The sequence below is a fragment of the Pyrus communis genome, chromosome 5 (assembly GCF_041283825.1).
Source record: "Pyrus communis isolate YQ-2024b chromosome 5, ASM4128382v1, whole genome shotgun sequence".
NCBI lineage: Eukaryota > Viridiplantae > Streptophyta > Magnoliopsida > Rosales > Rosaceae > Pyrus > Pyrus communis.
This window is the reverse complement of record NC_142569.1, coordinates 1,336,359-1,442,584: the sequence shown is the minus strand read 5'-3', so window position 1 is coordinate 1,442,584 and position 106,226 is coordinate 1,336,359. Positions and strand designations below refer to the sequence as shown.

At 37.2% G+C, this 106,226-nt stretch overlaps 15 protein-coding genes and 2 long non-coding RNA genes across 28 annotated transcripts in view; 4 read left to right on the top strand and 13 right to left on the bottom strand.

Annotated features, from left to right (window-relative positions):
* LOC148696528 (cysteine-rich receptor-like protein kinase 29) overlaps positions 1-2,891 on the bottom strand; it is a 3,116-nt gene extending 225 nt beyond the window's left edge. Inside the window, exons 1-7 of the mRNA XM_088693624.1 lie at positions 1,969-2,891; positions 1,643-1,780; positions 1,382-1,509; positions 947-1,157; positions 588-825; positions 314-464; positions 1-231 (exon numbers count right to left, since the gene is read on the bottom strand). The exon at positions 1-231 is cut by the window's left edge and continues 225 nt beyond it. Coding sequence (XP_088549750.1) covers positions 1-231; positions 314-464; positions 588-825; positions 947-1,157; positions 1,382-1,509; positions 1,643-1,780; positions 1,969-2,770 — 1,899 coding nt within the window. The 5' untranslated portion in view covers positions 2,771-2,891. The remainder of the gene's footprint in view (positions 232-313; positions 465-587; positions 826-946; positions 1,158-1,381; positions 1,510-1,642; positions 1,781-1,968) is intronic.
* Positions 2,892-5,657: 2,766 nt separating this feature from the next.
* Positions 5,658-6,164, bottom strand: LOC137721154 (B3 domain-containing protein At2g33720-like). The gene has a single exon (XM_068460266.2). The coding sequence runs from the start codon at positions 6,162-6,164 to the stop codon at positions 5,658-5,660; it is 507 nt and encodes a 168-aa protein (XP_068316367.2).
* Positions 6,165-7,784: 1,620 nt separating this feature from the next.
* Positions 7,785-9,438, bottom strand: LOC137727127 (cysteine-rich repeat secretory protein 38). The gene is made up of 2 exons (XM_068466062.2): positions 8,465-9,438; positions 7,785-8,051 (listed from the first exon to the last, which is right to left on the bottom strand). Exons 1-2 carry the CDS (start codon positions 9,309-9,311, stop codon positions 7,942-7,944), a joined length of 957 nt encoding a protein of 318 aa, XP_068322163.2. The 5' UTR covers positions 9,312-9,438; the 3' UTR covers positions 7,785-7,941.
* A 7,510-nt stretch (positions 9,439-16,948) lies between these two features.
* LOC137721060 (cysteine-rich receptor-like protein kinase 15) lies at positions 16,949-19,878 on the bottom strand. The gene is made up of 6 exons (XM_088693623.1): positions 18,689-19,878; positions 18,482-18,612; positions 18,189-18,399; positions 17,846-18,083; positions 17,582-17,732; positions 16,949-17,482 (listed from the first exon to the last, which is right to left on the bottom strand). The coding sequence occupies exons 1-6, from the start codon at positions 19,617-19,619 to the stop codon at positions 17,156-17,158; spliced, it is 1,989 nt and encodes a 662-aa protein (XP_088549749.1). The 5' UTR covers positions 19,620-19,878; the 3' UTR covers positions 16,949-17,155.
* A 4,254-nt stretch (positions 19,879-24,132) lies between these two features.
* LOC148696527 (cysteine-rich receptor-like protein kinase 29) lies at positions 24,133-28,629 on the bottom strand. 2 transcript variants are annotated; one of them, XM_088693621.1, is made up of 7 exons: positions 26,174-28,629; positions 25,818-25,952; positions 25,611-25,741; positions 25,319-25,529; positions 24,986-25,223; positions 24,719-24,869; positions 24,133-24,619 (listed from the first exon to the last, which is right to left on the bottom strand). In XM_088693621.1, the coding sequence occupies exons 1-7, from the start codon at positions 26,994-26,996 to the stop codon at positions 24,287-24,289; spliced, it is 2,022 nt and encodes a 673-aa protein (XP_088549747.1). In that variant the 5' UTR covers positions 26,997-28,629; the 3' UTR covers positions 24,133-24,286. The 2 variants fall into 2 exon arrangements, with proteins under 2 accessions (XP_088549747.1, XP_088549748.1); XM_088693622.1 differs by having other exon boundaries at positions 24,719-24,806.
* Positions 28,400-31,470, bottom strand: LOC137729518 (uncharacterized). 7 transcript variants are annotated; one of them, XM_088693632.1, is made up of 12 exons: positions 31,361-31,393; positions 31,157-31,264; positions 30,965-31,041; positions 30,715-30,853; positions 30,581-30,605; positions 30,213-30,278; positions 30,033-30,131; positions 29,853-29,915; positions 29,701-29,758; positions 29,533-29,606; positions 28,943-28,980; positions 28,722-28,855 (listed from the first exon to the last, which is right to left on the bottom strand). In XM_088693632.1, exons 3-12 carry the CDS (start codon positions 30,988-30,990, stop codon positions 28,772-28,774), a joined length of 672 nt encoding a protein of 223 aa, XP_088549758.1. In that variant the 5' UTR covers positions 30,991-31,041; positions 31,157-31,264; positions 31,361-31,393; the 3' UTR covers positions 28,722-28,771. The 7 variants fall into 7 exon arrangements, with proteins under 7 accessions (XP_088549755.1, XP_088549752.1, XP_088549753.1 ...); XM_088693629.1 differs by lacking the exon at positions 30,965-31,041 and having other exon boundaries at positions 28,400-28,730; positions 28,943-28,985; positions 30,715-30,858; positions 31,361-31,470; XM_088693626.1 differs by lacking the exon at positions 30,965-31,041 and having other exon boundaries at positions 28,400-28,730; positions 30,715-30,858; positions 31,361-31,470.
* A 4,058-nt stretch (positions 31,471-35,528) lies between these two features.
* LOC148696526 (uncharacterized) lies at positions 35,529-36,858 on the bottom strand. Its single transcript, XM_088693625.1, has 2 exons — positions 36,618-36,858; positions 35,529-36,249 (listed from the first exon to the last, which is right to left on the bottom strand). Exons 1-2 carry the CDS (start codon positions 36,798-36,800, stop codon positions 35,566-35,568), a joined length of 867 nt encoding a protein of 288 aa, XP_088549751.1. The 5' UTR covers positions 36,801-36,858; the 3' UTR covers positions 35,529-35,565.
* Positions 36,859-38,604: 1,746 nt separating this feature from the next.
* LOC137727124 (cysteine-rich receptor-like protein kinase 29) lies at positions 38,605-43,153 on the bottom strand. Its single transcript, XM_068466058.2, has 7 exons — positions 40,701-43,153; positions 40,345-40,479; positions 40,138-40,268; positions 39,846-40,056; positions 39,505-39,742; positions 39,238-39,388; positions 38,605-39,138 (listed from the first exon to the last, which is right to left on the bottom strand). The coding sequence occupies exons 1-7, from the start codon at positions 41,521-41,523 to the stop codon at positions 38,812-38,814; spliced, it is 2,016 nt and encodes a 671-aa protein (XP_068322159.2). The 5' UTR covers positions 41,524-43,153; the 3' UTR covers positions 38,605-38,811.
* LOC137727129 (uncharacterized) lies at positions 42,075-46,196 on the bottom strand. The gene is made up of 12 exons (XM_088695150.1): positions 46,185-46,196; positions 45,812-45,868; positions 45,608-45,715; positions 45,200-45,343; positions 45,066-45,090; positions 44,700-44,765; positions 44,517-44,615; positions 44,337-44,399; positions 44,185-44,242; positions 44,017-44,090; positions 43,427-43,464; positions 42,075-43,216 (listed from the first exon to the last, which is right to left on the bottom strand). The coding sequence occupies exons 1-12, from the start codon at positions 46,194-46,196 to the stop codon at positions 43,136-43,138; spliced, it is 825 nt and encodes a 274-aa protein (XP_088551276.1). The 3' UTR covers positions 42,075-43,135.
* A 1,339-nt stretch (positions 46,197-47,535) lies between these two features.
* On the bottom strand, positions 47,536-50,895 carry LOC137727131 (cysteine-rich receptor-like protein kinase 15). 3 transcript variants are annotated; one of them, XM_088693618.1, is made up of 8 exons: positions 49,925-50,846; positions 49,381-49,545; positions 49,168-49,280; positions 48,825-49,035; positions 48,476-48,716; positions 48,159-48,312; positions 47,970-48,055; positions 47,536-47,838 (listed from the first exon to the last, which is right to left on the bottom strand). In XM_088693618.1, the coding sequence occupies exons 1-8, from the start codon at positions 50,760-50,762 to the stop codon at positions 47,826-47,828; spliced, it is 1,821 nt and encodes a 606-aa protein (XP_088549744.1). In that variant the 5' UTR covers positions 50,763-50,846; the 3' UTR covers positions 47,536-47,825. The 3 variants fall into 3 exon arrangements, with proteins under 3 accessions (XP_088549744.1, XP_068322177.2, XP_088549743.1); XM_068466076.2 differs by having other exon boundaries at positions 47,536-48,055; positions 49,925-50,895; XM_088693617.1 differs by having other exon boundaries at positions 47,536-48,055; positions 49,958-50,847.
* Positions 50,896-61,561: 10,666 nt separating this feature from the next.
* Positions 61,562-71,651, bottom strand: LOC137727126 (cysteine-rich receptor-like protein kinase 25). Its single transcript, XM_088693619.1, has 7 exons — positions 70,615-71,651; positions 63,496-63,660; positions 63,281-63,393; positions 62,936-63,146; positions 62,587-62,827; positions 62,268-62,421; positions 61,562-62,162 (listed from the first exon to the last, which is right to left on the bottom strand). The coding sequence occupies exons 1-7, from the start codon at positions 71,432-71,434 to the stop codon at positions 61,860-61,862; spliced, it is 2,007 nt and encodes a 668-aa protein (XP_088549745.1). The 5' UTR covers positions 71,435-71,651; the 3' UTR covers positions 61,562-61,859.
* A 4,292-nt stretch (positions 71,652-75,943) lies between these two features.
* On the top strand, positions 75,944-77,427 carry LOC148696525 (uncharacterized). Its single transcript, XR_015961987.1, has 3 exons — positions 75,944-76,503; positions 76,780-76,897; positions 77,127-77,427. It is a non-coding gene; the product is annotated as an uncharacterized LOC148696525 (long non-coding RNA).
* A 206-nt stretch (positions 77,428-77,633) lies between these two features.
* Positions 77,634-78,454, top strand: LOC148696524 (uncharacterized). The gene is made up of 2 exons (XR_015961986.1): positions 77,634-77,930; positions 78,023-78,454. It is a non-coding gene; the product is annotated as an uncharacterized LOC148696524 (long non-coding RNA).
* Positions 78,455-81,340: 2,886 nt separating this feature from the next.
* LOC137726557 (putative UDP-3-O-acylglucosamine N-acyltransferase 2, mitochondrial) lies at positions 81,341-83,980 on the top strand. Of its 3 annotated transcripts, none has more exons than XM_068465491.2 (10): positions 81,341-81,697; positions 81,793-82,000; positions 82,105-82,163; positions 82,305-82,354; positions 82,652-82,716; positions 82,840-82,891; positions 82,968-83,038; positions 83,183-83,249; positions 83,473-83,544; positions 83,697-83,980. In XM_068465491.2, exons 1-10 carry the CDS (start codon positions 81,571-81,573, stop codon positions 83,772-83,774), a joined length of 849 nt encoding a protein of 282 aa, XP_068321592.2. In that variant the 5' UTR covers positions 81,341-81,570; the 3' UTR covers positions 83,775-83,980. The 3 variants fall into 3 exon arrangements, with proteins under 3 accessions (XP_068321592.2, XP_068321593.2, XP_068321591.2); XM_068465490.2 differs by having other exon boundaries at positions 81,348-81,697; positions 82,087-82,163; XM_068465492.2 differs by lacking the exons at positions 82,968-83,038; positions 83,183-83,249 and having other exon boundaries at positions 82,087-82,163.
* On the bottom strand, positions 81,597-84,678 carry LOC137726559 (protein NDR1-like). Its single transcript, XM_088693615.1, has one exon. The coding sequence runs from the start codon at positions 84,673-84,675 to the stop codon at positions 84,094-84,096; it is 582 nt and encodes a 193-aa protein (XP_088549741.1). The 5' UTR covers positions 84,676-84,678; the 3' UTR covers positions 81,597-84,093.
* Positions 84,679-85,600: 922 nt separating this feature from the next.
* LOC137723701 (NDR1/HIN1-like protein 10) lies at positions 85,601-86,446 on the bottom strand. The gene has a single exon (XM_068462895.2). It carries the CDS (start codon positions 86,408-86,410, stop codon positions 85,727-85,729), a length of 684 nt encoding a protein of 227 aa, XP_068318996.2. The 5' UTR covers positions 86,411-86,446; the 3' UTR covers positions 85,601-85,726.
* Positions 86,447-102,472: 16,026 nt separating this feature from the next.
* Positions 102,473-105,798, top strand: LOC137726592 (uncharacterized). Its single transcript, XM_068465527.2, has 6 exons — positions 102,473-102,795; positions 102,939-103,081; positions 103,254-103,436; positions 103,934-104,039; positions 105,028-105,232; positions 105,311-105,798. Exons 2-6 carry the CDS (start codon positions 103,061-103,063, stop codon positions 105,399-105,401), a joined length of 606 nt encoding a protein of 201 aa, XP_068321628.2. The 5' UTR covers positions 102,473-102,795; positions 102,939-103,060; the 3' UTR covers positions 105,402-105,798.
* The last annotated feature ends 428 nt before the right edge of the window (positions 105,799-106,226 follow it).

Genomic DNA, 106,226 nt, shown 5'->3' with positions numbered 1-106,226 from the left:
AAATCCAACGTTACTATCTCCGAAAAATGATGGTTGTGAGGGTACTGGAAGTGTGGCTGAGTAACTGTTAAGCATTAGAACAATAGCATTCATTGTTGGCCTATCAGCTATATTTTCTTGCACACATAGCAACCCAATATGGATGCATCTCATGACTTCATTTCTTGAACCGTTCGTCAACGCGGGATCTATTAGATTTGAAGTTGTCCCTTCCCTCCAACATTTCCATGCCTGCGTTGTGAAATTCGTAGAAATATAGTTAGAGATAAATTATTTTTCTTGGTTGCATTATGCATATAGTTTAAATTCTTACGTAGCTTAGAAGATCCTCCACGTTCTCGCCGTGACGAAAGGAATTATTTTTCTGTCCACTCACTATCTCCAAAACTAAGACACCAAAACTATACACATCCGACTTAACAGAAAAGTGTCCATGCATCGCATATTCTGGAGCCATATATCCACTGCATATCGAAACAAGAATAATATATGTTGGTTTTATGATCAAACTTAGTTGAGAACTTTGGATTATTGATATAGATTAACACAATTATAATATAAGCCATGTAGCCTCGTTGAGTACTTACTAGGTCCCCACAATTCGACTAGTATTGCCTTGTGTTTGATCAACCCCAAACAATTTTGCCATGCCAAAATCTGATATCTTGGGAGTCATTTCTTCATCTATCAAGATATTATTGGCTTTGAGATCACGATGAATAATTCTAAGCCGCGAATCCTCATGAAGGTAAATAAACCCTTGAGTAATGCCTACTATGATTTTGTAGCGCCTATCCCAATCCAGTTGTGCGCGCTTGGTTGGGTCTGCATGTGCAATTCAAACCAAGGTTACAATGTTTCTTGTACGTTACAAGAATGATATTTTATGGTAAAATTTTGAAGTTAAAGCTAAAATTGTACAAAAAGAACATTGAAGCATAGATACCAAATATGATGCGGTCCAGACTTGCATTAGGGACAAACTCATAAATAAGAAGCCTTTCAACTCCTTCCAAGCAGAAACCCAAGAGCCTAACTAAGTTTCGGTGTTGAAGCTTTGCCACTAACAAGGCCTCATTTTTAAACTCCAAATCTCCTTGTCCGGAATTTACGGAGAGCCTTTTCACTGCTATCTCTTCTCCATTCAATAACCTACCCTGAAAGAGTATCAAAACAAAAAGGTTGCATTCAAGGAATATATACATGAAACTGGTGATGTTGCCCATATATATCATGATGTTGTTAAGATTGGCAGGTTAGGTTTTTTCATAATAAAGCCCGCCTCGGTGTTATAAATAGTGGAACAATCACTATATATTGTATTTTATTTCGTAAGGTATGATGTGAGAATCTTATCTTCAATAGATGTGTTATATATTACCTTGTAAACAGAACCAAATCCCCCTCGTCCTAGTTTATTGGCTTCAGAAAAGTTATCTGTGGCAACTCTAATTGTGTCAAAATTGAATTGCAAGGATTCTGCAATTCCAATTTCGTCCGTGTCTTCGCCTGTGGTACAATTTTAACAAAAATTTCATATGTAACATAATTAGATCTAGATGACGTAACAGTACTAGGCTTTCTACTTGAAGCAAATTGAGTTAAATTAATGTTAATGTGTTTATTTTGTTACAGTACGTACCTGGAATTAAATTACTTTGAAGCTTTTTTTTTGCCTTCCGTACTCTTAGACAAATGCCCATGAACATTACTAATACCAAAGAAGCAATAATTGGCACAACAATAATAATGACAGTCCGAGATTTGCTGCTCTTCGATCCTGCAAAGTAAAATGAGAAATATATCTTCTCTAATCACATGAGATTCTAAATAACATGTTTAAGTGATCGATCTATTAGAGAGAGGAGTTCCCATTGATCAATTAAATTTTGAGATCAGTGTCAAGCAAATATACAGTCATCGGTGTATGTAATGGAGTGTACATACATATACGTTGTGCGTACGTACCTTGTGAAGTGTTTGTGGTATTGGTTGATGGTGGCGGAGATGGCAGTTGTTTGACAGTTTTAGGGTCATAGAAGGGGTAAAGATCGAATCTAAAGTAACAGCTAGGTCTATTAACTCCCCCACCTACTTTCCCGTAAAAATAGGAGATATATGCAAAAGCCCCAACTAAGCAATCACTGCAACTTTGCTTTGATATGTCTGGCGTGCATTGCGCTAGTGCAAATATTGTTTGGAAAGTTGGGCCACTTGTGTTTCCGAATGCAAATTTCCGAAGAGAACCGCCAGCTGCAGCTTCACTTCTTATGCTGTCCAGTAGCTTCCTCAGCTCTTGGTTGAATCCATCCAGGTCGGACGACGATATGTTATTTATGTTCCAGTAATACGGCGAAGGATCCGTTTCCATGACGCCATAGATGGAGCGGTTTGAGTAGCGTAAAATGCATGTTTCATTCCAACCAAATGCTTCCTTCCGATTAGGGCAAAGCTGAGGGAGAGTATATCGGGAATTATTTAGGCAGCTACGGCAATCTTCCGCCTTGGCATCTCCTCTACAAAGTCCGGTTGCATAAATGCGCTCGTTCGACGAGTTTAGGCGATAGGATGCATTGTAAAAGCCATACCCGTTGCCGTTTTCGTCGGAGGGCAGGGAGGAGAGGAGGCGGTTGAGGTTTGTCTGATAGGTACTATTGGTGGTATAGTTTCCTTTTTCGTCTATGCAATTTTGAGCAAGGGCTTGATTAATCATGAGAAACAGAATGGGAAAGAGGCAGAATAGAAATCTTGAGGAATCCATTGCTGGCATTATTTGATATTTTTGCTAAAATTGGTTTGTAAAAGAGGATTATAGTTATGATGGAAAACCTGCTACGCGTCTATTTATGAAGAACGAAGTCAATGAATATCTCACTTTACGCAAGACACGGTGGTGGAATACCAGACTTATACTATTCAACCTTTGAAATAATGTCAATGAATATCTCACTTTACGCAAGACACGGTGATTGGAAATGGAACAGGAGTCGTTGGCTGGGTCAACTTCTCTTTGCTTCTTGGTGCATGCACTCTCTTAGTCAACAAAGTAAATCAATTATACTATGCAATTCTGACAATTATTTACTTTTTTTTTTTTTTTTTTTTGGTCAAAAGTGCAAATTTTATTACTAACAAACAACTAAATACAAGAAGTTCAAATAAGTGATACATAACAAAAAACAAAAAGACCTAAAGTTACATAATACAAGGCCCAACACGCTAGTTGAAGCCCAAAAACTAACACACCACAAACAAAACACCTTAGCCTTCTGCTGACGCCACCATCGCTTACACAGAGCATCCTCAGCGCAAACCAATGCATTGGACCGCCGTCAAGCATCCACCTCCCAGAAGCAAAGAATATGGTGACTCCAGTATCTTGCAACAACCATCGTGCCGATCGCAACCAAAATACGAAAGAAGCTAGTGGAGAACACACTGACGACAGTGCCAATAAAGGCAAGCAAGCGGAAGGTGGTGGTGTGTACACCCGAGTAAAAACTCTACGCACCTTCCAAAAAACCACAGCCGAGTGCTGTGAAGAAAGGAGATTGCAGATCGAAAAAGAGGAAGCAACGAGGAAGGATGGAGCCAACCCGGAGTGGGACTGGAAGAAATTGGAAAAACAGAGTGAGAGGGATAGATGAGAGCCATGGAAGTGGAAGGAGAACGGAGGTGAGGATAGATCGAAAGCGGAAAAAGGGTGGAAGAGCAAGGCGGATAGAAAAAGTAGGCAATGAAAAATTGAAGCAGAAGGAAACGTAAAGAAAGAAGAACAAGGAAAGAAAGTAGAGGACTGCCACCGACCCTTGAGGGAGCTCGAGCTGGCAGCTGTGGAGAAAAATCAACGATGGAACAACTCACACAGAGAGGTGAGAAAAACTCTTTGAGAGAGAGAAAAAGAAAGCACTGTCATTATTTACTCGTTTGGTTCGATATACCTTCCTACTTTGTGGTCAGAATACGATTGTCAATTTGTAATGTAAGATGATAAGGCTGGCAAGGGTCGGCTTAGATTGATTGTAATCGGAAGATTAAGGTATCAGGAAAGCAATCCCATAATGGTTGTGTTTGACCTCCTTCAATTTTTTAAAGTTGGTTTCGTTGGAGGCGATGTGGAAGTCTCTTGAGCTCCAATTAGGTTGAAATTGGGGCCCGATTGGATGTTGGTGTGACTCGATTGGATGTTGTGTTGCTTAAGTTTTCAATCTCGTCAATGTCAGAGGGATGAAGTGGGATTGTTTACGTGGGATGGGGTTTTGGAATGTGCAGAGGGGTTGAGGTTGAAGATAAAGAAAGAGGAGCTGCGCTGGAATTTTAAAGTTTTTTTAGCCTGCACAAGTAAGACGACATAAATTCTTTTTTGTTTAAAATTTAATTCAGCTCAAATATTATTTTTAATTTTTTATTTTTAAAAATATTTCTTAATTTTTGACAAATAAAAATATTATTGTGACCATGTTCGTGATATTTAGGGTTATTATACAAAATAGTCTTTGAGATTTGCATGATTAATAGAAATGGTCCCTGAAATTGAAAATCAATAGAAATGGTCCATGAATTGTCCAACATTCATGATTTTGATCATTTCGTTAAAAACTCTTTGGGCAATTTTCAAAACTTCGTAACTCAATCGATTCTTAACCAAATTCGACCCATAATATATCAAAATGAAAATAAGAAAGTGTAAAACAAGATTATACCTATTTGGAAGACCAATGATTGCCGAAGATGGCCGTAAAATAGCCTGAAAGGTTCAAGCAATGAGCCACTTCCCATGAATCCTAAATTTGGGGGAATGGAGTTAGAATAAAGGAGCATGATCAAACACTTCCATGGAATGTGAAACATGGAGAAATACAAGGAGTGTGGAACTTGGAGTCCAAGCATTTTATGCCTATAAAAAGGCTAATAATCACACAAGAACAGGGGGAGGAGAGAGGTAGGAGATCGTTCTATATTTTACAAGTATCTTGAACAAACACTAACTTGAGCATCGGAGTGTTTTATTGCAGGTTCCCCTCCTCCCTCATTGATGGCGAGCGAAAATGGAGTTTAAAGCTTCTCAACATGTTCAAGATTACTTGTTGGAGGAGAATTGAAGTACCTGAATTTTTCCGCTCCGACACTATCCATTTTAACAAAGCTTAGAAGATCCTCCCCATTTCTCCATGATGAAAGCGGGTAACACATCAAAATTATAGGCATCTGACTTAACAAAAAAGTGTATCGCATACTCTGAAACTAATATATCCATTGCACATCCATATATAGAATGTTGTTTTCATCAAATCCTCGACCGATATCCCATACATTTTTTGTGTTCCGAGCCCCCTTGACGGATATCTCATGCAAAATTAAACATTTGATCCAAAACTTGTATTATTTTTTTATGTTAACAGACGCATTTTAATGCATATGGTGAAACACTCAAAGTACATAAAAAAAAGTCTAACAATTATTCTGGAACAAAAACTTTTAACCATAAAGAACTCATCACAATCACAATTAAAAAAGTAATTAAACTAATCCCATTACATGAAGCACTACATAAACTATTCAGAGTCAGGATTAAGCTAGCTTAGTTTGACAAAAATAAAAAATAAAAACTAAACTAGCTTAGCTAATTAATTACAAGTCATGTGATCATGATTGAACTACTTTGTTCTTTGAAGAACAGAAAACGTGAAGATGTACTTGGAAGTTTTCCAATCCCAGTCAAGGTAAAGACCGATTTCGTCATTTTCCTTTAAGCCTCTTCGAACCACAAACTCCGGTCTCCAACCTCCATTCAGAATGTAAAAATCGCCAGAGTTCCAATGCTTAAAAGTTAACTCATGCCGGTTGCACGTATCCCAGTCCACAACTGTAACTGGTAAGCCCTCTTTACTGTCGACCATCTTGGCTAACTTGTCGTCCAAGTAAGACATAACGTGTTTTCGCACTGCCTCTTTTGGCATCAACAGCCTGCTCAGCTCTCCGAGATCGCTCGCCGCTAGCCTCTTCCTGATTTTCCAAATTGAGCTGTAGTCCCAGGTCGGATCCCACAGATACAGATCGGTAGAGAGTTCGTGTCCTCCGCGAAGATCATTCAAACTACTGCCGAGGCCAATGCCGAACAGTCGTACTTTTGAAGGGTGGTGGTCTTCTTCTTCTAGTTTCATTGCTAATTTTTCGATTGAAGGTAAATGCTTGGAAAGTGTGGAAGATAAGAGAAGCACTGTGTTGGTATATATAAAGATTTAATCATGCTTGGATTAGGAAAGTATTGGCTTCCTAATTTCATTAGGAAACTTTTCCTTTTGTTTCATCTTTCCCTTTCTAATTATTCCTGGTTCGGGTATGTAATTTGTTTTAAATTTCCAATTCCGTTTGGGCCTGGGTTGGTCTCTTTGTGGCGTGGCCCGCATATGTATTCAGTTGGGCTCCTTTCTAGTTGTCCAATTCCTTTGGGCCTGAATCAGTTTTAGGTTTTATTTATTTATTTTATTTTTTATTATGGACATTTTAGGTGTTAAAATTCCTTATTTAATTTAATAGGAAACTAGATATATCATTTGGCACAAATATTTGAGTTCTTTTAAGATGAGAGACAATGTTTCATAAAATGGATCCTCTTTGGATCCTTATATGGGAATCCTAAGGATTCCCACATCTTAGCCGTTTATCGTATATTGTGATGTTAGTTTTCGTCATGTACTATTTATGTTTAAATTTAAATAAAAAAAGTCAAATGATTTATAAAGACAAAGATAGGAATTTAATCAAACACTTTGATCCTCACCTTAAAAAGAACTCAAATATTGAGATGAAATTATATATCTTAACCCGAGATCATTTCTAAAATTAAGAGTGCTATGTATATAGTATATTGTAATGACATCACCTTTTTTTTTATCATGGGACCTGAGGTACAAATATTTAGGTGCATTCGACTAGATACTATGATTTAGGTGCATTCATGTAGGTACTATGATTTAGATGCATTCAAATAGATACTATGATTACATATTTAGGTGCATTCGACTAGATACTAGGATTTAGGTGCATGGTGGTAGGTATCATGATTTAGATGCATTTGACTCGGTACTATGAGGTATGTTTATCATCTGAGAAAGTCAAACAATAATCAATGCCAAAAAATGTGGAGCAAAATAAAACCAAATATTTAATATGGGCATTATGGGAACAAAAAAAAACGCATTAAATATTTAAAAACTAGAAAATATGAATTTTAATTTTTATGATGACATAGAAATTTAGTCAAGGGACTATAATGAATATATAATTTAACATAAGGTTTTAATTGAATTTCAATTTTTATCCAGAATTAAAATGGAGAAACCCCTTAATTTATTTATTTATTATTTGTTTTTAACGAAGGTTTCGAAACTATTATATTAATTTAAGGAAGATGAGAGTTTCGAATTCAATATGGACAGGCAGAAACCCAACACTTTATCTATTAAGATATTGAAGCACATGCAAATATTATATGCTTCTTTGTATATGAAGAGCGGCCTTACAAAAATAAAGTTTTGTCAGACATTTTATGAAACACTGTCTCTCATCTTAAAAGAACTCAAATATTTGTGTCAAATTATTCATCTTAAATCCCAGATTATCGAAGTCAACTGACTATAATAACTCTGCTCCATCATTAGATTAAACCGTAGAGTATCCTATAAAGACAAACTCGATAGGAATTTAATCAAACACTTTGATCCTCACCTTAAAAAGAACTCAAATATTGAAATGAAATTATATTTGTAATTAACCCGAGATTATTGAAAAGAAATGCATATTATTAGAGCAAGCCGTATTACATTGGTCTTAATGGATACAAATTCAAGTACTTGCCAACAAATATTACACTCGCTAAATGTATGTAAAAAATTAAACAAAATTGAACATACATTTTCACCAATCGCTTCCACACTCTTAAAAAAATGCGTATGCTGATGACAAGCATAGCGACAATAGCAATCCCAAGAACGATGATGGTGATACTTTTGTTGTTATGTTACTCGTACCATTTCCTGTATTATTTCCTGCAAAAATCACAAGGTTTTTAGTCAAAAAAGCAATAAGCAGATATCAAGAGCACAATATTGTCCTATTTTTCCTTTTTTATGAACTTTCAATTTAGTTTTGAGATTTCCTAAACTTTCAATTTGAGTCAATGTGAATAATAAATCTTATAAGTCGTCGAATTTGCTGCATATGTGTAAGTTTCAGTTCATTTTTATGTTTACTCTTTTTTGTAAATTCTGATGGAATTAAGAGACAATTATGACAAAATTGACAGTTAGGAGATACAACGGCACGAATTCGGTTCAGAGTTCCTCTAAACTCCTAATTTAAAATTTTCCGAGGGCAAAGTGTAACAAAGTTCAAAGTTTAGGTTCATTTCTAAAGTTTTCCCTGAAAATTAAATTAATTGCAAGACATATAAATGATGTACCTTGTGTGCCTGGAAGATTTACAAGGGAATCAGATGCTGCGTCGTAGAAGAGATTGCTCTCAAACCTCAAATTACAGCTGGGTCTAAGGACTCTCCCTCCTTCCTTTCCTTCACAGCATTTTGGGATATCCGAGATGGCCTCATTGAGGCAATCACTGCAATTTTGTCGGTCCAAATCAGGTGTACACTGGACTATTGCATATATGGTTTTACTTGCAGGGACAAGTGCATGTCCAGCTGCAAATTTTGTAGTGGAGTTTCCTGCTGCAGCTTTCTCACTTAAAATCTCCAACAAGGGGTTGAGCACCAGCTTGAACTGCTCAGCGTTTGACGCGTTAGTCGGGCCGGGCACAAACTTAACCGGATCATCTTCCACAACACCGAAAATTGAGACGTTCGAGTAGTGTACCGTGCAGCGCTGTGCCCATATGATCGCTTGTTTTTTATTGGTGCAGTTCTGCAGGAGAATGGAAATGGACTCATTGAAACATGAGTGACAGTCGTTTAGGGGAACGTCTCCTCTGCATAGTGCCATTGCATTGACTTTTGCGGAGCCTTGTCCGAGAGAATAGTTGTAAAACCCGGAGTTGATTTCGGTTTTGTTGGAAGAGAAAGAGGAGAGGACGGTGTGGAGGTTTCGTTCGTAGATGCTGCCATTGTTGAAGGTTTCATTAGTACGGGAACAGCTCCAGCAGTAGTCGGCCGTCAAAGTGCATACGCCATTATCATCGTCATCGGCTATGGCTGGAGCATGAAGGCCCAAGATAATAGGAAGAATGAAGAAAAGCAATGGTCTTGAGTAACCCATTTTTCTGTATGAAAACTCTGTGTGAATATTATCGGTCATTACATAGCTGTAAATAAGTAGACAATTGCTTTAATGAGAATTTTTATATTTGGACTGTATCCACGCGGTATCACTAATTCATCTAAGTACACGTATATTTATTTATTCATCATGTACACATATATTTGACCCAAAAAAAATCATGTACACATCATTATTTATTTACTTATTTTTAGAGCTTTTGTTGAAAATCCGAGTCCGCGAACAAGTCACACGCTAGTGGGGTTTGTGTTTTTCCTTCTTCTTGGTCTAATGTAGCTGCTTAAATTAAACATGTAGGACAGTCGTTGGAGAAGACCTTGACCCCCATCTGTGGTCCCCAATCTAGATGGTTGCTTGACAATTTTGTTATTGGTTTTGTCCCCTTCATTCTATGGCACTAACTTTTCTAAGAGAAGACTTAGACTTACGAGTCGCCTCTCCCCTAACCCCTCCAATACGAAGAGAAATTCTGTGACATGGCTATCCCGTTTAAGTTACATGCTCACACATGATGAGGGAGATTAAAAACATATATACACACAATTTACATGCACCTAAAAATTTGATCTCATATTTGCTGACTGGAAACTATTGTATTTCTTCACAGATATTTCACAGATCAATATATAGGAGAAAAATGCAAGCACTGATCGCGAGATACATATATTGTGCACGAACATGAGAACAAGTGATTTCATTATTACCCAACGCATTACTCATAGCTTTATCTTCACACATAGCCATCCAATGTATATGCATCTAGCCACGAAGGATAATCCCGCAAGAATTTGTTATAACCGACATGAGGGTGTGTTACAACTTTATAAAAGGCTATTCTTTGATTCTGTATTCAATTGGAAACAAAGGCTTTTGCATACAGAATGGTTCCATAATCTAACCGAGTACGTTGAAAGAAATATTGGAGAACATTCTGTCCTTGGAAGATTGTATCTGCAAAAGTGATGTGTGATGATAATGGGATGAAATTGCACCGTTTTCGAGTATGGATTTAAGTTTTGAAAACTTGTCAGTTTAGTGAGCAAGTAGCATGTTTGAGTACGGATACATGTCAGTTTAAGTATAGATTTAGGTTCATATTTGTGGGACCGTAGTTGAGAAGAACATGAGGAGCAAAAGCAAGCTCAATCGCTACAATCTCAGGGCAACAAAACATTTTTCAATCAGAAAGCACCACCAAAGTCAAATTGGAACAAGAAAACTCTGCAGTGCATCCATTTGTCCATATTTCAGTGTTTGCTATTTGAGACTTTGTTGCAATCTCAAACTGGGATACCCCAGTTGAGATTAAGGGGGAGTATTAAGTATACAAGTCAGCAATACAGTTAGAAATACAGTTAGCAATACAGTTGGTAAGTTTGTTAGTATTTGGTTAGAGTAGTTAGGTTTTCTCTTATAAAAACAGTGTGTGTGTGTGTAACCTTCATTCTATCAATCAATACAAATCATATTTCTCTCTCTAAACTCTCTCTCTCTCTAAGATCTCCGTGTTCATCATTTCTTCTTGATTTTCCCTTCAATTCCCAAACATTGCAATGTAGTTAACACTTACAAGGATCTAGTTGTATCTTGGAGAGTAGTACGCTAACATGCTACACCGAGACATTGTCTTCGAGAGATAAAATCTACTCTTAATAACAATGATTACACGACTTAGCCTAAAGTCTTGTTCTAATCAAGCATTGACGAAGAGAGGTTTCTATGCGTTGACAGATTCAACGTTTTCTCTTTTCTATGACTAATTCAGAAAACATAATATTTGATTGGAAGAGGGAAGACATCCGCTGGTTTGACACCAACGTGAAGCAAGAATACAAAAAGATGACTTAATAGCACGTTGAATGTTCAGAACCAGATCTAAGTACCCCAACAGAAGGTTTTTCTGGGTGGATCCTTTTTCAGCCAAACTTTGTTCTTGCTTGTCTTTTTTCTGTATGACAACTGTGTGTGAATATTATTGGTCATTACATAGCTGTAAATAAATACACAATTGCTTTAATGAGAATTATTGTATTGAACTGTATCCACATGGTATCACTAATTTATCTAAATACACGTATATCTATTTATTAATACTACAATTTAGATGCATATGACATATCAGTCATCGTGCACACATATCTTTGACAAAAAAAAAAATCATGTACACATATCATTATTTATTTACTTTATTTTTAGGGCTTCTGTTGAAAATCCGAGTCCGCAAACAAGTCACACGCTAGTGGGGTTTGGGTTTTTCCTTCTTCTTGGTCTATTGTGGCTGCTTAAATTAAACATGTAGGACAGTCGTCATGGAGAAGACCTTGACCCCAACTGTGGTCCCCAATCTAGATGGTTGCTTGACAATTTTGTTATTGGTTTTGTCCCCTTCATTCTATGGCACTAACTTTTCTAAGAGAAGACTTAGACTTACGAGTCTTTAGCCTCTCCCCTAGCCCCTCTAACACGAAGAGAAATTCTGTGACATGGCTATCCTGGTTAAGTTACATGCTCGCACATGATGAGGGAGATTAAAAACATATACACCCAATTTACATGCACCTAAAAATTTGATCTCATATTTGCTGATTGGAAATTATTGTATTTCTTTATAGATATTTCACGGATCAATATATAGGAGAAAAATACAAGCATTGATCGAGATATATATATATACTGTGCATGAACATGAGAACAATTGATTCCATTAGTGCCCAACGCATTACTCATAGCTTTATCTTCACACATAGCCATCCAATGTATATGCATCTAGCCACTTAGTTCTTCATCTCTCCACAACATTTCTTATCATGCACGTAGGTTAACCAATAAACCAGAGAGAAGAACGCACACCACTGCTGCAACAGTTGGAAGGGTGACTGGAATAGTAACATAGGATTTGTTCTTCCCACTTCCTGCATGCACACGTGGAATAATTGTACTCAATAATATATGCCAAGCCAAAACTTAGGGTTTATAAAACTTTATGCTTGACCGGAAACGCTTTTGCTAAGAGCAGTTCCACCGTTGCTAAGGCCCCCCTGGGCTATTCATTATTTAATCCACTCAGTGAACAATAACTGCTCTTAATAAACAGTAATTGTCTATTGCATCTCCACCTCTACATTGAATAATAGACAATAAAATATCAGTATTTTTTTTTTTAAATAATACAAAATAATTTTATTTGTAATTTCAGATAGGATTTTTAATCGGTTTCATTGTAGCACTTTCTATTAATTTTTTTTTCTTTTTTTTTTTCACGTGGTGCAACACATCATTCCAAAACCTTTGTTTTTTACGCATGGTGCCGATGCACCATTCCAAAACCTTTTTTTATTATTATTTTTTCTTCTTCTTTTTCACATGGTGCCAACGCACCATTCCAAAAGTTGTGTGCTTTTTTTTTTCTTTCTTTTTCAAGCTTAGCAGCTTTCTCTCACTTTGAGCTCCGGCGGCAGGGCCTCAAATTCACAGTTTTTCCTTAGTTAAAATCTCTCTCTCTCTCTCTCTCTCTCTCCCTAAAAAACAAATCCCAAATAGTGCGATCTGGGCGCAAGAATGGAAGGAGGGGGATCGCGAGTGCATGGAGGCAAAGGCGGTGTGGGGTGCGGCGGCAACTGCGGGCGGAGAAGGGATTGGATCTCTTCCATTTATCTGTGGGTGTATCATCAGTCTCGGCGTCGAACTCCGGCGAGAGCAGTTGAGTTCGAAGCCAGAGTTTTACATTTTTTTTAATTTTTTTTAACTTTATATTATGGCTGACGTCGCCCTGACGTCAACCCATGTCACATGGCCTTCGGACTCTCGGACTGGCAATCCCTGCTGGGCCTGTCGCTCGGGCCTAGCCTGTCCCTCGGGCTGGCATACGCTGGACCTTATCCCCCGACCTATTTGGCTCTGTTCCATCCCCAGTCCACCGGGTATAGCACGGTGAAAAGCTCTAAAAGGACCCATAATCCTAGCATTTTTTTTTTAAACTGTTGTCAGATATTGTCAAAAATATCGTTGGTTATCTAAAATGGCTTTCAATTATTTTAAAACGAATAATGCTAGAAGGACCATTTATTTAAATTATATATATATATATATATATATATATTTTTTTTTTTTTGGTAAAACACGTGACGTCATTGTTAATTATTGAGTTATTACTTAAGCTCTTGATTAAGAAGCTTATTTTTTATTGATGATATATCATATGATTTATAAATTACATGATGTGACGGTTGATAGTTTTCATTACAATCATATTACTTTTAGATAGGCCAAAGACCCCTAACTTGTTAATTACCACCTACACAATTCGACATGTGTGAGATTTATCACAAAAAACCTCGGTATTAATTGGAACAGAGTTAGGATATTTAATCTCTTATTTTCTCAGAGATACAATTGAGATGAAATATGTCTACATTACTTACCACACTTTTGGTTGGCTTGCCTTTTCCGTAGACAAGGTCAGGCCCGTACCTCAACTCACAGCTTGGTGAAAAAATCATACCCTATGTTCTTCCCTCACAAGTCTCCTGATACCCACCAACCCCCAAACACCTTTGACAGTCAGCCCTATTTATGTCCGGAGTGCATTGCATCAAAACAAAATATCGACGTCCCTCCGTCGCCTTTCTTGTCATCCCCCGTTGCAAAATAAATTGGAGTCGTATTCCCAATCCCAACAGCCTTGTTCACAAGACCATTCATCAAACTCTACAAGCTCTGATTAGGGAGATTTAAAAACATATGTAGTGGAGAGATTCTGAGAAGACTTGCACTACGTTTCAAACTCAATCACTTGATTTAAGTATTATGTTGTGTTTATTGATGATTTTTCTAGATACTCATGGTTATATCCATTAAAACTAAAATCAGATGTTTTTTCTACCTCTGTCAATTTTAAAAAATTAGTTGAAAATAAGTTTAGCACCACAATCAAATCCTTTCAAACAGATGGTGGCGGATAATATATTAATAACAATTTCAAAACCTTTTTGACCATTTTGGTATATATCATCGTTTCACATGTCCTCAACATCCCGAATAAAATGATGTTTCAGAACGAAAACATTGTCATATTGTTTAAACCGGTCTTACTCTTCTTGCTCACGCATCCTTAGTTCGGTATGGGATACCGAACCGAAAACTATATACCAAATACCGAACTGAAAAAGTTCGGGATGAGATTTCAGCAGCCGAAACCGATCCGAAATTTTGCCTTTCCCGAATTTCGGTATTCCCGAATGTTTTTCGGTTTTTCGGTACGGTTCGGGACGCAGCCAATACCAGCAATCTCCAGTGGCTTCTTCACAAGCCTCCTCCTGAGAGATCTTAATACCATTCTCCTCCGCCACCTCCACCATTCTCAGAAAGCAACGACCACGGCGATGACTCCGAATCCACCTAGCTCCCAACCCCACACCCACTCCTCTCCACAATCACATCTTCTCATGCCATTTCTGCACAAATCCTTTAGAACCCACATGCAAAAATCCAATCTTTTTCTTCGAGCACGGCGGCGACTCTGAGTCCACCTCGCTCCCAACCCCACACGGCCACACCCACTCCTCTTCACAATCACATGTTCTTATGCCATTTCTGCACAAATCCTTCAGAACCCACATGCAAAAATCCAATCTTTTTCTCTCGAGCTTCAGTGATCATCAAATGGAATTATTTGTTGTGGGTTATGAATCGTGCCTACGCAGCGCTGAGGATTCATAACCCAGAGACGAGAGAGCTTCAGAGAGGATTGAGAGAGAAATGGGTCGAGGCCAGAGACGAGAGAGCTTCTTCCTATCTCTTCTTCCCAACACGAAGACTGTCTCTCTCTCTCTGCCTCAAGAATCAAGATTCAAAACCAAAACAAAAGCTTTGTGCTTTTAGTTTCCCAAAAAGCTTTGTGCTTTTATCCCAAACCGACCCGGCATCACCATCACATGCCTTTTCCATATTATTTTATTTTTGTTCCTTTGCTAGTGGAACCGAACGGCTCTGCTTTTTATTTTATTTTTTCATTGTTCTTTGCCAGATGTAGCGCTGGAAAGTAGGAACCAAAATCAAAAGAAGATTTCGGAACTTCGGAAATACCGAAGAAAAGAAATCTGGAAACCAATTCCGTACCGAATATTTCGGTAAGGGATTACCAAAGTTCGGAATAATTTCGGTTTGGATTTAGGATTTTTTCGGTTTGGTTTGAGATTTTCGGAAATTTTTTTCAGCTCTAATCTTTACCCACTTCCTTTTGGGATGATGCTTTTCATACTGCAAATTATTTAATCAATTATTTACCCACTAAGGTCTTGAATGATGAGTCATCATTTCAAAAACTCTTTCTATTCTTGCAGTACTTGGTTGTGAATGTTTTCCATATCTTAAGCCATACAACTCCAACAAATTACAATTTCGTTCAACACGTTGTGTCTTTTTAGACTACTCATTAAATCAACAAGGTATAGGTGTCTAGACTTATCTACAGGTCGCGTCTTCTTATGACGTCATGTCGTATTTGATGAAATTACTTTTATAGAAACCAACTCTACTCAGTTTTCTTCTTCTACCTAGTACCTAACTCACGTAACACCATAATTAATATTGACCCCACATGCCCACAATCACTCCCATTACCCCGACATCACCTAACCCATGTCCTACTCCTACGCCTCCTTCTGCCAACCCCACTCCCTCCTCCTTCTCAGTTCCAGTCAACAATCTACCTTCCACACTTAACACCATTATTAATATTGATCCACTAGTTTCTTTCCACCCTGCGAACACAAGTACATCCACTGTTACCTCTTCATCTCAGAGGCCCACCCTACCTACACATCCCATGGTTACTCGTGACAAGGAGGGGATTCACAAACCTAATCCCAAATATGCATTTATTTGCCTATACAACTAATGATGTGGTTGAGCCTACTTGTTTTACCCAGCCGGACAGGCTATGGCAGACAAGTTTAATGCCCTTCTCCTTGGTTCCATTTCACTCATCCATGAACGTTCTTCCGAATAAATGGGTGTACAAAATTAAACGGCATTTGGATGGTTCCATACAACGATTTGTGGCAAATGGTTTTCATCAACAAACCGAAATTGACTACAGTCAAACTTTTAGCTCGTTGTCACACATGCCACTATCAGACTACTTCTTTCCATTGCCCTGCACTACAACTGGCCCCTTCGCCAACTTGACATTCAAAATGCCTTTTCACATGGTTCTTTGACGGAGGAAGTGTATAGCGCCAGCCCTCTGGCTTTGTTGATCCTCAATACCCCTCACATGTTTATCATTTGCATAAATCTTTATATGGTTTGAAGCAGGCTCCTCGTGCCTGGTTTCACCGTTTTTCTCAACATCTTGAGCACTTGGGCTTCCAGGCATCTCTGGCAGATTCCTCATGGTTTACTATTTTCCATGGCACCACAATAATTTATTTTGCTTATTTATGTTGATGATATCCTGGCTATGGGCAACAGTTCACGTCACCTCAACCAACTTATTGCCCAACTCGGCCACATGTTTTCAATGAAGGCTCTTGGCCATTTACATTATTTTTTGGGCATGGAAATCAAGAGGACTCCCACTGCCATGTATCTCTTTGAGTGATGCATATCTGGAAATGAATCGTAATTCCAGTTTTATTCATCGAGTAACTTGGTTGCAGCTCGAAAGCAGAGATCAATTAGTTAATAGAAAGATAACTCCCCCATGGAGATAAACAGTTACAACTCTAAAGCCTGAGCATGCTCCGCTCCTTTAGAAGCAATTTTACTAAAAACATATACACACCAACATGAAACAAGAATACAAAATGATGACTTGTGCTACAAAATAAATAAAAAGTTTGCTACCATATGGTTCATAACTAGCGAGCATAGGGTTCAGTAATATTTGAAGGATCATTTTTTGTCACATAGACCGCAGGGGTTCTGGATTCGGATTCTTCAGACTCTACCAATGTCAATCCATTGTTGTTTTGCACATGAAATCCAGGTTTTGAGGGTACTGAAAGCGTGATAGAATGGTTATTAAGCATGGATACAACTGAAGCTGATGTCGGTCTGTTGACAACATTTTCTTGTACACAAAGTAAACCAATGTGGATGCATCTCGTCGTTTCGATTCTTGAACTCGTTGTCAACATCGGATCTATGACATTTGAAATTGTAGACTCCCTCCAATTTCTCCAGGCCTAAAACGTACATAAATATACACAATAAATAAATTTTACCACTTTGCCTTACAGTGGGAAAAAGAGGGAATCCACTAACTTGATTATACTATTACTCACATAGCTTAGAAGGCTCTCTTCATTCTCGCCGTATCGAAAGCGACCAATCTTTTTACCACTAACAATTTCAAGAATCAGGACGCCAAAACTGAAGACATCCGTTTTTACAGATAAATTCCCATGATGTAAATACTCCGGAGCCATATATCCACTGCATGATTATATTTCAATTTAAAATTTCAAGTTCTTCTTTTGAATTCTAGTGTAAACAAAGCAGAAAACCAAGGTGTAAAAGTTAGCTTGCCATGTTTATACAATACTTACTAGGTTCCCACAATTGCTTTTGTATTTCCTTGAGTTTGATCAACAGCAAACAATCTTGCCATACCAAAATCAGCAATTTTTGGGTTCATATCTTCATCTAACAAAATGTTGCTCGCTTTGAGATCACGATGAATAATTCGAACACGAGAATCTTCATGAAGGTAAAGAATCCCTCGAGCAATGCTTCCTATGATCTTGTACCGTGTTTCCCAATCCAAATGCATATGATTGTTGGGGCCTAAATATTATTTCATTAGAATGATACATATGCGTGTGCGTGCGTGTCATATTATCTATAAGACGTTACTATGAATTATACCGAATTTGAAGTGAAGAAATATACCAGAAATGAAGTGATCAAGACTTTTGTTTGCCACATATTCGTAAATGAGGAGTCTTTCTTCTGCTTTTAAGCAAAATCCTAGGAGCCTTACTAAATTTCGGTGTTGAAGCTGAGCAAGTAGCATGACCTCATTCGAAAATTCACGATCGCCTTGTTCAGAATTCTTAGCGAGCCTTTTTACGGCTATAAGTTGCCCATTCAGTAGGCTTCCCTGAATGTGTAAAGGAGAAAAAATAAGGAAACAATTCATAGGTAATCTTCTTTCTTGTGAAAATTTATTTATTTTTGTTTACCTTGTAAACAGCTCCAAATCCACCTCTTCCAAGCATATTTGCATCAGAGAAGTCATCCGTTGCAGATCTTATAGTGTCAAAGTCATATTTCAACGATTCCACAAGACTGATTTCATCTGAGTTATCCTTATCTGGAAAAGGAAACCAATTAAATTAGCAAAAGTTTCAACAGCAGATGAGATAGTGTGACATAAGAGTTGCACTTACCTTCAACTTCAAGTTTTACCCCTCGTTTCTTCACTCTCAGGTAAACGCATATGCTGCTGAGGATGGTCACAAAAGCGATCAAAACCACGACCACCACGATGATGATGATTACTTTTGTGTTACTCTTCTTTGCAGCTGGAGGTGGAATATTTACTGGCAAATCGGCTGTGGACTCATAGAAAAGACTAACCTCATACCTTAGGTTACAGCTGGGTTTAAGAACTCTTCCTCCTTGCTTTCCACCACAACATATGGGAATATTTGAGACTGCTTTTGTAAGGCAATTGCTGCAGTTTAGTTGGTTTATATCTGGAGTGCACTGGACAAGTGCATATATAGTTTCACCTCCCGGGACAGGTGCATGACCTGCTGCAAATTTTTTAGTAGAGTCCCCTGATGCAGCTTTTTCAATTAACGTACTGAACAAGGGGTTAAGCACCAAGTCAAACTGTGCAGGATCCTTAGGAGGATTTGGGCTAGGCACAAATTGTATAGGGTCCGCTTTCTCAATTCCGAATATCAAGTTGTTCGAGTATCGAACCATGCAAGGCTCTTTCCACATGATTGCTTCCTTTGGATGAGTAGAACAATTTTGCAAGAGAGCATTTATGGAATCATTGAGACATGTATGGCAAGCGTCCTGTGAGAGGTCTCCTCTGCACAATGCAATGGCGTTGACTTTGTTGGGGTCTTGTCCCTTGGAAAAATTGTAAAACCCGGAACTGATTTCGGTGTTTGTGGTGAAGGAGGAGAGGAGGCTGTTGAGGTTATTTTGGTACATGCCGCCGGGCGTGTAGGTGCCGGTATCGGAACATTTCCAGCAGTAGGTTGGATTATCTGTGCAGATACCGTCATTTTGGGAAGTGGTGGGAGGAATAAGGTTGAAAAGAATTGGAAAGATGAAGATAAGCAATGATCTTGAGGATCCCATTTCTCTCTTGCCCGCGTCGGAAAGTATCAACTTGTCTTCAATTATTGATTTTCATAGACGGAATAAGGTTGAAAAGAATTGGAAAGATGAGGTGGAAGATGCTAAGAAAAATCAAATTAAACAGAAGACCTTGGTTCCTCGACTCAAATGTCACTATCGACCCAGCTGGTTTCTTGACCCTTAATTAGATTTGCAGGTTTTGTTCCCTTGATCAATTATGGCGTATAGTATTTGGTTTGACGATCATTACAACAATAACAAGTTTTATTTCGTTAAATAGGGTTGGTTATATATATAATTTTAAAAAGGTCATTATGCTCGATTTTGCACCAAATCTTTTGTTAGAACTCCACGTTTTTCTTTAAACATTCTTTCCAAATCTTCTTATGTCTTTCTCTACTTTTTTTATTCTAAGCCTCTATCTCATAATTACATTTTCTAACTATATAGATCTTTCATTCACATATCTAAATTACTTTAACAAATTTTTCCTCTTCTCATATTCGATTGCGGCTTCTCTTCCAATGATGGTAGCCACAATTTAGTTTCAAACTCACAACAAATGCACACTTTTTACAATTTATATCAGTCATAACTAGAGATCTCCTCCAATCAAATAGAGACTAATCTCACTGAGAAGTGTAAACAGAGTAGAATTGCAGTTATGCATGTGGTTGATGTGTATTGGTCCTTGCCATTTCAACTTAGAGTGGTTAAGTTTGTTACAAGTCTGTTAGTTTTTCAAATGTGTTAAAATAACATATTGTAAAATGACTCTCATTACATTGAATTGAATCCGAACAATTACATTCATCTCTCTTCTTTCTCAGCTCACTTCTCTTTCCTTCATACCATTCTTTGATCTTAGTATTCTTCTTGTTTGATTAACCTTCAACTGTTAATATGGTATCAGGACTAGCGACTCTGTTGTGTTTCATAGTTTAACAAATCGCTAGTTGGTCACTATCTTGTATTAAATCGAGAAATAGACCAATTCCTAATTTTTTTTTTTTTTTTGAATAAAACCTTGAAGAGACCAATTCCATTTGAAGAAAGAAAGGTTCTGTCTTTTACATTTCTTTGTGACATAAGCTCATAGGTATCACTGGACTTTTTCTAAGGGGTACCTCTCAACCTTTTATCATTATACGCGGAATTCATGTTTTGGCACCTATTGGACTAATCAAACTTTGAAGGGAAGTTAGGCCTAGTGTGACTGATTCATGAGGAAGATTGTGTTGTGGGCCAACCACAAAGAAGGAGGAAATAATGATGTATATGTAAATGTGCATGTGTTTTGCGACGGGTGTTAAATGTATTAGTCACCACATGCATGAATAGTTTTTACACAAAGCTTTGAGATACTATCCAAATTTGATAACTACATACCTAATCTGTCATGTGTGGAGTTTTACCACAAAAAAGTTTCAGTATTAGTTAGAGTAGGGTAATCATATTTAAATCAAAAATTTTCTTTTTCCCCTAACGATGTGGGGTTGCCAATTGCCAACACGTTTGGCTTCAGCCTCCAGCTAAAGTGGATGCATCGCAAAGTATTTGCTATTACAGCGCGATGCATTTCCATCAATTTTGAGCTTTACTAAATTGCAGCTTCTTAGAAATTGATTCATTGGAAACTTTAACATGATTTGAGTGATAAAATCAATTGGGACCTTTAGGTGGACAAGGACCAGGACCAGGACTTGGACAAGGACCAGGAGCTCTTGGTGCAGGCGCCGGTAATGATGTGGCGTTTTGGAGGAGTTGAATTTTAGAATGTGATATCCACACACCATTTTTTACTTCTCGCATACCTTTTTAATTTTCGACCGTCAGATTGGATGAATTGAAGAAAATTAATAGACATAAATTAACAAAAGTTGTGTGAGAAGTAAAAAATGATATGTGGATAGCACACCCCTTGAATTTTTTGCACCCATTCTTGCCTGTGTCCCTATGTGCCTTGCTTAATTGAGTGACACCTGTCTTTTTACTCACTACAAGTCTACAGCTAACACTGTTAACTTGCCAATATTTAAAATAATAAAAAATAAACCAAATATTCAAGAAACAACCCTAGCAGCCTAAAAAGTAGTCTCTGTGCATAAATTATTTTCGACGCCATGGCCAATTTTCTCTGGCTCAATTCTGTTTCCATGTTCTGCAATTCCTGCGATTCATGACCGTTAGGTTGGTTTTAAGTCGACCTCTTCTCTGGTCATTGCCGGCGAGATTTTGCGTAGCTTTCACATCGAAATTTTTATCAGTGAGTTTATGAACAGAGATACTGCAAAATTAAAGCCCTACCTCTCGTACTCCCCCCGTCGCTCTGTAATCTGTATTCATTAGGTTTCAAAATCGCAGGCCATAGCTTCGGACTGCTGCGACATCAACCTCGGCGGCCGACTGGTACCGCGAAATGTACTATTTTGGAACTGAAAGAAGGAAAATGAGTAAACATCAACAATTTAAATATGGTGCGGCAATTTTGAGAGAGTGGGAAACGGCCTGTTCGGCAGCGATGTGGAGGAGAAGAAGTACGGCGGCGGGTATGGTGGCTGACTGATGTGGTCGAGTGGTGGCTGTCGTCTGAGTTGGGGATGAAAGTGGCTGATACGTATTTTTTCAAAAAATTTCTTGAATATTTTGTTTATTTTTTATTATTTTAGATATTGTCAATTTAACAGTGTCAGTTCTAGTTAGGAGAAGGACAGGTGTCATTCAATTAAGCAAGGCACAAAGGGGCCACAGGCAAAAATGGTGCAGAAAATTTGAACTCTCCTCCTCCGCCTAAAGGTACTGATTGATTATCTAATTCAAATCATGTTTAAATTACAAACATTAAATTTTGGCTGATGTTATTAGCATTTCAAAATAATTATTGTTCACTCCTCTTCGCATGATAATCGTGTTGAAATAATATCTGGTAAATGTTTTGGTGCACCTTGAACACGACCACTTAGTATTATTATTTTATTTATTTATTTATTAATACACCTTAAAATTGAGACATATCAATTATATTTGGTACTAATACATACTTATTTAATTTGGGTAATGTTAAAAGAGAATAAATTTATAGATAAAATTTACAAACTAAATGATATGTTAGCAATAGAAAATAAGCACGTTTATCAACGCTTAAGTAATAATCAAATCATTAACTTCAATATCATTTAGTTTACAAAATTTAATCTTCCTATTATTACTCATTTAATTTACCTCCAAAACGAGTTGAAATTTTTTGCACCGTTTTTGCCCATGGCCTCTTCTGCCTTGCTTAATTGAATGACACCTGTCTTTCTACTAACTGGAACTAACATTGTTAAGGCACATATTAAGGCCATAAACTCTATCTGGTCCATTTCCAGCGGAAGTATTGTACAGCTTGGAAACAGAAGGATTTGAACTTTGAAGGCAATGAATTGAGCAGGCTGTGGAGGTTTTTGAAACGTACTAATTTCGACTTGGACATCATAAACCATCAAATAATAGTAACATTTGCTTTGGATTTTGTGGGTTTTTATTTATTTATTTATGTTACATATGAGATTAGCATGTCCCATTGTCCCATAGGTCACACAACTAGAATTAAACTTCATTGCCTAGCCTGCTCTCCATATGTATGCATGCCTAATTTTCGGACATATCAAATTGAAATTATGAGTTTCATTTTCATTCAATTCGGTCATAAAAAAATAAAAAAAAATCAAAACTTCAACATCCATCCCCGATTGAAAAAACTTTGAATTTCAGACTTTGAAGTGTTGCTATGTCATTCAATTGTTTGTACCAAAGGAAAAAATCGAGTTGTTCACTCGATTCAAGTATTACGAGTGCATGCTTACAAGGATCTTATTGTATCTTGGAGAGTAGTGCGCTAACATGCTACACCGAGACATTGTCTTCAAGGGACAAAATCTACTTTTAATAACAATGATTACACGTTTCAATCTAAAATCTTGTTCTAATCAAGCATCGATGAAGAGAGGTTTCTACCATACCAAGGATAAGTATTTTGTCATCATTATATTAGTTTTATCTATTTTAATATTTCAATGTGAAAGACTATTTACTAATATTCATCTGATACGATTTGTTGTAGAAGAAGTAGCATTCGTATCACAAATATTTCGAACCGTTTGCTCGATGGTTGAAGGTTAGTGGTGCAAAAGGCATGCAGATTGCATGCATGACTATAAATAATAGGAGGCCCTGAAAGCCTCTCATAATTTGCGTTGATAGATTCAATGTTTTCTCTTTTCTATGACTAATTCAGAAAACATAGTATTTAATTGGAAGAGGGAAGACATCCACTAGTTTTACCGTAAAAGTTTTCTAATAAGTTATAGGAATAACGACACCAACTTGAAGCAAGAATACAAAAAGATGACTTAACAGCACGTTGAATGTTCGGAACCAGATCTAAAACTTAAATAACATGACTTTTCTTTGAGTGATGCTTATCTGGAAATGAATCGTAATTCCAGTTTTTATTCATCGAGTAACTTGGTTGCAGCTCGAAAGCAGAGATCAATTAGTTAATAGAAAGATAACTCCCCCATGGAGATAAACAGTTACATATCTAAAGCAACATGAAACAAGAATACAAAATGATGACTTGTGCTACAAAATAAATAATAAGTATGTTACCATATGGTTCATAACTAGTGAGCATTAGGCTCAGTAATATTTGAAGGCTCATTTTTTGACACATAGACCGAAGGGGTTCTGGATTCGGATTCTTCAGACTCTACCAATGTCATGTCCGATCCACTGTTGTTTTGCATATGAAATGCAGGTTTTGAGGGTACTGAAAGCGTGACAGAATGGCTATTAAGCATGGATACAACCGAAGCTGATGTCGGTCTGTTGACAACATTTTCTTGTACACAAAGTAAACCAATGTGGATGCATCTCGTCGTTTCGATTCTTGAACTCGTTGTCAACATCGGATCTATGACATTTGAAATTGTAGACTCCCTCCAATTTCTCCAGGCCTAAAAAGTACATAAATATACACAATAAATAAATTTTACCATTTTGCCTTGTTGTAGGAAAAAGAGGGAATCCACTAACTTGATTATACTATTACTCACATAGCTTAGAAGGCTCTCTCCATTCTCGCCGTGTCGAAAGCGACCAATCTTTTTACCACTAACAATTTCAAGAATCAGGACGCCGAAACTGAAGACATCCATTTTTACAGATAAATTTCCATGATGTAAATACTCAGGAGCCATATATCCACTGCATGATTATATTCCAATTTAAAATTTCAAGTTTTTCTTCTTTTGAATTCTAGTGTAAACAAAGCAGAACACTAAGGTGTAAAAGTTAGCTTGCCATGTTAATACAATACTTACTAGGTTCCCACAATTGCTTTTGTATTTCCTTGAGTTTGATCAACAGCAAACAATCTTGCCATACCAAAATCAGCAATTTTTGGGTTCATATCTTCATCTAACAAAATGTTGCTCGTTTTGAGATCACGATGAATAATTCGAACACGAGAATCTTCGTGAAGGTAAAGAATCCCTCGAGCAATGCCTCCTATGATCTTGTACCGTGTTTCCCAGTCCAAATGCATATGATTGTTGGGGCCTAAATATTATTTCATTAGAATGATACATGTGTGTGTGATATTATCTGTAAGACGTTACTATGAATTATACCGAATTTGAAGTGAAGAAATATACCAAAAATGAAGTGATCAAGACTTTTGTTTGCCACGTATTCATAAATGAGGAGTCTTTCTTCTGCTTTTAAGCAAAATCCTAGGAGCCTGACTAAATTTCGGTGTTGAAGCTGAGCAAGTAGCATGACCTCATTCGAAAATTCACGATCGCCTTGTTCAGAATTCTTAGCGAGCCTTTTTACGGCTATAAGTTGCCCATTTTGTAGCCGTCCCTGAATGTGTAAAGGAGAAAAATAAGGAAACAATTCATAGGTAATCTTCTTTCTTGTGAAAATTTATTTATTTTGGTTTACCTTGTAAACAGCTCCAAATCCACCGCTTCCAAGCTTATTTGCATCAGAGAAGTCATCCGTTGCAGATCTTATAGTGTCAAAGTCATATTTGAACGATTCCACAAAACTGATTTCATCTGAGTTATCCTTATCTGGAAAAGGAAACTAATTAAATTAGCAAAAGTTCCAACAGCAGATGAGATAGTGTGACATAAGAGTTGCACTTACCTTCAACTTCAAGTTTTACCCCTCGTTTCTTCACTCTCAAGTAAACGCATATGCTGCTGAGGATGGTCACAAAAGCGATCAAAACCACGACCACCACGATGATGATAATTACTTTTGTGTTACTCTTCTTTGCAGCTGAAAATCACAAGGGTGCGATTATGAAGAATCACACCGTATAATCGCACGGTGATCAAACATTTATTACGTTTTAAGCTGAAATATTACCAAGGCTAATAATTTTAGAACCTCTATTTTTAACCTCTTGCGCTCCTCATGTGAGTGCAGAAAAAAATTCTAATTACTCAGTTTGGAGAGCATATGGCTAAAAGGCAGGAAATGAAAAAAATTCACCGTACCTTCTTTGGGTGCTGGTGCTGCTGGACCTGGAGGTGGAATATTTACTGGCAGATCGGCTGTGGACAAATAGAAAAGACCAACCTCATACCTTAGGTTACAGCTGGGCTTAAGAACTCTTCCTCCTTTCTTTCCACCACAACATGCGGAAATATCTTCGACTGCTTCTTTAAGGCAATGGCTGCAGTTTAGTTGGTTTATATCTGGTGTGCACTGGACAAGTGCATATATAGTTTCACCTCCCGGGACAGTTGCATGACCTGCTGCAAATTTTTTAATAGAGTCCCCTGATGCAGCTTTTTCAATTAATCTACTCAACAAGGGGTTAAGCACCAGGTCAAACTGTGCAGGATCCTTAGCAGGATTTGGGCCAGGCACAAATTTTATAGGGTCCTCTTTCTCAATTCCGAATATCAAGTTGTTCGAGTATCGAACCATACCATGCACTGTCCACATGATTGCTTCCTTTGGATGAGTAGAACAATTTTGCAAGAGAGCATTTATAGAATCTTTGAGACGTGTACGGCAAGCGTCCTGAGAGAGGTCTCCTCTGCACAATGCAATGGCGTTGACTTTGTTGGGGTCTCGTCCCTTGGAAAAATTGTAAAACCCGGAACTGATTTCGGTGTTTGTGGTGAAGGAGGAGAGGAGGCTGTTGAGGTTCTTTTGGTACATGCCGCCGGGCGTGTAGGTGCCGGTATCGGAACATTTCCAGCAGTAGTAAGCATTATATGTGCAGATACCGTCATTTTGGGAAGCGGTGGGAGGAATAAGGTTGAAAAGAATTGGAAAGATGAAGATAAGCAATGATCTTGAGGATCCCATTTCTCTCTTGCCCGTGTCAGAAATTGTCTAACTTGTCTTCAATTATTGGTTTTCATAGACTAGATGAGGTGGAAGATGCTAAGAAAAATCAAAGTAAACAAAAGACCTTGGTTCCTCGACTCAAATGTCACTATTGACCCAGCTGGAATCTTGACCCTTAATTAGATTTGCAGGTTTTGTTCCTTTGACCAATTATGGCGAATAGTATTTGGTTTGACACCAATAACAAGTTTTATCTCGTTAAATATGATCGGCTATATAAATAATTTTAAAATGTCATTATGCTTGATTTTGCAGTAAATTTTCTGTTAGCTCCAAATATTTCATGTTTTTTTTGAACACTCTTTCCAAATCTTCTTATATCTTTTTTTGCTCCTTTGTTCAAAATAGAGATCTCCTCCAATCAAATAGAGAGTAATATCATTGAGAAGCATAAACAGAGTAGAATTGCAGTTATGCATGTGGTTGATGTGTATTGGTCCTTGCCATGTCAACTTAGAGTGGTTAAGTTTGTTACAAGTCTATTAGTTTTTCAAATGTGTTAGAATAACATGTTGTAAAATGACTCTCATTACATTGAATTGAATCCAAAAATTCCATTCATCTCTCTTCTTTCTCAGCTCACGTCTCCTTCTTTCATGCCATTCTCTGATCTTAGTATTCTTCTTGTTTGATTAACCTTCAACTATTAATATGGTATTAAGGCTAGCGACTCTGTTGTGTTTCATAATTTAACAAATCGCTAGTTGGTCACTATCTTGTATTAAATCGAGAAATAGACCAATTCCTTTCTTTCTTTTTTTTTTCTTTTTTTCTTTTTTTTTTTTAATAAAACGTCGAAGAGACCAATTCCATTTGAAGAAAGAAAGATTCTGTCTTTTAAATTTCTTTGTTACATAAGCTCAACTTTTTATCATTATACGTGGAATTCATGTTTTGGCACCTACTGGACCAACCACAAAGAAGTAATGATGTAAATGTGAATACACTTAACGTACTTGACTCTCCCACCGCCATACTTTCAGCCACTCAGAGTTTTCGATATTTTTTCTTTCCATAAATTACTGTAATTGTATTGATTTAAAAATGCGTCCGTGTTTTGCGGGGATGTTGAATGTATTAGTCGTAACATACATGAATAATTTCCACATAAAATAACTAAAATGATGTTGAAGCACCTAAGAACCAATGAACAATTGGGACATCTTACTCATGAGACAGACCAATCCCTATTGAACAAAAGTCATATTTCTTCTTCAAATTGAATTGACATCATTGATAAATCAATTAAACATTCCTACTGGCAAATAATTGACTCAAGAGTTGAGCAGATATATAGGGATTGGAAAAAGGGGAAGCAATTAAACTATATAATTTAACAAAAATAAAGGTCAACTCAACTCTTCGAATTAAACCATATATCTAATTTACCAGAAAATTTTAAATTTACAGTTTACTTGATATAAGCACTTAATTTTCCTATTTAAAACAGTTTACCCAATCTTGATAAGTAAAATATAGCTTAAGCTTAATTTATTAACAGCTTAATGCAGTTCAAAAATATTTTCTATTGTGGCAAGAAGGAGAAACTACAGCCAACCGGCCTTTACTTTTTACTTTTTCCAGATGCATATGTACTGTTTACCTGCACCCTCATACCACGTGTCTTGAGCTGTTACCTATCCTCCACTTGCAGCAGTTTTCCTCCTCCGCATGGGAACCTCTTCTGCACGACTGGACCAAAAAGAGGGAGAAAAACAGTATTAGGAAAACCATCACACTAAAGATATTTTCAAGACAGTGCACCCAAGACTCCATATATCCACAGCAATGTTTGCACCACTAGAGTTCTGTACAATCTGGGCAAGCAACCGAAATGAAGACTTAAGTAAAACCATCAAGAAGCATGCGAAGGAGGAGAAAAATACAGTAACCAAAAAACTCACCCTCACACACTTATCCTGTGAAGCTCCATTTGATTGCTCTAATCTTCATTAAGAATATTGGTACCAGTCAAGATACATTACAAACTTTAATTAAAGAAAAGAAAAGCCAGAAAAGTAGAAATCCAACACAATTAATGTAATGAGAAGCATATGAAATCATTAAAATAACATATTAATACTACGATGTAATCAAACAATGATACTTCGACATTAAAACTAAGCTAAACAGACGCGTAACTTGTTAAATTGGGGGAACAAAAACCTTTGAACTTGGTGCATTGAAGCACACATGTAGTCTTAACTGTGCAAACACTATTTTGAACATTCTGAGATCCCCAAAAATGCGAGGACACTACCAGAATATTTCTGTTTCGAAAGGTGAAAGGAACGTAAAAAGTTGCTCTTAAATATTATTCACTATTCCCACCTTGTATACATAATCAACTGATTTACCATTAAATTTTCATTCCAACTATTCTACCACATTGTGAAACACAGAAAACTGAAGCTCAATTAACAAATTACATTAAATCTAAATATTGAATTGCAAACCAACCATTGCCATGTAATAGATAGTAAAAAATTTGTACCCAGTTCATCCAATTCAATCTCGATCGGCTCCACACCAAGGCTTCTAAGCAACGATTTGATCTCAGATGAGTACCTTCAAAGACAATTTGCAAAAGAAAATTCCAATTCAAATTTCTTGAAAAGAAACCAAATTTACAACAATATCAACACCCGAATTGTAAACTTACGTGTTTCTGTCACAATGCTTTGATCCCAAATTATGTTCAGACATTTTGATGTGAATATCTCCACATATGCACATAATATTCATTATATCAGAAAGGGAGTTACCGTTAGTTTGTCATGGCGAAGAAAAGGAAAAAGGTTACCGCATAGTTACCGTTAGTTCTGTTATTTGATGTTACTGCAAGCTTGGAGCCACTCGGGGTTACATTCTCCTTATCTGCAATCATACAAATCAATTCCAAGTTCAAACGGTTTTAAAAGATATATTAAAAAATAGTACCAATTAAGGAGAAAGAAATGGTAAGTATAAAGAAAGAGGAGGGTGTGTACGGACCTAGAACTTGTGCAACAATTTTCAGAGGCTGTGTAATCCTTAATATCCATGATGAATTTATCAAGCAAGACTTCTCGAGGTTCCTGATATCATTAGAAACTATTTATGTGTCAAGAAAATCCATTATTCAAACTGCAGACAGGTCACAGAAATCTAACTTATGAATCGTCTCATGAGCACCTGGGAGTGGGTGAATCCCGGTCTTGAAATATGATGTTTTAAAGAACTGATGAACACGAATATCGGCTGTCAAAACAAAGTAGATAACCAATCACGACCATGCTTAAAAGAGAGAAAAAAAAAAATATGGCAGGAGAAAAAAAAAAAAAAGAAAGTGCAAGTAAAGTTTCAGCAGTAATCTCAAAACATTTATCAGTTGTAGCATGCGTTTCTAAATGCCATCTCAACATCCAACATATTACACAATTCCATAGCACACAACAATCCAAAAACAGATCAAACAGTTAGCAAATGTCTGAATTAATAATTTGACCATTAAACTAAACGAATCCGGTGATTTAATGCAAAGATGGACACATTTGTAGTACCTTCATCACATGAACAGTTCCATATCTGTAACAGAAACAAAATTTGATGCATTAGGATAATGTTCAAGGAAATGTAAATATTCCCCAAGAAAGCACATCAAAGAAAAGTGCAACAGAAATGTAAAATTTGGCACCTTTATTGTTCGTAATAGCAGGATGGCATCAACTTTCAATCCTGGCACAAAGCCAACAGTCAAAAGGATGTCATAGGTCACATCCTTTGCTGGTGTAGAGCAATCTTCATCACTTCCATCACCACAAACCTCTCCCCACCTAACCTAAACAATCACATTTCATCTGAAATCAGTACATGAGTACAGACTTGAACTTGCTGCAAATTAATAAACAAAAACACGGCATACACGAAAAACACAACCACGAAACCTCTTTGAATTCATGGGTAAGAGCATCTCTTTCAAAATGATGAATGGAACACTGGACCCCAATTTTTTTTTTTATATCTGTAATTTCAAACAAACAACAAAAGAAAATCCGTAATTTGCTTCTCTTAATTAAAATGTATCTAAATTATATACTAATTAAGATTAAGGTGTTTATATGAGTAAGAACACATACATGCTTGCAAATGTCATACAACCCAGACCCAGTTCCAATATTAGCCACAACCAAATGAAGCCGTATCGGCTCAGCGAGAACCTTCTCGATAACCTCCTTCAACGCAACCTATCAATTCCAACACAAAAATTGAGAAAAGTGCTAGAAAATTTGAGCTTGTGATTTTCTCGGAAACCAAACAGGGGTCTAGACTCAAAAGCAAACCTTAGGCGAGGGGTGGGGTGGAGAGAGAGTGCAGAGCTTTGAGGCAATGCACCTTTGTTTTTTACGCATGGTGCCGATGCACCATTCCAAAACCTTTTTTTTTTATTATTTTTTCTTCTTTTCACATGGTGCCAACGCACCATTCCAAAAGCTGTGTGCTTTTTTTTTCTTTGAGCTCCGTCGGGCCTCAAATTCACAGTTTTTCCTTAGTTAAAATCTCTCTCTCTCTCTCTCTCTCTCTCCCTAAAAAACAAATCCCAAATCGTGCGATCTGGGCGCAAGAATGGAAGGAGGGGGATCGCGAGTGCATGGAGGCAAAGGCGGTGTGGGGTGCGGCGGCAACTGCGGGCGGAGGAGGGACTGGATCTCTTCCATTTATCTGTGGGTGTATCATCAGTCTTGACGTCGAACTCCGGCGAGAGCCGTTGAGTTCGAAGCCAGAGTTTTACATTTTTTTTAATTTTTTTTAACTTTATATTATGGTTGACGACGCCCTGACGTCAACCCATGTCACATGACCTTCGGGCTCTCGGGCTGGCAATCCCTGCTGGGCCTGTCGCTCGGGCCTAGCCTGTCCCTTGGGCTGGCATACGCTGGACCTTATCCCCCGACCTATTTGGCTCTGTTCCATCCCCAGTCCACCGGGTACAGCACGGTGAAACTGCTCTAAAATGACCCATAATCCTAGCTTTTTTTTTTTAAAACTGTTGTCAGATATTGTCAAAAATATCGTTGGTTATCTAAAATGGCTTTCAACTATTTTAAAATGAATAATGCTAGAAGGACCATTTATTTAAATCATATATATATATATATATATATATATATATATTGTAAAACACGTGACGTAATTGTTAATTATTGAGTTATTACTTAAGCTCTTGATTAAGAAACTTATTTTTTATTGATGATATATCATATGATTTATAAATTACATGATGTGGTGGTTGATAGCTTTCATTACAATCATATTACTTTCAGATAGGCCAAAGACCCCCAACTTGTTAATTACCACCTACACAATTCGACATGTGTGAGATTTATCACAAAAAACCTCGGTATTAGTTGGAATAGAGTTAATATATTTAATCTCTTATTTTCTCAGAGATACAATTGATGTGAGATATGTCAACATTACTTACCACACTTTTGGTTGGCTTGCCTTTTCCGTAGAAAAGGTCAGGCCCGTACCTCAACTCACAGCTTGGTGAAAAAATCATACCCCATGTTCTTCCCTCACAAGTCTCCTGATACCCACCAACAGCCGCCCCCAAACACCTTTGACAGTCGGCCCTATTTACGTCCGGAGTGCATTGCATCAAAACAAAATATCGACATCCCTCCGTCGCCTTTCTTGTCATCCCCGGTTGCAAAATAAATTGGAGTCGTATTCCCAACAGCCTTGTTCACAAGACCATTCATCAAACTCTACAAGCTCTGATTAGGGAGATTTAAAAACATATGTAGTGGAGAGATTCTGAGAAGACTTGCACTACGTTTCAAACTCAATCACTGGATTTAAAGTATTATGTTGTGTTTATTGATGATTTTTCTAGATACTCATGGTTATATCCATTAAAACTAAAATCAGATGTTTTTTCTACCTTTGTCAATTTTAAAAAATTAGTTGAAAATAAGTTTAGCACCACAATTAAATCCTTTCAAACAGATGGTGGCGGATAATATATTAATAACAATTTCAAAACCTTTTTTACCATCTTGGTATATATTATTGTTTCACATGTCCTTAACATCCCGAATAAAATGATGTTTCAGAACGTAAACATTGTCATATTGTTTAAACCGGTCTTACTCTTCTTGCTCACCCATCCTTACCCACATCCTTTTGGTACCGTTTGGTACGTGGGACGGGACGGAACAGAGTGGGACAAGGCGTTCCGTCCACGTTTGGTGCGCCTAAAACGGGTGGAATGAGCTGTTCCAAGGGACGAGTTTTGGGTGAATTTTCGTTCCACCTCACCCCCCTGGAACGACTCGTTCCACATCCGTGGAACACAAAATTATAATCTCTCCGTCTCCTTCTTCTTCCTCCTTGTTTCCATCCGAGGGCATCTTTGCTCCCGCTCCGTTCCGTCCCGTGTTGTCCCGTCCCGTCCCGTCCCATTCCGTTCCGGCCCGTCACGTCTGCATACCAAACGATACCTTTGGGATGATGCTTTTCATACTGCAAATTATTTAATCAATTATTAACCCACTAAGGTCTTGAATGATGAGTCATCATTTCAAAAACTCTTTCTATTCTTGCAGTACTTGGTTGTGAATGTTTTCTATATCTTAAGCCATACAACTCCAACAAATTACAATTTCGTTCAACACGTTGTGTCTTTTTAGACTACTCATTAAATCTACAAGGTTATAGGCGTCTAGACTTGTCTACAGGTCGCGTCTTCTTGTCACGTCATGTTGTATCTGATGAAATTACTTTTATAGAAACCAACTCTACTCAGTTTTCTTCTTCTACCTAGTACCTACTCACGTAACACCATAAGTAATATTGACCCCACATGCCCACTTTCACTCCCATTCCCCCGACATCACCTACACCTACTTTTTCCATCCCTAAGAGCAGCTCCAGCGGGAGCAACTGCTCGAGGGACAGGCTGTGGAACAGTGCCTGATTGCCAGAGGGAGGAAGTCCAGCGTTAGCTGGCAAGCGAGCCCGAGCAGGCCCGAGCTCCAGGCCGGTGGATTCCTGCCAGCTCGAGCGCCCGAGGGCTGTCTGACGTGGGCTGACGTCGTCGTCCTCTTCTTCGTCATCGTCGTCCTCTTCGCCCTCATCCGCGCCGTCGTCCTCGTCGGCGTCCTCCTCTTCTTCGTCTACGCTGTTGTCGGATTTGGACTCGGACTCGGACTCGGACTGCGACTCGTACAGCTCCAATTGCTCGGCGATCAAAGGCTTAACTTCTTTTTCCTCCACAACTTCCTCCATAGCCTTCATCCTCTCAAAGCTCACACAAATTTGCAGAGAAAATCTCCTCTTTGTATTCTTGAGAAAACCAATTGGGATTGGATTTGGGAAAGTGAATGAGACAGAGGGAGGGAGGGACGAGAGAGGAGCTGCCAATTGGGATTGGATTGCAAATAAAATTATTTTATAAATAAATAAAATACTAATATTTTATTACCAATTACCGGGGCTATTCAAGTGCAACGGTGGAGATACAAAAGGTGATTACTGTTTATTAATGGTAATTACTGTTCATGAGGTGGATTAAATAGTGAATAACCAGGAGGAAGGGCTCCTACACTGGAAGTGCTCTAATGCTACCCCACGCCACGTCCTACTCCTACCCCTCCTTCTGCCAACCCCACTATCAATCCCTCCTGACACCCCACTTCCCACTCCAACCGTCCCTTCTGCTAACCCCACTCCCTCCTCCGTATCAGTTCCAGTCAACAATCCACCTTCCACACTTAACGCCATAATTAAGAGCAACTCCAGCGTTGGAGCCCTCCCCCTGGCAATGCACCATTCAATCCACCTAATGAACAGTAACTGCCCTTAATGAACAGTAAATAGCCCTGGCAATAGAATTTGCATCTCCACCGTTACACTTCAATAGCCCTGGCAATAGGCAATAAAATATTAGTATTTTTTTTATGTATAAAATAATACAAAATAATTTTAATTGTAATATCGGATAAGATTTTTAATCGTTCTCGTTGCGCCACGTGTCATTATCCGAAGTATTATTAAATAATACAAAATAATTATTGGTAATTTTTTTATGTTTATGTTTATGTAATTCTTAGTATATGTAATTTTTTTATGTTTATGTTTTATGTAATTCTTAGTATATGTATTATAAGAAGAAAACAGAGTCACACTTCGTGTGGGTTTTAATCTATGTAAAGGACTTTTAATTAGAACGATGGACTTTTAATTATTTTATACAAGGACTTTTAATTAGAACGATGGTCATGGTCATGGACTTTTAATTATTTTATACAAGGAGGAAGAGGGTTTGTTAATAACTCACCAAGGAGGCAGAGGGTTTGTTAATAATTTTCATGTCGTGAGGAAAGCAAGGAGGCAGAGGGTAATTCTTAGTATAAATAACTTACCAAATTAATTTGAATAAATATTCAACAAATTGGAAACAACATAAATAATACAAACAATAAATAATAAATTACAACCCAAAGTGATTGGAAAATTATGGGCTCCGATTACAAAAAGTACTCTATTCATCATCACTTAACCAATTTGTGGTGCTAGGATGATCTTCTCTTGCGGTGCTAGAACCACCTTGGCTTGCTATCGTTTCTCTTGCACGCCTCCTTCGCACCACATCCGCTTTCTCTGACTTCCAAAAAAATTTAGAATTTAGAGACTTCCCTTCTAAAGACATGTTCATAATCTCACGATCTTGTTGAGCCCGTCTTTCTTCTCTAACATGTTCCCTTTCTTGCCTAAGTAGCTCTCTTTCTCTCTCATTAGCATAAAATTCTCTCTCAACAGCTGCTGCTTTTGATGCCTCTCTAGCCTTATCAGCCTCATCTTTCGCCATTTCCCTCGCCAAAGTCAATTCACCTTGGCGAGTAAATTCTTCCATGAACTTTGCATAATCATTCTTGGAAGCACCCCCTTTTCTCTTTGAAGCCTTCTTACCTTGAGGCCTAATTGGAAAACGGGTTGAACCCGACGCTTGTTCAGGGAGGGGCGTTTCGGGCACTTCTTCTGCATCATCTTCATGAACATGATCGGGTGTAGAGTGTAGAGGGGTGCTGTTCATGTGCACTTCTGGACCAACTGGCACAACTCTAAATTTAGGACAATCTTTGACAATATTCCAACATTCCCACCGGTTGAATGATTTATTTTTGCTTTTGGTTTTGGCAGCGTACCAAGCTTGTGCTTGAAGTTCCTACACAATAAAAATAAGTAACAAATAAATAATTATAATGAAAATAAGTAACAAATAAATAATACAAACAACATAATTATAATGTAAGTCGGTAACAAATAAATAATACAAACCATAAATAATAAATTATGTAGGTAACAAATAAATAATACAAATAATAAATAATAAATAACAAATAAATAATACAAACAATAAATAATAAATTATGACGGTAACAAATAAATAATACAAACAATAAATAATAAATTTTGTACGTAACAAATAAATAATACAAACAATAAATAATAAATTATGTACGTAACAAATAAATAATACAAACAAATAATTATAATGTAAATTTGGGTATCAAATAAATAATATATTGTTACCTGATCCGAGTAATTTTCCCCACTTCGAATATTACTACTAGCTTGTGCCAAGGCGTCTCTCCACGTACTAAACGATTGGCTAAGTAATTTCCAACGACTGGACATCGATTCTTTGGTTCTTTTCCCACCAATTTTCTCAAGAAAATTGGTATGAATAAGACTCCACATTTCTCGCAACTGCATCTCATTACCCGTAAGGGAACTATGAGTAACTTCAACCCAGCTAGTACACAACGCAACATCTTCAATAAGCGACCAATTCGTACTTGCACCAGTGGTCATTTTGTTGAAAAAAAATGGATTCAAACTTTGAGACAAAGAAAGGAATGTCATTGAAAGTAGTTGAGAAAATATGAAATTGTTGTGTAAGGTAGATGATAATGAGAATGTATTTATAGAAAAGTAAAAACAATTTTTTTTACAATTTTTTTTCAGATTTTTCAGATATTTTTTTGAATTTTTTTGAATTTTTTACAATTTTTTTAAAATTTTTATTCAATTAATTAATCTCTGCCGTTGGATATAAAAAAATTTCAATTCCAACACTCCAGATTGTGCCACGTGTCACAACGGTAACTTTTCAGATTTTTAAAACTATTTTTTCATTTATTTTTTAATTTATAAAGCATTTTAATATCCACCGTTGATCTCAGATCGAACGGTGGATATTAAATCTGACTTAATTTTTTTTTTTTACCGTTGAGATCGAACGGTCCACATTAAGTGACCGTTAAGATCTAACGCACCGTGGGAAGCCACGTGGCTTCCCAACGGTAACTGACGGATTCTTTTTTTTTCTGATTTTTGTGTTGGCGACGCGCCCCCACGCGCGGGTGGGGTGCACGCGCCTGACACAAAAAAAATAAAATATTGCGCTAACGCCACCCTTGCGTCAGCCTGAAGTCACGCCCACCTCGGGCTCTCGGGCTGGCAATCCCTCACGGGCCCGGAGCTCGGGCCTCCCCCTTCCATCGAGCTAGCCCACGCTGGAGCGACGCCACCGGCCCTCGGGCCCTTGTTTTGGAGCCTGTCCCCCGAGCCAAACCCAACGGTGGGAATGCTCTAATATTGATCCACTACTTTCTTTCCACCCTGCGAATACAAGTACATCCACTGTTACCTCTTCATCTCAGAGGCCCACTCTACCTACACATCCCATGGTTACTCGTGACAAGGAGGGGATTCACAAACCTAATCCCAAATATGCATTTATTTGCCTATACAACTAATGATGTGGTTGAGCCTACTTGTTTTACCCAGCCGGACAGGCTATGGCAGACAAGTTTAATGCCCTTCTCCTTGGTTCCATTTCACTCATCCGTGAACGTTCTTCCGAATAAATGGGTGTACAAAATTAAACGGCATTTGGATGGTTCCATACAACGATTTGTGTCAAATGGTTTTCATCAACAAACTGGAATTGACTACAGTCAAACTTTTAGCCCGTTGTCACACATGCCACTATTAGACTACTTCTTTCCATTGCCCTGCACTACAACTGGCCCCTTCGCCAACTTGACGTTCAAAATGCCTTTTCACATGGTTCTTTGACGGAGGAAGTGTATATGCGCCAGCCCTCTGGCTTTGTTGATCCTCAATACCCCTCACATGTTTGTCATTTGCATAAATCTTTATATGGTTTGAAGCAGGCTCCTCGTGCCTGATTTCACCGTTTTTCTCAACATCTTGAGCACTTGGGCTTCCAGGCATCTCTGGCAGATTCCTCATTGTTTACTATTTTCCATGGCACCACAATAATTTATTTTGCTTATTTATGTTGATGATATCCTGGCTATGGGCAACAGTTCACGTCACCTCAACCAACTTATTGCCCAACTCGGCCACATGTTTTCAATGAAGGCTCTCGGCCATTTACATTATTTTTTGGGCATGGAAATCAAGAGGACTCCCACTGCCATATATCTCTTTGAGTGATGCATATCTGGAAATGAATCGTAATTCCAGTTTTATTCATCGAGTAACTTGGTTGCAGCTCGAAAGCAGAGATCAATTAGTTAAGAGAAAGATAACTCCCCCATGGAGATAAACAGTTACAACTCTAAAGCCTGAGCATGCTCCGCTCCTTTAGAAGCAATTTTACTAAAAACATATACACACCAACATGAAACAAGAATACAAAATGATGACTTGTGCTACAAAATAAATAAAAAGTATGCTACCATATGGTTCATAACTAGCGAGCATAGGGTTCGGTAATATTTGAAGGCTCATTTTTTGACACATAGACCGAAGGGGTTCTGGATTCGGATTCTTCAGACTCTACCAATGTCAATCCAATGTTGCTTTGCACATGAAATCCGGGTTTTGAGGGTACTGAAAGCGTGATAGAATGGTTATTAAGCATGGATACAACTGAAGCTGATGTCGGTCTGTTGACAACATTTTCTTGTACACAAAGTAAACCAATGTGGATGCATCTCGTCGTTTCGATTCTTGAACTCGTTGTCAACATCGGATCTATGACATTTGAAATTGTAGACTCCCTCCAATTTCTCCAGGCCTAAAAAGTACATAAATATACACAATAAATAAATTTTACCACTTTGCCTTACAGTGGGAAAAAGAGGGAATCCACTAACTTGATTATACTATTACTCACATAGCTTAGAAGGCTCTCTTCATTCTCACCATATCGAAAGCGACCAATCTTTTTACCACTAACAATTTCAAGAATCAGGACCCCAAAACTGAAGACATCTGTTTTTACAGATAAATTCCCATGATGTACATACTCCGGAGCCATATATCCACTGCATGATTATATTTCAATTTAAAATTTCAAGTTTTTCTTCTTTTGAATTCTAGTGTAAACAAAGCAGAAAACTAAAGTGTAAAAGTTAGCTTGCCATGTTTATACAATACTTACTAGGTTCCCACAATTGCTTTTGTATTTCCTTGAGTTTGATCAACAGCAAACAATCTTGCCATACCAAAATCAGCAATTTTTGGGTTCATATCTTCATCTAACAAAATGTTGCTCGCTTTGAGATCACGATGAATAATTCGAACACGAGAATCTTCATGAAGGTAAAGAATCCCTCGAGCAATGCTTCCTATGATCTTGTACCGTGTTTCCCAATCCAAATGCATATGATTGTTGGGGCCTAAATATTATTTCATTAGAATGATACATGTGCATGTGCGCACGTCATATTATCTATAAGACGTTACTATGAATTATACCGAATTTGAAGTGAAGAAATATACCAGAAATGAAGTGATCAAGACTTTTGTTTGCCATATATTCGTAAATGAGGAGTCTTTCTTCTCCTTTTAAGCAAAATCCTAGGAGCCTTACTAAATTTCGGTGTTGAAGCTGAGCAAGTAGCATGACCTCATTCGAAAATTCACGATCGCCTTGTTCAGAATTCTTAGCGAGCCTTTTTACGGCTATAAGTTGCCCATTCAGTAGCCTTCCCTGAATGTGTAAAGGAGAAAAATAAGGAAACAATTCATAGGTAATCTTCTTTCTTGTGAAAATTTATTTATTTTTGTTTACCTTATAAACAGCTCCAAATCCACCTCTTCCAAGCTTATTTGCATCAGAGAAGTCATCCGTTGCAGATCTTATAGTGTCAAAGTCATATTTCAACGATTCCACAAGACTGATTTCAACTGAGTTCTCCTCATCTGGAAAAGGAAACTAATTAAATTAGCAAAAGTTCCAACAGCAGATGAGATAGTGTGACATAAGGGTTGCACTTACCTTCAACTTCAAGTTTTACCCCTCGTTTCTTCACTCTCAAGTAAACGCATATGCTGCTGAGGATGGTCACAAAAGCGATCAAAACCACGATCACCACGATGATGATAATTACTTTCGTGTTACTCTTCTTTGCAGCTGAAAATCACAAGGGTGCGATTATGAAGAATCACACCGTATAATTGCACGGTGATCAAACATTTATTACGTTTTAAGCTGAAATATTAAGAAGGCTAATAATTTTAGAACCTCTATTTTTAACCTCTTGCGCTCCTCATGTGAGTGCAGAAAAAAATTCTAATTACTCAGTTTGGAGAGCATATGGCTAAAAGGCAGGAAATGAAAAAAATTCACCGTACCTTCTTTGGGTGCTGGTGCTGCTGGACCTGGAGGTGGAATATTTACTGGCAAATCGGCTGTGGACAAATGGAAAAGACTAACCTCATACCTTAGGTTACAGCTGGGCTTAAGAACTCTTCCTCCTTTCTTTCCACCACAACATGTGGAAATATCTTCGACTGCTTCTGTAAGGCAATGGCTGCAGTTTAGTTGGTTTATATCTGGTGTGCACTGGACAAGTGCATATATAGTTTCACCTCCCGGGACAGTTGCATGACCTGCTGCAAATTTTTTAATAGAGTCCCCTGATGCAGCTTTTTCAATTAATCTACTCAACAAGGGGTTAAGCACCAGGTCAAACTGTGCAGGATCCTTAGCAGGATTTGGGCCAGGCACAAATTTTATAGGGTCCTCTTTCTCAATTCCGAATATCAAGTTGTTCGAGTATCGAACCATACCATGCACTGTCCACATGATTGCTTCCTTTGGATGAGTAGAACAATTTTGCAAGAGAGCATTTATAGAATCTTTGAGACGTGTACGGCAAGCGTCCTGAGAGAGGTCTCCTCTGCACAATGCAATGGCGTTGACTTTGTTGGGGTCTCGTCCCTTGGAAAAATTGTAAAACCCGGAACTGATTTCGGTGTTTGTGGTGAAGGAGGAGAGGAGGCTGTTGAGGTTCTTTTGGTACATGCCGCCGGGCGTGTAGGTGCCGGTATCGGAACATTTCCAGCAGTAGTAAGCATTATATGTGCAGATACCGTCATTTTGGGAAGCGGTGGGAGGAATAAGGTTTAAAAGAATTGGAAAGATGAAGATAAGCAATGATCTTGAGGATCCCATTTCTCTCTTGCCCGTGTCAGAAATTGTCAACTTGTCTTCAATTATTGGTTTTCATAGACTGGATGAGGTGGAAGATGCTAAGAAAAATCAAATTAAACAAAAGACCTTGGTTCCTCGACTCAAATGTCACTATTGACCCAGCTGGAATCTTGACCCTTAATTAGATTTGCAGGTTTTGTTCCCTTGACCAATTATGGCGAATAGTATTTGGTTTGACACCAATAAAAAGTTTTATCTCGTTAAATATGATCGGCTATATAAATAATTTTAAAAGGTCATTATGCTTGATTTTGCATTAAATTTTCTGTTAGCTCCAAATATTTCATGTTTTTTTTAAACACTCTTTCCAAATCTTCTTATATCTTTCTTTGCTCTTTTGTTCAAAATAGAGATCTCCTCCAATCAAATAGAGACTAATATCATTGAGAAGCATAAACAGTAGAATTGCAGTTATGCATGTGGTTGATGTGTATTGGTCCTTGCCATGTCAACTTAGAGTGGTTAAGTTTGTTACAAGTCTATTAGTTTTTCAAATGTGTTAGAATAACATGTTGTAAAATGACTCTCATTACATTGAATTGAATCCAAACAATTACATTTATCTCTCTTCTTTCTCAGCTCACTTCTCCTTCTTTCATGCCATTCTCTGATCTTAGTATTCTTCTTGTTTGATTAACCTTCAACTGTTAATATGGTATTAGGGCTAGCGACTCTGTTGTGTTTCATAATTTAACAAATCGCTAGTTGGTCACTATCTTGTATTAAATCGAGAAATTGACCAATTCCTTTCTTTCTTTCTTTTTTTCTTTTTTTCTTTTTTTTTAAATAAAACGTCGAAGAGACCAATTCCATTTGAAGAAAGAAAGATTCTGTCTTTTAAATTTCTATGTAACATAAGCTCAACTTTTTCTAAGGGGTACCTGACACCTACTGGACCAACCACAAAGAAGTAATGATGTATATGTGAATACACTTAACTTACTTGACTCTCCCACCGCCATACTTTCAGCCACTCAGAGTTTTCGATATTTTTTCTTTCCATAAATTACTGTAATTGTATTGACGGATGTTGAATGTATTAGTCGTAACATACATGAATAATTTCCACATAAAATAACTAAAATGACGTTGAAGCATCTAAGAACCAATGAACAATTGGGACATCTTACTCATGAGACAGGCCAATCCCTATTGAACAAAAGTCATATTTCTTCTTCAAATTGAATCGACATCATTGATAAATCAATTAAACATTCCTACTGGCAAATAATTGACTCAAGAGTTGAGCAGATATATAGGGATTGGAAAAAGGGGAAGCAATTAAACTATATAATTTAACAAAAATAAAGGTTAACTCAACTCTTCGAATTAAACTATATATCTAATTTATCAGAAAATTTTAAATTTACAGTTTGCTTGATATAAGCACTTAATTTTCCTATTTAAAACAGTTTACCCATTCTTGATAAGTAAAATATACCTTAAGCTTAATTTATTAACAGCTTAATGCAGTTCAAAAATATTTTCTATTGTGGCAAGAAGAAGAAACTACAGCCAAACCGCCTTTACCTTTTACTTTTTCCAGATGCATACGTACTGTTTACCTGCACCCTCATACCACGTGTCTTGAGCTGTTACCTATCCTCCACTTGCAGCAGTTTTCCTCCTCTGCATGGGAACCTCTTCTGCACGACTGGACCAAAAAGAGGGAGAAAAACAGTATTAGGAAAACCATCACACTAAAGATATTTTCAAGACAGTGCACCCAAGACTATATATCCACAGCGATGTTTGCACCACTAGAGTTCTGTACAATCTGGGCAAGCAACCGAAATGAAGACTTAAGTAAAACCATCAAGAAGCATGCGAAGGAGGAGAAAAATACAGTAACAAAAAAACTCACCCTCACACACTTATCCTGTGAAGCTCCATTTGATTGCTCTAATCTTCATTAAGAATATTGGTACCAGTCAAGATACATTACAAACTTTAATTAAAGAAAAGAAAAGCCAGAAAAGTAGAAATCCAACACAATTAATGTAATGAGAAGCATATGAAATCATTAAAATAACATATTAATACTACGATGTAATCAAACAATGATACTTCGACATTAAAACTAAGCTAAACAGACGCGTAACTTGTTAAATTGGGGGAACAAAAACCTTTGAACTTGGTGCATTGAAGCACACATGTAGTCTTAACTGTGCAAACACTATTTTCAACATTCTGAGATCCCCAAAAATGCGAGGACACTACCAAAATATTTCTGTTTCGAAAGGTGAAAGGAACGTAAAAAGTTGCTCTTAAATATTATTCACTATTCCCACCTTGTACACATAATCAACTGATTTACCATTAAATTTTCATTCCGACTATTCTACCACATTGTGAAACACAGAAAACTGAAGCTCAATTAACAAATTACATTAAATCTAAATATTGAATTGCAAACCAACCATTGCCATGTAATAGATAGTAAAAAATTTGTACCCAGTTCATCCAATTCAATCTCGATCGGCTCCACACCAAGGCTTCTAAGCAACGATTTGATCTCAGATGAGTACCTTCAAAGACAATTTGCAAAAGAAAAATCCAATTCAAATTTCTTGAAAAGAAACCAAATTTACAACAATATCAACACCCGAATTGTAAACTTACGTGTTTCTGTCACAATGCTTTGATCCCAAATTATGTTCAGACATTTTGATGTGAATATCTCCACATATGCACATAATATTCATTATATCAGAAAGGGAGTTACCGTTAGTTTGTCATGGGGAAGAAAAGGAAAAAGGTTACCGCATAGTTACCGTTAGTTCTGTTATTTGATGTTACTGCAAGCTTGGAGCCACTCGGGGTTACATTCTCCTTATCTGCAATCATACAAATCAATTCCAAGTTCAAACGGTTTTAAAAGATATATTAAAAAATAGTACCAATTAAAGAGAAAGAAATGGTAAGTATAAAGAAAGAGGAGTGTGTGTACGGACCTAGAACTTGTGCAACAATTTTCAGAGGCTGTGTAATCCTTAATATCCATGATGAATTTATCAAGCAAGACTTCTCGAGGTTCCTGATATCATTAGAAACTATTTATGTGTCAAGAAAATCCATTATTCAAACTGCAGACAGGTCATACAAATCTGACAACTTATGAATCGTCTCATGAGCACCTGGGAGTGGGTGAATCCCGGTCTTGAAATATGATGTTTTAAAGAACTGATGAACAGGAATATCGGCTGTCAAAACAAAGTAGATAACCAATCATGACCATGCTTAAAAGAAAGAAAGAAAAAAAATATGGCAGGAGAAAAAAAAAAAGAAAGTGCAAGTAAAGTTTCAGCAGTAATCTCAAAACATTTATCAGTTGTAGCATGCGTTTCTAAATGCCATCTCAACATCCAACATATTACACAATTCCATAGCACACAACAATCCAAAAACAGATCAAACAGTTAGCAAATGTCTGAATTAATAATTTGACCATTAAACTAAACGAATCCGGTGATTTAATGCAAAGATGGACACATTTGTAGTACCTTCATCACATGAACAGTTCCATATCTGTAACAGAAACAAAATTTGATGCATTAGGATAATGTTCAAGGAAATGTAAATATTCCCCAAGAAAGCATATCAAAGAAAAGTGCAACAGAAATGTAAAATTTGGCACCTTTATTGTTCGTAATAGCAGGATGGCATCAACTTTCAATCCTGGCACAAAGCCAACAGTCAAAAGGATGTCATAGGTCACATCCTTTGCTGGTGTAGAGCAATCTTCATCACTTCCATCACCACAAACCTCTCCCCACCTAACCTAAACAATCACATTTAATCTGAAATCAGTACACGAAAAACACAACCACGAAACCTCTTTGAATTCATGGGTAAGAGCATCTCTTTCAAAAATTCCACTTGAAGTAGAAATGATGAATGGAACACTGGACCCCAATTTTTTTTTTATATCTGTAATTTCAAACAAACAACAAAAGAAAATCCGTAATTTGCTTCTCTTAATTAAAATGTATCTAAATTATATACTAATTAAGATTAAGGTGTTTATATGAGTAAGAACACATACATGCTTGCAAATGTCATACAACCCAGACCCAGTTCCAATATTAGCCACAACCAAATGAAGCCGTATCGGCTCAGCGAGAACCTTCTCGATAACCTCCTTCAACGCAACCTATCAATTCCAACACAAAAATTGAGAAAAGTGCGAGAAAATTTGAGCTTGTGATTTTCTCGGAAACCAAACAGGGGTCTAGACTCAAAAGCAAACCTTAGGCGAGGGGTGGGGTGGAGAGAGAGTGCAGAGCTTTGAGGCGAGCCACCACCTCTACCCTCCTATCCACCATATCCAAACATCTACAGAGACAAATTGTCAAACACCTAATGGGTGCGCATATACAAACACACACACAGACCTATATATAAAAAAAGGAATGTTCTCTGCATATCTCATTTTACTTCTCACACATTCTTTGATAATTTATGTCAGTTAATTTTCTTTAATTCATTCCATCCGACGGTCAAAAATTAAAAAGATGTGTAAGAAGTAAAATAAGATGTGTAGATATCACATCCCATACAAAAATTACCACAAATAAACACACATACACCTATAAATACAAATGGAGTGTCTATATAATCACCTTGGGGAACATCTTCGGTGTGATGGAGGGATTTGCATGAGTTTATAAGAGAGGACTACCTTCTAGTCAATTGGTTTTGTAATAGAACCTTAACTTTCTTTATGGTATCAAAGTAGGTTATTTCACGTGTGAAGTTAAACGGTAATACGCGCTTCGCGTCACCCGTTATATTTTTCACATGTTAGGCTTGAAAATTTCTCATACATGAGGGAGTGTGTTGAGAATATGTCTCAATTTAATAAGAGGAGGGAACTTGTATGGGCTTATAAAAAGTTAAACTACTTTCTATTTTACCAATTAATGTTATAATGAAACATCAACTTTCTTTGCTTGTAGTTGAATAGAGAGAGAACGAGAGGGAGTTAGATATAGCTGAGCTGAGTTGTCGAAGGCGTACTAGTTATTAGAATCCTTTTTATTATTTATCCTAGTATTAATTAAGGGAACTGTTATTAACACTAAAAAAAATCTCATTATATACTCCTCACAAGTGTATTTTTTTTTCTAATTATTGAAATTTTGAAATGCCAAATGAGATTTTAAGAGTGCTAACAACAATTCCTGTAACAGTATCATGGGATTCTTACTATCAGCCTCTCGGTACATAGTTTTTACAGAAGAACACGATCCCCTCTGGATTCATTTTGTGGGGATCCTAAGGATTCCCACATCTCAACGGTATATTATAAATCGTGCGATCAGAAATTATTTTACTTTTATTATTTTAAATTAATCATAAATAGTACCTGATGAAAACTGATTGCATGATATATGATGAATGGTTGAGACGTGGGCATCCTAAAATCCTCAAATAATGGATCCGGAGGGGATCTGTGTGATTTACAGAGCTGGGGAGTTTGTCCCAGGCGTACAGCGAGGAAGAAATTTTCTCACTTAAAACATCGCTGTCGTGGATATTTTTTGTTGTAAAAATTTAAAATCCTCGTTGTTTCATGGATCAAATTGGTTATCAAACTCGGTTCACAGTCTAGCGAGAAAATTGAAATTTCCTTGAGTAATTATCTGCATATATATGACACCAATTTATAGATTTTTTTAATTTGAGTAGAAAATTACACCAAATTGAGGCATAGTTAGATCACATGAAAAATAACACTCCTACTGAAAGATATGACAAAATTAGAGCATCAGTCCCTAAACGGGTCATAACGTATAGTAATGGTTCTTTTGAGTAAAGAATGTTTTATAATACCTTCCAAAATAAAGGATTTAAAGAGAAAAATATAAAAGGAATTATTCTAACGTGATTACCAAAAAAGAATAATGTTACAGTTGTAACAAGTTATGGACCATTATTCAAATTAACTCGAAACATATTAAGTACATAAAATAACACTACTCAAGTCATACTGCTAGTCATATACAGGATGTGTAATAACAAATTCTGTAGATTCGAGATTATTAGGGAGCGCATGGTAATTAACATTTACCCTACACAAATGACAAGGTGAAAGAAAAGCTGTAAAGATTATAGGATTGTCTCTAAATGCAGCATAAGAGCCTTTAACGGAAGAACTTCCAAAATATTAACCTTATTGTCATCGGTCTCAACGAGGAACATCGATAGAAATGGTCAAACCATTGTCTGAGCAATCTTGAGGACGCACTTGATCATGGTGGTCAACATATCCTCCTGTAAAGAAGGCTGGTTTCTCAGGTCTGGAAAGACTAATAGTTTCAGTTTTTAACATAAGAGTAACTGAGGACATGGTCGGCCTGCTGTTTGGATCTTCTTGAACGCACAATAATCCAATGTGGATGTACCTCAAAAATTCATTTGGACTGCAGGAATCTTTTAACAAGGGATCCATCAACTCTAACCCTTTCGTTTCATTCCATAATTGCCAAGCCTGCAATCAATATCTCTCAGGGATATATGACTACTCCAGTTTTAATAGCTACATTACTTAGCTCACGAATATTTTGAATAAGTATTTCAAGTAAAGAACTTACATAACCTATAAGAGTAGGTTTACAATTTGTGCGATGAAAGCCTAAAAAGTTCCTTCTCCCCGTTATGATCTCAAGCAGAAGTACTCCGAAGCTGAAGACATCCGATTTTACTGAATACAACCCTTCCATAGCATATTCTGGAGCCAAGTAACCACTAATTGCAGAACAAAAATGGTTGACATATATTAGAGTTTAACAAATATATACTTTTCTGTTGTCTATTTAAAGATAAGAGTTAAGTAAATAAATTGAAACAAATAATTGGAACTTAAGATTACTAATATTAGATAGAGGTATTTGTATAAGTTGAAACTTACTAAGTACCGACAACTCTTTTGGTATTTCCTTCAGTTTGATCATCAACTCCAAACATTCTAGCCATCCCAAAATCTGATATTTTCGGATTCATGTTGCTATCTAATAAAATGTTGCTAGCTTTCAAATCACGATGTATAACTCTAAGCCTCGAATCTTCATGAAGATACAAAATTCCTCGAGCAATTCCTCCAATTATCATGGTGCGGCTCAACCAATCTAGTTGTTCTCGTTTTTTATTTTCTGTAAATTTATCAAGTTCAAGTAGTACTTTCTGAAGTTAGGAACTAAAAAGAATTATATTTACAGACACAAACATAAATGTATATTCATCAAATGATGTTCACATACCAAATAGAAAATAATCAAGGCTTTTGTTGGGCACATATTCATAAACAAGTAAGGTTTCTTCTCCTTCCAAGCAAAATCCTAAAAGCCTGACAAGATTTCTGTGTTGAAGCTTGGCTACCAATACAACCTCATTCTTAAATTCTTGTACACCTTGTCCGGAGCTTTTTGACAACCTCTTTACTGCTATTTCTTGTCCATTAATAAGCATTCCCTGTGAGAAGGTACATAGTACTTTAGTTTATCCAACAATTCTGTTGTGATCTAAGCAACATATATACTATACAATGTTGGATTAGTAGAATGACTCATGAACTAATGCATTATATATTTGTTGGGTTATCACCTTGAAAACTGCACCGAATCCACCTTCGCCTAACTTGTTATCTTCGGAGAACTTATTTGTGGCAGTTTCGAGAGTTCCCAAATCAAATTGCAAGGACTCAGCCGTCCTCATATCTTTTGCATTGGAAAGAAAGTTATGATCTTATGCCAGACACATCAAAACAAATTCAAAATTTTCAGTTCTAACTTTTGGGTTTCATTTGTTTTCCCTTACCTTGCTGTTTGCCATTTTCTTGTTGCATAGCCTCATCGTTCTTCTTTCTTTCTCTTCTGCCCGGGAGGCAGTAGCCCAATGCTACAAGGACCAGAGAGACAACTAGAAGAGCAATTACAACACTCACAACAACAATGATAGTTACAGAGGAGTGTTTCTTTCTTCCTGCGGTAAGAACAGTTTGAGTTTTCTTGTCATAAAGCTCTTTTTGTGCTTTTAAACTCACAATTTCCATTGATTAATTTAACTAGTTGAACATGTTTGTTTTCTGAATACTGTGTTCTTTCCCTTTATAATATACTTACTCTTATCCACAAAATATCCATCTAATGACCGATAAGATCGGAGGTCATACGTATATCTAAATCTTGATTTAAAAATATAAAAAACGAATTAAGAACAGAACTGTTATTGGTACTCTCAATCTAAATCTTGATTTAAAACTATAAAAAACGAATTAACAAGAGAACTGATATTGGTACTCTCATCATTGAACACTACAACTGATGGCATAAATCTTTTTTACGTGCACAAGGTACTTTACCTATAGGTAATCGCAAATTTGGTTGTAGAGTACCAGGAGGAAGAGCCTCTGGCGTGGGAGGATGCTGTGCGTGGGTCCAATTGATGGCGTAAAAGAGGGTATTATTGTACCAAACATTACAACTCGGGTATACCATTCGTGCCCCTCGGCATTCCACTGGAAATATATCTAATGCTATTTCTGTAGCATTTGCTAGACACCGTTTGCAATCTGAAGCGGAGAGGTCCGGCGTGCACTGCGCAAGGCTGTACACCGTCTCATTTGACCCTTTAACTTTGGCTTCTTTGGTTGCAAAGTGTTTGCTGTTATTGGCAGTCTCAGTGGTTAGCTCATGCAAAGTAGTTGCCACTACCTGGCCATATCGTCTTGGCCCTGTTTCATTAACCACGTTGTTCCACAAGCCCGCAAGCGAACTGTTCATGGAGAAAAGTAATGTCTCATTCGAGTAGCGTACCATGCATTCGTCGTACCATATGATAACCTCTTTTCCATCTGGGCAGCGTTGTGGTGCCTCCATGATTGCTTCGGCCACGCACTCTTTGCAAACGTTGGTAGAGACATCACCGCGACATAGAAACATCCCATATGCCTTTTCAGTTGAGTTTCGGCCAGCGGTGGCAGTGTAAAAGACGGTGTCAGTACGTGTGGCGTTCGAGGAAAGGGATTGGAGAAGTTGACGGAGATTATGTTGGAAGCTGTCGGGGTCGGATTCGTATTCTTGGGCGGGGGTGAAAGTGGTATTGTCTGGGCACCAATGGCTGAAGTAACGAACTGCTTCGCTTCTAGCGATCAAACTCATGAGAAACAGAAAAGGGATCGTAGACATATTCCTCATCATCTCCCCCTCGCTCTTAATCACAAATGTTGATCATATATTCCTAAGTTTAACAATTAGCGATTGTTTGAGGTAATTAGATGGCAATTGCAAATTCACAAGCACGGCTTGTTGACCCTCGAGTCAACTATACCGTGTGATTCATGAGAAAACAATTAGCACACGTTTTGTTGAAATATTTGGATCAACGGGCCCAAGGGTCCTCGCTGGTAATCATATTTAAACACAAAAAAAAAATTTCCCCACTGATGTGGGCCAACACTCTTTTCTTGTGAACGAGAGATTTTTCAGTGTGATCAGTATACGGAGTGATACACTAAGTGTTACTAAATGAATGGTGAGATATGTGTGCTAAAAAGTTAATAATTTAAAAAATAAAATTTCTCACTATTCATATTAAAACATGTGGTGTACCACTTGTGTTTTTGTCACAATTAAAAATTTCTCCTTGTGAACCCCTTTTTAAGGACACTGAAATTGTCCCAAATTTGATAACTACCACATACCTAATTTGTTAGGTATGGAGTTTTACCACAAAAAAATAAAAACTTCAATATTAATTAAAGTGAGGTTATCATATTTAAATTTAAAATTTTCTTTTTTCCCTAACGATGTGGCATTGCCAACACGTTTGGCTTCAGCCTTCAGCTAATGTGGATGCATCGCAAAGCACGTGCTATTACAGCGCGATGCATTTCAATCAATTTTGATGTACGCTTTACTAAATTGCAGCTTCTTAGAAATTGATTCATTGGAAACTTTAACATGATTTGAGTGATAAAATCAATTAGTACCTTTAGGTGGACGAGGACCAGGAGCTCTTGGTGCAGGCGCCGGTAATGCTGTGACGTTTTGGAGGAGTTGAAATTTTTTGCAGAATTGAGGCAAAGCCTAGAGATCTTCTTGACTCATTAACACAGGTAGTTGAATTTTGATCCAACGACTACAATTATTATAACTTTGGAAAAGCCATCTATTTGTAGTCGTTAAATCAAAATCTAACGGCTTGTGTTATTCAGTATTTCAGTTAGGAGGATCTGGAGGCTTTGCTTCAGAGAGGATCCAATTCTATTTTTGCACCCATTTTTGCCTGTGCCCCTCTGGGCCTTGCTTAATTGAGTGACACATGTCTTTTTACTAACTACAACTAACACTGTTAACTTGCCAATATTTAAAATAATAAAAAATAAACCAAATATTCAAGAATAAAATTAAGAAAACTACCATGGCAGCCTAAAAAGCAGCCTCTGTTCATAAATTATTTTCGACGCCATGCCCAATTTTCTTTGCTCCCAACCCAGCCAGCCAGCTCGGATCGAGTCAGATTTTTCATTATTCATGTTGGTTATATCCGACAACATTGTAATTCTTAATAACCAATATAACAGAATTGCCACATGGCATTATCTAGAAGATGGGTTAGTTAATACAGGTAGAAGGGTACTGTTGTAATTAGTCCTTATGGGTATATAAGGAGTAATAGGGTTCTCATTTGTGGTAAGAAAGCATTGTAAGAATTTCTGAAAGCATTAATACATTTTCTCTTTCTTCCTCTCTATCTCTCCTCATCTTCTTCTTCGTTTCTGGTATCCATTGTTGTTCACAGCTTCTATGTGTTAATATGGTATCAGAGCCGATTTAGGCTCGTCGCCACTTTCGGTTCTGGTGAAGACTTCCGCTGGTTTGGGTGCTATCTTGAAGATTGGGTGCTCGAAGATTGGGTGCTTGGTGGTTATCTGGAACGACGTTCTTAGGAGATTTGGTGGTGCGTTTTTCAGCGAATCAGGTGCATTTGTTTCTTTCTTGGCGCTGTGATTCAATTTGTTGGAATTTGATTGAAGTTGGGTCAATTTGTTGGAATTCGATTAAAGCGAAGATTTGGGGGTTTTTGGTAGAATCTTGATGTGTTGATTTCTGTTCTTGTTATTCTATGTGTTTGTTCCTTGGAGTATCATTCTCTAGGACTTGTCGATTTAAAGAAGAAAGTGTCATTCTTTCTATGAATCTTGGAGTTTCAATCTCCTGAGCTGTGTTTGTTCCTTGGAGTATCATTCTCTAGGACTTGTCGATTTAAACAAGAAAGTGCCATTCTTTCTATGAATCTTGGAGTTTCAATCTCCTGTGCTGTGTTATATTGGAGTATCAATCTCCTGATTTGGTGTCTTTAGTCGAAGTGTGCAATTTGGGTTGTGATTTGGAGTGTCATTCTCCTTACTTGGGTATTGTTTTGTGAATTTTTCGAAGTCAGTTGTGTGTTCCTTGTTTGGTAATTTTTTGGTTTGCTCAGAGTTGTGGTTGATTGAATTCTTTTCAATGGCGTCTTCTTCATTCAAGATTGAGAATTTGTTGGGTATGCTGACTATAAAACTTCGAGATGATAATTTTGCCAAATGGGCCTTTCAGTTTCAGTCGGTTCTTAAAGGGTACAAATTGTTTGATCATTTTGATGGTACGATTGGTTGTCCATCAAAGTATGCCGTGAGTTCAGAGACTGGTGTTACAAGGGAGATTACCACAGCGTTTCTTGATTGGGAGTCTACTGATATGGCTCTTATTAGTCTGCTACTTGCTACACTAACAGATGAGGCAATGGAGTATGTCTTGGGGTGCAGGACTGCTTTTGAAGCATGGTCAAATCTTGTTGAAAGATATGCTTCTGTTTCGAAGTCTAGGGTTAACCATTTGAAAACAGAGTTGCATACGATTCAGAAGGGGGCAGATAACATTGATAAATACTTGTTGTGTTTGAAGAATATCAGAGATCAGTTAATGGCTGCAGGGAAGACAGTTTCTGACAATGATATTATCATTGCTGGGCTGGCAGGTTTACCTAAGGAATATGGTGTTATTCGCACAATTATCTTGGCACGGGAATCTTCCATTACCTTAAGGGAATTTCGTGCTCAACTACTTGGAACTGAAAAGGAGATTGAAGGGGATATGAATCTGCTGCCTCAAAATATGGCTGCTCTTTTTGTTCAGGGTTCTCAGTCTGGGCAGAATACTAGTTTGGGTTCTGTCATGTATGGAGGTGGATCTTCGAGTGGTGCATCTTCGTCAAATTCTCAACACCATGCTCATATACCTGCTATTACAGCAGGCACTATTGTTCAGCAACCACAGGGTTCATTTAATAATGCTCATCAACATGGTGTGGAGTCCCAGATGTTTGGTTCTAATACTTTTCCTCCAGGGCATCATGATCAATCTTATGGATATGGTTTTGTAGCTCACTCTCATTCTGGTCAGCAGCATGGGTTCAAATCTCAGACCTACAATGGGGGTTACAGGGCTGGAAATGGTGGTCAATTCAGGAATAATAGCAGCAACTATAGAACTGGTAATAATTTCAGAGGACGAGGGTTTTATGGTGGAAATAGTCCTTACTCTTCAGGGACAAGACAAGTTCAGAATGTTACTGGGTCGTGGTCCGGCAATACAGAAGCTAGAACAAATGTTGTAGTTGAGTGTCAAATCTGCAATAAAAGAGGTCATACTGCAGTGAACTGTTTTCACAGAAATACAGGAAATACACCAGCTGGTTTCATTGTGGAATGTCAGATATGTGGGAAAAGAGGACATTCTGCGCTTGACTGTTTTCATCGGGCCAACTACACATATCAAGGTCAGCCACCTCCAGCCTCACTGTCTGCCATGAATGCACAACAAACATCTCAGGCTCCTCCTCAGGATTTGTGGATTGTGGATTCAGGTGCTTCACACCACATGACTGCAGATATAAATGCATTAAATCAAGTGGCTCCTTATCAAGGGTCTGATAATATAACCATTGGTAATGGTTCAAGTCTACCAATTAAGCATATCGGTTCCTCTGCAATTCATACTCCTGATCATTCTCTTGTTCTCAGTAAAGTTCTTCATGTTCCAAATATTGCCAGAAATCTTCTTTCAGTTAAACAATTGTGTGCAGATAATAATAGTTGGTTTATATGTGATGAGTGTGAGTTCTTTGTGCAGGACAAGAAGACAAGGGAGGTGGTGTATCACGGAAAGAGTAAACCAGAAGAGTTATTTCAGATTCCAGTGGTTAAAGCTTCTAGAGGGCACAAGTTTGTTACAAGAGATCCAGTGGCTTACTTGGGGAAAATGGTGAAATCAGATATTTGGCATCAAAGGTTGGGACACCCTGCACATGATATTGTGGCTGCAATGTTAAGGCAATCTAAGGTTTTACACAAGTTAGATGAGACTTATACTACTTGTATTTCTTGTATTAGGGGTAAAATGTCTAGGATACCTTTTCCTGTTAGAAATGACAGTTGTAGGGTTCATTTTGAGAAAGTTCATACCAATGTTTGGGGTCCAACACCTGTAAAATCTGTGGAAGGTTTTCGATACTATGTACTTTTCGTAGATGAATATACCAGATTTACTTGGATATTTACCATGTGCAACAAATCTGATGTGTTTGCAATTTTTCTCAAGTTCTATGCTTTCATTCATACTCAGTTTGGGTTAACAATTAAAGGTTTGCAAACAGATGGTGGAGGTGAATACACTAGCAAGCGGTTTACGTCCTTTTTGGCTGCAAAAGGCATTCTGCAGTTTATTTTTTGTCCTTACACACCTCAACAGAATGGGATTTCTGAGAGGAAACATAGACATGTGGTGGACACTGCTCTCACTTTGTTAAATGCTTCTGGTTTAAGTAGTGAGTTTTGGTACTTTGCTTGTGCTCATGCAGTTTTTCTGATTAATAAAATGCCGTGTAAAACCTTGTCTTTTAGTTCTCCCTATCAGCTACTATACAACAAAGTGCCTGAGGTACAGTCCTTAAGAATTTTTGGAACTGCTGTGTTTCCATGGTTCAAGCCGTATAACAATCATAAATTGCAGTTTAAGTCCAAAATGTGTATCTTCTTAGGCTATGCAATGGGGTATAAGGGAGTAATATGTTATGATCAACAGTCTAAGAAATGCATTATATCACGGCATGTTATTTTTGAAGAGTCAATATTTCCAGCAAGGTTGGGGCCTTCTCACAGTGGTGTGGCATCCGCTGAGACAGTCAATCAAACTAGCTCTGTGGTTATACCATTTCCTATTCCCATGAGGTCTACAAGGGGTCAATTTGAGCACGGTCAGCTATCAGAATTTCCTCAAGTGGGGACATCGGTTTCTAACTCTAGTTCTCATGTACGCATTACTCCACAGAATCACATTTGTGAAAACTCTTCAGCATCAACATCTAATGGTTCCTACTCTACAACAAGTGATACACCAAGTCCACCTCCTTTGCTTCCTGTCCTCGATACTACTTAACTTCAGGTATTATCACCTTTGTCTGAGCATTCATCTAGCACTGATTCACATGTCTTACCTATACACCAACCACTTCATCCTCGGATTCAAACTCGATTACAAACAGGTGCTATTTCAAGAAAGAATTATGCAGCTCATTTGGCAACTTTCCCTGAGTTAAATTCATTACAAATACTGGAGTCTTGCTCTGATATGTCCTGCTCTGGTTCGATTACTAGTGCATGTCCTGGAGTGTTTTCATTCCTAGCTGATATCATAGAACCTGAAGAACCTAAAACTTTTAGGGCAGCATCGTGTAAGTCTGAATGGCAACATGCTATGCAAGAAGAATATAATGCATTAAAGGCTCAAGGTACATGGGTTCTAGTTCCACCTCTATCTCACAGAACAATTGTAGGTAGCAAATGGGTGTATAAAATAAAGAAACATCCAGATGGAACAATATCAAGGTATAAGGCTCGGTTAGTTGCTCAGGGGTACACTCAAGAACAAGGGCTGGATTACTCAAAGACCTTCAGTCCTGTGGTCCGACACACTACTGTTCGATTAATTCTTGTTTTAGCTGCACAGCTTGGTTGGAATCTGCGACAACTAGACATTAAAAATGCTTTTTTGCATGGTGATCTCGAGGAAGAGGTCTACATGCAGCAACCTCAAGGATTTGTGGATCCTTCCTGTCCAAGTTATGTGTGTAAACTCATTAAATCTCTATATGGCTTGAAACAAGCCCCGAGAGCCTGGAACTCGAAGTTTACGAGTTATCTTCCATCCCTTGGTTTCACAACTTCCTTATCTGATACAAGCTTATTTGTTAAAGTAGATAAAGGGGATATTGTTCTCTTATTGCTCTATGTAGACGATATTATACTCACTGGTTCCAACCCTACAACAGTTCAAGCAGTGATCAGTGACCTTGCAGAAGTCTTTGATCTCAAAGACATGGGCAGATTGTCTTATTTCTTGGGGTTGCAGATTCAGTATAAAGAAGATGGATCATTGTTTATTAGTCAATCGAAATATGCTTAAGATCTCCTCAAGAAGGCAGCAATGGAGACATGTAAACCTACATCCACACCGTCTAAACCACATGCACAATTACTTGAACAAGAAGGTGCTCTTCTCTCTGACCCACGTCATTATCGAAGTTTGGTAGGGGCTCTCCAATATTTGACCTTTACTCGGCCAGATCTTGCTCAGGCTGTTAACATAGTCTGTCAGTTTATGACTTCTCCGACTGATCTTCATATGCATCTTGTCAAACGCATTTTACGGTACCTGAAAGGAACACTTGAGTATGGTTTGCATTACAAAAAGAGCTTGGATTTTAATTTGCTGGCCTATTCTGATTCCGACTGGGCAGCAGACATAAATACCCGACGTTCAATAACTGGTTTTGTGATTTACTTGGGCGATAATCCCATTTCATGGCAGTCTAAGAAGCAATCCACAGTATCTCGCAGCTCTACTGAGGCTGAATACAAAGCTTTAGCACATTCTGCAGCTAATTTGTTTTGGATTCGATCTCTCCTCAAAGACATGCATCAGCAAATTTTGGTGCCTCCAGTACTTTACTGTGACAATCTGAGTGTTTTAGCTCTAAGCTCCAATCCTGTCTTTCACTCGAAGATCAAACATCTTGATACCGACTATCATTTTGTTTGTGAAAAGGTACAACGGGGTGATTTACTTGTCCAATATATACCTACTGAAGAATAGGTTGCAGATGTATTCACCAAAGGCCTGCATGGTCCTGTGTTTGTAAAGCACTGCCGACAACTTGCTCTTGTTGTTTCAGGTCCAGTTTTAGATCCCGTTTTAGGTGTTTAGCTATTTCAAACTTCACCTGGCAGATCCATGTTCAGTTTGAGGGGGGAGTAATAACCAATATAATAGAATTGCCACATGGCATTATCTAGAAGATGGGTTAGTTAATACAGGTAGAAGGGTACTGTTGTAATTAGTCCTTATGGGTATATAAGGAGTAATAGGGTTCTCATTTGTGGTAAGAAAGCATTGTAAGAATTTCTGAAAGCATTAATACATTTTCTCTTTCTTCCTCTCTATCTCTCCTCATCTTCTTCTTCGTTTTTGGTATCCATTGTTGTTCACAGCTTCTCTGTGTTAATAATTCTTAGTGTTAATTATATCTGACATGAGTGGTAGGCCACAATTTCAAACACAATGCTTAGCTGACATCAGCGTGGAACCAGCTAGCAATGGGTAGCTGATGTCAGTTACCGTTGGATTTTTTTTTTTTTTTGGACCTTTTCTTTTTTTTAAATTCCCTTTTTTTTCCTATAAATATCTAAGTCATTCTTACACAATTTCTCACATAATTTTCACCATTCTATACTATCGCACTTCATTCTTTTTCAATTCTTCACATTTTATTTTCTTACCCTTCCTAATAATCTTTCCTTCAATTTTTTCAATAATTTTCAAATGACCTCATCTGTAATGAGAGGTAAAGCTTGGACCCAAAAAGAAAATGAAGCTCTTTGCAGGGCTTATAGATGGGTCTCGGAAGATAGTGTGAGTAGGATTTCTCAAACAGGTGAAGGTGTTTGGACTCATGTGTCCAAAAAATACTATGAGTTCTACGAAAACATCATTCCACCGAATTCATGAAACCAAGAGAGTTGTTATTCAAGAAGGAAGAAACCTTTTCATCCAAGTTTGAATATATGGCATCAAGCATTGTTAGCAGCCGCAAGTAGATATGAAAGGGGCACCAATTACTACGACAAAGTAAGTGTTTTCACAATTTATTTTAAATATTTAATTATATTACATTTAATTTCATAAATTAATTTCCTCTAATTTTTGTAATTATATTACATTTAATTTCATAAATTAATTTACTTTAATTTTTGTAATTATATTTTCTAGTACTCCAAACGGAGGAATTGTATATGGAGGGCAGCTCGAAACGTTTTCAGCATCACGGTTATTGGGAAATTTGTAAATGGTGGGTGTTATTTGAAGATCCACCTCAACATAGAGAAGGTCATACGCTGGTGTTCGGTACTACATTCTCAATTGTAGATGGGGATGAAGATGGATCTCCTACCATTCAAGAAACACGGGTACAAAATCTATCTTCGGGTGAAGGTTCCATAGGGCTATATGATGAAACAAGGCCTGGAGGTTGAAGGAAGAGAGCAAGGCAAAGGATGATCAACAGGAAGTGGCAACGTCATTGCGATTAATGGCGGAGCAAAATGCCATTGCTGCGGAAGAAAGGAAGCGTAGGTATGAAGAACGGGTCAAACAAATACAATAAGAGATGGACGATAAGAATATGGAAAGGAACACTACGGATTACACTCCAATGAGTAAGGCCATGCCTATTTTGATAGGAAAAAAAAGGAAATTATGGCCCGAGGGCAGTTGTTTACCTCCAACTATACTCTTACAATGGCGGATGATGAAGATGATGATGATTATAGACCTTAAATTTAAGTTGTAGTTTTTAAATTTAAGTTGTTGTAGTTTTTAAATTTAAATAATAAATTATGTTTGGCCTTATGACCCTTTGGCCCTCGGTTGGAGATAGTTTTTTGTCACATGGCTATATTTGGCCTATGGCCCTTTGGCCTCTTGGCTGGAGATGGTAAGAAATATAGTCATGCACTGTTCATTAAAATATTAATTTCTTGGAGGGCCAGATGGCTAAAACGAGTTCTCTGGCCCTCCTTCGATTAGAGAGGGCCTAAGGGACCAGAGTGGTCCCGAGCCCATCCTAACCGTTGCATAAGAAATTTCTAGTGGCTCATGAGATATGAGAAAAAAAATGAATTGACCTCGTGAAGAACTTGAGTCGAACGACGTCGTATTTTATATTTTTCTAACATTTTGATTGTTTCATCTTTGTAGTTTAGTGAAACTCAATGATGGGATTTTAAAATTGACTTTAACGTTATTTCTAAAGCAACCTGGTCAAGTATTATTTGTAGTCTTCCCCTTTGTGCTACTTTTTTTGTCAAATGATTCAAATAAGATTTCTTTGTATTTTCATCCTATAACTTCTTTCAAGTGCTACTTGCTCTCTACCTCCCACTTACTTGTATTATACACTTCTTTTGATTTTCTTTATTAAATTTAACATATCTTTCAGTTTTATGAGGATTACTTCAATTGCTCATGTTATGAGTTCGAAATTTTTTCTCAATGTATGAAAGGCCCTTTCTCACAAAGAACTTTGGCTCCACCACGGATCACATCCGTTCATCGTATATCTTGCAGCCAATTTTCGTCATATACTATTTATATTAATTTTAAATAAAAAAATTTACAATGATTTCTGACCGCACGATATACGATGAACGAATATGATTTAAGGATCCGGCGAGAATCTTCACTCGATGTTATTAGCATTTCAAAATAGTTATTGTTCACTCCTCTTCGCATGATAATTGTGTTGAAATAATATCTGGTAAATGTTTTGGTGCACCTTGAACACGACCACTTAGTATTATTATTTTATTTGTTTATTAACACACCCTAAAATTAAGACATATCAACCATATTTTGTACTGTTACATACCTAATAATAATTTATAACATTGTTTGGTTTATGCATACCTAATAATAATTTATAACATTGTTTGGTTTATGCAGTTGGAGAGATACCGTTGTAGGGGATCATTCAAAGATAGACAATTAAGTTCAAGTTAACTTTTGCTTTTTAAGTTCTTGGGTAATTTTCTGGAATAGTATACAATTATCCGTTTGTTCGTTTCTTGTAGATTGGTCATAATGTAGTTATTGGGAACAATTGCATAGTTTGTGGACAAGTTGGGATTGCAGGCTCAGCGACGTAAGTTCTTTTTATGTCCCCACTGTTTTTTTCTGATTTAGAAAGCCCACCGTAACATGATTCACTTTCACTTCAACAACTTAGCCGATGATTCAGAAGATCTACCAAATCTGATGGCTGTCCCTTTTTTCTATTGTAGGATAGGAGACTATGTAACTACGGGAGGGAGGGAAGCAGTTCGTGACCATGTATCCATTATATCAAAGGTATTTTCTTACATGCAATGGCCCAATCTAGTAGTAGCCAAAATTAGTCATTGCTTGTTACTTGTTAAAGAACTCAGTACAGGATTTAAATATCATGTGAGTTTTGAAGTTTGATGTTACTTTCTTTTTTAGTTTTTCTACTGATATTTTATTCTTCTTCGTGCTCTCACATTTTTTCATTGATTAACAAATATTTCTGAATATAATTACATGGACTTTGAAGGTACGGCTTGCTGGTATGAGCTGTGTCACGAAAGATATTACAGAACCTGGAGATTACGGCGGCTTCCCTGCTGTAAGCATCATGTTGCACTTTACTTATGAAAAATGAGAATAACAAGAAAAATTGTTTTAAGATATTGAGCACCCAAAATAATGGAGCTGGAACTATGGGTGATTGTTGGATGTTTTGGATATATAAACGACATAATTCTGGTTGCGTTTTAGGTTCCAAGCCATGAGTGGCGAAGACAAGTTACAAACTACAGTTGGACATAAAAAAGAATCATTGTTGCAGATTTTAACAAATTCTGGGACCAATATTCTAATTAACTTGAAACATATAACTTGAAACATCAAGTCACACTGGTAGTATATATACAGTATATATGTATATATATGTTATTAAAAATTCTGGAAATTCGAGATTAGGGAGTGCGTGGTAACTAACATTTACCCTATACAAATGACAAGGTGAAAGAAGAGCTGTAAAGATTATAGAATTATCTCTAACGCAGCAAAGTGCCTTTAACGGAAGAGCTTCCAATGATATTAACCTTATTGTCATCGGTCTCAACGAGGAACATCGATGGAAATCGTCAAACCATTGGCTGAGCAATCTTGAGAACGTACTTGATCATGGTGATCAACATATCTCCCTGTAAAGAAGGCTGGTTTCTCAGGTCGGGAAAGACTAATAGTTTCAGTTTTTAACATATGAACAACTGATGACATGGTCGGCCTGTTGTTCGCATCCTCTTGAACACACAATAATCCAATGTGGATGTACCTCAAAAATTCATTTGGACTGCATGAATCTTTTAACAAGGGATCCATCAACTCCAAACCTTTCGTTTCATTCCATAATTGCCAAGCCTGCAATCAATATCTCTCAAGGATGTAAGTCCTCCTCCAGTTTTGATAGCTACATTAATTAAGCTCATGAATATTTTGTATAAGTATTCCAAGTAAGGAACTTACATAACCTATAAGAGTAGGTCCACAATTAGTGCGATGAAAGCCTAAAAAGTTCCTTCTCCCCGTTATGATCTCAAGTAGAAGTACTCCAAAGCTGAAGACATCCGATTTTACTGAATACAACCCTTCCATAGCATATTCTGGAGCCATGTAACCACTAATTGCAGGACCAAAATGGTTGAAATATATAAGAGTTTACATAACGAACATATACTATTCTGTTATCTATTTATAATAGAGGTAAGTACATAAGTTGAAACGACTAATTGGAATGTAAGATTACTAATATTAGATAGAGGTATTTGTATAAGTTGAAACTTACTAAGTGCCAACAATTCTTTTGGTATTTCCTTCAGTTTGATCATCAACTCCAAACATTCTAGCCATCCCAAAATCTGATATTTTCGAATTCATGTTGATGTCTAATAAAATGTTGCTAGCTTTCAAATCACGATGTATAACTCTAAGCCTCGAATCTTCATGAAGATACAAAATTCCTCGAGCAATTCCTCCAATTATCATGGTGCGGCTCAACCAATCTAGTTGTTCTCGTTTTTTATGTTCTGTAAATTTTCAAGTTCAAGTAGGTACTTTTTGAAGTTAGGAACTACAAAGAATTATATTTACTGACACAAACATACATGTATATTCATCAAATGATGTTCACATACCAAATAGAAAATAATCAAGGCTTTTGTTGGGCACATATTCATAAACAAGTAAGGTTTCTTCTCCTTCAAGGCAAAATCCTAAAAGCCTGACAAGATTTCTGTGTTGAAGCTTGGCTACCAGTACTACCTCGTTCTTAAATTCTTGTACACCTTGTCCGGAGCTTTTTGACAACCTCTTTACTGCTATTTCTTGTCCATTAGTAAGCATTCCCTGTGATAAGGTATATAGGTACTTTAATTTATCCAACAATTTTGTTGTGATCTAAGCAACATAAAATACTATAAAATGTTGGATTAATAGAATGACTCATGAACTAATGCATTATATATTTGTTGGGTTATTACCTTGAAAACTGCACCGAATCCACCTTCGCCTAACTTGTTATCTTCGGAGAACTTATTTGTGGCAGTTTCGAGAGTTTCCAAATCAAATTGCAAGGACTCAGCCGTCCTCATATCTTTTGCATTGCAAAGAAAGTTATGATCATATGCCAGAGACATCAAAATAACTCCAAAATTTCAATTCTAACTTTTGGGTTTCACGAGTTCTTTTCCCTTACCTTTCTGTTTGCCATTTTCATGTTGTAGACGCTCGTCATTCTTCTTTCCTTCTCTTCTGCCCGGAAAGCAGCAGCCCAATGCTACAAGAACTAGAGAGAAAACTAGAAGAGCAATGCCAACATACCCGACAACAATGATAATTGTAGAGAAGTGTTTCCCTCTTCCTGCAGTAAGAACAATAATCTGTCATGTTCATTTTCACATACCTTCCACATTCATCAAAACAAAAACGATTAATATTTCATGTTCATTTTTCTGAATACTTATTCTTCCCCTTTATAATACTTATTCTTATCCACTTAATATCTATCTAATGGCCGATAAGATCATAGGTCCTACGTATATCTAAATCTTGATTTAAAAATATAAAAAACGAATTAACAAAAGAACTGTTATTAGTACTCTCATCAGTATACAATTTCTTCCTCATATTCGTAGTAGAGAAGAGTGCATGATGACTTTTTTATGTGCACAAGGTACTTTGCCTATAGGTATCATCATTGGGTGGTGAACGTGAATATAGTAGTAGAGTACTAGGAGGAGGAAGAGCCTCTGGCGTGGGAGGATGATGTGCGGCTGTCCAATTGATCGCTTAAAAGAGTGCATCATCGAACCGAACACTACAACTAGGATATAGAAATCGTCCCCCCGGGATACCGTTGAAACTATTCTTCTGCAGCTTTTGCTAGACATCGTTTGAAATCTGAAGCGGAGAGGTCCTGCGTGCACTGCACAAGGCTGTACAGTCTCATTTGACCCTTTATTGGCAGCCCCAGTGGTTAGCTCATGCACACTAGTTGCGACTGCCTGGCTATATCCGGTTGGTTTATTATCCCCATACCAATCGCCCGCCGAATGCTAAATGTTCATGGAGAAAAACAACGTCTTATTTGAGTAGCGTACCATGCACTCGTCGTACCATATGATAACCTCTTTTCCATCAGGGCAGCGTTGTGCTGCCTCCACGTTTGTGATGGCCACGCTCTTTGCAAACGCCGGTAGAGACATCACCGTGACATAGAAACATCCCGTAGGCCTTTTCAGTTGAGCTTCGGCCAGCGGTGGCAGTGTAAAAGCTGGTGTCAGTACGTATTGAAACAAACCGAATACTAGTGCTAGTTGCTTGCATATGTCACAAGTATGGTTGTAAAGCAAATGTCACAAGTATGGTTGTAAACATCACTCTAGCTAAGTACTGGTTAAAGTGATTTTCTCAACCATACTCTAGTCTTTCATACCTCGTCACTCAATTAGGACTTTTTCAATCTTTCTTCCTTGTTTCTAGGAACCTCTTTACTTGTTATTAATATTTGTCTTGTCCACTTGTTAGGACTGATTTGGTAGTGCGGTATGGCTATTAGCCTTCCTCTTGTGGTCTTCTTTTCGGCTCTCTATAAGAGTTGCCTTTCACTCTTGTAATGAGAATGAGATATACAATACAAAATTTAAAACCAAAACTCAACATGGTATCAGAGCAAGAACCATATGGTCTTGACTCTGTTTGTTTTTTTTTTTTCCTTCTTCGTTTGCTCATCATCGAAAAAGATGGCAGAAGAAATGTTTCTAGTACTGATAGCTCCCCATCTTCACCCTTCAACTTAACTCAAGGGGGTGAGAACAACCCAAATCAACGACTGTGCTCTATGCTACTGAACGAGTTCCACTATCTACCTTGGTCAAGAGTTGTGTCGCTTGCTCTAGGAGGAAGATCAAAACTAGGGTTTATCAATGGAAGCTCGAAGTCTCCAGAATCCACTTCATCAACCTATGATGCATGGCACGCTACTGACCAGCTGGTCATGTCCTGGATACTTAACTCCATGGCGCCAAAGTTGTCTGAGCTCTTCAGCTACTTAGAATCTTCCCTTCTTCTATGGGAGTTTGTCAAAGACATGTATGGTAGCCAAAACAATTTAGTTCACATCTTTCAACTAAAGAAGAATGTGACTAGTCTGAAGCAAGGTGACCACTCATTTGTTCAACATCTTGGAAGTTTGAAATCCATGTGGAATGAACTCGATATGTACCATCCACACACGACTAATTCCGCTGTGCTTCTGAAGATGACTGATGAAGACAAGGTGTTTCAACTCTTGGTAAGCTTGGGAGATGAGTATGAAGACCTACGTAGTCATTTGTTAATGAATCCAGAGCTGCCCTCATTTACCAGTGTGTGTCATGCAGTCCAGAGAGAAGAAACTCGACAAAAGGTGATAAATGTTGAGCCTAAATCCCACTATAAGGCTAGGGTTTTCACAACCAATCACGTCAACCAGTGATAGAGTGCTTGGGAAGAAAACAGGCTGGAAATGTTCTTATTGCAACATGAAAGGGACATTTGAGAGAAAAATGGTGGATCCTACATCCGGAGTTAAAACCTAAGTTTGATAGGGAAGGCCGAATGATCAAAGATATGAAGGAAGTCACTCCAAAAGCCTTTCACTCAACTTGTTCCTCAACTGAGAGGATGTCAAATTTCTCAACAAACCTCATTTCCTTGATCAATGAGTTTGCAGTTTTTCTTCAAAAGAAGTAAGGAAGCACTGAGCATGAGGAAATAATGATTGAAAACCCTACTGCAATGCTAGGGAAATTTGCTGGTTTCTTGGCTGACTCGAAGAACACATCAAAAAGCAATATTCCAGGTATAATCAGTGTTATTTCTACTGCTCTTAATGCTAATATTACACATGATTTTTGCATTATTGACTCAGGTGCCACTGATCATATAACTAATAAATCCTCTAGTTTACATGAATTTCAAAAACCTAGTGATCCAATTCATGTGTCTGTTGCAAATGGGAAAAGGAAACTTATTCTAGGAAGGGAAAGTTAGATTGCTGAGTGAGCATACTGATTCCACTGCCCCTATGTACCTTCCTTTCCTTTTCAGCTCTTGTGCATAGGAAGAATCACTAAAACTTTAGACTGTCTTGCCATTTTTTGCCCTCACAATGTTGTGTTTTAGGATCGAGTAACACAGAAGAAGATTGGTGAAGGGTTCTTCTTAAATGGATTTTACTACCTCTCATAGGAGTCCAAATTTGTCAAAAAACTTAGTGTCAACCTAAGTCAAGCTCAGGAACATCAACTATGGCACTAACATCTTGCACATCCCTCTGAACTTGTGATGACCAAGTTGTTTCCCATTTTTTGTTAAAACACACTTGACTGTGAAACTTGTCAAATGTTAAAAGCCACTAGGCTTCCTTTTGTTTCCTCTAATTCTAGAACCAGTAGACTTTTTGAGGTTATTCACTCAGACATCTGGGGTCCTTCTTGTGTAGAATCCTTTGATGGGTATAGATATTATGTTACTTTTGTTAATGACTATTCTAGAGTGACCTGGTTGTATCTTTTAAAGTTTAAAAGTGAGTTGTTTGATGCTTTTAAAGACTTTCACAACCTAGTCACAAATTATTTCTCATCTAAGTTATATATATTAAAATAAGATAATGGCACGGAGTACACTTCCAATAACATGAGTAGTTACTTGAGCACTCATGGCATTTTGCATCAAACTAGTTGTGTTGGTACTCCACAACAAAATGGTGTGGCAAAGAGAAAGAATCAAGACTTATTGGAAAAGACTCGATCACTTATGATCCAAATGAATGTTCCCAAGAAATTTTGGTCTCAAGCCCTAGTCACTGCCATTTACATGATTAACAGACTGCTCGTGTTTTGAATACTAAATCTCCCTTTGAAGTCATGAAGGGTAGGTATATAGACTTGTCTCACCTCAGGACCTTTGGTTGCACCTGTTATGTGCATATTCAAGCTTCCCATCGTGATAAACTCGACCCTCGAGGTGTCAAATGTGTGTTTATGGGATACTCCAGTTCTCAAAAGGGTTACCAAGTGTACAATCCTAATACTGGGAAGTTGGCAGTCTGTAGAGATGTTAGATTTGATGAATATTCACCTTATTTCCGCAAAGGTTTGGAGACTAATCACAATAGGGAAGATCTTATGGACCTATTTCCACTGCCTACTCCAGCAGTAGTTAATGAAGTCAATCCTGCTTATACCAACACTGAGAATTCTCACCCCATTGAGAGTGTAAGTGGGCATACCTAGCTCTTTAAGACCATTTGAACCTGAACCAACTCAACAAGATATAAGTGCACCAAGGAGAAATCTTACACGAGGTAGACATCCACCAGTAAGGTTGCAAGAGTACATTACTTACACTGCAAGGCATCCTATCTCTGCAACCATTTCTTATCACAGATTCTCACCATCTCATGCTTCTTTTCTTAACAAATTATCCAACACTTTTGAACCAATGAATTTTCATGAAGCCTCATGCATGCTTGAGTGGCAAGATGTTATGACTCAAGAGCTCCAAGCTCTGAATGACAACTAGACATAGAGAGTAGTGGATATTCCAAAGGGCAAAAAGGCAGTGAGAAGTAGGTGGATATATAAGACCAAGTTCAACTCCAATGGAAGCATTGAGAGACACAAGGCATGGTTAGTAGCTCAAGGTTTTACACAAACATATGGCATTAACTACAAGAAGACCTTTGCTCCAGTTACTAAAATGAATATTGTGAGGGTATTGTTATCTGTGGCAATCAATAATGCATGGCCCTTACTCCAAATGGATGTGAAGAATGTATTTCTTCATAGGGAGCTTGAAGAAGAAGTGTACATGAAGTTGCCTCCAAGTCATCTAAGAGAAAAAGAGTCCAACAAGATATACAGACTTCACAAGGCCATATATGGTCTCAAACAGTTCCCTAGAGCTTGGTATTCGAAGTTCAGTTCAGTTCTTGAAGTTGTAAGGTTCCAAAGGAGTCATGCTAACTCTTCCTTGTTTGTTCGAAGTGGTAATACTGGGAAATTAGTGGTACTTATATATGTTGATGATCTTATTATTACAGGTGATAATGTGAGTGAAATCACAACTCTTAAGCAATCACTTCATCAAAAAATTTCCATTAAAGACTTGGGGAACTTGAAATACTTTCTTGTAATTGAGGTGGCCACCTCTTCAAAGGGGTTATTCTTGAATAAAGAAAGTATGTTCTAGACCTTCTGGATGAAGCTAACATAATGAAGTGTAAGCCAGCTCGGACACCTCTAGCTAGCAAACTTCAGTTGCATGAAAAAGGTGAACCTCTTTTGGATCCTAGTGTTTATCAGCGAGTGGTTGGGAAACTCATTTATCTCACCATTACTAGGCATGATATTTCTTATTCAATAAGCCTAGCCAGTCGGTTTATGCACTCTCCTACACTAGTTCACTAGGAAATTGTCAAAAGAATACTTCGTTATCTCAAGAGCTCAGTAGGTAGAGGAATACTTATGAAGAACAATGGTTCAAATCACATTATGGCTTACATCGACACTGATTGGGTTGGAAATGCTATTGATTGAAAGTCTACCACATGTTTTTGCACATTTGTTGGAGGTAATCTTGTCACTTGGAAGAGCAAGAAGCAAACCATAATTGCTCAGTCCAGTGCAGAAGCTGAGTATAGGGCCATGGTAGCGACAACATGTGAACTTATATGGCTGAAAGGTCTTCTTTCTGATCTCAGTTTCACAAGCAACACTCCAATGTCTTTGTTTTGTGACAACCAAGCTGCCATGCACATATCCTCTAATATAGTGTTTCATGAGAGGACCAAACATATTGAAGTTGATTGCCATTACATTCATGCTCAAGTTCAATCCAAGGTGATCGACACAGTGTTTACACGAAGCCACGATCAACTGGTTGATTTGTTCACAAAAGCCCTAGATTCTACTCAATTCCAGCATTTATTGTGCAAGCTTGGATCAATTAATCCCCTTGACCCAGCTTGAGGGGAAGTATTGAAACAAACCGAATACTAATGCTAGTTGCTTGCATATGTCACAAGTATGGTTGTAAAGCAAATGTCACAAGTATGGTTGTAAACATCACTCTAGCTAAGTATGGGTTAAAGTGATTCTCTCAACCATACTCTAGTCTTTCATACCTTGTCACTCACTTAGGCCTTTTGTCAATCTTTCTTCCTTGTTTCTAGGAACCTCTCTACTTGTTATTAATATTTGTCTTGTCCACTTGTTAGGATTGATTTGGTAGTGAGGCATGATTGTTAGCCTTCCTCTTGTAGTCTTCTTTTTGGCTCTCTATAAGAGTTGCCTTTCACTCTTGTAATGAGAATGAGATATACAATACAAAATTTAAAACCAAAACTCAACAGTACATGTGGCGTTGGAGGCAAGGGATTGGAGAAGTTGACCGAGATTATATTGCTGAAAGCTATCGGGGTCGGATTCAAATACTTCAGCCAGGGTGAAAGTGGTAGTGTTTGGGCAGTCATGGACGAAGTAACGAACTGCTTTCACTACTCGTGATCAAACTCATGAGAAACAGAAAAGGGATAGTAGACATATTCCTCATCATCTCCCCCCCTTGCCCTTAATTAGAAATGTTGATCCTATATTCAGAAGTTAACAATTAGTTATTATTTCAGGTAATTAGATGGCAATTGTAAGCATGGCTCGTTGACCCTGGAGTCAAGCATACTGTGTGATACATGAGAAAAACATGCCACAAAGTCAAAAGTACCACAAGTTTGGCTTCAGCTAGCTAGTGTGGATTCATTGCAAAGTATGTGCTATAGCCCATTACGGAATTGGATTCATTCCGGACCTTGATGTTCGGAGCCTAGAGATCAAACAATCTAGACCATGCATTGTGTGACAAAGAAATCGAAATTGTTGGTTTATGTGAGGTAAGTCAATAAAATGAGTTAATGAAAACTTTTGGTTTCAATTTGTATACCCTGGATTGTTTGATTCCTAGGCTCCAGACACTAATGTCCAGAGTGGATCCATTTCCATTACAGCGCGATTAATCATTAATGTCGGTCAGTGAGAATACAATCACAAGTTGCTGCTCATCGTTGAACATTTTTTTTTTCTTTTTTTTTCTTTTTTTTTTTTTTTTTGTGAAAAGCAGACCGTGCTTTGGTGGGGCATGGCTGGAGTTTGGTTTTTAATTCTATCCGGCATTTCCATCAATTTTGATCGATTTACAATCTATTAAATTTCAGCTTCTTAGAAATTGATTCATTGGAAACTTTGAACATGATTTGCATTATAAAATCAATTGGTACCTTTAGGTGCAGGAGGAGGAAGAGCCTTCGGTGCAGTCGCCGGTGCTGAGGTGGCGTTTTGGATGTAAAAGGGATAAATTTCAAACCTAATGTTACAGCTCGGCATCAAAACTCGTCCCCCTACACTTCCCTCACAACAGCTCGGCAATAGCGCCACGGCAAGCATTAAACACCGGTTGCAATCCGCTGCAGACAGGTCCCATGTGCACTGTGCGAGGCTGTACACAGAAAGAAACCTACTGATATTTGCCTGTTTCGTTGCAAACTTGTTGGCAGTAACAGTAGCCTCGGTGACCACCTCGTTCATACTCTCCCCCAGCACCTGGTTGAACCGATTCCATTCGGTTGCATTCTGCGTGTTCCGCCAGTTGACTATCGGCGATTCACACAAGGTGGATAAGGACTCGTTTGAGTAGCGTAGCATGCAGTAGTCGTACCATACAATTACATTTATTCGCGAGGGACAGCGTTGAGCTGCCATTATGCTTGCGGCAGTCACGCAATCTTTGCAAACGTCGGTAGAGACATATCCTTGGCAGAGAAAGAGGCCGTAGGCCTTTTCCGTAGAATTTAAGCCCGCCGTGATGTTGTAAAAGCCAGTGTCATGGGCAGCGGGAGAGGTAAGGGTGTTGAGGACTTTGTTGAGATTGGATTGGAAGCTATCGGTGGAGGGAGAGTGCCAGCCTGTGTCGGAGGTGAAAGTGTTTGTGTTTGGGCAGATAATGTCTAAAAATTCACCAGTTTCATTACTGGTGATCAAACTGAGCGAACTAAGCATGGAGAGAAACAACAAAAGGATCATGGACATCTTCATCAGCATCCCCCTTGCTCTTAATTAATTAGGGTTCTTAAGGTTTTAAATATCATTTTTTTATGAAAATATCGATATTATAATTTACAAAAACAACTATGGATAATTGTTATATATATGCTTTTGGTGAAGATGAAAATTGCAAAAGACTTTGACCCAGACGACACCATCGTTGGCCCTAGAGTGAACAGCAATGTATGTTGTACAAGGGGGACCACAAAGTAAAATTTCCTAGCTAGCTCTTGTTTTTCTCTTTTTATGCATAGAAATATGAAAGTCAAAGAGTCCAAGTTCGTTAAAAGATAAACATTATAATAATTTATAAAAGGTTAAGTTACATCTTATATTGTCAATTGATTTTATGATAAACTTCGTAAAGACTCATTAAATTCCGTGTTGAAGAGTTTCCCACTCTTGTTCCTGTGTTGAATAGTATCCATCTCCTGTGTTGTGATCAACTGCGTTGGAAAGAAATACAAAGATATAGTTCCAAAAAAGAAAAAATAAGAAAGAAAAGATACAGTTAACTAACAGTTTGTCTGTCTGAGTTGCCACAAACACTCTCTTAGGCCTGATTTTTTGTTGGATCGGATAAAAAATATGTGTCCAATTCCAATCCAAAAAGTTTTGGAAACGCCTATCATTTCCAATCTTGGAATCGGAATGTCAAAATTTCATAAACTCATTCCAAATTTGGTATTTTCGGAATCGTATTATTTTAGAATTTCAAACTTATGGGAGTTGTATGACTTTATCTATACCAAGATAAAAAATAAGAAAATTTTCAAAAATGACCAATTTTCTTTATCTTAGGACTGAAATAGAACAAACTTAATATGTTCAGAGCATGCACACATCATGCACAACAATAAGACATAAATAAGATTTTGCCTACAACTGAAAATGACCTAATTGCCCTCGTATATAGATGGGTTATTTCCTCCCATTTTTTAATTTCTCTCTCTACTCTCTCTCGAAAGAACCCTAACGATGCACTCACCCTTTAACACCCCACCTTACCCGTGGTAACCCTTTCTCTCTCACCAATGGTCATCCTTTCACCAGTTCCCTCTCTCATCTCTTTTCAAACTAGTAACCCAAGATTCATATCACATATAACTTTTGGGTGGCAATACAATTCCCAACTCACAATCCCTAAAGCTTGGTATGTAATGGATAATAATTCATCCACCAAAGCTCTCATAAAAGTCGCAAGTGAAGAGTGCACTTCCAAACTCATGACCTTTTTGCCAATTTCTTTTAACTTCTTAGTTTCAAGGCACGATGGGATTAGATGAATCAACATGAGCCAAAGCCCACTACGAGTGAAGCGGCTTTCTTTACGATATTTGGGGAATAATTTTTTTAAGGTTTGTTTATGGGTTTTGATTTCAAAGTGCAATATTTATGAGTATTAATTTCTGGGTTCATATGTTTTATTGCTGCTAGGTTTCTTGGCTTTGCCTGTATTTTTTGAGTTCCTATGTTCTATGACTAGCGTCAAATATTTCTTGGCTTTGCCTTCAATTTTCTAGAAAACTATACACTATATGCACACGAGATGCACATCACATGTACATGATATGCTCACAGATCTGAGCTCAAAACCCAAAAACCCAGAGCGTACATCTCTTACTTTGAAATCAGAAAAATGAAATCCTCACAGCTCTCACTTTGAAATCAGAAAAATGAAGTCATCACTTGTGAGTTTTTACATTTTATATGTGAGTGTTTTCGTTATTTCACTTTTGTGCACGGTGTAGAGGTGGGCACTTGGAACAAAAACACGAATCGAATCGGACTGCATCGAACGGTTTGGTTTTGCGGTTTTGAAACGGTTGCAATTTCGAAACCGAACCGTGGCAAAAAAAAACGGTTTGGTTTCAGTTATGGGTTTTCGAAACCGCACTGAAACCAAAACCTCACCATATATTGAATGTTTTTGCTACAGTTTTGCTGCATTGTTGTTGCTGTTTTTGCTGCACTTGTGGGATTCTGGACAAGTCCTTATGTCATGAGAGTGAAAATTGCTTTGGCAGATAAGGGAGTCCATTACCTCTATTTGGAAGAATAACATCTTCTCCATAAAAACAAGAGCCCTTTGCTTCTCAAAGTCAACCCAGTGCATCAAAAAGTTCATGTCCTCATTCACAACGATATTGGCGCGGCTCAATCAGATTCAGGAGACCAACCACAACGTACGTTCCTACATACATGCAGATGCAGCAGTAAGCAGTAAGCAGTCTTCTTCTCTGAATGAAACTGGGCCAACATCACAATAACTATTTCAATAAGGTAATTATATATACACAGAACACTATATTTTTCTTGCATGCTACATCAACTATATATAGAATTATTTAGTAAATGAAGAAAACAAAGAAGTTGAAGAGGACTAACTGCTGAGGAGGATATATTTATTGACAATGATGATGGTGAAATTGAGGGCAGATGGTGTAGTGAAAGCAATGAGACGAAAATTAGGGATGTCATGGATCAATATTTAAGGAAGGAAGAGATAGAGAGTGAAAGATGCATATTGCAGTTGCAAGGTGCTGGTGATGCATTAAAAACCTGCAAATAGGTGTATATTTTAAATTGTACATTTTTTTTTTCTCAAAAACCGAACCGAAACCGTTTGAAACCGCATCAAACCAAACCAAACAGTTTGGTTTCATTTATGTTTTGGCTTCAAACCGCATCGTAAAAAATTTTGGTTTCTGTTGCGGTTTCACTCAAAACCGTACTAAACCGCACCGTGCCCACCCCTAGCGTGGTGTGCATGGATGGTTCCTATTTCAGCCATAAGATTAAGAAAATGAGTCATTTTTGGCAATTTCCCTAAAAGATATGCCATCTCCGATTTTATTGTTCTCAAATACTCATTTTTTCATATGTAATACATTCAAGGGAGTTGTAATTGACAAAATAGTTACATATTTGAGTACATTGTATTATAAATTCAAAGTCAATAGTACATAATTAAGTGTATGTAATAGAGTTATGTATGTTTTGGAATTTCGGATCGAATTCGGAATATTAAATAATTCCAATTCCTATCCAATTTTTTTTCTTCTTGGATTTTGGAATTTTAGTTTTGGATTTGTATCCGACCAAATATTTTGAAATATTTTTGCTCACAATTGGTCAGAATCTAATTATATTATATTATATATACTAAAACTCAGTTGCAGTTACCATTCATTAACAGTAAAATGGCGAAAATGCCCCTTATTTTTTCTTCCTCTTCGTTTTAATGCTGAGTTTCTACAGTAATATGATTGTTTTGTACTTTTGGTTCTACGTGTCTTTCATCCTCTTTGCTTTGGCTTTGATTGTTCTAGATGTTTTTCATCGCTACGTGTCTTTCATTGCCGTTTTGCCCTTTTGTTTCTGTTTTCTCTCTTGACTTCCCCTCGCATGTTTCCCTGCATCCTTGTCGCGATCTCACCTTCGATTCCAACAAGTGTGATCAATCTCGCCCCTCAATTCCCTTCATAATCCTCATTTTCCACGCTTCTACGTTCTCTCACAATCGCTGTTTCTCTCTTTCACCGCTTCATCCTTAACAAATCTTAACCGCAACCGCACTACAAACCCATCTGGACGAAAAACCCATGAAGAAATCTTGGTCGTCGGCTGACAACCGGACTGCAACAACATCTTGACTTACCTTAACATCAGCAGATTCCAGCTTCAAACCCCCTCCGAACCTTTTACCCAAAAGCTCTCTCACCGATTTGTCATCAGGTAAGATAGTGGAGTTATTTGGCATTTGATTGAAGTTTTCTTTGCATAAAAGAAGAAAACAAACTCAAACCCCCAAGCTAACATATAAAATTCTACAAATTCTCTCACACTTCATCGAACCGATCTCAAGTGTTAAGGTTTTAGGGTTTTGATCTTCAAATTTCAGCGAATTGTTTCCGTCTAAACACCGGTGACAAAATATGTTGTTTGGTTGTCGAGAAAATATGTAAAAATGTATATTCTTCTCAACATATTTAGATAATTTCGTAGGATAAATTCGTCCATGCACCTTAAAATTTTATGTTTGATCAGTATATGTTTTCATAATTAGATCATATCAAGCTCTATTCATGTCCACTTCAATTCCTAAGAGCTCGTCTTCTGTCAATGGCAACAATGGAGACTAGGCCTGAAGCCAAAATAGAACCAAAAGAAGTTGAAGAGAGTTCTGAACCTCTTCTCAAATACAAGGTAATTAAAACTAAAATATCTTTTTTATGAACACCAATCAGCTTCTTTGCCCGCTAGGTCCATTATTCTTCATTTCGCATGTCTTTATAGAGATTTAATACTCCTCAATTTGGGATTTCTGTGTTGTAGATTTTGCAATAGCAGTTGCATGGGAAGCAAGGAAGCTGTTGGTGATGGAGAGGGTGAAGGTTGCTCCACCTAAGGCCATGGAAATAAGGGTAAAGGTCAAATATACCTCAATTTATCAGACTGAACTCTACTTCTGCCAAAGCTCAACAATAATAGCTACTGCATACATATAATATACATAATATATCTATATATATATGATTTTATATGATTAAGCTTTGAGAATTGCATATTTGTAAACTATGAGTAGAGTTTTGCAGGCGCATTTACTTCGAGTGAATACATTGTTGTTCATTCTGGCCGTCTTTCCAAAATCAAGCCCCTTGCTCAGTTGGACAAAGTTTGCATCCTTAGTTGTGCGATACCAACAGGTTTGGTGTCATACTTAATGCTTTAGAGCCTTGAATTATGCATCCTCAGCTGATACTACATATTGAATCGTTTGCATTATACTGAATATTTTGTTTTTTAATATCAGGTTTTGGGTTCCCCTTTCAATGTAGCAAAACGAAAAATTATCCTCAGTTGTTGTTCATTGGTCTCGTTGTAAGTTTGGACAAACTTTGTTGATCCCAAATTCTTTGTTCTAATAAATTGCATTTATTTTCTTTCCCGTATTTATACTGATACATGCATGATCTAGGCTACTAAAGGTGGAAGAATTTATGAGGCGCCACTGAGTATTGGGGTGGATTCGGTGGACTTGAAGCCCAAGAGGTTTGACGAAGGTATTTATTTTTTATTTTTGACGTTTGGATTTGGTTTAACAGGTAATTTAGTGGGAAAACATAGAAACATATTTTTGCTTAAACACTCTTTCCTTGGCCATAACTAAGAAATTCGGAGTAAATGAATTTGTGAATTCGAGTGACAATGACAAACCAGTGCACGAGATGAAAAATGATTTGCTATTGTTATTATGTGTTGGACATGAATCAACATAGATAGTTAAGTTGTAACTTAAACTTACATTTTTATTTTCTTATGCTTCTCATCTACCCAAGTCTACAATGTACATATAGCTAAGGAAAAGACCAAGACTTCAATCAGTGCAGAAGTTCCTGATAAGACTTATTGCAGATAGCACTACAAATGAGCACTACAATTTTAAGCTTGATGTTGGTATGTGATTTCCACTCCATCTCATCCCTTCTTTTTTTTTTTTTTTTTTTTTAATGTTAGTTTAATTTTCAAACCTTTTGTATGTATCAAGTAATTCTCCATATAATTAAATAATGGCCTTTTTTTTTGTGTCTCTTTTTCGCTTCTCCGTCAATTCATTGGTTAAATAGATTGAAAAAATTTAGTTTTTTATATTGAATTCTTACTGATTCCAATTCTTAATATATAGCAAGAGAAACATTTTGGACAAAGCAAAAAATAACATGATGACCAAGAAAACGATGGTCATTCCCAAACAAGCAAGACCAAAAGATTGACCAGGAAATATCATAAACACTGAGCAGATGTGCGGTGCCAAGCTTCTGATATGGACATGCATATTTTTCGTATTTGAAGGATTTTGATGCTATGAACTTCTGTGCATGAATATAGCTTTCACAGCATCTCTATCTTTACAACAGTGAGGAATTGCACACTACCAATCTCCATCTTATGTATATAAATTTAACTTCAATAAATTCTGTTTTCTATATATACATATCATCAAAATATTTTAAACACCCGCAACAACGCGCGAACACTTTTACTAATTGTACATATACTAAAATTCAATTTTCTGGCACTCTTCGTTAAAAAATTAAAAGGGCGAAAATACCCTCGACTTCTTCTTTGCTCTATGTACTGTTTCCACTTTTCTACAGTGGAAAGTCGGCTATGCTCTTCCCAGCCACGCGTCTCGCGTCTTTCATCGTTTGTTTCTCTGCTTCGACCGCATCTTTTTTGCTTTTACCCTTCCTCTTCGTTTTTCACCATATTACCCTCTTTGTCAGCCCGTCTTTTGCTCTCAAATCCCTTCTTTTACTTTCGCAAAATAGTCTCACAAGAGATCCTGCGTTAGATTTTTTTATTTTTTATTTATTTTTTATTTTTTATTTTTTTATTTGGATTTGGTTTCCAGTCTCTCCCGGTATTGAATCCTTCGCTATTCGGCGTTTTGTTCTCATCTTGCCATCTTCGGGGCAAGAACTTTAAGGTTAGTTTGTTCTCAATGTTTTATCCTCATTTTGCTATCTCTAGGCCAAGAAATTTAAGCTCTTTGTTTTTGTTTTTGCTGCGGATCTGCAGGTTGGGACAAATTTTTTGTGAAATTATTGACAAAGAAATTATATTGAACTTGGGTAAGTTTTAGAACAACTACGAGTAATTTTCGATTCTCAGTTTGTATTTGTTTGAAAAAAAAAACCCAGAAAATTGGTTCTCTCTGTGTTCTCAATTGATTCAAAGCATAGCATTGGAAAAAATATGTAATTATTGGGGGTTTTTGTTTTTGGTGGATTTAGAATTTTGTCTAAGTTTTATTATATTGGAGTTGAATTTGGTTTCTCCTTGGCTGTGGGGACTGGGGAGAGAGGTCTGGCGCGTCATTTGGCGAAGAAGGGTTGGGGGAAGAGACAGGGGTGTAAGGAGTGCGGTTGCGGATGTGAACTATCAATTTTCTATCTTTTCAATTTCTACAGAGCACCCATTTCCTTCCTGCAAATGGGTCTTACAAACTTCCACTCGGTTCTATCAATTTTGTTAGAATCAACATTCTGCGGAGCATTTTTGCAGTGAATTTCTGCGACCCATTTGCCTAATTAGTTTGCAATTATATGGTATTTTAAAAAAGTTCAAAAATTAACTCACACATTCTCCACAAGCACCTGATTCTTCAAAATTTTCCAAAAATGGAGAACTGAATCACCCAATTTTCTTAATTAAAGAAAGACAAAAAAAAAAAAAAAAAAAAACCAGTTTTCTTTTAGGTCAAATTCGAAGAGCCAATGAAGAAGTAAGTGAATCTTCTCAGAGAGAGCGCAGCGGCGGACTGGCCTCTAAACAGCAAAAGCAGAAACGAATCACTTGATTTTTAAACTGCAATGATCAAGGAATCTTAAAAACTAAGCAGTTTTTCTGAATGCGTTTTCTTTAGGAATGTGATATCTACATATCCTATTTTACTTCTCACATATTTTTTTAATTTTCGACCATTAGATCGAATGAATTGAAGAAGATCAATAGACATAAATTATCAGGGTTGTGTGAGAAGTAAAATGAGATGTGTGAATAGGACATCTCTTTCTTTTTATCTTTTGGTTAAAAAATACATCAGATTAAAGTTTAAGATGAAGAATTCCATTTACTCAGAATCCGACAATTATTTCTTCCACGAGACCCAACTTTAAAAGTCTTTGTGTGAATTGTTAATCTAACTTTTGATTTTGAGATAAGATTCCTGCTTAAAGGATAATAATTGTTCAAAAAGTGAGTTAAAAGGCTTTGTGTGAATTATCTACCTAGCTTTTGATTTTGAGATAAGATTCGTGCTTAAAAGATAATAATTGTTCAAAAAGTGAGTGTGAGATTGTAAAATTATCAGTGAGACGGGCCATATGGTCCATTTTCAACAACATCGATATTATCGTCAATTTAGTAATTACCACATGCACAATTCGTCAGGTGTGAGGTTTTATCACAAAAAACCTCGGTATTAGTTATAGTGGAGTTAGGATATTTAAACTATTACTTATCTTTTACTACGATCGATGTGGGATTCAACATGTCCCCTCATGTGGGATCCAATTAGTGGGTCATACGTGAGAGATCGACACATTGGCAATCACATGGAGCCAAGGGGACTCACCCTACATACGAGGCCAAGGGACCCACTATCATGGCGCGGAGCCAAGGGACCCATCCATCACATGGCAGTACAGTACGGGCCTACTTCTTGGTTCTGATACTATGTAGAATTATCAGAGAAACGGGTCATACAGCCCACTTCCAACAACATCGATACGCAAACCTTGCACGTTTTGTCCATCCACCCCTCCTCCACATATTGCCCATCCACTCATTTCAAGTAAAAAACAATTATCCAAATTAGCAAAATTATTTCAACAAATATTTTTAAAGAAAATACACACAAACACGACCAATTACAAAATAAAACTTAAATGCATTAAAAAATAGTTTTTTTTATTGAGTGTTTAGTGTAGGTTTAGCAATTTCTTATATGATCCGTTTATTTGACATGAAACAATATAAAAAGGGAAAATTAGAATGTCCTGCATCTTTTCTATAGTTGTTAGATTAAACATTCATCCCTTTTAAAGATTTGATTAAGGCGCTTTGATCAATTGTCATCTCAATAATTTTCTATTTATTTAATTTCCATGTCATTAATTTAAATGCATTTATATAGAGGCATAAAATAGCTTAGCAACTAATTGTCTATAATATAGAAATTTAATTTTGTCAATCCCCTTCTACGCATTAAATGATATTTTTTTAATAAAATAAAATAAATTAAATTAATTAACTAATTCCTCATTTCCTTATTATCAGTATTTAAAAAAAAAAAATTCTCCTTCTTTTAAAAATGTCTCAATAAAAAGTCTTCAACACATATTTTTTTTCACATATAGATATATCAAAAAATATACTTAAAACTTATGGTACATTTGAGAACAAAAATATCGACTGTTGGTACGTTTAGATTTCAAATGTACCGAGAAACCAAATGTACCAAAAATTCAAATGTACCATAAAACCAAATGTAACTATTGTTATGTAATCCTTTTGGTACGTTTAGATTTCAAATATACAGATAAACCAAATGTACCAAAATTTCAAATGTACCATAAAACCAAATGTGCCCATTGTCAAGTAACCCTTTTGGTACATTTAGATTCCAAATATACCAAAAGACCAAATGTACAAAAAATCTCAATTGTACCACAAAACCAAATGTCTCTATCAGATAACCCTTTTTGGTATATTTACATTTCAAATGTACCGAGAAATACAAAAAATCAAATTCACTATAAAACTAAATGTGTCCATATTATAGGTAACTAGACGTAGCTATATAATCAAACAAATCTTTATTATGTGTTGGGTCTTCTAAATAATAAAATCTGACAATTTTTTTTATAAATATTCTACTATATTCACAAAAAAAGTAAAAATTATAACAAACAATAAAAAAAAATGCATAGAGATGGATAATAAATGCATAAATATAGGGATAATAGGAAGAAGAAAAAAAAAATGAAATGTTCAGGAGAAGTCATGAAAAACTAAAATTCTAAGTAAAATTGAACTTATGTGAAAAACTAAAATTAATAACCAAAAATTTAATCCATCTTGCACTTGGAGCTTTGGTCAGAACTGGTTAAAATCGAAATTTCCAATCCATCTTGCACTTGCACCCACCCCCCTGAGTATATGCTTCAACATGAATCACACAAGGGTAGATTGATAAAATGGAAACCTCTGGTAAAATGCCCATCCATAAAGTACTTTATCTGATTGATTACGGATGGGCATTTTACCATAAGTTTTTATTGTATCAATCTACCCTTGTGTGATTCCTGTTAAAGCATATACTTGTAGGTGGGTGTAGGGCAGACGACTTCAAAGCAGACTCCCATTTATTAGATAGAGAAGTTCTAAATAATCTATTGGCTTGGACTTTCAAGCCCAACACCTAATTTTGGTCCAACTCAAATCGTAAATCTAGGCGGATGAAACTGCCCTGCATTACAAAACCCCTTCCGGTCAAGCACCGTGGATACTTCGGTTCAAAATAAACCGGCAGCAGCTCGCTTTCCCTCCTCGGACCTCAGTTAATGGCAAGCGCTCTTAGAAGACTTGCAGCTGCATTCTGCTACTCGCCACATTTCCAATTCGTTCGAAGCTTCTCTCTGTTGCGCTTTGGAAATAGTTACCGTTCCTTTGTGTATTCGGCTTCGTCTGGTATGCCCCGAACCTGCTTGTGAAAATGTCTCTTAGACAACACCTATTTTGTCATTAACCGCCATTTCTGCACTTGCTCTGTATTTCAAGATCAGAGGAGTGTGCTCCAACTGGTCATCCAGAATTCCGACAATGGAAGAACGGAGGTGGGATTTTCCACAAGTCTGCCTGCATTGACCCAACAGTTTTCATAGAGTTTGGTGCTGTTGTTCATTCTAAATCCGTTGTCTGCGAACATGTTTGTATTGGTTCTGGAGCTGTCGTTGGACCTTCGGTTACAGTTGGGCAATCAACGAAAATTGGGTAATGATCAAACTTTTAACTTGTCATTGCCTTGTTAATATTTTTGCTTGATTTTGATAGAGTAACTACGACAATAATCTGTGCAGCTACAATGTTGCACTCAGTAATTGCAGCATAGGAGATTCGTGCATAATCCACAGTGGCGTATGCATCGGTCAAGATGGTAAGGCCACTTATTGTAGGCTTTTACTCATTTGGGAATATTGATATGGATCAATCAGCTTAGTTATGATTTAATGTGAATAGTGTTTGATGTGTGGCGATGGAAAATGTGATGTTTGGTGGGATGTTTGTTTAACTACAGGATTTGGATTTATGGTGGATGAGCATGGGAATATGTTAAAGAGGCCGCAAGTCAGTGATGCTTTTATGTACTCGAATTGATGTCCTTTTGTTTTCTTTATCTTTCTTTGTGTTTTGAATATTTTTCTCTGATAATGTTTTAATGCAATTACGATATGTTAGTTCTTTAGGATCAATATATTCAATTTCGTAGTAGTTCGTTACATTGCATTAATCATTATTGGGGCAAGAGTGTCTTCATATATATGATTTGTATGACGATAAGAGGTTATTTATGCATTTTCATCCAACTGTAGAAATCGAAGCATCTTATTGTATGTATTTCTTGTTCTTTTCCACATCCCCAAGATGCTGAATGCTAGGATTGGAAACCACGTGGAGATTGGTGCAAATACTTGCATTGACAGGGGCAGGTTAGAAATAGAGCCTTGGATATCAACTGATTTCAGATGCATGGTTATATTTTCTGAATAAGTTTGTACTTGGATTCTGTTAAAGTTTGAATAATAATTTATAACATTGTTTGGTTTATGCAGTTGGAGAGATACCGTTTTAGGGGATCATTCAAAGATAGACAATTTAGTTCAGGTTAACTTTTGCTTTTTAAGTTCTTGGGTAATTTTCTGGAATAGTATACAATTATCCGTTTGGTCGTTTCTTGTAGATTGGTCATAATGTAGTTATTGGGAACAACTGCATAATTTGTGGACAAGTTGGGATTGCAGGCTCAGTGACGTAAGTTCTTTTTATGTCCTCCCTGTATTTTTCTGATTTAGAAAGCCCACCGTAACATGATTCACTTTCACTTCAACAACTTAGCCGATGATTCAGAAGATCTACCAAATCTGATGGCTGTCCTTTTTTTTCTTTCTATTGTAGGATAGGAGACTATGTAACTATGGGAGGGAGGGTAGCAGTTCGTGACCATGTATCCATTATATCAAAGGTATTTTCTTACATACAATGGCCCAATCTGGTAGTAGTCAAAATTAGTCATTGCTTGTCACTTGTTAAAGAACTCAGTACAGGATTTAAATATCATTTGAGTTTTGAAGTTTGATGTTACTTTCTTTTTTAGTTTTTCTACTGATATTTTATTCTTTTTCGTGCTCTCACATTTTTTCATTGGTTAACAAATATTTCTGAATATAATTACGTGGACTTTGAAGGTACGGCTTGCTGGTATGAGCTGTGTCATGAAAGATATTACAGAACCTGGAGATTACGGTGGCTTCCCTGCTGTAAGTATCATGTTGTACTCTACTTATGAAAAATGAGAATAACAAGAAAAATTGTTTTCATGTATTGTGTACCCAAAATAATGGAGCTGGAACTGTGGGTGATTGTTGGATGTTTGGGATATATAAACAACATAATTCTGGTTGCGTTTTAGGTTCCAGCCCATGAGTGGCGAAGACAAGTTACAAACTACAGTCGGACATCAAAACAGCGGAACCCTGAGAATCATTAGAAAGGAAAATCAGGTGCACTCACATGTTATTAAACCTTGAAACTGAAATTTAGACGGAATTTTGGTTGGGTTTGCGCCAGCTCTCCTATTAATATTAAGGCATAAGTCAAGAACTTGTTCTTAATTCTACTGTTGTATTGTTATTTATGACTCTAAAATGGAGTTAGAAGTATGTATCATTACAATTGTGCAGGTCATTTGCTAAACTATTGAATTGTGTGATCTACTACAATAAAAATTGGAACAATTACGAGTATATAATTTACAAGCAACAATATGAAAGTAAGGGAAGCCATATTGTAAATTTACAAGAAAACATCTAACCTAGTAATCGTTGGCTATTGCTCCTTCTCCATTTCTTGGAAGCATGGCTTAGCTTAACTTTCTTCTTCTTACCAGAAATCTTACCATCTGAACCGATAGGTAATTTACCGTGCAAATCTAGCCCATGATGCTTACTCCTCACTCCCCATGTTTTATATTGAACCCGAGTTAGTAAAGCCACCTTCAATTCTGCAGTTGCATTCAATATGGAATTGCGAAAAGTTTTCCAAACTCGTGGGTTGACATCAACAAAATCAATCACTTGACGGGTTTTACCTTTTCCTTGCCGAAAAGCAGGTATGTGTTTCTCCCCAACACTATTGGACCCATACAAGAACGTTAAAACTGCCTCATCATAGTAAATGCTAGAGTCTTTGTTAGGATTTTTTATTTGAAGGCCATATGTGAGAGAACCATTGTGTCCCCCGCCCCCTAAATCAGATTCTGGGATGGTAATATCCACGATGGTATACTCAGGTTCCTTTGGACGTAAGGCCACCCATAGACAGAGGGCTAGGAGTCCCAAGAAAGCTAGAAATTGCATAGCCCAGCAATTGAAAGTCTTTGCTTCACACATTTCTCCGTCTGAGGATTAGATTCACTTCAAAGTTTTAAATGAATTGAGTTGCACTAGTAGTTTATATGAGGATTCATAAAAAGGAGGAGAAAAGTAGGAGTATCAGAGGGTCCTTGTAATCCAAGTTACAAGAGGATATGTTCTTTTCTTCTTGACATTGAAGGATAAAGTCTGGTACATCTGTTGGTCAGGGATTGTATATTAGGCAACTTGGAATCCTTGGAAGAGAAGGAACATGATTTGGGTAAGCTTTTCTCGTTCCTTACTTGTGTAGGAGTCTACCCAATTCGGACCCGTTTTATGATCGTGATTCTGTTGAATATCTTGATTATCCCCTAAATTCCCTTGGATCCGATTTGAAGACGAATCAAATGGCATCGTAAGCTTCATTAAGGTAGTGTTTATGCTTTGAGGATGCACAAATCATATGTAACATGTTGGAGTTTGAAAACAAAATGTCTTTTCTTGCATCCAAATAGCTCATATTAGTGTTTATTGCTAAGCCAATATAGCACAAATATTGTACATGATCATCTTTTAGTACAAAAGTTTTACATGATTTGGAGATAGAAGTTGAAGATTTTTACCAACTTTTTTCTCTCTAAAAGATTTATTTTCGTTTTTACATTCGAGGAAACATGGAAAGCATGTCGAAAAGTGTGAGAGATTGTCAGCAGTCTTTGCATTTGGACTTTTTTTCTTCTTTGCGTGACCCGTGACATATTTTTACTCAAAAAACAAGTGTCATTGGAAGAAGTGAAAAGTCTAAATGCAAAGGTTAGTGCAACTGTTGCTAGCACTTTGCAAATTGTTACAGAGGAACAAAAGTTAACAGAACAAGAAAAGAGGAAAACTATGCTTGAAGGCCTTTCTAGAGGTTCTAAATTTCAATAACATCCTGAATTAAAAAGATTTGCACCACAAATTCAATAATTTGAACCAATTAATGTAGAAAGATTGCACAACAAATGAAAAAAATCACACAAAGAAAGGGAAAATAAGAACATCAATTAATTTACAAACGAATTTAAAAAATAAAAAATGTCCCAACTCAGGTGAAATAAACAGGGCATCTCCTATCCTTAGAAATGGGCAAGATCAAGCCGTCCTGGCCCACATCAACATCACAGTTGGCGTGCACCCGATGACGCCTGCTATCCCACGCGTGGATCTTAAACCTAATCGTAGCCGTAAATTCAAGACGAAACACGACCGTTCCTTTTTTACGATCATTCGTGAACTCCATCCAACGCTGGTTATTCACCGTTAAGGTGGCCCCCTGAAACGACCCCATCACGATCGTCGTATTCTTTGGGCCTTGATAAAACAGGTCCAGTAAACCCGTGATTGACCCGATCTGTTGGTCCCTATAATACACCGTCGCGTCCATCGAATCATAATATATGCCTATATTATGGTTCGCGTTACGGGCCGTGGCATTGAACATTATCTCCGCATTTGCGAACCCGGTTTCTTGACCCAAACCCGGAACTGAAAATGCATGGATGTGAAATCTAGGGCGGTGGGGACGTAGGCTGAGCCATAGTATGAACGTTATCATACCAAGGATGAGGAGGAGGCTTAAGAAAATGGTGCATATGAGCTTGGAGACCCGGGTGGTGAGGCTTTCGCGGACGCGGTGGGCATAGTACCGGGTGGTGTGTTGACGCTTCATGGGCCGTTGTTGCTCCGGGGTGGTGGAGTACTGGATCGGCAGCCGGTCGGAGTTGAACATATTCTGGGAGAAAAGAAAGCGTGGGAGGAGGGTTTTGGTGAGCAGGACAGAAGTGTTCGTTAATGTAGTTGGTTTTATATATGTTGTGAAGTGAAGGGACGTTAAAGCATTTTGGTCTTTTTGCATGCAGAAAGAAAAGAACATTAACAACAGTATATCAATAGGTTTTGCATATTCATGCTCATTGTATACGAAAGAATAAATGTTTTTAAGGATTCTGGAAAGTATATAACGAATTTCTAAAAAGGAAATAATCCTGTGAGCCGGGGATCCGAAAGGTTTATTTGCTTCATTCATGAACATGGCACTAATTGTTAGAATCCTTTAATTATTCATCGTAGTATTAATCAAAGTCTGAATAATTAATCAAATATATAAGGTGTGATTGTGACAGTATCATCGGATACCTACTTTACATACATGTTACAAGTTATGACATTGTTTAGGCCTGAAATTCATATTTTCGACTGAATTGAAGTCAGCCCAGAAAGGTGACTGCAAGTCTTGACCCTTGATTTGACCAGGATAAAGTAGGACGGTCTTGAGATCAAGATCGGTTTCTGTTGAGATTCAAGTCATTTATTAAAGGATTAGAATTGGATTTTTAGATAACGGTTGAATTTATCACTTAGAGCAACCAGATTCAGAATCTTAATGCAAATGAAACTCAGTGGTGATGAGTTTTGATGAAGGTAATTGTGAAGATAATTCTGCATGGTTGAAGAATATGCTGAAGAATTGGAATATAATCTGAATTCTACAACTCGGCAGACTTTATCATCACGAAATTCAACCTTATAAATAGAAGTAGTTTTGCAACATAGAGGGACTTTCAATTCAACACACTAACAAATGCTCTACATAAAACCTTCTCATTCCATGAGAAAAATACTAATTAAACACCACTGAGTTGACATATCAACAACATATTTAATTCGGTTGAACATCACTGGAGCCGTAGAATTAGCTTGGTCTAGGAGTTTTTTCAGTTTGGTTAAACAACACTTACTGCTTAGTTGACTGGTTATCTATCCTAAATTTAAGCAACACCTACTTCTTGTTCGACTAGTTATCTATCCTAAATTTTGGTCTAGGAGTTTCTTCAGTTTGGTTAAACAACACTTACTTCTTGGTTGACTGGTTATCTATCCTAAATTTAAGCCAGCAAAGAGTCTTTGATTGTTTCAGCAAAAAGTCTTTGAATCTTTCACAGTAAGAGGCCACTTCATTAGCTTTCTTGACAAAGTGAGGTGTTATACAAGTTACACTATATTCGGGACACTGAATACCAACCGTTATTGGCCTTCTTAGCAAAAGGCATAAATGTGTCTTCAAGTTATAAAACCCAAGGCTGAGAGTGTTTCTTCCTCAGTTGAAATTGCTTAATGCAGAAAGCGACAATGCATTTCATCACCATATCACGCACCGCATCCATTTTACTCATCTGACCAAACTCAATAGCGAGTTGCCATGCTTGCATCAGCAATCATTCTCAAAAAGACATCGTTAGTTTATAAATTGCTTCGACTTAGTCTGAGTAATTTTTGAGTCAAAATTTTAACACGCCATGTAGGACCAAAGTACTAAAATTGCAAAGTTTCCAAGTTCAAATTATTTAGCAGCATGCATATCTAGTACAACTGCATGCGTTGCAGAATTTACATAGAAAAAAATATCAATTTCCCATGCTGGGCCAGAGTTTACTGTACCCCCGCAAAAGAGGGAAGTAGAAAATGGGATCCCACTCCCACTTGCAGAACATCTTCGCCGTCCACATCAAGGGGATGGAAAAGTACTTGCAACAAGAGACACAGAGCGTTAGTACGAACTGCTCATCCAGCCTTGACATGCGGTTAAACTTAATTAATTAATTTAAAACCCTAAAGCCCACACAGACACGGAATCACAGATATGATGGGTCCAGATGCGGCGGTTGGCATGACGACAGTGCTTTCTCGTCGCGACTTGGGCTCGATGGAGGTTCAAGCTTAGCCACCTCGAGACAGCCCCTCGCAATCGGCGTTGCACGTTAATTCATTTGCATGCAATAATACAAATGACTCGCACAAACAGACACAGTACGGGTGTCTGGAGTGTCACAGCGTCACAGTGTCACGGTGTGGTGGCGCTGAAGGGGGGAGGGGGGCTACCTTATCGCTATATGCTCATACTACATGGTGATCTGTCGTTATCAACATTTTCCATCAAAACAGCTTAATTTGTCAAGTGTCTGTAATTAGAAACTTCAACGGTCGAGCCTTTTATGCAAAGGGATCTTCATTTTTTTCAAAAAATGAGGATTAAGTGTGGAACTCACTCATATCGAACTTCAACGATCCGAACTTTCTACTTTGTAAGTCTCAATTCATAGATCATACTTACAAAAATTTAATTCAATCCAAAACTATTTACCTAGTTAATTATCAAGATAAAAATTTATTGTTTCTTATATAACAAAGTATTCGTTAATTTCTTTGAACCTAGTTCGATGTCTTAAATACTTCTGATTTGGCTAATATTTTGCAAGAATGATCTATGAGGTGTAACTTGAAAAATAGACGGTTCAAATCGTTAAAATTAATGTAATGTGGACTCCACAACTAATCTTCATTTTTACAAAAAAAAAAAAAAAAAAGAAGAGAAATTAGGTTCTCATCCTTCTTTTTGCTACTCCATTGATTAAAATCCTATTCATTTTCAATTTTTGATCAAAGTCCTTGGGTATTATAACATCATTAATTATTTCAATAATAAATTTTTTTTTTATTTCTAAATATATTCATTTAATGTTAAAAATGTTACAATTAGTATATTTATATTTATGACTAAATTTTTTATCATATATTTTTAGCTTTAGTTTGTACCCATTTTTAATTTGTACCAATTTTCTTTTCAGTTTTAATTTGTACCCATATATTAAATTCTTTTTGTGCCCATATTTTTTAAAGTTTATTTGTATTTGTACCCATATTTTTTTTTTTTTGTACTTTTTATTTTGCTAAATGTACCCATGCTAATTATATGTACCCATGACACACCCCGACCCAGAATGTCCACTAGGACCCCAAATCGAGCTGTGTTGGCCGACACCTGGAAGGTGACGAAGCCATAAAGTGTGATAGTGTATAAAATATGAATAAATTTGAACCTAAAAGTGTCTAAATACCAGAGTGCGCTACGAGTGGGAGCGAACCCATTTCACACGCGATGTCAGAGCATAAGTAAAGTACAGTAGTGTGGGTAAGAATCATACCCTTAAAAGTAGCCACCAATACTAAGATTAGCCATATATCCTCGTCGATACGAACTCAGCAGTTAAAACCTGAAGGGGTACAAAACAAAAAGTGTGAGTAAGCAGTAAAACCAAGCTTCCCAAAACTATTACTTTTCTATCAGTAATTACCCCTCACTGTAATTCCCTTATCGTTTTCTATAGGACAGTACAACATATATATATATATCCACCTATGCTAAAAAATGGCCAAAATCACGAGTATGCCATGTCCATAGACTCTACTATGCATTAACAAGTAGGCCAAATGAACTTAATCAATATAAAATGATACATTAGCCGAAATCACCAAACGTGACCCGTACGACTGTACTTATATCTCATAAATCATCCCTGCACACGAGTCGGAACCACCTCTAGTGGTCTGTACGATAGGACTGGGTGTAAATAAGTACGCTCAAGTGCTACGATCAAGTGAAGACTGTGCGAATAATTGCGGGTCACCTACGAGTCGGAACCACCTATAGTGGTCTGTACGACAGGCATGTGCACCTACCTTGAGTCCAAGGTGAGCGTAAGATGCAGGAGGTGAACATCACATGAAGGACTGTGCCCTGACCACGGGCAGGAGCACTAACACCAAGGTGCAGGTATTCATATCTCATCAATCAATACTAGCATACAAGTCGGGAGTCACCTATAGTGACCTGTACGACTTAATCTATAGCTCATCAAACATCCCTGCACACGAGTCGGAACCACCTCTAATGGTCTGTACAACAGGACTGGGTGTAAATAAGTACGCTCAAGTGCTACGATCACTTGAAGACTGTGCGAATAAACCTACGAGTCAGAACCACCTATAGTGGTCTGTACGATAGGCATGTGCACCTACCTTGAGTCTAAGGTGAGCGTAAGGTGCGGAAGGTGAACATCACGTGAAGGACTGTGCCCTGACCACTGGTGGGAGCACTAACACCGGGGTGCAGGTTTATGAGCTCTCAATGCATCTCAATATAACATGTGCAACTCATGGCAACCAGTACGACAGTATCGGAGTTGCCTAACACATAAATGTAGTCATGCTATAACTCAATCGATTCAACTAATACCATAAACTCACCTGAACTTACCTGGGTGTCCTGCGTTCACCTTTGCACTTGAAAGCATTCCTAATAATTATATGCAAGTACTATACATATGGATATACATGATGCAATCTAATACTCAACCATGTCGTAGCATTTTCAATTATATACAATACGGTGTGAAATGTACAATCAATAACGCCCTACTCCCGAACTACTTATTTTTAGGGATAATTATCCATGACAACCCAATTAACACTAATTTAACTAACTAATTCACAAAACTAAGATATGTCTTTACCAATTTCCTTCGCATTACTCAATTTCCCAAATAAGGCTTTTGTCTCAAATATATTATGACTGCATCTAACGTCTCGTTAGACTGCCTACGTACCCTAAACAGGGATCAAGTCATTCGTAGTTCATATAGTACTTCAAGCATTCACAATAATTATATGAAGGTAATATACCTAATCAATTTAAAAGTGTCGATAGAACTCTCAATAATATGTACGATAAAAAGGAAAAGATCCATTCACCTGAAATCCACGCTATGATTCTCTAGTGAACGCATCGAGGTGTCCTGAATGATTGGTGTCTGTGACCAATTGTTGAATCACATCTCAGAACTCTTATCAGTAGAATACGTAATTCACATAAAACACAACCCAAGGGCATTCTAAAATAGTTTGAGACTCATTGACCACAAGTCAACAGTCGATCAAAGATTGACGGTAGGGTCTACAACCCCGTATAACTTGACCCGGAAGATCCGCATATCAGATTTCCAATCCGCAACTCCCACAGATCTAAAATATGCTTCGAGAATAACATATTAAAATTTCATTACGATCTAATTGTCGGATCTCCGCCAATTGTCTAAAACAAGTGGCCGTGAACATTTATTTTACTAACTTACAAATTCAATTCGGGAAGATCTGTATGTCGGATTCCCGATCCATAAATTCATATGATCTTTAAATATTACGTATTATAATGTATCCAATTTTGGTGACGATCCAACGGTCGGATCGTCGATTCACATTTTTATCAAGTAACGTATCGTAATGAATTTAGGTTCCAACGATCAACCTACGTCATTCAAATAAAAAAACTGAATTCAAGACATTCGACATAGCCTAAAAATATCATTGGTGGCCCACTAGGCATGCGCCGCCGCGGGTGGCGGTCGGCCGCCCCGTCTCGCCGGAAAATCCAACTATTTCCAAAAATTCTCAAACTTCACAGAAATGAAGATCTCAGTGATTGGAGAAACTTTCATACCTGCCACGAAGTCCAAAAGTGGACGGAAGATGGTCAATTTTGCCCACAAAGCCGACAGATGCCTAAAACTTCCCGGTGTCGATTCGTCTTCTACAGTGGTCCAACGGGGTCAAGGTTGGTTGGGTTTTGCTCCTGGGATGATGGGCTACAAAGACCAAGTGGTGGCATCGGCCATCACTTTGCCGATTTTCCGGAAAATAAAAAAGGGTGCCCGGAGCACCGTGAGAACCGCCAACTTTCGTGTCCTCAAACCGCCACATACCGTGGTTAATCAAGGTGGTTCTTGGGTGGGTTTTGTAGAGGGGAATGAGAGCTTCAAGATGGTGGTGGTGGCGTTGAAAAACTCCATCGGAGTTGGCCGAAATCGGCCTTGGAAAATGGATGGTCACACAGGTCGGGCACGGGTGCACAGGAAGCTTTCCCCTTTTTTTGTTTTTTTTTCTTTCTTTTCTGATTGGGTCTCACCCTCTCCCTCTAATTTTAATTGGTTCCTTCCTAATTGTGCCTAAAATCTGATTGGCCACTTTCCCACAAGGTGGGAATTCAAATAATTTATAACTAAACTTTAAATACCCATTTTCAAACGTCTATAACTATACCGTTATAATCCGGACTCGCAAACGGTTTTCGCCTATGCATTCACACCAACGAGTACTACGAGAATATGTTAAACGAATAAGTCATACGTCTCTCTAGACGATAGTGAACATAAGTCAAAATATTTGCCTCTATGGCATTTTCGTAAATTCACGCTTTTAAAATAAAATAAAAACGTAAAATTTGGAACGGGTTGTCACAACCCATTCATGTAAAACTTTTTAATCTTAAAATGTACTCATTCTTAAATATCAATTTGTTATATGTAAAATGTACCCTTGTTTTTGGGAAGTGTTATTGGCACTCCAAAAATCTTATTCTACACTCCTCACAAATGTATTTTTCTTTCCTAATATAGAAAGTTTGGAGTGTATAATGAGATTTTTTCTAATCTATTTTTAAACTTATATGGGTACATTCTTTTTTTTTTATTATTTTAAAATATATCAATGTCAAGTTTAATCAAAGAAATTTACTAATGTTATTAAACCTAATATCTTTTTCTTTTTTTGTGATTTTGAAGAATGTACCCATGTTTTGATACAATAATTTTTTTGGTTAATTTTGTTGTGTAACATCCCACATCACCCAGAGGAATGATCCTTAAATGTATATTCTCATCCCTACCTAGCACGAGACCTTTTGGGAGCTCACTGGCTTCGGGTTCCATCGGAACTTCGAAGTTAAGCGAGAAGGGGGCTAGAGCAATCTCATGATGGGTGACTCACTGGGAAGTTGCTCGTGAGTTCCCAAAAACAAAACCGTGAGGGAATGGTAAGCCCAAAGCGGACAATATCGTGCTACGGTGGTGGAGCGAGCCCGGGAAGTGATCCGCCCCAGGCGGGGATGTGATAATTTGGTATCAGAGCCTAACCCTGGCTGCGTGTGTGCCGACGAGGACGTCGGGCCCCTAAGGGGGGTGGATTGTAACATCTCACATCGCCCAGGGGAGTGATCCTTAAATGTATATTCTCATCCCTACCTAGCACGAGGCCTTTTGGGAGCTTACTGGCTTCGGGTTCCATCGAAACTCCGAAGTTAAGCGAGAAGGGGGCTAGAGCAATCTCATGATGGGTGACCCACTGGGAAATTGCTCGTGAGTTCCCAAAAACAAAACCGTGAAGAAATGGTAAGCCCAAAGCGGACAATATCATGCTACGGTGGTGGAGTGAGCCCGGGAAGTGATCCGCCCCGGGCCGGAATGTGACAATTTATTGTAACATCCCACATCGCTCAGGGGAGTTTAAATGTATATTCTCATCCCTACCTAGCACGAGGCCTTTTGGGAACTCACTGTCTTTGAGTTCCGTAGGAACTCCGAAGTTAAGCGAGAAGGGGATTAGAGCAATCCTATGATGGGTGACCCACTGGGAAGTTGCTCGTGAGTTCCCAAAAACAAAACTGTGAGGGAATGGTAAGCCCAAAGCGGACAATATCGTGCTACGGTGGTGGAGCGAGCCCAGGAAGTGATCCACCCCGGGCCGGGATGTGACAAATGGTATCAGAGCCAATCCTTTGCCGGAAGTGTGCCGACGAGGACGTCGGGCCCCTAAGGGGGGTGGATTGTAACATCCCACATCGCCCAGGGGAGTTTAAATGTATATTCTCATCCTTACCTAGCACAAGACCTTTTGGGAGCTCACTGACTTCGGGTTCCATTGGGAAGTTGCTCGTGAGTTCCCAAAAACAAAACCGTGAGGGAATGGTAAGCCCAAAGCGGACAATATCGTGCTACGGTGGTGGAGCGGGCCCGGGAAGTGATCCACCCCGGGCCGGGATGTGACAAATGGTATCAGAGCCAATCCTTTGCTGGAAGTGTGTCGATGAGGACGTCGGGCCCCTAAGGGGGGTGGATTGTAACATCCCACATCGCCCAGGGGAGTTTAAATGTATATTCTCATCCTTACCTAGCACGAGACCTTTTGGGAGCTCACTGACTTCGGGTTCTGTAGGAACTCCGAAGTTAAGCGAAAAGGGGGCTAGAGCAATCCCATGATGGGTGACCCACTGGGAAGTTGCTCGTGAGTTCCCAAAAACAAAACCGTGAGGGAATGGTAAGCCCAAAGCGGACAATATCGTGCTACGGTGGTGGAGCGGGCCCGGGAAGTGATCCGCCCCAGGCCGGGATATGACATGTTGAATGTACCCATGTTTATATATATACACACACACAATAGTATATTTATATTTTAATATTTTTAATCCCACAAATTATGGTTTTTTATTTAAAATCTCATTTATATAAACAACTAAAATTTCTAATTTTTAATTTAAAAAATATAGTAACGTACATAGAAATAAATTATCACATTAATTTCAGGGACCTCGATAAAAAATTAAAAACCACCAAAGTTTCAATCAAAGAATATTCATAATTAAGGACCGCATCCAAAGTCTCCCAAAAAAAAAAAAAAATCTATTTCCTTAAAGGCTTCCTCTATATATATATATATATACACACCTTTTTTAGCTCTAGCTTACGTTAACGTCACCCCAAAATAGATTACATGTGATGGAAACGGTGAAACTTGGAGGACATGATCGATTAAGCAATGTCCTTAATTAGACCGTTGAGCACAATGTTGTGTAAAATATATGTTGATTCTTTGACAATATAGACTCATTACAATTGTCCAAGAGAAGTTACCACTTTTTTTATGGATGTAACTTCAGACATATCCTATTCAGTTAATTGAATAAATAAATAGTCGCTTAGTAGTACAGTCTAATGATATTTCTATTCATTTGTAAGTGAGATATCTTAGGTTTGAATCTCGAGAATGAAAAGTTCACAACCAATTTGTTCCCCCCTACCCCCCACCCCAAATCAGTGTGTGTGTGTGTGGTTGTATTCAAAAAATTGATTTCGTTCACTTATTAATTCAGTGATATACACACACACATGCAATGCGTGTGTCAATATTCTAATATTATGATGTATCTTTCTACATAATTACAAACATTGTGAAAATTGTGGGAGTAGGATTCTCTCCCCTCCAATTGTCTTCCCCTTCCCTCCCCTCTTTTCTTTTTGTCTTTTTCTCTCTATAAACAAATTCACACAAGATGTTGATGTGGCTTAATCGTAACTATTCAAATAGAAGATGATTGGATGGGAGAAAATTTGGAAGGAGGAGAATCATACTCCAAAAATGTGTTACCATATTCATTGATATCCTAACAACATGTATTAAGAAAATGAGCTAGCTCTTGCATGTTTAATTAAGAGTAAGTAAAACCATTTAACATTAGTGGTTAATCTAATCCATTACTCAGATATTTATTGATTTTAATTATGTGAATTATTCCTTTCGATTGATATATTAAAGATCAATCGAGTTACAAGATAACCCAGCACATGATTTTATGTATTTTTATCGACATAGCACAGAAACAATATTGCAAACATATATCTTACCCTACCAGTCACTAGAAATCGAACTGTTTACAGATCATATGGGATCCCACATTTATACCCTTTCTCTTTCAGTTTTATTGGAACTTTGTCACGGTCTCTGAATTTTTGTCCTTCTTATTGTCTGCATGCACATCTATTCCAAGTCGGTCCTATGGACATTTCTCCTTTTGTTCTGCCACTTAATTACAACTTTTAACTTATAAGTTCTCTTTTGTTGGATAGCATATGGTTGGTTGGTTCAAACTTTGATGAACAACCGAGATCGACCGAAGATTCCGATTAACTTCTAAGGACTCAGTCACTCAGGCCATGCACGTCCGTATGGAATGAGAGCAGCGTAACTAGTAGAGTGGCCATCAGTCAACACCCCATAATTTGTCTGTTCCTTGGAGGCCAGGGCAAAGATTGGGCCACGTTTTATCTTTTGAGACCTTTCTCTATCGGATCACGTTTTCACAACTCTGCAGGCGTTGTAATTTCATTCCCCCATCCCTTGAGCAAAAGCGACCTATATGTAAAATAGCCTCTATATATCTGTGATGGATTTAACAATGCAAATGTAGTATCTAGATTCATGGAAATTTTTACATCATTGTTCAAAGTTCTTACTAATATATTGCTACAAGAATTTAATTTGTTCAACGTAAGTTTATGACATCGTATATGGCAATTTTTTTATCAGGGTCAATAGCCTTAATAGCTAATCTAAAGCTTTTTTGAGTAATGCCATTATGACCTAAATCATAAATCATCTTTCTTTTAAGTTACTTTTTTCAGATCAATCATGTTCAATTATTTGACATTATGACCTAACCATTTGGCCATGATTTGGAGCAATTAAGTTCCATGCCCTTTAGAGCAGCCAAAAAAGCTTGAAAGTAATTAAAATCTAAGCCACATCATTTTCAGATGAAACTTGTAATGTTAGTTAGTTCATTCAACAAAAGCTAGGAGTACAATTAAGACCAACAAAAATGCTTTGGTGAAATTGAAACCCCACCACTTCCACACATATGTCATAATTTCATGATTACAATGCACCTTCCATATAGCATTCCATAGCCAACCACCATTTGAAACTCTATAAACAAGTTTTCTATCGTCTAAGTAAACATTGTTGGATGATTCATATATATATATATATATATATATATATATATATATATATATATATCTTGCATTAGGCGGTATTACTAATTAATTATGACACCTCTAATACCATGTTGAATTATCAGAGAGAGAGAACGGAGGCTCATTTCCAACAACATTAGTATTGTCTCCAACTTGGTAACTACCACCTGTACAATCTATTAGGTGTGAAGTTTTATCACAAAATGCCTCATTATTAGTTGGAGTAAGGTTATGATATTTAAATTATTTCTACTTTATTTCTCTAGTCAACGTGGGATATTCAACAAGAATTGGAAATGAAAACTCCTATCTATTTTTTATTGGCTAAGATCCGCAAAAATAGACAGGTTGGGGGATTTCCACCTATCAGTATTCGCTGGCCTGGATGTCTGCATAAACAATATTATTTAGACACTGGAAATACATTATGAATCTCTGATTGAGTGAGATACAGAAGAAATAATGAATTATAATATGAAGCCATACAGAGAGAAACATTCTCCAGTATCATGATTTTTGATAACCCAGTAGATCGACACGTACTTTTCATATTCATTTGCATAGAAAAGAACCGATCGACTGATGAAGTTCAAACTTCAAAGTGATTATATTCATACATAGCCTGCTGTAAATGGAGAAGCAAACACAAAGCAGAAGACTGCACAACACAATCAGCGGGGAAGCAGCAACTTACAGCTTTACGAATTACTTCATTTGAATTTCAGAATATGCCTTATCATATATATATGGAGCACTTTTCTAACAGAGATTTTGCTTTATTATAGAAAAACAAACATGACAATCTTATAAGACCTCTTATACATTTCACTGTTTTCCTCTTTTTGACTCCCAAATATGACAATCTTATACGGTATTTACAACTTCCCACGAAATTATATCGTCTCGATTTCATCGATAATGCAGTTGAAGGCCTGCAGGATATATAAATTTTTTATTGTTTGTATTTGTAGTGTTGATTTTTAATTCCTGTAAGTGTTGATTTTTAATTCCTTTATGTACATTTTGAACAACCATTATTTGCATGGCTTAGATGAAATAAGGATATGCATGCCCTAAACACTCATGATTCTGCACTTCTTGGCGGCCATACACGTTAATTTTCACCTCATCCTGTTGTGGTCTCTACTTCGATATCCTTCCCTTTGGTTCTTTGTGCAAATCACAACCGTCAATATAGACAAAAGTGGGTACATCCTATGTTTGTTTTTTCCGACATTGCCTGCATTGTCTGGAACTGTAAATAATTTAAGGTCGTCCTTCTCAAGTGTTAAAAGTTGTCACTAAGAACCAAAGGGAATTTAATCTTAGCTGTTATTGCCTAATAGCTTGCTTCCTCAAGAATCAAAAGTCACTTTGCACCTCAAAATTGAAGATGCATGCGTTAAACACATAATTTTGATCCATAAATTCAAAGATAAACTTACCTACATACCTCTGTATATAATTTTATGATACTAACAATGACATCTCGTTACAAAGAAATTCTTCTCATAACTTTGAAGCGTGCTCAATTTTGATTTTATTTAAAGCTACAAGCCTACAATAACCAATAACGGAAATCGCATGTTCCATCTCAACTGCTACACGTTGGTGTCAAAATCAACTAATTTTAAAGCTTCAGAACAATTTTTATAGAAAACAATGAGGATCAAATTTAGCTGGTGGGGAATTCATCTAGAATAATAATAGAACCTGTCATGTTATCTTGGATTTTATGTATGGTTTAATGAAAGGGAATTGTTATTAGCACTCCAAAAATCTCATTCTACACTCCAAACTTTCTATATTATGAAAGAAAAATACACTTGTGAAGTGTATAATGAGAATTTTGGAGTGCCAATAACACTTCCCTAATGAAATTGTGGTTACTTATTGTTCTAGTTTAGCACTAAAAGACAAAATAAAACAACAAAAATAACCTTATTCGTTAGACTAAATGGAATGTCATGTAATCAAATTTAAAGATAGGAGCAAGTTCCAACCGATATGTTGTCAATCCTATGTGGATTGACATATGAGAAAATATGATGTCAAATAATTTTTAATTATTTTATTGTGTGGATCTCATTAATGCACTAATTATAGATCTTGAAATTTTATTTTAACTGATTTCTTTTTAAAATAGATCCTACAAATATCATTTATAATGAAAAAAACATATCGGTTCAAAAAAAAAAAAAATCCTAACATTACCACATCAATCATTAAATTAACATTTGATATTTATCTTTTGAGATGCTCTTAAATAGATAAATACCGACAAAGATGGACACGATTTTTGTTCTAACGCAAACAGAAAAGTGAGGAAGATAGGGACAAAACAAAAAGAAGAGGAAGAAGGAGGGAGAGGAGGCGGCGGCGGCGGCGTACACCCTGATATGCGCCGCACCTTTGCTTGCCTCACCATGTGCCCTTTCATGCTTTTTTTTTTTTTTTTTTTTTTTTTTTTAAATGTGCGCTTTCATGTTTATCTGGTTATCTCACTTATTAATAAAGGTTCCATTCCACATCATTCCTTTTTCTAATCTTGTTTTACTTTTTGTTTTAGTTATCTACCTTAACTTTAGCTCTGAAAAAGTACGATGGAATTAGCGTTTCTTTATAATTATTTTTAAAATAATTGAAAAATGCTTTGAGACTAACTTCAATGGTGGGCTAAAAACTAAATTACTCTCCAAAATTTTCTCCCAAACCCAATCCAACCTAACCAAGGCCAAATTCCCCCCAAAATTTAGCCCAAAAATCAGAGTGGAATCCACCCAATATTTATCGGAAATTTTTTTAGATTAAAATGTTCATAAAATTAATTTACGATAGTCTACATATTTTTTTTTTTTTTTAATTTAATTTAACAAAAAAAAAAAAACCTAAGTTCATTCTTTAATAATCCCGGGCTAAAATTTTAGACTAGAACGGTTAGAGCAGAAAAGCTATTTCTGGGCTAAAAGCTAAATTTTTGGGGCTAAAATATTTGGCTTTTAGCCCAACTGTCACATCCCCGCTCGGGGCGGATCACTTCCCGAGCCCGCTCCACCACCGTAGCACGATATTGTCCGCTTTGGGCTTACCATTCCCTCACGGTTTTGTTTTTTGGAACTCATGAGCAACTTCTCAGTGGGTCACCCGTCATGGGATTGCTCTAGCCCCCTTCTCGCTTAACTTCGGAGTTCCTACGGAACCCGAAGCCAATGAGCTCCCAAAATGCCTCGTGCTAGGTAAGGATGGGAATATACATTTAAGGATCACTCTCCTGGGCGATGTGGGATGTCACACCAACCATTGGAGATGGTCTGAGTAAAAATAATTTTAAAAATAATTTTTAATAAAAATTAAAGCAATTCTTGAAAAAGTACTTGCAATGCTTCTATTTCTAGAAGAAGCACTAATTATATTCTTTCACGAATCACTTCAAGTGCTTTTGGAACCGTTAAACATTTTCTCTAAAAGAGCTTCAGTCCTTTTAATAACACTTCGAAACGACCTCTTATTTGTTGAGAAATGCTTAAATTAAAACTGTCAATTGACTCTCTGCTACCTCGTATTTTTTACACTATATTTTAAAATATTGACAGAAAAATTAGAGAAAAATGCTCTCAATATTTTAATTTTTAATAATACAGATAGTCTTGGATTAAAAGGATTGATAAGTATATGTGGTGGTTAGATATGAAATAAACCAATTGGTCATGATTAGCGTGCCCGCTAGAGCCCGTCACGTTCTGTTTAAATTACATTATAATAGTTTAATTAAAATATCATCTTGTTATAAACATGTTAAAAAATAATACGAGTAGTGTTTGATTTAAAACATTATTTGATTACAATAAAAAGCAAATTGGGATATAGACCTGATAAGGCTATGACAAAGCCACAATTTTCTTTTCTTTCCTACGATGCGGTGCTAAAAAGCAACTCGAATCACATGTAAATTGACTGCACACAGGTTCGCCGTATTGGCTCAAACTCGATTTCAACGCAATCAAAATGTCTTTATAATTTTTATCTTGAACACTACATTGAAAGTGAGAACTCGATTTCAAACTTTATATTTACAATTCAGGTAGATAATTCTACATCAAATAAAGTAAACGGAAAGAGAGAAAGGAGACCAAGAAAGATTTTTAAGAAGATTGTCGTCAATCCCTCAACCAAAAGCAGAGAATTTTTCTCTGATTTCTGCTCTAGACTGCTAGAATTTTCAATATGTTCCTCTATAAAAAAATAAAAAATAAACAGTTTCTTTTTATTTTTTTGAACAATCAATACTATCTGCATTAAGCGGCTTGTTAGATTAAACTATAAGTCCATTTTGTAATTCATTATTGGATTTATTTTTTTTTTTTGGTCAAGTGTGATTCATTATTGATTTAGTCCACTTCGTTGGATTAGCCATTCGCTAACTATCTACATCAGTTTTTATATTATCTTTTATTAAATTGTGATAAATATAAATATAAAAATTAAATATTATTTGTCCTTTTTTCTATTCATTGTATCTCAAATTTTTATTGAGGTTAACTGAGAGAAGATTCGGAGATCCTTCAATCACATTCGTTTATCGTACATTGTGCGGGTCAATTTTTGTCAAGTACTGTTTTATATTTAATTTTAAATAAAAAAATTTACAATGATTTATGACCGTACAATGTACGATGAACGAATATAATTGGAGAATCCTCAAGATCATCCTCCTAGAGGTTAACTAATCTATGTTGTAGATGCTATATATATATATATATAATTGTTATTGGCATTCCAAAAATCTCATTCTACACTCCAAACTTTCTATATTTGGAAAGAAAAATACACTTATAAGAAGTGTAGAATGAGATTTTTAGAGTGCTAATAATACTTCTCTCTATATATATATATATATCAGCATATATAATCGTATGGATTCATAAATGTAATGGGGATGAATTTTTTTTTACTATTTTATATGAATAATATGTAAATTAATTTCCATTTATTTTCATAGATGACATACAATTTTTTTAACTATTTTTCATAAAAATGGTTAGTTTTTTAAAATTAAAAATTTGTAAAAGATGCATAAATAAATAAATTTAATTAAAACTAAAAAAATAAAAATAAAAAACTAGACTAAATTCAACAACATCATAAATTTCTGAATTATACTTTTATATTCAAATTTTATGTATGATAAGTTCGATATTTTAATATATCTTTGTCGCACTTTTTTTCAAAAGACATTATAATTGTAAAAACAAAGAATTTAATCACTTTGAATAAGATAAAAAAACGTTAAGATTATAATCAAACACCAACTCGTGGCATAAAAACACCAAGAAATTTCTCAAAGACTCCCCACATGATCACATTCTTGCATCCTCACTCCCTTTCTGAATTTCTGTCTCTTCCTCCGCAGCCAAAAATTCTAACCTCTCTCTCTCTCTCTCTCTCTCCCTCGCTCCGTCCATTTTTCTCTTCTGCAACAAGGTTTTGCTGGAGAAACAAGATAAAAGACTCATTCTTCTCTTCCGGGTGACTACGTTTGCTGAGGTTTATAATTTTTTGTTCAACCACTTGGGGAAGTTGGAAGAAGAAAAAAGTGAAAGAAAATAATCAGAAAGTCGCAGTCTTCGTGTACAAAGTGAGTTTCTTTCTTATAATTTACGGGCTTTGTTCCATCTGCTATTTGTTTGTGACTTTGTTCCAGTTAAATCTTTCCAGTTTTGACTTATTGGGTTGTTTTCTTTTGATTTTATTTTTCAAATTTTCTTATTTCCCAACCAGGTGGTGACTGGTGATTGTCCCGTTCGCAACGCAATTTCTGACGCTCCTGATACCACCCATTCTCTTCCTCTCCTCCATTTCTCGGTTCCTTAGCTTTCATTTTTCTACTAACTGACAGAAAAATGGCGGAAAATCCAAAGTTGGTAAGAAAAATTAAATCCAACATTTTCTGGGTTTTCTTTATTTTTTAATTGGGGTCTCGAAAGTTGCTCCATTTTTGTATTGTAACTGTTCCATTTGAGTTCCAAATTTTCAGAAAAGTTTTGAGTTACAGGGACTCTGTTTCTGAATTCGGGTTTCTGGATTTTGGTTTAGGATTCAGGTTCTCAGGAGGTTTACGGATTAGAAGAGAAAATGAGCACCCAGAAAATATCCGTTTCAGATCATATAAACGGGTTTCACCACACCGCCGATAAATCTGACAGCTTCGTCATCGACATGGAAAGCTTCTCCCATGGCGGCACCGATAAAGATGTCGCTGCAAATTCTAGAGTCTCGGTAACGTTCTTATTCCTCTAATTTTTATTTACTTTTTCATAAGAGTTTGTGCATTTTTCTTTTCTTTTTTTCTCTTTGGATTTCGTAAAAGTGGCATCTTCTAATGGTAGTTAATCTCCCAATTAGTCATGGTATTTTTTCCTAAATGTTGGTGGGTAGGTCAGTCAGTCAGAAATATTTTCGTAGATTTTCATCCGATTTTGAATTTTCATCTTTGTAAATTAGCGTAACTCAGAATGTTGTGCGGTTAAAAAAATAAGAATCATGACATTCTCGAAATAGAAAACAAATACTTATGAGATTGCGGCCATTGTAATCGAATGTGTTTCTCAAGCAACAAGCAGCATCATTGCTTGAGACAACAAAAGTAAAATTGCAAATGCAAGTTGTTCATTATTATTTTTTAAACTCTGTTTTTTACCCTTTTTTGCCTTCTTTTTCCTCTTACAAAATTGTAAGTGTTGACAAATTATTTATGTTGGATGATAATGATGCAGAGAAATGTCTCCCGGAAATGGTCTCAGAGAGGTGGGGAGAAGAAGATAATCCGAAACGTCAATTCAAATAACAAAGAAGTTTCATCTACGACATCTTCACCTCTCGGTAATAAATTTTTCGGTACAACCGATATTCTACTTTAAATTAATTACTTTTCTGAGAGTGATTGCTCAGTTGAAATTGAATTGGCCTCCAGGGGTTTCAAACAATAAGAACAAAATGGAAAATTGGACCATACCTTAGTGTGTGCCACATTTGTGGTAATATATAATTGTTATCACCACCAACCTCTGCCAGCCTCACATTGAGATGGCTGACTCCCACACACCAGCCCTTACCAATTCCATATTATAATTGTTTCTTTATTATAATTAGGAAACCATTATCGGCACCACAGAACGGTTATCGTACATTGATTACGTGTAACGTCTCTTTAGAACTTGTTTGAAGTGTCAGTAACAACCTTCAGTTATAGATTGTTTGTTGGAGTGTCAGCAACCTTCAGTTACTTATTCATTTGTTAGTGTACCACCTAAGATAAACTTATGGGTATTTGAAATTTGTTAGCTGGAGATTAGTTAGGGATAAACATGAACCCACATCCATAATTCAAACTATGACCATCTCTAATCAATTTTATGTGGGGCCTTTGTGGTAAGTAAGTTGCAGTCGTGACAGTGAAATACAACCAGAATTTGGCTATGTCAATTGTGAGAGATTTTTCAATGTGCCTGAAACATGAGACAGTACGTCGTTTGATATTATATAAGTGGAGGGAAGTTTTTTTTTCAAGTGTCCCTCCACTTGTATAATGACATATGGCGTATGTTTCCGTATTCTTCGTATACTGAAAAATTTCTCATCAACTAGATGGTACAGTTGATGAATTTTTCAGATTTTGATTGCATTTTGATTTAGTTGGTAAAAGAAGGATTTACTGAATACCTTGCCCTTTTGTTTTGATTCTATGTTTGGAGGCGTAGGTAGTTATATGTACCAGCATTTTGGGAAATTTGACGATGAAATTCTAGTTAGGCTACATATCCTGTGCACATTTTGGTATGAAATTATTGAGTTGCAGCTACTGTTGTAGGCTCTAGCACGCCTGAAAAGTCCCCACTAGCTGTTGGGACCATAGATCAATCGAGCAACCCACACGTTCATCATCAGATCACAGTCACTGCCGCCAACATTGGCACCACCACCGAAGGGAGGTGCGTTGTCCGGAGGAATAGTTTCCGGCGCTCTTCCTCCTGGGGCATTGATCCCAAGAGGGTTCTCTTCTTCTTTGCCACCATGTAAGTTTACCGAGCTCTCTCTAAACCCTAAACCCTGTTAATAAGAGTCAATGACCGGAAGTGTTTTTTCGATGGCAGGTCAAGCATTGGAACAATCTTACTCATATACTTCACCCTTTCTATTGCCAAGTACAATGCAGATGAAACCAGTATTGACTGGCAGCAATGACAGAAGTTGTACACTTTCTAGTTGAATTTAAGACGCGAAACGATCCATAACGGAAAGGTGGCTCGTCGGAAAAAGCGGCTTCTTTCGACGAGAGATATGGTTTTTCAGATCGAGAAAAGCTAACAACATTCCATCAGCATGTCTTGGTACAGAAATCCAAAAGTCCTTTTTGAGGCACTTTACAAAGTTTTAGAAGTGAAGACAAAGACATAATGCATCGTGACAAGGAGGAGTCTTTCTTTTTTTTCTTTTTTTTTATGTAGATGGGTGAGATCGAAACACATGATCTGTTTTCTTTTGTAAAATACTTCTTTTCTCTACATAGATTAGTAGGAGGATGTGAATCGCCTTGGAGAACAATTATTGAAGATATCAAATCGCTTTCTTTTTTCTTCGATTATGTGAAGTATAATCATGTTTTTAGAGAAGCAAATTTCACGGCAGATGTTATTACTTCCGTAGGCCACCATGCTAGTAATATGTATTTGGGACGGGATGATCCCGCCTCAACCTAAAAATGCTTCTTTGTTCGACTCTCGGGGACTCAGGTGTTCCTAAGGCTTCTCTTAAATTGATTTTTTTTGTTTCTAAAAGATCAGTGGGAGGATCAGAAAGTCACATTATTCTTTGGGTTCTCCTTCTCATCCTTTTGCCTTCGCATTTTATTCGGAAAAATGATTTCCGCCCATCCCTGTTTGCTTGCTCCTTCGGCAATTCAACTTCAGCCGGCTCTATTTGTTGTATTTGGCTCCCATGTGAGTGGAGCAATTTGGTCTTCACGCATGCGCACTTGGAGCTTTTGCTTTAAGGAAATACATTTTTGGA

Bases quoted from the DNA above. Each gene is read 5' to 3' on its own strand.
- LOC137726592 (XM_068465527.2), top strand. From the start codon at position 103,061: ATGGCGGAAAATCCAAAGTTG. The intron at 103,437-103,933 runs GTAACGTTCTTA...ATAATGATGCAG, and splicing joins CTGCAAATTCTAGAGTCTCG to AGAAATGTCTCCCGGAAATG. The intron at 104,040-105,027 runs GTAATAAATTTT...CTACTGTTGTAG, and splicing joins TACGACATCTTCACCTCTCG to GCTCTAGCACGCCTGAAAAG.
- LOC148696526 (XM_088693625.1), bottom strand. From the start codon at position 36,800: ATGCAGTTGCGAGAAATGTGGAGTCTTATTCATACCAATTTTCTTGAG. The intron at 36,250-36,617 runs GTAACAATATAT...TTTATTGTGTAG, and splicing joins GGGAAAATTACTCGGATCAG to GAACTTCAAGCACAAGCTTG.
- LOC137727129 (XM_088695150.1), bottom strand. The intron at 44,243-44,336 runs GTAACTATGCGG...GCATATGTGGAG, and splicing joins ATCAAATAACAGAACTAACG to ATATTCACATCAAAATGTCT. The intron at 44,091-44,184 runs GTAAGTTTACAA...TTGTCTTTGAAG, and splicing joins AAGCATTGTGACAGAAACAC to GTACTCATCTGAGATCAAAT.
- LOC137723701 (XM_068462895.2), bottom strand. From the start codon at position 86,410: ATGTTCAACTCCGACCGGCTGCCGATCCAGTACTCCACCACCCCGGAG.
- LOC137726559 (XM_088693615.1), bottom strand. From the start codon at position 84,675: ATGTGTGAAGCAAAGACTTTCAATTGCTGGGCTATGCAATTTCTAGCT.
- LOC148696527 (XM_088693621.1), bottom strand. From the start codon at position 26,996: ATGGGATCCTCAAGATCATTGCTTATCTTCATCTTTCCAATTCTTTTC. The intron at 25,742-25,817 runs GTAAGTGCAACT...TTCCTTTTCCAG, and splicing joins GGTAAAACTTGAAGTTGAAG to ATAAGGATAACTCAGATGAA. The intron at 24,620-24,718 runs GTGAGTAATAGT...TGTACTTTTTAG, and splicing joins GAGAGAGCCTTCTAAGCTAT to GCCTGGAGAAATTGGAGGGA.
- LOC137721154 (XM_068460266.2), bottom strand. From the start codon at position 6,164: ATGAAACTAGAAGAAGAAGACCACCACCCTTCAAAAGTACGACTGTTC.
- LOC137726557 (XM_068465490.2), top strand. From the start codon at position 81,571: ATGGCAAGCGCTCTTAGAAGACTTGCAGCTGCATTCTGCTACTCGCCA. The intron at 82,892-82,967 runs GTTAACTTTTGC...CGTTTCTTGTAG, and splicing joins AGATAGACAATTTAGTTCAG to ATTGGTCATAATGTAGTTAT. The intron at 83,250-83,472 runs GTATTTTCTTAC...TGGACTTTGAAG, and splicing joins ATGTATCCATTATATCAAAG to GTACGGCTTGCTGGTATGAG.
- LOC137727124 (XM_068466058.2), bottom strand. From the start codon at position 41,523: ATGGGATCCTCAAGATCATTGCTTATCTTCATCTTTCCAATTCTTTTA. The intron at 40,480-40,700 runs GTACGGTGAATT...TGTGATTTTCAG, and splicing joins AGCACCAGCACCCAAAGAAG to CTGCAAAGAAGAGTAACACG. The intron at 39,389-39,504 runs GTAAGTATTGTA...ATAATCATGCAG, and splicing joins AAAGCAATTGTGGGAACCTA to TGGATATATGGCTCCGGAGT.
- LOC137729518 (XM_088693626.1), bottom strand. From the start codon at position 31,429: ATGCGTAAAAAACAAAGGTGCATTGCCTCAAAGCTCTGCACTCTCTCT. The intron at 29,759-29,852 runs GTAACTATGCGG...GCATATGTGGAG, and splicing joins ATCAAATAACAGAACTAACG to ATATTCACATCAAAATGTCT. The intron at 29,607-29,700 runs GTAAGTTTACAA...TTGTCTTTGAAG, and splicing joins AAGCATTGTGACAGAAACAC to GTACTCATCTGAGATCAAAT.
- LOC137727131 (XM_068466076.2), bottom strand. From the start codon at position 50,762: ATGATGAGGAATATGTCTACGATCCCTTTTCTGTTTCTCATGAGTTTG. The intron at 49,546-49,924 runs GTAAAGTACCTT...TTCTTACCGCAG, and splicing joins AAATTTGCGATTACCTATAG to GAAGAAAGAAACACTCCTCT. The intron at 48,313-48,475 runs GTAAGTTTCAAC...TTCTGCAATTAG, and splicing joins AAAAGAGTTGTCGGTACTTA to TGGTTACTTGGCTCCAGAAT.
- LOC137727127 (XM_068466062.2), bottom strand. From the start codon at position 9,311: ATGACCGATAATATTCACACAGAGTTTTCATACAGAAAAATGGGTTAC. The intron at 8,052-8,464 runs GTACATCATTTA...TGATTTTTGCAG, and splicing joins AAATCTTCCAGGCACACAAG to GAAATAATACAGGAAATGGT.
- LOC137727126 (XM_088693619.1), bottom strand. From the start codon at position 71,434: ATGCTGATGAAGATGTCCATGATCCTTTTGTTGTTTCTCTCCATGCTT. The intron at 62,828-62,935 runs GTATGTGAACAT...GAAAATTTACAG, and splicing joins CCTTGATTATTTTCTATTTG to AACATAAAAAACGAGAACAA. The intron at 62,422-62,586 runs GTAAGTTTCAAC...TCCTGCAATTAG, and splicing joins AAAAGAATTGTTGGCACTTA to TGGTTACATGGCTCCAGAAT.
- LOC137721060 (XM_088693623.1), bottom strand. From the start codon at position 19,619: ATGGGATCCTCAAGATCATTGCTTATCTTCATCTTTCCAATTCTTTTC. The intron at 17,733-17,845 runs GTAAGTATTGTA...ATAATCATGCAG, and splicing joins AAAGCAATTGTGGGAACCTA to TGGATATATGGCTCCGGAGT. The intron at 17,483-17,581 runs GTGAGTAATAGT...TGTACGTTTTAG, and splicing joins AAGAGAGCCTTCTAAGCTAT to GCCTGGAGAAATTGGAGGGA.